The sequence below is a fragment of the Haemorhous mexicanus genome, chromosome 17 (assembly GCF_027477595.1).
Source record: "Haemorhous mexicanus isolate bHaeMex1 chromosome 17, bHaeMex1.pri, whole genome shotgun sequence".
Taxonomy (NCBI): Eukaryota; Metazoa; Chordata; class Aves; order Passeriformes; family Fringillidae; genus Haemorhous; species Haemorhous mexicanus.
Genome location: NC_082357.1, coordinates 8532121 through 8653311, shown reverse-complemented (window position 1 = coordinate 8653311; position 121191 = coordinate 8532121). Strand labels below are relative to the sequence as shown.

The 121191-nt window shown below is 43.5% G+C and overlaps 3 protein-coding genes across 4 annotated transcripts; all 3 read left to right on the top strand.

The window, feature by feature from the left end:
- The first annotated feature begins 31976 nt into the window (after nucleotides 1–31976).
- Nucleotides 31977–92531, top strand: SMG1 (SMG1 nonsense mediated mRNA decay associated PI3K related kinase). Of its 2 annotated transcripts, XM_059861999.1 has the most exons (63): nucleotides 31977–32258; nucleotides 41167–41330; nucleotides 44283–44438; nucleotides 47015–47151; nucleotides 49387–49445; nucleotides 50138–50351; nucleotides 51111–51236; nucleotides 51332–51404; nucleotides 52084–52181; nucleotides 53653–53826; nucleotides 54802–55026; nucleotides 55130–55231; nucleotides 55668–55937; nucleotides 56495–56625; nucleotides 57310–57471; nucleotides 57905–58023; nucleotides 58445–58532; nucleotides 58615–58716; nucleotides 59207–59347; nucleotides 59631–59830; nucleotides 60075–60271; nucleotides 60920–61087; nucleotides 61879–62033; nucleotides 62510–62655; nucleotides 63300–63501; nucleotides 64453–64562; nucleotides 64962–65109; nucleotides 65451–65610; nucleotides 66207–66327; nucleotides 66967–67215; nucleotides 67499–67783; nucleotides 68767–68911; nucleotides 69184–69322; nucleotides 69608–69838; nucleotides 69931–70108; nucleotides 70735–70896; nucleotides 71169–71386; nucleotides 71554–71708; nucleotides 72622–72844; nucleotides 73776–74022; nucleotides 74609–74838; nucleotides 75366–75614; nucleotides 75996–76134; nucleotides 76222–76331; nucleotides 76931–77149; nucleotides 77584–77774; nucleotides 78386–78558; nucleotides 78941–79220; nucleotides 80418–80690; nucleotides 80804–81038; nucleotides 82507–82733; nucleotides 83417–83567; nucleotides 83660–83849; nucleotides 84079–84548; nucleotides 85525–85662; nucleotides 86533–86685; nucleotides 87016–87195; nucleotides 87401–87628; nucleotides 88051–88262; nucleotides 88465–88571; nucleotides 88886–89065; nucleotides 89198–89304; nucleotides 89961–92531. In XM_059861999.1, exons 1-63 carry the CDS (start codon nucleotides 32170–32172, stop codon nucleotides 90036–90038), a joined length of 10989 nt encoding a protein of 3662 aa, XP_059717982.1. In that variant the 5' UTR covers nucleotides 31977–32169; the 3' UTR covers nucleotides 90039–92531. The 2 variants fall into 2 exon arrangements, with proteins under 2 accessions (XP_059717982.1, XP_059717983.1); XM_059862000.1 differs by lacking the exon at nucleotides 41167–41330.
- A 3772-nt stretch (nucleotides 92532–96303) lies between these two features.
- Nucleotides 96304–102800, top strand: ARL6IP1 (ADP ribosylation factor like GTPase 6 interacting protein 1). The gene is made up of 6 exons (XM_059861335.1): nucleotides 96304–96404; nucleotides 97929–98062; nucleotides 99712–99831; nucleotides 100654–100771; nucleotides 101417–101501; nucleotides 101734–102800. The coding sequence occupies exons 1-6, from the start codon at nucleotides 96369–96371 to the stop codon at nucleotides 101850–101852; spliced, it is 612 nt and encodes a 203-aa protein (XP_059717318.1). The 5' UTR covers nucleotides 96304–96368; the 3' UTR covers nucleotides 101853–102800.
- A 469-nt stretch (nucleotides 102801–103269) lies between these two features.
- Nucleotides 103270–107665, top strand: RPS15A (ribosomal protein S15a). Its single transcript, XM_059861336.1, has 5 exons — nucleotides 103270–103386; nucleotides 104484–104621; nucleotides 104781–104860; nucleotides 106295–106380; nucleotides 107530–107665. Exons 2-5 carry the CDS (start codon nucleotides 104489–104491, stop codon nucleotides 107621–107623), a joined length of 393 nt encoding a protein of 130 aa, XP_059717319.1. The 5' UTR covers nucleotides 103270–103386; nucleotides 104484–104488; the 3' UTR covers nucleotides 107624–107665.
- The last annotated feature ends 13526 nt before the right edge of the window (nucleotides 107666–121191 follow it).

The following is a 121191-nucleotide window of genomic DNA, read 5'->3' as shown; positions in this document are numbered from 1 at the left end:
AGGGTGTGAGGGGTCAGGCAGTGCTCCAGAGCCCAGCACATCCCTGAGCAGGCAGGTTTGCCCTGGCTGCTTGGAGAGCTCTGGGTCAGCTGGAGGGCAGGTGAGGGCTGACACACACCAGCTGGGGGCCAGCCCATCCTCACAAGCCAGTCCTGGCTGGGGAGAGCTTGCAGAGTTTGCTGCAGCCCTGTGTCCTGGTGGGGTGATGTTTCCTCCCTAAGTCCTCACTGGTGTCCTCTGCTGCACTGGCACCACAGAGGTACTCCTGTCTCACAGGTAAATGTTTTCGGGGAGGTGTGTATGGTTGTGGCAGCTCCTGTGCCTTGTTTGAACTGCTCTGTGTGGAGATGGGACACTCATGCTTGGACTGGGATGGATTTGCAGGGTTTGGGTGTAAGTGGGGCTGTGCTGGTGCCAGGGCCCAAGGGAAAGGCAGCACTGTTGAGGGAAAGCCAGGCTTCTCCTTAGGGGACACAGCTCCAAGGGCATTGCTGGAGCCAGTCAGACACAATAAATCCAGTGCTCCCCAGGGATCCCAGGCTGATCCCTCACAGCCCTGTGTCATCCAGGTGGCTTTGCAGGTAGCCCTGTGCACAGGGACTCTTTGCCCCCTCCTGGCAGCCACGAGTCCCTTTTGCCCCTGCTCTGGCAAAGCCACAGGGTCTGACCCATCTCAGCTGCTGCCTGCAAAGATGAGTAAAGCATTGCCATAAAATGGTCTGGAACCCCTTGATGTCACCATCTTAGAAATACAACATTCCAAAATGAAGCCTTTGCAGAGTGATCACACTGGGTGCAGTTGAGATCAGTAGCTGGGGCTCCACTGGGAGCTTGGAACTGCTTCCTCAGATGGCAGTGGAGCTTTCAGCTGAGATGTTTCCACTTGGAGAGAAACTGGAAAATTTGGTGGGGGTAATAATGGTGTTGTAAGTGGAATGTGTGTGCTGGAGCAAGGTTCTAAAATAAGAAAGTGCTGTCGTCCCTGATATTGTAATATATATATATATATATATATATATATATATATATATATAATGGATAATACATATAAATGAAACAATATTATTTTTATTGTATTTTTAAAATTAATATACACATTATTCATATATTTATATGGAAAGTTAGCCATTTGTGTAGTTTCAGTTCTGGATTTCAGCATTGGATGTGTTTTCTAGAGGCTTTTGTTTCACCTGAAAATAATAAATAATGTATGGATCATAACAGTATGTGAAGAAACCAGCTGTTTAAAAAGCTCTTGGATGCAGCAAGGTGGATAAAGCTGATGTGGTCTGTGGCAGAAAAGGGTTTGGAGAGCCAAGTGTGGAGCAGGACATGAGTGATGAGCTCCTGGCTCTGGGGTGTGCTCCTGGCTCTGTGCTGGAGCTGTCACAGCACAGGAGTGGGGACAGCACAGCCCAGTGTCCCCTGGGGCTGGCCGTGCCCGAGCCTGTCCCAAGGGCAGGGCTGGGGCTGGATGGACAGCCACCAACAGGGAGATGCTGCTGCACGGTGCTGGCTCCAGGCTGCCCCTCCCCAGTTTGCTTTCCCTGTTCCTGCTGTGTCTCCTGTCCAGAGGAGCTGGGAGTTCATCACGGCTGGGGATTGGTATGCCTCGAGCCAAACAACTGTCTTTTTTCCCTGCAAGTGGTATGAGATGTTTCTAAAGAAAGGTTAAAACCTTCCCTTGGGAAAGTGTTTGAAGATGTGGGCCCTACTGTGGTTAAAAATATTGCTAATGGGGAGCCCAATGAAAGCTGTCACCTCCAATTAACATCTTCATTTCCAGGTAAAAAGAACTGAACATGCATGACCTGAAAGTCAGGACCAAAGTTAATAGGGGCTTTGTTTCCCAACCCCCCTGTCTTTCTCCTTTGGCTCCAGGGTCTTTACTTTAAAATCAGCCCTCTGTCCTTGCCAGTGTCTTCTGTTTCACAGTAATCAAATAAAATTCAGAAAACAACAGGAGTTTTCACCTCCTTAATGAACTTCTAGTGAATCTGGCTTGATGAAAGATGGGCCACGCCCTTTCTCTCGGCATGGACGGTTCCAGACTCTACATGGCCTGGAGCAGCTCCAGATTCCAGGCTGAACTTCTTTATTTTTCTGTTCTCTGTGTCCCATAACCCCTCACTCCCTTGTAATCTTGAATTTCTCCCTTCTGACTTGCTTTGTGGTGCAGGCAATGGCAAACCTGGCAGCAGCAGGACTCTGACACCTTTCCTGCACATCATCTGCAAGTGACTGATTCCCGAGGGTCTTTTTAGGACACTGATTTTCTTAGGGGTTGAACACATTCTTTTGTAATGCATGAAGGCTGGAGTAGGTGTGGGCAGTGTGTGATGTAGCCTGGGAGTGAACCAAAATAGTCCTTACCCTCCTTGTACCCCATTTCTGAGCCTTAGAGGCAATATTGCCTCCAGCCCTGGCACGGCAGTGGGGAGGGATGGGCCTGCCTGCACCTCTGACCCTTTGATCCCTTTTATTCCTACTTTGGTTGTTTCCTGAGACGTGCTGCTGGATGCTGTGACACAGGACAGGGATGTCACAGCTCGTGGGCACGCTGGGGCTGCCCTGGCACAGCCTGGTGGGGATTTTCCTCCCCAGTGATTATCTTGACTGCTCTGATGCCTGGCTGGGCTGGGCTGTCCTTTCCAATATTAATTCACTTAAGATTTTTTCCTCCCATAAATGACTGGGAGAATAAGGGCTGCACGGCTGAATCATGAGCTTTTTCTTGTGCATTTCCCTTGGATTTAATTGCCTGAGCAGTGGCTCAGCTCCTGCCCTGAGGCCAGGATGCCACAGAGTGGTTCCCTTTGACAGAGAACAAAAATATCTCGGGACCAAAACCATGCTTTGAGCAGCTCAGAGAGTGCATTACAGACTGGCTGCAGCAGTGAGCCCCGTCACCAAAAACCCCAAGCCACAAAGCCCTGTGATAAATGTTACCCATCTGTGCAATGGGGTTAATGTTAAATCCCACAGCTTTGGCACATCCCAAATGTCTGCAGCAGGGAGAGATGGAGCACTGGGGCACGGGGAAGGTGAGCAGGGTTTGTGCTGTGTGGGTCCCAGTGGATGTTGGCTTAGCTGAGGTGCTCCTGCTGTTCTGCAGGAGGGTTTTCCCATCCCACCTGATGCCATCTGCTCCCTGCTGCTGCCAGGGAATGAGTGGGACAGTGGGAACCAGCGAGGACAAACCTGCTGGGAAATGGATCTCCTTCTGGGCAGCACAAGGGCTCGGCTGCAGCAGCCATGCCTCCTGAGAGAGGCATGAACCAGGCTGGATTTTTACAGCCTGGAAGCTGCTGGTGTGTAATGGCACCCGAACTAATTGCAAAAGCTCAGTGGAACTTCCAGCAGCACCAGTTCCCCTCGGAGAGGCTCATAGCTGCCAGGGGCTCCTCCAGGCTGGGGGCCCTGGGATGGGGCTGGCTCAGCACAGGAACCATGCCATGCCAGGGCCCCACTGTGCTTTGATTGTTCTCTTTTGGAACCCCAAAAGTCTCTTCCTCTTCTGTGGCCAAGGATTTCCAGGTCTCCAGAGAAAACTGCCTTGGTGTGGAGAGCTGGCTGAGTGCCAGAACCCCTGTCCCTGTTTGGCACGGGCTCTGCAGCACGGCCATCTAAAAAGTGTGCCTATGTTTTTCATTAACCATTTTTGCTTTGCTGGGGCTCAGTAACTTGTCTGGAAACTTTCACTCCTGGGTGCAAATTGCCAGAGCTGCCATTGATCAGAGGTAAAGCACAGATCTGACAGGAACACAATTCCCACTGCAGTCCCTGCTTGGAGAGCCGGTCAGCCTTGAAGGACACAGAGCCAGAGCACAGGTGATGTGAGAGAGAAAAGATCCACAGCTGGCACCGTGCATGAGAGTGCCTGGAGCTGGTCAGAGAGGACAGGGCTGTTCTGGGCTGATGCTGAAAGAGCTGATGCTGCTCAGCAGTCCTGGCTGCTGTCCCCAAGCGGGGTCCTGGGCACCGCGCTCCTGCTGTGCTGGCAAAATGTAGCTGTATTTGGGAATCTACCAAAAAAGTCTAGTCCAGCTCTCAGGGTTACCATGGCAACTAGATATTTGCTCATTTGTATTTCTTGAAAATTATACTGGCCTGCTGATTGCCTCGTTTGTGATGCTCTTTGTCAGGACGCCAACAAATCCCTGTTTGTCAAGGGCTGTGAGGGAGTGAGTGGTGCTGTTGTTGAGCAGATTTCTGAATGGGAACTCTGCTGGAGTGTGGGTGTGTTATGACAGCATCCCTCCCACAGACACCCAGGAACATACCCCTGGCCTAGGAAGAGGGTGCTTGCTCTGCTCGTCCCCTCTGACATCATTTGTACTCGTGCTATTGCTTGGGTTAACATAAAACCCAAGTGACTTGTGATGGGACACTCAGGGTGGGATGGGGGAAGGCTTGACAAGAAGGTCTCTTCTTGCAAGGAAAGGACTCAAAATATCTTCCTCTGGCTGTTCTTGAGACTCAGACACAGGGTAGGACGGCAAGAGATTTAACTGTGTCCCCAAGTGTCCAGGGGAGGAGGTGAGAGCCACACGAGTGGAGGGGCCCCAGGAGCAGCACCCACCAGCTGAGATGGGCTGGCTGTGGTGCTGCTCACAGGGGAATAACCACCCTCCTCTGCTTCCAGAGTGCACAGAGACTTGCAAAAATACCAGCTCAGATGAAATGCTTACTGCATTTCGGTGTTGCAAAGTTGGCACTAACTGTGGAGCAGTGGGAAAGGACGATGCTGCAAGGCTGGCTGGAACTTTCAGAGGTGGCTGAAACAGAGAGGAGGAGAGGTGGCTTCTCTTTTTATCCTGAAGAAAAATTAATTTGATTTGGATGCTGTTTAGGCTCTATTACCCTGGGTTCCTGAAAGTGACTTGGTCCACAACCCAGCAGCTGTTTAAGAGCTCAGCATTCCTTGTCAAGTATTTGCTTAGCTGCAAAAAGCCACTTGCCATGAGCTCCTCTTTGTCTTGAGATAATTAAATCAGGGGCTTGTCCACATGAGGATGTAAGACCTTCATGGGCTTCCACTCTGCTCAGTGCTGGCACAGGTGCCCTGTGGAGCACAGGGGCTGCTGCATCTCATCCCCATCGTGGCCACTTGCCTCTGTCCTCATACCACCAGCACAGGCTGCACCCAGCAGACGCTGAGTGTGAAGATCCAGGCAGAGGGAGAGGAAGGAAACAGCAGCAGTACAGGTTAAAGCAATTAAATGTGGTATTTCATCAGTGTGGAGGGCAACTGCTTACAGGGCAACTGCCATGGCCTTTATTAATCTCCAAAGCATTATATGAAACCATGGTCCCAAAAAAATGCTGAATGCAAATGATGAATGTAATAATCCAGTATGGATAGCTGCCCTGGATTTAGATGGGTTGTGAAAGTGATTATAATATAGTAATAGCAGTAAGATTAACAGCTCTAATGATATCTTAAATGCCAACTTTGCAACCTGCCCTTTTTTCTGCACTGACTCCATCAAGGGATCAGCAGGAGGGGGCTGGGGGCTGTGTCCCTTGGCACATGATCCCTCTGATCCCCCATGTGCGCCTGCCCGACTGGGATTTCAGTGTTAGGGCCCCATATCCACACAGGTGAGGCAGAGCAGCTCCTGCCCTGGCAGCAACACAGTTACTGAAAAGCCTTGCTCAGATTTGATGCTCTTGGCTGTATTCTGCTTCAGCAGCAAATTCACCCTTCATTGCACATTGTCCTGTCCCCTTGGTGCTCCCTGCTGCAGGCACATCCCTTGCAGGGTGACTGCCAAGGCAAAAGCCACCAGGCTCCCAGAGCATCCTGGTGCTGGTGGCTTTGGTCCCTTGAACCCTGGGTACCCCCAGGATGTGACTTTTGGAAAAGCACTGGTGAATTTTTGGGGAAGGACTAGAGAGTGTGTGTGGCTTTAGGTGGAGAAGGGTGAAGTGATGATGAAGGATGTGGTAGTCCTTGCACTCCTGGTTTTAGGAAGAAGCCATACAAGACACAGAATGCCTGCCAGGATGGGATTTTTAACCCCAAAATGCCAGTGCAGGCTCTCACTGCTCATGTTGTCTGGCAGCTGCAGCCATCACATTTTCCCTCTCATTACTTTCTCTATTTTTCTGTTTTAAACTGGGAAAACCCAAAAAAAGCTGCTGTTTTGTTTGAAGAGCTCAGCGTACTGAATGACCCATTTTTCTTCTTGGATGAGTCATGGATCCTCCTTTGAAAGATCTCATTATTAATATGCCATTTGGGGCATATGTCTGAATTTTCCAGCAGTTTCCTTGTCTGTGCTGGAATGAACCCACAACACCATCATTAATGACAGAGGAATTGCTTCTAGATTTATGTCTTTACTGTAGTTTGGGCTAAATCACTTTTGGTGTTTCAGGAGAAGTGAGACCATCCAGGAAAAGAGAAGGAGCTACACAAATACTTTTGGCGAGATGGAATCTGATCTCTCTTAATTTACCAAAGGATGTTTGGTTTTCTGGGGGTATTTCTGGCTTGCATTCCCTGTTAGAAAGTCAAGCAGGCTGGGTGTGAGCAGTGTAGCTCACACAGGTGAGTCAGTGTGAGGGGGGATGCTGGGATGCAGGACAGCCACCATCGCCTTCCTGGCCTTCAGGTGTCTCCTCCAGGCATAGAGGGATTTGGGAGCCCATCTGCAGCCACGTGCCCACTTTGTTATCAAGAGAGCCTCTTGCCACCCTCCCTGGTTTGGCACGTGCTGTGTGTCCCTCTTGGCATCCCCAGCTTCTGAAAATGCATTGCCATATGTTGTATGAGCTCTGGGCTGTGGGGGATGAATCACGGCTCCCACTGCTGCAATCCTCTCCCGCCAAGATCTCGTTGTTATTGATGATGCACAACTGTTTAGGGTGGGGTTGTGATCAGGCTGGGAAGGTAACCCCGAAGAGCTGGGTTGGACTCCGAGCATGTGACACAAAAAGATTGCAGAGCCAGGTACCTCCGCTGCTGGGGCTTTCCAGACCTGCCAGATGGGCCCCGGGGCGCTGGAAATGCTCAGCCCCGACCTGGACCTTAATGCACCGCAGATGAGATTATCCTAGGGCAGGGAGCTCCTGGAGAGCTACTGTGCCCTGTCGCTGATGGGCTTCTCTGTACCCAGGCTTCCCCTGGGGACAGGCACCCGTGTCACCCATGGCAGGGCGCCACTGCCACCCTGAGCCTGTCCTGCGAGCCGCTCTGCCGGCTGAATTTACCTGCGGCTCTTTGCCCTTAGTTCCTTCTGTTTTCACAGGGATTATAGAACACAGCCTTGCATCCAAAAGCAAATTTCAGGTTCTTCTGTTTACGAAGCTGGGACTGAAGGCAGTGGCAGTGGCCTGGTGGGGTCCCATGGGAGCCAGCCACTTGGAGCACAGCAGAAACAGGGATAGAATAGGGGAAAAAAGCAAATGGAAGCAATAATCTGATAGATTTGTTATTTTGGAAAAGGCAAACACTAAGACTGAGGTTTTTCTGCGAGTTTCTCTGCTCGATCTCTGAGGGTGCACTCAAATAAGTCGGTGTGCACTGGGGACACTGGCAGCCGCACTGTGCGAGGGACAGGGGAGGGGACACTCATTCCAGGTGCACAGTTTGACCAAGGATGCTGGTAAATTATTTTTTTCTCCCCCAAACAACACTCAGAAGATGAAGAACCGGTCAGTGACACCCGGCAAACGCCTGCATGCCCAGCCCATCTCTCGCTCGGGGCCGGAGGGGATGACAATGTCATCAATGGATGAGGTGTCCGCAAAACGATTCCTGCCGTGTCCTCCGTGGGGGCCACTGCTCGGCGGGGACCGGGGGCTGCACCGGGGGCTGCACCGGGGGCTGCACGAAGCAGCGGCCCCGTCCCCGATCCCCGCGGCCACCGCTGCAGCCCCGCCACAGCCACCCTGGGCGTGTGCGACAGCGGCCGGGGCACAAGGCTGTCCCTCCGCCGGGCCCGTGTCTCCGCCGGCGGGAGCGTTCCCCATCCGTGAGAGCGTGCTGCCATCTCTCGGCCGAGCAAATCGGGAGGCACGGCCGCCCCGCAGCGGTGCCCACGGCAGGGGAAATGTCCCTCAGGCACAGCTCGGCCGTTCTGTGCGGTTTCACCGCTGCTCCCTTTACCCTGCGAGTGACCCTGGTGCGAGGAGAGAGCCCCGAGCACTGCCTGAGGTGTCACCGTGGTGGCACCTGACAGCCCAAGCTGAGCATCCAAGAGATCACACCATGCAGTGGGACGCCAGCAGCTCTTTCTTCCAAACAACATACTCAAGTGGGTTTTTAGTGTTTCAACCCAATATAGATGAAGATTTTCTGTGAGTTTGAAAATTATTTACTGAAATGGAAAGTCTCAGGTCCACCTGTTTGCTTCAGGGGCACACTGCAATATCTGGAGCCACGTAATGAGCCCTTTCCTGGACTTAAAAATGGAGCTTAGAAGCTGCAAACAGGTGAGCATTCTATTTTATATACAGTATTTAGTCTGTGTGGGGCCCAGGATTGAACGGTAACTACTACCACCAGGCACAACAAGTTTCAGAAATGAACTTCATAAAGTAGAATGTCTGATCCTTCTCTGGTGAGCCCCATCCAGAGCTAAGTGTGACTCAATCCATCCCTCCATCCCCACAAAATCCACCAGTGTGATTTCTTTCAAAACAGATTATGCTCTGACAGCTCCAGGGTACCAGCAGCTGTAGAGGTTATTTGTTGGAATGACAGCCCTTCTTTTGCATTTGTGTGAGACCACATAGCTCATCTGTGGTCCTTTGAAAAGGAAAAGAGAAAATGGAAATTATTGGAAAACTATAAGTGAGTAGTCGTAGCTGCTGAGGCTGGATGTAGGAAATGCAACCTGACAGCTCACTTCCCACACCAGGCTGGAGCTGAGCTGCCACCCACACTGCAGTGGCATGTTCTGAACCCCCTGGGGCTGGTTTGTGCTCTGTGATCCCTTGTCCACTGGGGAAGCACCCACCACTGGCACTTGGTGCAGCTACACCAGTGGTGTGGCTGCAGCTGCAGCAGGGCTGAAATACCTCCTGGGGGTTCACCCTGAGTAAAACTCTGTTTTGGGAAGAATGCTTTTGGGAGAACAGCCCAGTGACGGTCATCCTGGCCGGTTATCATGAGCATGTGTTCTACAAGTTCTTCCTGTCCTTCCCATGGTCATAAAGCAACGTTTGAGCAGCCATTAAAAAAAAGAAAAATTGCCTGGGGAGATTATCGAGTCAAAGTGTGCCAGGTATTTTGTTGATGCAGATGTGATCCATTTGTATCTGATGTCTCTGGTAGTGATGTAAACTGGTTTCCCAAATATAAGGCTGTCAATAAATCACTTTTCTGACACTGAAAAATAAATTTCAGTGATGCTGTACTGAAAGGAGGTGGGGGGGAGCATGGGATGGGGATCTGCTCGGAGCTAATAGCCCATCGGTGAGCATAAGAATGTTAAATTGGTGCAATTCAGGCTGTTTTTCTTGCCTCTGCCCGAATGAACAGCAGTGAGTCATCACGGCAGACGGCGTCAGCTGCCGTGGTGCTCGCAGCGCCTCAGTGTGCCCAACCTGCTGCTGTCTGTGCTCCGCCTGGAGCAGCACTGACCCCAGCCACCCTCAGCACCAAGACCATCAGCACTCCATGCTAACACGGTTCAGAAGCCAGACACCCTACGTTTTATTTTCAACACCAAAAGAAGCAGTGCCCTGCTGCTGTGCTGGGATGGGAGGCTGTGGAAGAGTCCGAGTGGATGCTATGGAAGAGGAGCCATGAGATGGAGGCCCAGTGCTCCTGCCTTGCCAGTCCCACAGAGGCAGCCCCTGAGGGTCTGAGGGTCGTGGAACTCTTGTGATCGTGATACCAGAGCCCTGCAAGAGGAAGCAAAGCCAAGGTCTGCTTTGAGCCTGCCCTGCACCACCTGCACTCCCGCCACCCCTGCGCCACCAGAGTGCTGCCAGAGCATCGCTGGATGCAAAGCCAGCATTTCACCTCCCCACCCCAGCTCAGGGAGGATGCAAGTGCAGCAGGGTCAGGCCCGGCTGAGCTATGCCAGCACCCTCTGGGCCTGTGCAGCTGCCTGCCTGCCTCAGGGAGCCTGGGAAACCAGGTGAGGAGAGGGGAGTGTGGCACTGTGGTGCCCTGGCCCATCTGAATTCGGGACACCTCCTGGCATGTCTCCAGACCCATGACTGGAACACCCTGCATGCACCCACTTGCACAGAGCTGGTCAAGGTCATACTCCTTCCTCATCTGAAGGTGGAGTCCCCATCCATGGAGATGCTGGAAAGGCATGTAGATGTGGCACTTAGGAACAGGGTTCGGTGATGGACTTGGCAGTGCTGGGTTAACAGTGGGGTTAAATAGTCAGAAAGGTCTTTTCTAACCTAAATTATTCTACGATTCCATGGTGGGTGCTTAAGGCTCCCCATGGCCCTGTAGGTAGGAGGCACCACCACTGCCCACCCCAAAACTTCCTGGCAGGAGTACCAAGACAGTGCTTGGCAGGGTGTAGTGGGGCAATGCCAGGGCTGCAGGCACTGTGCATGCCCTGTCTTCCACATCTGAACACACACATGGCCAGTGACTGGGGAATACCTGGATTTATCCAGGAAAGCTGCAGGACATCGATGTCACAGAGCAGCTTTTGCTGAGCAGCTTGATATGATTTAGAAAGGCAGCAGGAAAGCCTCAGTACTTGTCATTCTCCAGTTTTGACCAGCACAGCTCAGGAAAAGGTCAGTCCATGGCTGGAGCTGACCCAAGATCCTTGCAGGTACAGGTATGGCCCATAACACCCACAAAAACAGAAAATTCTGAGACCTGCTGGCAGGACCTGGGGAGGGTGAGCTCAGTTTGCTACAGAGGTAAATGTTTCAGTAGCTTTTCAAGGTCAGTAGACATGCCCTTTTGCCTTGGAAGTCCTTATCACCACCGACCCTCTGTCTCTTGCTTTGGAATGGGAATGCTGCTGAAGAGAAAGGGGCAGAGCTGAGAGCCGCTGCTTCCTCCCAGCCGGGGCTGCTGCTAACACAGAGCCAGGGGGTGGGGAGAGCCTGAGCCTGCATATTCACTGCTATCAGCACATCAGCCTGACTGACCGCTCTCCGAGGCACTCTCCCTTGAACACCAGCCTCGCAGATATCAATCAGCCAGCAGGCAGATTAGATTAATTGGATTTCTGCATCTAAAGCTGATGCTCATGTCCACCGATTGGAAACCACTCCAGAGCACAGGCAGTTAAACAGGGAGGTGTTTCCCGTTTGTTTCTCAAAGGAGATAAGGGTACCCAATAAGAGGGGGCAGAGGAGACTAAGCAGCTGAATGAGCAAAGAGTTTGGTATGCTTCTGGTCTGAGGGTTACAACAGCCTCAGGAATTTGCTAATTAGCTGTGTCAGATCATTATCTTGCCAGCCAGTGAGTGAAAAAGTAATTCCGTTTAAACTCACTTTTTTTTTTTTTTTTTTTTTTTCCCCTCCTTGGAAGCATACTTGGCACTTCTGCATCTCCACGTGCTGTTGTGCTGCTGCCCAGGTTTCAGCGTGGATTCCCTGGGCACTGTGGGACACAGGGACACAACCACCCCCAGCCCCTGGGGTGCTGCAGGAAAGCAAAGGAGGAGAAAACATCAGGGTTTGGGTTTTTTTGGTTGGTTGGGTTTTTTGTGGTTTGGGAAGGGTTTCCTTTGGGGGAGGGGGTGTTGGATTTTTGATTTTTTTTTTGTTTGTTTGGGTTTTCTTCTTGTCTTTTTGTGGTTGCTGTTGTAGTTTGCATCCAACAGACCCCTGAATGACATCTCAAGGATGGGACCCTTTAGAAAGGAATTCAGTCCTTAACTTCTTTCACTCATAAAGGACCACACGTTTTGAGTAATACTGAATTATTTTAAGAATACATCTTTGGTTTTCTGAAGGAGACACTGTGATAGATTAGGACCACTACTCCCAGTCTCTCTCTTTCGGTCTGGCAGAGGGGTGCCCAAAGGAGGCTGTGATCTCATGGGAAGCCCAGGCTGGAGCAGGCTCCTGACAGGACCTGTGGAGAGAGGAGCCCAGGGTGGAGCATGTTTGACCTCACAGGGAACCCACACTGGAGCAGGCAGTTCCTGAAGGACTGCAGCTTGTGAGGTTCTCACACTGGAGAAGTTCATGGAGAGCGATCTCCTGTGGGAGGGACTTCATGCTGGAACAAGGAAAGGGTGTGAAGAGTGCTCCCCAGGAAGGAGGAGGAGGTGCTTTGGGTGCCACAGCAGAGGTTACTGCACATGCTGTGGTGCATGGTGAGACAGGTTGTGTCCCTGCACCCCGTGGGAACCAGGGTGGAAATTGTCCCAGACAGGACAGCAGGAATCCCTTGCTGCAGCTGGGGACAAGGACAGGAATTCAGTGCCATGTCAAACCCCATAACCCAGCCCAAGGGCACTGGGGTTGACCTCCTGCTCTGCCTTTCCCCTAACATACAGCATGGGGAGTTAGCTGGAGAAGCTGAAACAATTGCTTTTGAATACATTCCAAAACTAATTTAATATAAAATGTCTGCTGGGACTGGGTGAGTCAGAGCACTGTGATGGGACTCTGAATGTGCTGCAATTTATTTGTACTGAAGTTTAAATAAGATTGATGGAGCCATAAAGCCATTATTGAAGAGGCTTCATGGTGGAGCCCAGAGGGAAAATGAAGCATAGCAACAGGCTCTAGATTCTGTAACATCCTCCCACCTCACTGTGGGGTTGTGATGGTGGTAGGTCTTTTTTGTCAGCTGGTTTGGGTCCTCAGAGAGCTGTGGGTGGCTGTAGACTGGTGTGGATGGCTGGCACTTGTGAGAATCACCAGAGCTCTGCAAGAAGATTTCCCAGGAGATGAGGGGTAAATCATGGAATCATTAGGGTTGGAAGGGATCTCTGGAGATCATGCACGTCAATGCCCCTGTCAAGGCAGGGTCACCTGGAGCAGGTCACACAGGAATGCATGCAGAGGGGTGTTGAAGGTCTCTGTAGAGGGAGACTCCACAGCCTCTCTGGGCAGCCTGTTCTGGTGCTCTGCCATCCTCAATGCAAAAAAAGTTCTTGCTTATGTTGAAGGGAAATTTCTTGTGTTAGTTTATGGCCACTGCTCCTTGTCCTGTCGTTCGGCACCACTGAAGGATCTGGCACCATCCTCTTGGTACCTGCCTTTGAGATATTTATATACATCAAGGTCAGTCTGGATTTTCTGGCTTGATATGAGATTTTGTCAGAGGTTGGCCTTGAGGAAGAAGGCTTGCAGCCCTGGTGAGGTCAGAGGGCAGCACAGTGGGGATAATTGCTCAGTGGTTCCAGTGCCTTCGCCTTGCAATGAACCCCACCAGCAAACCCAGCCAGGCTGGAAGCTGTAGACTGCCCATCTTCCACCAGTGCTCTTGGAAGCAGAGCAAAGGAAATTGGATGGATGGTATAATAAAACTAGAAAGGATTATTGGCTTTGGTTTGCTTTTCAAAGATTAAGAAGCTCTTTCAAGTGTTTTCATTTATCACCTAGATATAGACCAGCACAGACAAATACATTTATGGTGCAAGATATCTCTAAAGGTCTTTCTTTATTCTTCACAGCTGTGAGGTATCAAACCCTCAGGTTTTTTGTGATGATTCATTCAAAGCAAGCTGTAAAGACCAGCAGCAAATATAAGTGAAGCTGTGGCAGTCTGCAACCACAGGCTGGGCATCCCAGGGTCCCAGGCAGATCCACTTTCCTGGGAAGTGCTCAGTGTGCTTGGGTGGCAGGGATGGTCAGGAAGGGTCACAACAAGCCTGCTCCAAAATGTTTACAGGCCTCCTAGTTTGGATGAACCCTCTCCATTCGGGTTTGTAGAAAGGTTTAGTGGCAGCTGCTGCCTTGAGGTTTCCAACACTGCATATGTGTGGCTGACACATATGGTATTTCCCACTCGGAAATCTCTTTCCAAACATGCTGAAACCTCATCTTCAGGGCAAGAACAAAAAAGACTGGGGATGCACCAGGATTTCCAGATGGGATATTTCTATCATTACTGGATAAAAAGTGCTGAAGAAGAAAGCTTCTGGGTAATTCAGAGTCTGCAACTGGGTGTGTGTGACTCACCAGTCTGTTGACACGTACTCATTTTAGTAAAATCTGCTGTTTGTTTCACTAGTAATGTTGATGTACAAAAGGCATTAACTGCTGCATGTTAAAGATCAATTAGGTTTTACTCCCACTGAAAATGACATTGGTATTTGGAAGACATGTGCATCCATGTCTGCTTTACACTCACAGGAAAATTTATGGCCCAGCTGCAGAGAGGCCATTTTCTCTACAATGAACATCAAAATTTGATTTCTAGCTCTGCCCTTTCTCCATGTGAGTAAGTTTTTGTATGCTGGGAGGAAGGTTCTGGAAAGAGCAAATAGTTCAGTACCAGCTGGGAGCCACCTGCTGCTCATCAGACCTCGCTGCCTTCTCCTGGGGCTTCTCCTGGGTGACCAAGGGAGCTGATGATCCACATCATGTGTGCTGGCTGCAGGTGCAAACATCACCTGCAATAAGAGCTGCACCCTGGAAGCATCACCTGCCATAACAGCACCTTAGTGGGAAGAAGAAGAAACACCATCCCAGGTACCTCCAAGGCAAGTGATGTGGGGTCAGTTTGCAAGGCTGCTGCCTAGGGCTTTGTACTGCTTTTTTAGAAAAAGACATGAAGCAGGAGAATGTGTGGTAAAGGTACTTGCCTGGGTTACCAAGAACACTGAGTTCAGCATGTCCCAGTTTCCAGGGGCATCCCTGTGTGGGTCTCACCTGGCTCGTTGCTGGTATGCTCCTTTGGTGGTTTGAAGCAGGGAGCTCTTACTGCTGATTTTGTACTCATGAAACTTTGGATACAGCTTACCCAGGATCTTGGGCCACTGCTGTAAAAGAAAGTGGTATTTCAAGGAGTTAAACACATCTCTGGGATGCATTATTCAAAGTAATCTTTAAATGTGGGGTAGCACCTGCCTGGACTTTCCTGTTCCTGCAGCTGGTGTTGCAAGGAGGTGAAAGAGGTCGTTGCTCAATGCCTGTGACTAACCAACCCTTCCTGCCATAGCTCTTGCCAGGGGCACACTCCCTCCATCCTACCTCAGCCCTGCTGGAACCCGGGGTGCCCAGCATGGTGCTCTGAGAGAGCAGACCTGGGCCAAAATACCCCCGGGGAAAGGGAGCTGGAGGGGTCTTTCCACCCTGATAATTTCCATGATGTGATAACGGGGCCTGTAGAGGGGCTGCAGTCATGGAGGAAGTCTGTGCTCAAGAAATACCCTGCTGCCAAGAGAGGAGAATTGGACAAAGTGGGGTGATTCTTGCACTGGATCAGTTCACTGGAGTGGTTTTGCACTGTGCCTCCCCAAAAAGGGTGTAGTGTCTCACTCTGGGCAGGACTGGTGCCAAAGCCGGGGGAGAGAAGGCTCTCCCCTTGTAATGGGGGCAGTGTGCTTTTACCAAACAGGTAAAACACAGGGCTCCTACCTGCCATTTCTCCCTCTTCCAGACCTAGACCTTCAAACACTGCTGCATAAAGTATATGGACACCTTTTCCTGTGGTTTGGTTTATGCTCTCTGCCATCTCCGCATGGGGAGAGAGGCAAGCTGGGTTTGGTACAGATGAGGTACAAAAGTGATTTCAGCTGCTGGGAACAACAGACTGAGGAGACAGAGGGAGGTGTGTGCTCTGCCTCGTGTTTGTAGATGTCACTTGTCATTTCCAATGGTCTGCATGATTTTGCCAGTTTAATCAAATTGCTCCTTCTAACACTAGATTTGCCCAGGGGCTTCTTTCCATTCCTTCCTGTGTTAGGTACGAATCCAGCGTGGGCAGGGACGGGGCACAGGCTGGGGCACGGGGCACCGTGTGCCAGGGACTGCCAGCAGCGCTGGTCCCTGCGCGGTGCCGGTCCCTGGGGAGCTCCGGGGCAGCTCTCGGCCATCAGAGGAGTTTGTGACAGTGGCACAGAGGGCAGCAAGAGCTTGACGTCAGCGGCCACGGCTGCCCGGCTGTCTCGCCTGCTGGGGACTATTTTTAGCGTTATCTCAGAAGTGCCTCCTCGCTGGCTGCAGTTGCTTAGCAGCCCCGCGCTGTCGTGCGGGAATGATGATGATGATGATGGGATGATGATGAGCGCACACGTGCACAGATTTCCGTGCGGGCTCCTCCGGCCACAGCGAGCCCAGAGCTCCCAGACCTGCGGGCCGGGGTTTTGTCCCCGGCGCTGGTGTCCCCTGCAGTGACAGCCCCCGGGGGTTCTTGCATCCCCTGCCCTGCGCTTACCTCTCCGGCAAGCAGACCCTTCCCTCTGGATTTGCTCTCTTTGGGAACAGACATCAGAGAAAACGGCTTGGGCTCAAACCACGCCCCTGTGGAAGTCCCGAATGCGCAGCCAGGGAAACGCGGTGCAATAAACCTTGGCAGGATGCTTTGTTTACTCTTTGGTGAGCTGCTTTACTTTCAGATGATCTGTTTTCTCTGACGTAATGTAGAATTGCATGTGTCTAAAGCTGCCTACCAGGATTGCTGGTGTCTGAGAGGAGAATTATGTTTGTTGTAAACTCAGTGATACCCTCAGAATTAGGGCTCTCAGAAGACAAAAGCAGATATTTTCTGAAATTCAAAACTCTGGTACTTAAACTATATCTGCTCAAATTGATCAAATCAGATTGCTGAGCTACAGATAAGTCTGTAAATACATTAAGCTGAAGAAAGATTTGTTTTCCGTCTCCATGCCCCGACAGGCTCCTTTTAAAGCAAGAAAATCCTGGAATTAGTCACTGCAGTTACAAATACCACACACACATAGCACTTTTAGGGACTGGTTTCCAAAATGGCAGGAGCCCAAGCTGATGCACACTTGTAAGCATCTCCCATAATTTGATAAACCTGAAAAATTAGGCTGAGACTGTGCATTTTGGGGCACATCCTATTCCTGTCTGCCCAAGACCCTCCAGGAGATGCTGCAGCTCCTGCTCCTGCACTTGCATCCCCTCATCATGTGTGACCAGACATGTGAGGAGTGTGTCCAAGCTGGATTGTGGTGATGCAGAGCCACAGGGCTTTGGGCACAGGCAAAGGAGGCTCAGGGAAGAGGAAAGCAGCAAGGGTGTGCAGGGAGGGCTGTTGGAGTAGGAAACTCTTTGATCTGGGCAGCTGAGGGAGAGACTGGAGGTCTAGAAGCTCCTTGATAAGCCATGCCTGGTTATCAGGGAGGGATGGTTATTGCAGGGGCAGATGCTATTTCAGGAGGATGCTGAAACAGAAGGTCTCTGTCAGGCACCAGGGCTGAAACTGAAGGCAGGACAGGGTTTCTGCTGTGTGTCAGAGGCTGCCAGGAGGAGTCCAACAGCATCAAACCAGAGGCTGGATTTCTGCTCAAGGAAAATGATCACTGAATATCACACCCTCTTTTGTCTGGAGTAGGGTGTGCTGCTGTGTTTAACACCCAGGATCCCATCTGGAGCATCTTCACACCCTTCCTAAGCTGTGGGGAGGGGTAAGAGGTGTGAGTGCTATCATTCCACATGAAAGCCCTCTGTGCATACCTTTAGCCCTATTGATTTAGCATAAAAAGGCAGAAATCAAATGTCAATTCAGCCTTATTTGCCAGCTTGGTCTCCAGATTATGCATTTTTAGAAAGCCATTCTACATTCTTTCTTCTTGAGAGTTATAGGCTGCCACTGTTGGTAAATGTCAGCCTAAAATTAAGTAGGGTGTGAGAATGGGGCAGTCATGCATTTTCTGCAGTTGATGGTGACACCAAGGGCCTTTCCAGTAGCTCATGCTACTACCCAGCTCGCTGACAATCTAGCACAGAGCTCAAAGCTCGGAGGAAACATAAAATCCAGTGCTACACAAGTAGTACACAAAGAAGTGGGTTGATTTGGTTATGGTTGGCACCCTGGAGTAATCTTTAATAACTTCAGGATTAAAAGGCAATTTCTGAGCTACTGGAAACTCAGCATTTCAGGAAAATCATTCCCTTAAACCATGCTCAAGTGATGGAAACTTTCCCTCTCACTTTGTCCTCTTTAACTGATGTACAGTAAAGGATGGGGAGCCAGTTACTTGGTAGGTTTTCCAAATAACCCTGGGAAAGATGGAATCTGGCAGACAGCAAAGAGTGGAGAGTCCTGTCCAAGGCAGCCAAGGCAGGTGTGTGTTTTTGCCATTGTCCCCAGGAGACGATGGAGAATCCAGTGCTGATGTGTCTGTGCTCCCAATCCTCTGCAAGTGCAGCCTTGTTTTCAGTGTCTGGCACGTGTCCCGGCTGAACCAACCCAGCGTGTGCCTGTCTGCACAGATGTGCCCGGGGTGGTGCTGGAGAGGTGATTCCTTCCCTTCTGGCTCCTGTTTGTCACATTAGTGCTTGTGCCCCTGTCGATTATTTTCAGACATTGTGCAATGCTAAAGAGTGCAGGTAAAGCCCCTCCCTCTGTCCCTGTGAGACACTGAGAGAACAGCTTTGTGTGCTTTCCTTCAAAACAGCTGAAACCATGAACAACCCAAGCCCTTGCTGGGCCTTTTCATGTGTTTAATGAAACACTTTCTGCATCCAAATTCCAGATGCCTCTGGCTCTGCCACCTGCTGCCAGCTGCTGCTGACCTGGGCTTTGCTACAGCTGGGTCCAGGCCTTGGGGGCTTTTTCTATCCTGTAAAATAAATTTGAAATAAGAAATAAGTTTCATGTGGTTTAGGACAAGGCTTTATCCTGCTGCTTGTTTGCTTGAGGCTCTTTGCTTTGGCAAGCATGTCAGGAGAGGGAAAGGAAATGAGTGTCACCATTTGTCACGCATTTAGTAATGTTGCATATAGAAAGGTAAATGCCAAGTGTACATATGCCATTTTATAAATAAATGCTGGCAAGGAAAGGCGATTTCTACCCAATTATGTGCCCTTTTGGATGTAAATGTTATGTATGTGTGGTAATATTTGGCCATCTGCTGCTGACAGCAAGAATTGCACGAGCATGGCAGGAGGGAGCCCCTTCTCACTGGCTCCTGCAGAAGCTGTAGCCAGGAGGGGGGACCCGAGGAACCCCAACACCATGAGAGATGGTGGGATCTGCTCCACATGTTGTGACGCGGCTGACAGCCTCATCTGGGCTTCCTGACATCTAAAGAAGCCTAAATCCAGGTTGGAGCTCACCATCGTGGTCTGTAATAGTATCTGTAGGTGGCAGCCAGCAGCTGACCCTGCTGGCCCGTGGCAAGCTCTCCCAGGCTGCTGGGAAAGTCTGTGGCTTTCAGGGGCTGGAGGTGTTTGTAGGAATGCATCTGCTTGATGTCTGTGACCTACAGGGTCACAGACCACACCTGGGAACAAAATCAGGGTACAATACCTGGGCGAGAGAGGAAAAGGAGAGGTGTGAGGAGAAAGAAGGGGAGGTGAAAAAACACACAGGGTGGGAAAGATCTAAATTAAAAGAAAGTGGGAAAGTTGGTATTGTGCTTTACAAAATCAGTTCTGTCAGGGCATGTGATTTTGCAGCATGTCCAAAGGAAGGCACTCAGGTGAGCTCTGACAATATCTGAGTGTCCGATCCTCCTCCCATCAGAAGGAGCTCTCAGAAGCTCATCCCTGGCACCCCACAGCAGGTCTGGACATCTGAAGACTGTCAGCTTTGCCCACATGGATAAAAGGCATTAAGGAAATATTCTGTTTTTTGAGATGTGTTGTGTTTTCTAGGCCTGACCCCTGTGTGGGGCTGTGCTCTCACACCAAGTGTTCCGAGCTCTCTTAAAGCACTGTGGATTTAATTGGCTTCCCAGGCAGGCACCTTGCACCATGGTCTGTCTTGCTGGCAGCCTTGGAGATATTTTGCCATTGTTCTCTTTCGCTTGGCACATGAGTGTCTGCACACAGTGTCCAGAGTAGCCAGGTCCAAGTCACTGATGACATCATGGTCTCTGGAAGAAAAACTTCCTCAGGGAGTAGGGCAGTGTGTGCAGCTTTGGGCTAAGTACAATAAAAATCCTCTGTTTTGTGTAGAAAATGAAAAACATGATCAGAAAGACCACAAGGAGTAATAAAGCTGACTGGTAGCAGAAAATGTGCTGGGTGAGCCCAAAGTCAATGTGGTTGTACTTTATTCTGTCCCAGCAACTACACATGTAGGATGACCCAGATCCCAACAAATTCATCCTTGTGCCTTGGTGGCCCTTTCCCTCTCACAGGGCAAACTGTGGTCCAGAAGGACCTGGCAGGACTGAGCAGCAGCTGACCTACAGGAGGGGAGGGCTCCTCAGCAAGCCAGTCTGGGGAACCTGGCACTTCAGGACTAGAGACTACTGAGCCCCAGGTACTCACTGTAGTTTCCCTTTTCCTTCTTTTTCTTTCTTTCCTTTTATTAAAGCTGACTGCGGGCAGCAAACTGTCAAGTCCTTTCTTTTGACGTTGCTGCAGGAGAATTCATGGGCTTTTCCTGGTTTGCAGAGAATATTGCAAACCCCAAGGAAAAGAAGAGTCAGCAAGGAGGGAGGGAGGAGGAACAGAGCTATTCAATGGTCCTGGGAGATTTGCATCTGTCAGCTAATAAATGCAGTAGGATAACAATGGAATTAATTTTAAATCACCTAAACAATCCAAGAGCAATTAGTTCATTTAATTATAAGCAAGATGAGGGAAACAATAGGATTTAATTTCAATAATACCTCTACCAACTCAGCTATTATTTTAATTTAATTTAAAGTGACAGAATTTCCTGTGTTGCAATACTGTGCCTGAAAATACCATGATTTGCCTTCACCATTCAGTCAATAAAGCATGGTTTGGACTTTGCTTAATATTCAGCACCTGATTGAAAAAGAAAGGGCCCTACACTTTGTTTTAAAATTACATTTCCAAGTCTGTGCAATATCTGTTATGAGAGCCAAAGCTCACTGGGAGAACCCAGCCCTAAACTGAATGATGACCTCCTTGTTTGGGTATTACTTATTAAGAATATTTTTTAGATCCCGCCAAGTATTGTAGTTCCTCTACAGAACACACAGCCATCTCAGGCTCTCCCTGAAGGGGCTCAGCACTCAGAAAGATGTGAGGGGAGTCTTCCAGTAGTCCCAGACTGGGGCAACGTATCCAAATCTGGGCAAGTAGAAAGAGACATGAGAGCAAAAGTAACAGCTGGACTTGTTGGCTGCAGGCGAGCTGGTGAGTGGCACAGCTGGAGAAGTTTGGGCTTGCTGTCTCCTGTTTTTTTTGCCTTTGTAGTTGCAGGTTTTTTGGGTTTTGGGTTTTTTGCTGATATTTTTAGCATTATTCCAGTTTGGTAGCATTCAACTTGGTTGCTATAATAACTGCTGCAGAAACTGTCATGAGGGAATTTATTCTGTCTTTGTGAGTATGTTTGCACTGCATGAAATAAAGAAGGCCTGAGGCAAGCTACTGAAGAACAAGGAAAAGACAAAATATTGACTCAACAATTCAGTGAGCATCATCTGCCCACTGTGCTGAACAAGGCATGGGTCCTACAAGAAAAATCTCCTTGATCATGTTGTTAAAGAATATCTTGAAAGGCAAAGAGACAGGAGAACTGGAGACAGCTGCATGGCCTTGAGTAAGACTGATAATTTTTGAATACTTGACTTCACAACATATGAATAGATAAAATTCATACATGATTCATATAGGTATGTAAAGGAACTGATATACCCAAACACATATTTCTAACTCATGTAAATCAGTGCTAGTGGTTTAATTTATTCTTGTCTTGATGCTTGTTGCTTTTATTAAGAGCAGCTCCTTCTGATGTCCTGAGTCACTTCAGAGAGAAGGACATGAGGATCCAGCTTTAGCTCCTCCAGGCAGCTCTCTCAGTCCCATGCCTGGGTTGTTGTCAAGGAGACATATCTCTAGCATGCATCTTCTCTGTGGTTTCTCCTCTTAGTATGCTTTTCCATTGCTATGGAGACTATCACAAACTCATTTAGCAACTCCCCAGTGCCCCACGAGGAATATGTATTTCATAACTCACTCCTCAGAACAAGGAGTGCTGTTTAAATTTTGGCTGCTCACCTGCATGTCCGGCCTGGCTATGCCAGGGACTGTTTGTGCTGAGCCTTCATGAGCTGACACAGCGTGGCTCCAAGGGCAGGGCTACACAAAGGTGCCTTCAGTGGGGACAGTTTGGAAGCTGAGACAAGCCTTGTGTGTGGGAGGTAGCCAAATTCTTGCCCTGGCATTCTGCTGGATTCTGAACAGAGGTGAAACCAAAAGTGCCTAACTCTAATAGTGCAAAGGAGGGAAACAGAACCATTCTGCTGGCCTCTGCTGCAGGGCAGGAGGGAGGGAGCATTTCAGCAGGGCTAGCAGGGGCAGGGAAGCAGGGAGAGGGAGGATCAGTGGCTGGTTTTGTCAGCCTCCTGCTGCTGCAGATGGGCTTCACCCTCTCAGGGCAGCCCCGGAGTTTGTGACAGTCACACAGCGGCACTCTGGCTCCCAGGGAGCTGGGGCACAGCTGCACTGGAGACAGCAGCAGCCCAGCAGTAGAAGTGGCACCAGCAGCCTGGAGGAGCCCAGGTGTGTGCACTCAAACCACTTTGGCCAGCACAAGAGTGTAGGCTGTAATGAAAAAAGCAAGACATAAGAGAAGTTATCCCTTGGGATTTACAACAGCTGCTGCACAGGAAAGCAGTCACTGCTGGCTGAGGGTCCTGCAGCAGAGGGTTTGAGCACACCAGAGTATCTTCCTTCTGAGACACAAGGGAGAAGGATCCTGGCAAAATGGTGCCACAGGGACTTAATGACATGGAAAGATGCCTTCCAAAGCTGATGCAAGTAAGCAGGCGAAAATAAATAGGGCAGCCCATAAAATAATCAAGTCCCATGTTCAAGGTGGGAATTACAGCTCTGTAGTGAGACACTGGGGTGGCAGCTGAGGCTGTGGTTCCCAGCTCCCTGCCCTGTTTCCCCACTCCAGTGCACAATCTGACATATTAGCATAATCCTCAATTCCAGTTTGCATTAATGTGTCAGTCCATGCCCTGCAGTACCTCAGGCACACAGACTGTCATTTGGCTGCTGGGGCAGGGAGGCCATGGCAGGGCTCTGAGATGGGGACAGTGACTCCGCTACCTTTCTGGGGTAAGTCAGAGTCCATCTGTACCCAGAAGTCTGTAAGTATCCAGACAGCCTCCAAATCTCCACCTTAGTCCTACCCAGGGCCATAAATATTCAACAGGTACTAGGAACAGCTGAACCCAGCTAATAGAATATAAATAAATAAATAAATAAAATGAAGTAACTAATTAATTCAGTCATTTAACAAAAATGTACAAATTTACATATTTTACTAAGGCACGTGATTTCTAATGAAAAAACCCTTGGGCTTTGGGAAACCCAAAGGATTCACATATACCCTGTCACTTATGCAAATCACTCTCTGTTCACTGATTTATAGCATCAGTTGGCTGCACATGAAATTGCTTTAAAATGCTGATGTGCATCTCCCTGATGTGTATTGGACTGTTTCCGTGTGCTGCACTGAGGCTGGCTCAGCACAACTCAGAGCTGGGCTGGTGTAGGATGTGCACCCCAAAATCCCCCTCTCATTACGGAACCAGCACACTCACAGGCAGTGGAGAAGGAAAAAAGGAGGGAAATGCATTAGAAATCTACCCTGAGCAGTTCATTTCAGTGTGTCTCAGCACTGATGGGCTGCTTTGTAATTTGTAACAGTGCTACTTTTAATCTTGTGAAGTTCAAAAGGTAAAGGATATATTTCACTCAAACTTAGATTTGTTGTTTTCATCTTGGATCCCAGATTTGAAGGAAGTCGATTATGTTGATCCAATTATTATCCACAGAAATTTACATATGTACACACTACACATGGGATTGCATTTCATGGGGGTAGCTATGCCCAGGCAGCAATTCCATGTGCAGCTCTGGTTCATATGACTAAATTTCTCAGAGGCACTTTTTTGTGTCATCATGGGCTTTCTTCTGGGTGTTTAAAGGCTTGTTTTGCTCTTCAGCTGTGTTTTGGTGAAAGCTTACAGCCAGGATTTATGGATTTGCAAACATGTCATTACAGGGTTGGTGGATTGGGTCTGCATGCTTGGAGCTAAATTCCATTTATCTGGAGAGTAGGTGTTTAACTAATGGCACATCAGACATGGAATAAATGCAGGGCAGCTTCTAGTGTCAGTGTTTTACAAAAACATCTGAATGAATGAGCTGAGAGAACAAAACATCGACTGCTTTTATATTCAGTGAACAGAAATAACAAGAAAAAGTACCATGATGAAGCACTATCTTTGTGCATTAGTGATTATTGCAAAGTTAATTTTATTCGTTCTGAAGGATCACCACATCTGTAAGACTGTGGAACAATAAGTTCAAGGAACTGAAAGAACCAAATAATTGCAAACCATATGTTGAAACAACCTAATTAATATCTCAAATAAGAATTTAAAGGAACTTATGTGAAAGAAAACAGTAAGTTTATGTTACATTTCTAGCTGGATGAAAGGCTGCTCATGTTTGTTAACAGGGCTGTAATGCTCTGTGTGCATTGGCTGCATAAGCTGTGGGTAAGGAGGATGGTGGTGCTACAGGGAACTGGGAAAAAGTGTAGCATAAATATGGTCTAGGAAAACAATGAGAAAGAGAAGGAGAGAGGTGTGCTCTCTTTAAGGTCTCATTCTGCTTCAGATCATGAAGACCTCTTCTATAGCAGAATTATTAGACAATATTATGTTATGTTATGCTTCAAGATGCCAACCTCATCAAGGTCTGGCTATTCTAAACACTAAAAAAAATGCAATTTCTGCCTAGAAAGCTTTAGGATATACAGCAGTTTATAGAATAACTTATTTTTATGTAAGAAATCACAAGTACTGGGGAATAAGGAGTATGACAAAATAAAAATTTGAAAGAACATGTCAATAGGGCTTGATGAGATTTGCTGTCTTTCTTTTGCTTATTTCTGAGTAAATCCTTACAGTTTTCTCTGTAAATATGCAAAAATTGAATTAAAAGAATTTTATGAAGGCTGTAAAAAGCAAAACTTGAAAATCTGAGAAAAAGTCAGAAATCAGGATGACTGGGAATAATGTGTACTTTTCATGCACTAAGCCATATGCTATTTTTTCACCCTGGTCTGGACATGAGTCAAAGCTGCTTTTGAAGGAAGCTGTGGTTTGTAAGGCTGTTGTTAGAGAAGATGCAAATTGTAGTGATTTCTACAAGGCACTACGGGAAGATGATTTGGTGGTTACAATGCGTGTATGTTATTTGGGAAATCAGATTCCCTTTTACATAATGCTAGACAGCTCTCCCACACCAAGCTTTTCATAGGCTCAAAGGAGTTCTGAGTCCTTGCACTGCGTGTATCTGGCAGTAAAAGGCAATTTATCCTTCTTTGATTCAGATTGAATTGTGCCATTATTCAGACACGGACACAGACTTTCTCACAAAAGTAACATGCAGTAATAACAACTATGCAGGTGAGATTTCAACCAAGCAGTGCCTGGGGCCTCAATTCCCCTTGTGGAGACTTTGAACCCTCCTGGGTTTGCTCTAGATAGTGCCAGTGACTGCTGTCACAGGGGTGCCCGTCCTCTGCAGCGCCCTGCTTGCAGAGGAACCAGGGGAATTGCTGTTGCTCCCTGTGTTTACCCCAATTTTATCCACATGCCACAAATCTATCCAAATCAATGTATTTTCTGCTGATGATTGTTTTCCCACCCTGTTAGCATGTTATCATGAAAACATCCAGAGACGTGAAAGAGTTTGTCTTTTTAGCTGGTTTCATATGAAAGCAGAGCTTACATGGTCTTTTGGCCAGCAGATGAGTCATGGGCCCTCTAGGAATTATTTTTGGTCCCATTGCCAGCTTTGTGGTTGGACACCTCAACTTGTGAGTTTTCACAAAAATGCCCTAGAAAGGTTGTGAGAAAACCTGAGTGGTGCTTGAGAAATGTGTGCAAAACTGACATTTGGTTGTACATCACACAAAATTAGTTCTACAGAACATTGTCTGGGTCAGAGCACTGAACTCTGGGAGATAAGGACCTGCTGCTTAAATATCTCTTTGTGGACTCATGGCTCCTCTCTTTCATGCTCTGATACTGTGTTTTTTCTCATAAAGGCTGGTTATCGAGCTGTCTCATGAAGTATGACTCAAGTGACATCTCTACTGATCTCATCAAAGTCTTTTCCAGAGGCTTCAAGGAAAGATGGAGAGATAAGGACTTGGTAATGTTGAGATCTGGAACACACTAAAAGAACAGGTAGGAAAATAAGCCTAGAAAAAGCAATTAAAGTTAGAGAAGATTAAAGGATAAATACCTTGGGGGAGTTTACTGTATGTTTCACTACTATTTCTACTGCACCTTTTAGACCAATTTTTCTTTTCAATTTCATAGCACTCCACTATCAACATAAGCACCAAACTGATCTAAATTAACAAGTTGGATTCATTACACCATTCAAACAAATTTCCCTCGGCTTATTACACCTAAAGGCTTGATACTTTCCTGCCAGCCTCTTTCAAATTACCCTTTCAACAAACATGACATAAACTTGGGTCTGCAGAGCATGAAAATTTATGTGTGAGAGCAGTTATTTTAACAGGTGGAAATTCTCATATTCACCAGAAAGGTGAAGCATCAAGTACACCATAAATTTTTCAAAAGGGCTTCACAGTATAATAGTCTTATACTATTGGCATCCACGGTGAGAGCTAACTGCTTCTTGCTGCAACTCTGCCTTTCTCTGCAGTGCAGTACAGCACACGCCAGCTCTGCTCCACCACTGTGCAGCATTTCATCATGTGCAATTGCTCGTGAGCCCCGATTCAGCTTTTCCCTCTTGCAGCATGCAGTGCTTCTCGGGATTCTGCCCAGGCTCTCAGGAATCATGCAAGCAGCACAAATCTCCCCACAGCCGCCTGAACAGCCAGCTCTTGCAGCACCATGAACTGATCTGCAGTCGGGCTTGGCTTGCAGGTAACAGAACATCTCGGGCAGGACAGCACTGTCTCACTGAGCAGAGGAGAGGGAGCTGCTGCTCAGGGAGCACCTTGCAGTTGCTGTGAGTAAAAGCACACTTGATTCTCAGCCAGTGCTGTCTACACATCAGACATTCAGCTGTTCCACGAAGTTTGATTTTCAGAGATGTTGAAAAATTTTTGTAACTGAGTTGTTACAATGCTGTCAATTTAAGTACGTAACACACTGCAGGCAGACTATGACTTTCCTCTGAGGAGCTCTGTGTGGATTCCAAAACTCAGAAAAGGATTGCTGCAGTTCCCACTCTCCTGAAACCAGCATGGATACTACTGCTTTGGGTTATCTCACCATTTTTGCCCTGGCTGAAATTTAATACATATAATATGACATAATATGACTGCTTGTATCAACAAAAAAAATTACTCTCCTACTATTTTTCCTTGGACTTTCAGGACTGAAAATTTTAAAGACCTGAAACTGATTTAAGTTATGTATTTGTTGGGTCAAAATTACTGCAACAACTACTTGTTTAGAAACCTGTCACTTAAATGGAAGTGCTGAGTTTGTATGTTATGAATGACTGTTGCTGGTAATACGTAACAATATCTAGGGCATTTAGGGAAGTATACACTTAAACAGAAAAACATACTGTTAATAAACAGAATATGAAGAAACAGCTTATGCACACAAACAAGGACTAATGTAGCCCATGATGTAATAAATCTATGACAGGATGATGTCTGTGACAGGAGCTCAGATATTTACTCACATACTGAACATAATGCTAGGAGATGTATATCTCACCTAGGAGATGTAAAATGCCTTAAAGATGTAATTAGCATAAGGAAATTCAGGAGAGCAAGTTCTAAGAAATTTAGTGTCTTATATTTGTTGTTCTGTTGTAGAGGAATACTGTCCAGGAAAAGATATCCTCTAAAAGACCTTGAGGAAATGGAGCAGATGGTTGCATGTGCTATCCCACTTAAATTCAAAGTGGTTTTATAAATACTCAGAAAAAATAAAGCAATGTTTCCCTAGTCTTTTATACAAGTAAAAGAAGCTTAAAGTTGATTTTTGTTGATATTCAAATAGGAATTCCAAAACAAAAGATTGACTTTTTTACATTAAAATGATTTTCAACTCCAAACTGGCGGTGAACCAATTGTTCAATTGTTCAATTGTTATTGGAATTATTTGCATGTTGGATTTCTGTATCAATACACCTCATAGGATAGGGAAAAATTCCAGTTTGGGATGAGACAAGGTAGGCCTCAAAAGGGGCTGCAGCATTTGTTGCTGCTGGACAGTGTCCCTGCTGGGCAGAGACCTCTGTGGATCCCTGTACCTGCACAGGTTTTTGATGAAGAGCACAGTGGGAGTCCTGGGGGAGCTCCTGTGCAAACGTGGGGGCTGTGCCTGGGCCACCAGTACAACATGTTCTGGGCACCCTGTGCTCTCAGTGCCTGCACAGACTGGCCACACATCACACGTGCTCTGAGACTGCTATGCTCAGAAACAGTCTGTGGGGCCAGTCCACTGAAAATTTGGTTGGTTTTTGATAGAAACTGGATTCTGCCATCAAAACAGTAGAATTGGCAGGTATAGGGAGTAACTCCTCTAAGAATGAGGCATCTATCTGAAATACACAGACTACAGGATCTTGGCAACTGGTACTTCTCTGCTCTAGTTAAATAGTGTTTTGCTCCTTGGCTTCTGTCCTATTTCCACAAGAGGAAATAGCATCTCTTTCCCCCTCATGGCTGGTGATTGTTTTTCTCTCAATCTGTAGCTTTATTATGAATCAGAGGGAGCCAAGGGCCAGGAGTGACTTGCAGTCCTCAGCACATGCTGGTTTCTCCAGACATACTGCTTAGTAAGGAAATAAATTAGCGAGGGGTAAAAGACACAATATGGTGCTTACCACCCAGTTTCAGCACATTAAATATATACAATCTGCACTTCATTCCCACTAAAAATAACATTCAGATTAATGCAGTGTTCTTTGATATATTAAATAGAGAAATCATTAGCATGAATTACAAAGCAGGAAAAGTGTGGTTCACAGTGTCTGTCACTCCAGAGCTGTGCATTAGGATGGATGTGGGCAGTTTGATGGAGAGGACTGAGCATACACCCAGGAGTGAGACAGGGCACGGATCTCCACAAGCGTCACCGACTCTTTCTGGAATTTAAGGCAGGTCTTTTAAGTACATATATTTCTATTTTGAGAGAGTCCATATTTAAACACTTTAATTTTTAGCAAGACTTCAGAATGTACAGCTCCAACTGATGTCTGTACTGGCTACTCAGTATCTGAGTTTCAAACTTGAGGATGGAAATTTAGAATGCAGTTTTGAAAATCTGGCCTCATCTTCCCTGGGTTTCTTAATTCCTAGTGTGATAGATGAATGGCCTCATCTATCTTTGGCTGATTGAAATCTGCTACTGAGAAAATGCTGTAGGAATAATTATTACTCTATCTCAAAAATCTTGATGAGCTTTTTAACTAATATCTTTAATACTGTTCAAATTTCACAATATAATCATCTTCGTAGAAACAAATCTAGAATATCTTTTCTTTCTATATAATATCTTACAGTGTTTAGGCTGTGCACAAAAGCAGTTTAGAAAGCTGAACATCACTGATCCATTTTACAAATGGAGACAACTGCACTCTGAAGAGGGATCTGCATTAGACCACACCGACTGCAGCAAACTCATCACTAGAATACAGGATTTCTGTTACAAAATTTACTCTACTAAACACTAAATCAGGGCTTCTTAAACTCCTGGCGGATAAAGGCAGTTGTTTGTCATAGTATCCAGGTTGCTTTCTTGCCTCCCCCGGGCAAATTAATTTGAAGTGTAGTTAAAAATACGTTGCTACTATTACCTTTTCCCTTAAGTGATTCATGTTTGTTACCACTGGGATGCTACTCAGCAATGAAACTGAAAGAATCACTTCCTGCATCACTGGGACAGAGAATCTGCTTGACTTAATTGGGAAGGGTCAGCAATTCGCAGCAGGTACTGTTGTTATACTTACAGAAAATAATTTTGTGGTGTATTATGTAATTTTGGATGTCCATGTCAATTATAAAGGACAGGAAAAAAAATCTGTCATGGCTCACGGAATTGATTGGTTTTGCAAAACTAATTCACTTAGGATACACAAATGTACATCTTGAAAGTCAGACTGATGGCCAGGGGTCATTGCATAGAAGCGGCATTTTATTGTGATGAAGCCTTGTGATACAATTTTTTTCTTTTTGTCCTGAAATTGATCTTGAAATCGCTATGTCTTGCAAGGCAATAGGAGTGTATCAGCAGGATGAGGGCTGCCCAGCAGAGTCCAAGGGAGGCGGCAGGATGCCATCTGTCTGAGGGATGACTCCAACAAAACCCTGGCATATTACAAGGATTTCTAATATGGAAATAGTCACAGGAGAATTTCAGAAGCCTCCTCAGCTCTTGCAGTGGTCTCAAGCCTCAGATATTGCAATTAAAAGATTTTGATCTACTCGTGTCTCTTTGCTGATTATCTGACCAAACTATTATGATTTTTCATAAATGAGGAATAGTCTGCTGTCAGGAATTGGACTTAATGAATTAATGAACTTAATGTAACTTTCCAGATCTTGCAGAAAAAAAAAAAAATGCCAGAGACAGTGTACACACCTTTTTTGGGGAAATGTCCTTAAAATATCTACCAAATGGAGGCGACCTTTTTTCTCTCCTTGGAATTGTCTGCCTTCCTGGTAACAGACGGGCTTTGCCAACAGTGGGCACCAAATGCCCTTCCCGCAACTGTGAAGATAGCTTTGGAGGATAGCACGGACAGCCATGGAGATACATGGAAATGTATCCGGGCTTAGAAGGGCACAATTTTGCTTTTGAAATGCATTTTTAGTGGGTCTCTGTGAGGAAAGATAGGGGGTCGGTTAGTGTTTAATGTGGGCCAGGTCAGCTTTCTGCTGATGGCTGCTGAACATCAGACTCCCTGCCACTCATGTATGGGCCCTAATGGGAGAAGCGTGGGGATGGGGATCTGCTCCATCCGGAGGGACACAGCTCCCTGCAGACTCCAGCGGGGCGTGGGGCAGCACAGACAGACCCGGGCAGAGGGAAGGGGGGATGGCTCCGGTCCCGTCAGCCCCGGCTGCTCCCGGGGCTCAAGGGCCCCAGGCCCCCCTCACGCCTTGGAAACCTCGGCTCCGCAGCGCCGGGGGCCGAGGGTCCCCTCAGGACTCGGGATCTGGGATCCCCTGGCTCCCCCCAGGACTCGGGTCTGGGATTCCCGGGTTCACCCCAGGATTTGGGGTCTGGGATCCTCTGGCTCCCCTCAGGACTCGGGGTCTGGGATCCCCTGGTTCCCCTGAAGCCGCCGCCTCACGCCGTGTCCCGGGCACACCGGGGCTCCGCAGGCGCCAGGGCGCCCTGGGGGCCCGGAGTACCCTGATCCTCAGGATGTCAGGATCGTCTAAAGCTGTGCCCAGGGCAGCTGTAGATTGGATATTAGGAAGAAATTCACAAGAAGGATTAGACACTGAAACGGGCGGCACAGGGTGGTGGTGGAGTCACCGTCCCCGGAGGTGTTTAAGGAAAGACTGGACGTGGCACTCGGTGTCATGGTACAGTTGACGTGGTGATGTTCGCAGAGAGGTTGAACTCGATGATCTCAGAGGGCTTTTCCAACCCCAGGGATTCCGCGATCCCTTCACGCTGCTGGCGTTGGCACGCCCTGGCTGCCCTCCCGCACGGGATCCGGAGGGGTTGTCACCAACTGCCCGCAGGGCCGGGGGCTGACAACCCTCTCACCGTCCGGTGAGAGGGGTGCCGGGCCACCGCCGGCCAGCCGCTCCGGGGGAGGCGCGGGCGGAGAGCAGCGGGGACCCCCGGGCGGGGATCCCGTCCCGCGGCTGCCGGAGGCGGAGCTGCCGCCCCCGCGCCCCGTGCCCGCCCTCCCGGCGTGCCCCGCGGAGGGGCGGGCGGCTCATGTCCGCCATCCCGGCGTGCTGCGCGCCCGGGCAGCAGCCGGAGCAGCCGCGGCGGCCGCGTCCCCTCCCTGCGCTGTGAGACAGCAGCACCGCCCGCGGAGCGCGAGTGAGGAGCCGCCGCCCACGCCTCTCCCCCCGCGTCCGCCTGCTCCTGCTGCTCCTCCGCCCTGTCCCGCGCCGCTGCCCGGCCGGCCATGCCGTCTCGGGCAAGGTAATGAGCCGCAGAGCCCCGGGGTCTCGGCTGAGCGGCACCGGCAGCAGGCAGCACTACCACCCGCGGGGCTGGAATGACTGGCAACCCAGGTGGGCAGGGCTGGGGCCGGGGGCGCGGGGTTGGGGCTGTAAGAGCGGGACGGGCGGCTCGGCCGGGCCCCACCGCCGGGCCTGGGGGAGCGGGGCGGCGGCGGAGCCACTTCCTGGCGGCCGGGCCTAGCGCGGGAGGGCGGGCGGGCCCAGGCGGCGGGACGGGGCCGCGTCTGCCGGAGGCGGGACGGGGCCGCGTCTGCCGGAGGCGGGACGGGGCCGGCTCTGTCAGCGCTCGGCGGGGTGGGAGCGCGCCGTGCTCCCCCCGGAGCTCCCGCGGCCTGTAACGTGTGCGGCCGGTGGCCGGTGTGTGGCTGCGGGCAGCGCGTCCCTCCCTGGCGGCCGCGGGGCGGGCGGGGGGCTGCGGTGGCGGGGGAGCGGGGGTGGGCTGGGGTCCCGTATTTTCAGCCTGTTTTATAGCTGGAACGCAGCCAGGGAAGAACTGAGGCTGCAGGAGTACTCGTAGTTTTTTGAGGGTTGACCTCGTACTACATAGGTTTATTTTGGATTTTTTTTTTTTTAACAATCAGGGGAGAATAGTTGATCTGTATAAGCTCTCGCCCCAGCCTACTTAAAATGTGTTGTAAAGCTTTAGGTGTATTTACACTTGGCACGTCTTAGTAAAATTCAAAATATGTTCACTTCTTTAGTTAGATGTAGAGAGTGTATTTCAGGTCTTAATTATTTCTAATCTATCTCATGCCAGTGTATTTGCTCTACTGTTCAGTCTTGCTGTTTTCAGCATCAAAATTGTCATCTAGAAATCCTAAATAAATTTGGTGTTTCTTAGGTTTTTTTAAAAATATGTAGATTTGAGGCTTTTTTTAGAGTTTTTGAAAGTTTAACACAACACGGAACCCTACTTACAAACTTTCCAGTAGAGACCAGGGTGGCACATGCTTGGGAATATATTGACAGGTGATGGTCCCAGTCTCATGTAGTTTGGACTAGAAAAATTAGGTGAATGTGAAGGTCATTTCAGCATTTATTGTGAAAGAAGCTTTCCTTTTGCTTGAACAGCTAAGAGCCCAGCCTCTAGGGCCAGGGCTAGAGGCTGTTCAATTTTTAATGGTGTATGGGGCATGGTTATTTAAATTCTCATTTCTTCTGTATTGAAATACTTGGTCACATAACTTACTATTTTTTCCTGACTTAAGAACTTTTGAACCTTATTGGTGACGTTTTCTTAGAGCATCTAGATTTCTTTTGGGAGAGAATTAGGAAGACTGATCTCTTACTCCTTACCTACTTCTTCACTTCAGTTTTCTGGGCTGCAGTCTGTAATTCTGGGCCCTAACTTGTGACCTTTCCACCTGGAAGAAACTGGATGTGTCTTTGCAGTGGATGACTTCTGTAAATGCATTTTGGTTGGATGTATGAATTTGTCATGACTTCTATCTTTTTATCTAAAAATTACATCTTCTGAGAGTTAGGAAGCTGATTTTATCCAGTATAGTGTTGTGTACAGTGGGTTCAGTAGAGTTAAGGGTGAAAGTAAGAGTGTAACTGCAGAAATGCTTTGCCTGGTGAAAAGTCTGGTTTAAGAAAGCACCTCCATGTGTGGCTCTGGTGTGTTCCCTGTAGTCGGGTGCCTCCTTAGCTCTCAAGTACAGCTGTGTGACCTGGACTGCTAAAATAATTGTCCACAAAGCCACAGCAGAACCAAAGCTCAGAGAGCACCAGGGAAAGTGTGGCATCCTAAGGGAGCCCCAGCATGGGTAGGACCTTGTTCTGTTTCCATCACCATGTGTGATCAAGAGCTTCTGCTAAGAAATAGCCAACACCTCTACACTGGTCCTGACACTTCTGAGAATTTAACTGTATCATTTCCTTTAGATATTACTTTATTGTTATTATTATGGTGGGGGATACCAGGAATCAGAAACATTCTCACAATCCCGAACACAGCACATTTTCATCTACGTGCAGTGCTCCATTTTTTTACATCTCAGAAAGATTGGTGGTGGGAAACCTGAATCTACGCTATGAATTTAAGGACAGTGCAGAGATTAAATCAGTCTGTCTGTTTGGTGTTAACTAATTTTTAAAAGCGATTCACATGCATGGTTGAAAGGAGATCTGTTATATAAAACTGACAGTCTGTGTTTCTTTCATAATTTGAAATGTGATCTTGGACAAACCCCACAACACAAATATACCCACATATTCTTTCCTTCCCCTGGCTGCTGGCTGTTTGTTTCATTTGCTTCAGGTGATACTGCTGGTAAATGCTTTCTTGCAGGGTGTGGAAGAGGAGAAGGAAGTGGCCCAAGTAGTAAAAGCTGTAATAATTGTAGTTGTTTCAAGTTCCTAAGGGCAAAAAAAGGAACTGCTGATGCATGGGTGTATCATCAGATGGCTTGTTTTCATATGCACTTTTTTGTGTGTGTAAAAGTGACAAGATTGATTTTCATTAGTAGGTCCAGATTTCCTCTCAGTTTTTAGTAATACTAATCAGCACTGGGTCTTGTAGTGAAAAGAGTGTGAAACTGAAAGTTGGAGTGCAGAGCTTTTTTTAAAGAAAAGTAGTTTCTAATGAAATGAGATTTTTTGTGTGTGTGTGTGTGTGTGTGGATTCAGTCATGCATCAGATGAACACGGACTGATTTTCTAACAGTGTGTGTGCAGATAGAGCTGCCTGTGTGTTACAGAGGAAGAAGCTGTCTTGATGTATAGGGACATATTACTTTGTGCACTGCTGTGTACCAGACTCAGTTAATACGGCACAAAAACTTTGTAGACAGATGTTGGATGGATGTGACGGAGAACAGTGAAAGATTTCTTGAGAAGGCTTGATAAGATCTTGTTCCCCTTTCTCCTAATCTTTGCAGATGTCTAGACCTTTGCTTCTTTCTTTCTTTTCTCTTTGATTAGAAAATCTCATTGCATTTTCCCTGTTACAACTCTTGGGGCAAAAAATAAAATAATTTCAGTGTGCAGGCCTTGTGTGTGAACAGAACAGAACATTCATTTGTTAGAATGCTGAGGCCTAATTGTGTACTGAAACAAGCAGTACTGCTCTTTGGGAGGAAATGCAGGAGTGTGAGTGCAGGCTAGCAGGTTAGCAAGTGCAGGGTGCACCACAGCATTCTTAGGTGAAAGTGTGAAAAGGAAGATAAGATTTTAATTAACAGGACCTCTCTCTCCCCCTCACCCATCATAAATGTAGGTTAGCAGGGGAGGATGTGAAGAAATGTAAAACAACATCTTTCACATCTGAGCAAATTTCCAGAAATGTCCTATTAGGTTTTAGTACTGAAATCATGAAAATGGCATGTGTCTTTCTCCTACAGCATAAGTCAGTGCTACAAATTACTAATTTTCTGTTAGCATGGTGCTTGCCAAACCAAGTTACTGCCTGGTTCTCCTGGGTTTAGACTTGATGAGACAAGACAGTAAAAGATGGTCTCCTTCCAGGTAGATTGTGGCCTAAGCAGGCCTTCCGGCATATTGGCTGGAAGTTCGTAACCGAGGACAAGTAAGTACCCTGTCTTTGATTCGGACAGGTTGGGAGGTATTGGCAGGGAGCAAAGAAACTCCAAATGGCCCAGGAAAGTCTGCTCTGAGCAGTGCTTTTCACGTGGCTGTGAAGGGCAGAGGCATGTCTTCTACAAAAAGCAAGCACTCACTGTGGAAATTGTCTGATCATAATGCTGCATCCAGGCAGAGAATGACAAGCAGGTGATAGTAGCAGGTGCTGTGTGGAAGGAAAGTTGAGACAGAGACTGTTTTTCTGTGCTTGCATGTGCAACAAAGTACCTGTAAAACCTTTGTTAGAAATAGGCTGAAACCATTGCTTGCATAGGTGAGAGACTTGAGAGTTGGCAACATAGAGGTGTTTGAGAATGTTGCTGTGATTACCTAAGAATGGGTGTAGAGTCATGTAGGGTGAAAGTGGATATGGCTTCTGTCCCTTCAGGGGTAGCTGAGAGACAGGAGAGCAAAGACTGAGATAGGGAAGGAGAGATAAAAGCAGTCAGTGATTTTAAGGCAGCTTAAGAAATGAGATGCAGGATCAGTTGTAAGGTGCCATTGTGAAAACATCAGTGGAAGCCTTGGGAAGAGATTCAGTGGACTGCATGTGGGAGATGCTGAACAGGAATGGGTTCAGTTCTGGAGTTGCAGCCATAATTCTTGATCTCCTTTCATATTTGTGTTAAGTATGATGATGACTCTTTGATCTCATACCTTCCCAAGGTTTTTTTTTGGATTTTGGTAAAATGGAGGAGCTGAAATTTGTAATGTAAGGATCTTTGTTTTTAATGTGAAGACAGAAGAGAATGAGATGTGAGAAAGATTAAAGAAGATGAAAGTGTGTCAGTGGGAAGCAGAAGAAACATGGAGTGCAGATCATTTTCCGTTCAGGAATAGCCATACTAAATCAGACCAAGGGTTTAGCTAGTTCAACATCCTGTACCCCAGAATGTCTGTTGGAATACTCCTGTGGAAAAAGAGGATGTGTATATGTGATACCTTTCCCTGACATTCCCTTCTCATAATGCCCAGTGTGGAACAGAATGAAATTTTTGTGAGCTTTTGTCTAAGAAGGGAGTGACACAGAATCAGAGGTGATTTGAAATGCTACTGTGATGGCAGGTAGATGTCCAGCAATGGAGATGGCAGAATTGCAGTAGGAAGATAGTTAATTAGTTATTTCATGAATAGAAAACACAGCCACTTGTATTTTCTCAGCACAGGAGAAGAAGCAGAAGTAGGCTTTGGGGTGAGCTCAGCCAGGCTCTGGCTTGGCAGGGTGGACCAAGTGATGAGAAGATCATGGCAAAAGGACGCTCTGCGTGCCAGTGGCAGAACAGTCAGAAACTTGGTGGGAAGCTGTTAATTTGGGTGAATACAGTGACTCTTTAAAGTTTTAAATATTTTACTGATAAAGAATTTCAGTAATGAAGAATTTATCTGCATTACTTCAAATAAACTTGGCAAATAGAGCAAGTAAGCAAGTAAAATCAACTGACTTGGGCAATAATGGAGCTCACTCAGTTGCCATGGAGTAAATCCTTCATGAAGGTTTTGTTCTTGGAAATAAAATCAAATATAATAATTGACTTTTGTCTCAAAATAATGTCCATATGGCAGGGTTGTTCTGATAAAGCTATACACAATGAACAGTATACACTAGATTGTAGCAAGTTTCTTGGACAAAAATTCTTAAGGCTTCCATGTAAGAAAAATAACAATACATTTTTGATCTGTTTTTCTTTTTTTCTGGGTAAGTTATACTAGTTGCTCTTAGCTGTGCTCTCTTCAGTCAGACAAATTGTTAAGTCAAATCATATTCATACTTTTGATGAAATGAGATAGTAGACTTATTTTTGAAAAGTCTGTTTCCTTTTGTATGGCACTGGAAAAAAATAAGCAGCCTTTTTGTAGAGGGAAGACACACTAGTGGCTATTTCTGCTTATTTATGTGGGTGAACTATTTTCTTTTCCTGTTGGCCAAAGGCAGGTCTAAAGTCACCCTGCAGAAAATGGAATGCAGTATTTTCTGTTTAAAGATATTGCTAAAACAGTGTCTGCAGCCACTTGGTGGTAGTGGGTAATCTTCCACCAGAACCAGACACAGATGAAAACTGATGTGAGCTCTTGAAGTACTTTACTTACTCTCCATTAGTGAGCTTTTCAGGTAGAAGTAATGCAGTGTAGTCTCTCATAAAGTGCCAAATAAACTTTGGAAGCTGCAGTATAAGGTAATCCTAGTCATGTTCATCCTTGCAGTTTCCCATTTTGACTTCATCTAATATAGCATTTGTATTTTTCCTTTTGCTTATCTTTTGCTAACATTGTGCATTGAGACTCTATCAATATATGATGTTTGTTAGGTGTGTGGCAATGTCAATGTATTTAACTTACAGGGTAATGCTGAGCATTAGGTCTGTCATGTAACCTGCCATCTGCTTGGTGCAATTTCAGTGTAAATATCACCATGTGAGCAGAACAGTGCCCTCCTGAAATGCAGGCATGAGCTGAGGTGACCAACAGTACAGTTCTGCCCATTGCCTGGTGGAATGGCTGGAGGGAGGCAGAAATGACTTTGGCAAGTACCTGAACACAGGCTGCCTACCTGAGTTCTGAGGGGCTGTCCTTCAAAATAGTAACCACATTCCTGACTTGATAAATGGTATCTTTCAGAAATGGATTTGGAAATTGAATGTGTCTGCCTGTGCAGACAGTGAGTGTGCACAGCAGTGCCCTGTGTCACCCAGGTGTCTGGAGCACAGGGGCAGGTGACAGGTGCTGGGGTCACAGCCCCAGCTCTTGATGAGCCCATGCCACAAGTTCCCAGAGTGGTGTGGCAGGAGCCCACATTACAGCTCTAGAGTTCCCCTCCCACTGAGAAGTGGTGAGTGCCACTGGGCAGCTGGAAATGCACAGGTCCTCTGCTTCTGCTGTGCATCTCCTTGCAAGCTCCTTCCCATAGGAAATCCCCTTTCCAGGCAATACAGGCCATAGCAGTCAGTTGGGTCACAGACTACCAGCTTCTTTCTAGGATGATTTTTGTCTCTGCCTCATAAAGATAGCCAGGAGTTTTTATCCTGTTGAAGCTACACATTTATTGTAGTGGGAACAGTGTTGTCAGTGGGCATTTTTGTCTCTTAAATTGATATATAGGAGAACAATTACATATTTTTTACTAAAATTGGACTCACCTTTTCGTTGGTTATAAAGTGTGAGCAGGTTGGCTTGCAGTTAGCTGTTCCAGAAGCAGAATGAAGTGAGTGTGTGGGTTTTCCTGGGGAAACAATAGGCTCATATATTTTACCACAATGGAAAATTTTACAAAGTGTTCAAGGGCTGTCCTGTGGGAAGTGGGGTTAGCTGAGACCATGTGTAGTCCTTCAGTTGATAGGGATGCACAGAACAGTGTTAAAAATTGTACATTTAATCAGCTTTTCTACAGAGGTAGGAATTTCAGTGTTAATGGTTGACAATTAGCGATGATTCAGTTTACAGCACATTGCCTTAAAAAAAGCGATGCCCTTTGGGAAGGTAAATGTAAGAAGCCATCAGTACTTAAATCTGCCAGCTGAAAATTTATCAGCCTGTTTCATTGAAAGGCTAATGTAATTGCTGAAAGTGAACTGGGAGGTTTTAGGGCAGGGAGAAGATCTGGGGTCTCTGTAAATGTCGGGGAATTTGCACATGATTTGGTCACATTTAAAGTTCATACCATGTGAAGTGCAGAACTTTCCTGTTCAGCCTAGCTTGGGTGAATGATGATGGAACAATTGAATAAAGATTTTTACAATCCTAGTTAACTGTCATGAATAAAGACTTTTCCTAAGGCTTTGCCTCTAGAGTAGCATAGCCTATTTTTTAAATAGCCCAAACAAGTGCCCAACAAAGCAGTAGATGTGATGGCACAGTGAATACTGAGTGAGAAAAAGTGTCTTGCTGTGTATGTCTAAAAATGAACTTGCTTACAGTGGAAAAGGGAATAATACCTGCCAAGCAAATATAATATCAACTTGCACTGTGAGAACATGGAAAAAGCACAGTTTTCTTATTGTTCAAAACTGGTAATATAATGTCTTTTAACATTCTCAGGAGAATAAAATGTGTGTCTTTAATTCCAGTTGGTTTTGCAAGTGTCAGTGCTCATGGTATTCCTCTTCCAGTTGTACTGAGGCCGAGCTGTGGACAGTAGCAAGCCTTTAGTACTGCTTAAGTAGCAACTGCTTATCAAAAAGTTTACCTGTGTTTTTCCCTTTTGGCCTTGAGATGTATTTCCCTTTTTCCTGAATTTGTCTACCAGTTCTAATCACAATGTTGTCTTGAAAAGGAAAAATGAAAGAAATTTTCTTTTAAGAACATGTGGTCTTTATCCTTACACAAATTGTAGTTAATTTACAGGAGTGATGTGTCCTGCTTTTTTGTTAAGTAATCGAATGAACTATCCAAAACTTTAGGTAAAAATAGTAGATCTTTAGAGGAGGGGAAGCTTGCTGTAAATAATCTGAATAGTCTGATTCCAAATACACAGGAGTTGAGTGAAATTCTGTTGATTCTCCCTTTGGATGGGTATTGCTTTATTTGTTTTAATGTCATCCTCCCATCATTGCTTCTAAGAGTGCATTTACAGTGATTGGTTGAGTTTATGTTCTGAAGTCTCATGCACACATGTTTATTATTAAAGTCCTGTATGTTTAAAAATTAAACCACTTAGCGTGTCCAGGGAGAAGAGTTGATTTCATAACTTTAATCTTTTTCTTTAAAAGTTTAGTTTGGTCTTTATCAGTTTTCTGATATGAGTGGTTCAAACCTAATGCAGATTTTTTTAAACTTGCCTTTTTTCTGCAGACATTTACACTTAAGGATCACAGCTCTTAATTTACCTTTCAGTTTTTTCACAGTAAAGCCTGCTTCCTGGCTTAGCAGTTTTTATTTTATAAAAACTTCATATGTGATTTTTGTGCTGATCATCAGTTACGTACCTTCTTCTATCTAATAAGAGGGTTTATGTTGCTGAATAAGGCCCATGGCATATTACATAAATGCTCATCTGTAGATTAGTGATGACTTTCACAAATGGTAGGCACTGTGTCATCCAGCTGTGATACATACCTGGGCCTAGTTGTGTTTTATTTGTCACCTCTGGGAAGTAATGTTTTCCTTGTATAGACATGCAACTGGAAAGAGACTTGAGAAGGTCATAAGAAAAGGCACTGGCACACTAGAATGCAAGTTCCTTTGCATGTTGCTGTGATAATTAGTCAATTCCCATCCCAGTGTGAATTTAAGGTCATTTTTTAAGCAACAGGTTAGACAAACAACTTTTTTGACATAGGGAAATACATTTGGGATTGTCATTTAAATATGTTGCATTTATAAGTGAATGTGAATCCCACTCCTGTTATATCCCTACATAAAAAAAATATTTTTCTCTTTGTAGAACTGACAGTGCATCAGCTGACCAGGACAATTTAAAATATTCTTCATCCAGAGATCGGGGCAGTTCTGCCTCCTATGGATTACAACCCTCAAATTCAGCTGTGGTGTCTCGGCAAAGACACGATGATATCAGAGTCCACACTGACATACAGAATGAAGAAAAAGGTACACAGATTGCTGTTTCATGTGTGATTGTGAGGGGACGAGCAGGGAAAGGCAGGAAACTGAAATGGTGGAGAAAGTCTTTTTTTTGTTGTTGTTTTTTTTCCTCTTCTCCCCAAGAAAGGCAGTGAACTGCTTTGTGTCGTTGCCACAGTATCAGTGTTTTGGGAAATTTGTCAGGGATCAAAGAAATGTGGTTGTTGTGAATACTGAGAAAAATGCCCAGTTGTGCTAGGAGAAGAATGCAAGAGAAGGCTTGATGTGTTAACAGAATTAGTACTTTTTTCTGCAGAATGATATTCTGGATGTGTCTGGTCTTCAGGCTGTAATTTCTTCCTGAATAGTCTCCAGTACTTCTGGTATTGGATTAAATGGGCTGCTAGGCTGATCTATTGCCTGTTGTAGCTTTACTGCACCAAACTGGAATCTTTGTTTTCAATTATATCTATATTCTTATCCTTAATGGCAGTTTCTACTTTCATGTACCTCAGTCTGACTTCATGTAAATCATGTGATGTGTGATTCATACATTTTTACTGGTTTTGGTTTTTGGTTTTTTTTTTACTTTTAGGATGTAAATACTATATCTAGGAAGTAACTAAACAGTCAAAATCATATCTTTTCTGTAATTATGAAAAATCTATAGTCTGATTTTTTTTTCTTTCTTTAATTGCCAAATGCAGATATCAAATTGGAGGATTTCTTACTTGCAGTCACTTTTTGACTATGTAAATTCTCAGGCAGGCCAGACTCAAGAAAAAATCTCACAGGAATAGTAGTGTGGGAGCTTTTGTTCAGGAACCTAAAAAGTATTTGAACTCCCCCCCCCTTCTCTGGCCTGTAACTGATTGTAAATAATTGCTGTATCTTAGGAGACATTACAGCTGGATGCAAATTAATTTTTTTATAAGTAGAAGGTAGTGTTAGTAGGTGGGAGAAGCATAAAGCATGTTTATCTGCATAGTTTGAGAACCTTAAGATTTGTTTTACTTCAGTAGAGAAACTGTTTAGGAGGTGAGTGTATTTGTCTGCTAATGTGGAATGTAGTACTGTGTTTAACACAGACTGGCAGAGGAGGTTGTTCTTGTAATTTGGAGGTTGCTGGTATTTAAAGAATGTACTGGCAGTGCAGTGAAATATTAAGTTTTGGACAAATTCAGAAAGGTAGTTTGTGAAGTTGCTGGGAAAGTGCCGTTTGAGAAGAGAAATGTACCTGGCTCTCCCTCCAGTGCTGTATCTTGCAGGGCATGTCTCTGCTAGCTCAGCACTTTGTGCAGTTTTGTTCAGGTGTGGCTCGAAAAGAAGTGATTAGGATATTCTAACTATAAAACCAAGTTCCAGGTGTATCTAGTTCATTTTTATTATTGGAAAAATTTGTCAGCATAAAGATGCAGAATAGTTTCTTTGTTTACTAAGATTTTTCAGTTCATCTGTTGGAGTCTGCCAGCATGGAATTTTCATTTGAGATTTTCTGTCCTGGCTTCCATACGCCCCCCCCCCCCCCCCCCCCCAGTTTCTGGTGTTAATAATAAAAATCACTTACAAATTGGTAATTTTTGGAAGTTTTTCAGGTTTGAAAACCTCCAAGGATGTGACTCTTATGTTTAGGCTCTAATGCATTAATTCCTGTTAGAAGTTACTTCCTTCATAGGACAGTGTGGTTTGTTCTGACAAAATAATGTGAAAGTGACACTGAGCTGTAAAAAATAATGTTGTAAATCTAGATAGATACAAACTATCTTTACTGTAATTGTAGTTAACCAATTACAAGTGAGACTGCACAGGGTTTTCTGTAATGGTAGGGTAGACCCATGGGTATAGGAATGCACAGCTGTATACTGGTAGTTAATATCTGCTTTTTATCAAATGTTTTGCCTTAAAGAAACATTTGTTATATCTACTAAGGTCCAGGTTCACCTCAGCGTTTGAACTCTGCTTTTTTATCAATCCTTTAGCCTGAGTAGGCAGCCTCTTATGGGGAGCCACCTCTCCTTTTGCCCAGGCCTTCTTTTATACATTGAAGCAGGTGGACTTGTGGAAATACCTTTTCTGAAAGAAATCTTGCATGTTTGTTATTGTTCAGGGTTTAATTTTATTAGTTGATTCTTCCTTGTCTTGGACAGGGAAGGCACTTCAGAAATGTTCCTTGAAGGTGAGCTCTGATACATTGAGTGAAGGATTGGGCAGGCTCAGGGGACAGTTTCACTTCTCTGCAGTATTGAGGGGAAGAACCTGTCCCTCAAAGTGCTGTGGCAGGCTGGAAAATTTCCAGTCTCAGCATTGAAGTATGTTTATTCTTGTGCTTCTAGGAGTAAGATCAATTGAATTACTCAAAATGATGATTTTTATTTTCATTTTATATTGTTACCAAAGATGTATCTTAAGTGGGAGAATGTAGAATGTAGACTCCTTAATTGAGGATGATACCAGTATTGGTGAAAATGTTAACCTTTATGTTTAAGGAGAGTTGTTCAATCTGTGCAAGCAGATCATATTTATCTTTTCAAAAACTTTCTTTTTTTTGGCCATTTTACTTAGCTTGTGTGGTGGATTCATAGTAAAAACAGAATGGAGATTTCATGTACATAAAGGAGCAAGTTAGTGAAAATATCTAGCCATGTGTACTAGCAGTTTGACCTTGTATTTTACAAAGCCTTTCAAGTCAAAGTAATAATAAGAAAACATTAAATGCAACAAAATTGACATCAAACTTTATGACAGTAGTGGTTTTTTTTCATGTACCAAAAAAAAAAAGGATGAGATTCTAAATCTGTGACCTGGAAACTTAACAGGATATTATAACATTGATGCATGTGGAAGTGAAGATGGAAGCTAAAGGAGGTGGGAGGAGATAGGGTTACTAATTTGCATATGAATTGAATAACTCACAACTCACCACCCTGGTAAATATGTGGTCTGAGAGCCTGTTTTAATGTCACATTGGTTTGTCCACAGGTGGCTACAGTGTCAATGGAGGATCTGGGGAAAATACTTATGGTCGGAAGTCGTTGGGGCAAGAGCTGAGAGTTAACAATGTGACCAATCCTGATTTTACCAGTGTTCCGCATGGGAATCGTGCTTTAGCCACAAAAGACATGAGGAAATCACAGGGTAAGGACATTGCTGATTTTCAGGAGGAGGATATCTCTTTTGGCAATATTTCTTGTGTTCAGAATACGAAAAGAAGTTCACTGTGGTTATGCAGTCTGTATGGATTTTATTTTTTGTGATACATGATTAGATGGTGTTGATGGAAACTTGTTTTGCTCATTTTTTGTCCCTTTTTTACTGTTCCTTGTGCTGAGGCTTCTTCCATAGGTTTGGCAGATCTCTCAACTACCTGGCTTAGGCTGTTAATCTTCCAATTTCCTTTAGATGGTTTTTGAGCCCTTACTTGGGTTAGCCAGATTTGGCAGAGACATCTCTAAGGAGGAGAACTTGCTTTGTTGCAAATGGATGCCTGAGTAAAAAGTTGGTAATTAATGAGCCCCAGTGTGGGAAGAGCAGCAATGGTTGGGAGCAGCTCAGCTGTTCCCTGTTCTCCCTGGGCTGCAGGACAAGCAGTGGTCACGTCCTGTCACTGTGTGTGTCCTGCTGAGCCTGCCACTGCTCCTGCTCCCTCTTGCTGAGGAATAGAGGCCAGGGAGGAGCTGGAAGTATCCTAAGAATGTGGGCAAGGTCTGGAGAGATGCAGCAAGAACAAATTTGGAGTTTCAAGAGGGTGCAGGAATGCTGGGCTTGTGTTTTTGAGGAAGAAGGCTTCACTCTTCCCACTATTTGAGGTTTGAGTCATAGTTAAAAAAAAAACAAAAAGCAAAAAGAAGTTATTCTAAGCATTTTTGAATGAAAATAGAAACGTTATGACTAAGCACTGTCACTTATTGCATCACTTAGTATAAGCAGTAGTTGAGCCGCTGGTAAAATCTGCCTGCTTTATGCCAGGCACGTTATAAACATGAGGACAGGCTGTTTCAAGAATTAATATTTCAGAGGAGAAATAAGAATGTTCAGTGTGCTTTGCAGGTGGAAGAGCTGAGGTGTAAGTGGTAACATAGCTGTTTCAAAAATGTGATTTTAGGAATGGGTTAAACTCAGGCTTTAGAATCTCATTCTGGTGTCTTGGTCTAAAATTATGTAGTCCTTTTAGTGTCTTTTTATGTTTATGTAGAGGAAATAGTTTTTTCATTTGAAGAGTGCTCTTTCTGCCAGTACTAAATAATAGTTAATTCAGACTGTTTTCCTGGGTATGTGGGCATCTCTTTAATAGTTAAATGTTAGGATATATAGTTTTGGATTACTGAAGTTGCTGCCTGTGACTTGCATGTTTTCTCTCCTTGAAATGTCAGATTTCAAGAGTTTGTCCTTTTGAATGTGGCTGTCTTTGATTGTTGTAGGTTTCAGCAAGTCATTTTAGTTTTTTGTATCTTCTTTAAAATACAATGGGATTCTGCTGCAGCAAGATTTTGGGTTTTAAGTTCTTTGATATTTTCTTGTTAGTATGTTCATTAAACAATTTTAAAAATTGTCTTCTGTGAGTTAGCATGTGGCTGAGACCTTGCTGAATTTTCACAAAGTGGGTGTCATAGGTATTTGTTAACTAGTGCTTTGATTAGTGTAGCTTCAGTCGTGTTCTTGGTTAGTGTTTTTTGCTTCTGTTTTTTTCTTAAAGTTGTAATTGTGATCTAACAATTAGCTGACACTCTTAGGGAGTAATGGCAATGTAGATTAGCTATTAAGTGAATAAAGACAAAGCTGCTTTAGTCACATCAGATGACTGATGTCTAGCTGAGTAGAGCAGAAAGCTCTGTAGCTGTCTTGGGTTTTCTCATTAGTCATGTTGACTAAGGATACCTCATCATATTCCATGAATCCTCTGATTTGAACCACCATGAAACATGTAATGTTAAACTTACTGAAAGAAATTTTGTTTCCTTTTTTTCAAATGAGGGCAATTAATTATTTGTATGAATTCATAGGTAATTGTCCCTGAGACAGGTGAGCTGCACTGTGACCTTCTCTGGTATGGCGTGCTGTTGGCCAGGTTTAATGAAGTGTTGCCTTAGGAGGGTGTTCATTCTCCCCCATCATGATCTGCTTAAGTGAACTGCCAGGTCCCTCTTCACACTGGGGGGCTTCTGTTCCTCTGTAAATGAAGAGCAGATCTGTTTTCCTGTTTGAAGCAGAGCCCTGCTACCTGTCAGGGAGAAAATATTGTTTGTAGTTGCTTGAAGTTAAATCTGGTTCTTTTCTCCAGGAAGCAACTTGTTTTTTTCCACAAGGTTTTCTCAAAATATTGTTTGTTGAATTATTTTTGTTTATTCTACGAGAAGTCCGGTTTAATCTTACCCCACACCATTTTTTTTAGTTCCATTTATGTAGAAGGAAACTAAGTCCAGGTTTTTATGTAGAAGGAAACTAAGTCCAGGTTTTTATGTAGAAGCAGTTCTGCTTAGTTCTGAATGAGTTCAACAGGTACTGGGCTGTCCACATGAAGAAGTGAAATATTTTGGTAGCTAAATTGGATTTTACATTCAACTTTCTTTTTATGAAAGTTTAAAACCAATCAGGATGTATTTTTGTTTTCTAAAATGACTATTATGACTTACTGATTCCACTCATACACATATTGGACAATACAGTACTGTTGATAAATGCTGTAGGAAAAAATGAAGAATTGCTTTTTTCAGAGCGACCGTTGTCTTATTCTGACGAGTCTCGACTGTCAAATCTTCTTCGGAGGATTACTCGGGAAGACGACAGAGACCGAAGACTGGCTACTGTAAAGCAACTGAAAGAATTCATTCAGCAACCAGAAAACAAACTGGTCAGCAATTCTTCCTTTTCCATTGCATTGAGTATTTCTTGTGTTATAAAACTGTCTTTTTCATATCTGAGTATTGGGATATGTCTGCGAGATTATCTTGCATACAAAGAATTTCATTCCACAAGAAAGGAGAGTGTATTCCTGGATTGTCTTGTTTCCGTAATTCAGGAAATGTTTTATTAGGATGTATTGCCTCAAACTAAACTGCTGAATGCCTGAACTAATGTGGATTAGCTGTTATAGGAATTAACATGGCATGTGTGTGGCTTTCTTTGACTGCTGTTAGGAATAGCCTCTGGATCCCTCAGAAAGGAAGCAGAGGGAAAGGGAAGTAAAGTGTTGTCTTGTTCAAGAACTGCTTCTGTATTTTAACTTAAAAATACACAGGTATTTATTCCTGTGAACAGCTCATCTTAGAGCTACTCAGCTTTCTAACTAAACATCTCTGTATGTGGGAGGAGAACTAAGGAAATCTTTGTTTTCATTACATTTTTAGGAGTTCTGGTGGTTTGAAGTCTCTAATGTCCTCAAGTGTTTTTTGAGGATATGGGGATGGGAAGGGAAGTATCCCACTGTGGGTATAAATTTTTAATATTATGTATTTTGAAATAAAATATTAAAGAGCATATTGTCTGACACATCTCCCCCACTGTTTTGGAAAGCTCAAGAGTTCTCCAAGTACTGAAAAAGCAGGAAGTGATGGTTTAATATCCTGCCACTCATTTGCAAGCAGTGCTCTAAAACTTTAGCTGTGGGATCTGTGTCTATCCTTATTTATGAGAAATTGGTTCATTTTCTCATTGTATGTTAATTAACCAGTGATAATTGTGCTCTTTTCCAAAGGGCATGAGACTTCAGTATGGGGAGTATTCTGGTCTGTGCACCTAGGTGTAAGCAGCCCTTGTGCAAGCCTAGTTAACACTTCAGCTTTCATCTTGTTACTACAAGGGTTTAGGAAGTAAATGCTTTCCACAGTTATTCTGTGGTTATTTTTAGTTACTTCCATTGTTCTCCATGAGGTTTTCCCCATTTTTAAAATTTTGTAACTGTGTTCCATTTAGGTTTATTGTTATCTCAGAATGTACTGAAATTGCCATTGTAATGTCTAAGTCAGCAATGACAAACTTTGTTAGTGGTCAGAGTATTGAAAGTTTATCACCTAGAAGCTTCTCTGAGCTCACTAATGAGAATAAGATCAGATGTCAAGTGATAGCAAGGCCAAAACTTCATAATGGACAGTGTTTAACCTAGCAGTAGTTCCTGCAGGTCTTAACACTACTTAGTGTAGTTTAACTGAGTTCTTTTCATCTTCAGGGCTGAAATATGAGTTCAAAGTAAAGTGGTAGAAGTCAGTAGTCTCTTGTCATCTAATGGAGTCCAGCTTTAGCTTCTAAATGATAGAGATGTCTTTTCCTTTTTAGCCTGTCTTGCAGGTACCAGACACATTTTCAAAATGCCCTTATGCATTCTGAGGGGTCAAGCATGTGGGTATCTGTCCCTCCACCCTCAAAAGCATGATGTTGCTCAAAACTTTCAACAAAAACTGGATACCATCCACTGTGTTAAAGAGGAATGTGTTTTTGAAGAAAGGAGAATAAACCTTATTAACTTGTCAAGAAAACTTCCTGTTAATATGTTACACAGTTGCAGCTAATGTGTAATTTTTTCCAATCAGATCACTAATGTGGCAGGGGTTTAGTGCATATTAAGAAAACAAGTCTTTCTGGTTATGTTTACTGGGAAGCACTGGGTCATCAATAATGCTTCATCTCCAAGATTGTATTACATTTCACTAAAATGCAGGGTTGCCTAAGTAGAAACTTTAATACTTCAGATTATACTGTGGGTTCCATTAAATTTTCCAGTGATATAATTGATTTATTAGTATTAAGAGATTTGGGCTTTAGTGGATGCTACTCATGGGCTGTGTGATGAGTCTTCCATGGTGATGTAATGTTATCAGCAAGAACTAAACTTGGAACAAAGCTTGATATCAGGCTGCCAGTATTTTCATGGCTACTGTAAATAAATATCAAATATAACATCTAGGATAATATTGCAGTGTTGCTTAATATAGTTGATGCTAGTCTGCAGTGGCCATGGAAAGCATAATGGCATTCTCTTGGCAAGGAGAACTGGGAGTGTTGTGTTTAATGTGGGTGTAAACAGGGCCTATTGTGGAGGCAGTATTGGGCAATTACTGTGCTTATGCCTTTTATGTATCTTATATTACAGGTCCTTGTTAAACAACTGGATAATATCCTGACTGCCATTCATGATGTGCTTAATGAAAGGTAAGTTGAAAAAGTGCTCTAAAGGGGAAAAATAATGTCAGCATTAGGTTTGAAATAGGGAAAAGTTTGAGAGAAAGTAATTTGCTTGTTTTGCATGGGTGTCCCATTGCAGGAACAGAATGAAATTGGGGGGAGTAAAGGCTCTTAGGCATATCAACAGTACTGTTGGGCTGTCTAGAGTACACCTCCCTTGGGGACAGAATGTGGAGGCACAAGTGTGGCTTTGATGCTGTGGGTAGTGTGGAGTCTGTCTCAGGTGTGTTCAGTCAGCTGGTGGAGCTGTGCAATGCTGTGGTGGTGTAGCTTCCAAAATGAAATGATTTTTTTTACAAGCTGAGTCATTTACATCCAATTAAAAATGAATTTAGAGGATGCTGAGGTTTGTGTGGGTTGTTAGTTGCTTAGGTCAGTGTTATTTCCCCAAGTCAGCTGCATATTAAGAACTATTTCTATTGGGTAGTGTGTTACTAGCACGTTTGCCTACTTTTATTCAAGTTGATTTACTCCATAGAAATAATATTTCTTAGAATTTTGTCTTAGCTTTGCCACTGCTGCCATTAAGTAGGAGAGAAGCAGCTTCATTTCTGCATATATTTTATTTTGCTTTAGAAAATGCATAATTTTGTTCATGCTTCTGTTTTGCTGTCATGCCTGGAGATCCCAAGTTTCTTTTTTTCTCTCCAAAAATACAGTAGCAAATTGCTTCAGGAATTGAGACAGGAAGGAGCTTGCTGTCTTGGCCTTCTTTGTGCTTCTCTGAGCTACGAGGCTGAGAAGATCTTTAAATGGATTTTTAGCAAATTCAGTTCATCCACAAAAGATGAAGTTAAACTTCTTTATTTGTGTGCAACCTACAAAGCACTAGAGACTGTAGGAGAAAAGAAAGCATTTTCATCTTTAATGCAGGTAAGACTACAAGTTAAAACATGATTATTAATGATTTTCTCAATGCAATGCTTGAATGAACTTTTTAAACTGGAATGAACAGTAAGTAATACTATATTGACATAATAAGTAACTACCATTACAACTGGGAGGCAACTTTCTGAATGGGATTATTTGATTCTGGTTAAATTAGAAAAGAATGACAAGTCTTTGTAGGATCATGCATATTTTGATGCAACTTTCTAGTATTTATGGCAAATCCAAGAAGAATCTTGTTGAGACAAAAAGATAAATTTATGTGGAATGGTACACAAAACCCAACCTTTTGATTGTTTTGTGCTACCTCCTATTTACAATTTCTAAATTGGAATTTGGAATTGTGGGTAGATCTGAGAAGGAGTGGGATGTGTGCAGATGAGATGATGTCCCCTTGTACAAGTTTTAGGGTTTCTTATTTTGGGTGTAGAACAGCTGTGGCCAGGTCTGTGCTCCAGTTTGTTACTTTACAGAGCCAGACAGCTTTGGCAGGAGAAATGGGGCTTAAAAAACCCCAGTTGTTCTGTGGCTAAAGAGCTAAAGAAAAGTGTTCCTTGGCTCTGCCATATATCAAGCAAATGCCCCCTTGAAGTGATTATTTTCATCCAGTGTATGTGATGCCTTTTACATTTTGTTCCTGCAGAAGGAGTAAAGTTTTGTTGATTGAATCAAAGTAGTTTGTTACAATGTGTTCTCTGTCATGTTTTGATGTGAAATATGTGGTGGCTTTGCTTTACTTTTCAGCTTGTAATGACTAGCCTGCAGTCCATCCTAGAAAATGTTGATACCCCAGAGTTACTGTGCAAGTGTGTCAAGTGCATCCTTTTGGTGTCTCGATGCTACCCACACATTTTCAGCACCAATTTTAGGGTAAGCTTTCTTTGTGCTTTGTGTTTTCTTTCTAACAATAGAAATGTTGGTGCATTTATTTGGGTAATGACTCTGTTTTCACAATTGTTTTCCAGGACACAGTGGACATACTGGTTGGGTGGCACATAGATCATACTCAGAAACCTTCTTTGACACAACAGGTCTCTGGTAAGTTTGGCCAGAGGAGCTCATGGAAGGTCTCACAGCCTGCTCTGGCTTGCAGATGTTGGGGGTTTACTTATACCAGTTTGGGTCTTCTGACATGGAAGTTGACATAAAAGCAAATTGAGTTTCTGGCTGCATAACGAGCTACTTTGTTGCTAACTTTTTAGTAAATTTGCATTTTCCATTTTATGCTAATTCTGGAAAAATGGTATGCTTTATTCAGGGTACATTTAAACACCAATTGTTTTGTGCAATTTTGTAACAATCTCTAATAAATTTATAGGTCTTAGTATATCCTCTGTGAAAGGATATGTTTTTTCCCACGTACTTTCAGAAAATCTTTGTCATAAAGATACTGTACTGGCATTTAAAAAATGGGGAGAGTTTTTCCAATAGCTTTATCAGTTTTCTTGGAGTTATGCACAGCAAGTTTATTATGCTTCTTGTGTCATAATCCTTCTGTCCTTGGTTTTTAACTGCTGTGGGGCTGAACTGAACCTTAAAATGATTTTTGCAAAAGGACAGAAGAGGGAGATACAATTTGTATTTCTTTTAAAAACATCTAGTGTTAGTATTTTCATGTAGATGACTTCTCAGCTCAGCAACTTTTCCCTCAGAAATATGCAACTAAAATAATGATTGTATGTCCTCCTGTATTAATTGGATTGATACTTTTGTACAGGATGGCTGCAGAGCTTGGAGCCCTTTTGGGTGGCTGATCTAACTTTTTCTACCACACTTTTGGGTCAGTTTTTGGAAGATATGGAAGCTTATGCTGAGGTAAACAAGACTTTATGGTATATACCAGAGTGAACTGTTATGGTTTTCTTAATAAACCCACAGCTGTGATTTTTATGGCTGTATTACTTTTGTGAGCTTTCCTGGGGAAAAGGGCACCATATTATGGAATATAATTCAGTTATGTACAATGACCAGCTGCACAAATACTCATGAACTGTTTAATTAGTATCAAAACCAGGCCTTCAGCCATTGTTAATTGAGAATATAGAGTTTTAGTAAAACTATAAACAATTGACCAAACAGGAATGCCTTTATTTTTCAAGAGCTGATGTGAAGACAGCTCATGATTTTTCCTTGGTGCTTTATTTAATTGTCCAACCTCAGAGTGTTTCAGAACTAGTAACTGTTGGGGAAGAGAGGAAATCTTAATGCTTCAAAAGACTAATGATAAATCTGTCTTTTTAAAATTAAGCAGCAGATTACATTGTGCAGGAAATAATGCAGCAGGAACTGATGGAAAATGAGATTGTATTCATTTAATGTACTTCATTTTGACTTTGCTTAGTTAACAGGGCATAGAGTTTATCTGATGCTGTCATTAAAGGAAGAGCTTTGGGGTTGGGGGGGAGTGCTGTCTTTTAAGGTGTATGTACTTACATGAGTATGTACTTCCAGGTCAATTGTACTACATTGTGTATGTTAATATGCAGGTCCTGTAGGTAAAACTGTACTTGCAGCATAATTTGTTTCACTCAAAGCAGAATCAATAATTTGGTCAGTGTCCTCCTCTGTACAGCAGGGCCTTTGCTGGGGCAGCTTTAGGATTCACAGGGCAGAGCAGTAAATCACTGCTTATCAAGCTGGCTGCTGCTCTGGTCAATGTGTGTATTCTTAGTCACGGAAGAGTTTTAAGATAACGTGTGCTAACATGGAGGAGGTGCTTGCAGCCAGTGTGTTTATCTCACAGTGGGGTAGAGCAAGGCTACAGCTCTACTAATGAGATCAGCACTTCTGGGAATGTTCCCAGGCACTGGTGCCAGCTGGCATGAGTAGTCTGTTAGTGAACTCTTGGTCTCCAGATCAACATAGTTTGCATGTGTGATGGGAATGGCCAGTCAAACATCTCCACACCAGTTTGGGGATGGGAATGTTTTAGAAGAGTGGTAAAAGTGTGCAGACAACTCTTGGTAACAGTGCAGCAATACAGATGATCATGTTCCAGAGACCAGGAACTTCATAAGCCTCAGTTTTAATTTACAAGATATAGTCTGAGTACTTTGTTTCAGTGGCTAAACTCATTGCTACTCTGTGACTTCTCGTTGTCATTGTGTGCCTGTATTCCCCCTTCATGTGTGTGTAGTTAGGAGGTACTGGATAAACGCATCTGTAATTGGATTGTACAGTTTAATGTCTGGAAAAAGAGATGAATGACTTTCAGTCTCACATTTTGATGTTTTACCCATGTGTAAGTTAATGATGCGTGCTGATACACAAACCTTGTGTGCTGCAGGACCTCAGCCACGTGGCTTCTGGGGAATCAGTAGATGAGGACATTCCTCCTCCCTCGGTGTCGCTGCCCAAGCTGGCCGCGCTGCTGCGGGTCTTCAGCACCGTGGTGAGGAGCATTGGGGAGCGCTTCAGCCCCATCAGAGGACCACCAATCACAGAAGCTTATGTAACTGATGTAAGAACTCCATTGCTTTGGCTTTCTTGGTTGCTCACATGTTTTGTCACCATACAGCAATGCCACTCACTGAGTTGATTTAGGTTTTACAAATGTTACGTGACTATGCATATTCTCAGCTTTGAGTAAATCTGTTTTTTCCAAGGAATATGCTACAATAATTTTATTAAAGTATAGCTTGTGATAGTGGCACATGGAAGTGATATCAGAAACTAGCTGTTTTAGACATTTTAACTTCATGTGGCTGGGTTTGCTTGTTATCTTTGAAACCATGTTACTGTTTATTCAGATAACTATGCCACTACAGAAACTTGAATTCTAGTTATTCGATTGAGTTTGATTTTTATAAAATGTGATGGTTTTTCTTTCTGTTGAAATTTTATCTATTAAATCTGATAGCAAACTTTTCTAGCTCTATAGTATAGGATGGTGTAAACTAACTATGCTAAGTAGCTGATATAGTTCTGTAATGGGTGAGGAGATAAGATAAAAATACCTGCACTCAAAGTCTTGTGGTTGCTGGATGACCTGCACAGCTGGAATTTATTGAGAATAAGAATTGCAGAACTTTGTGAGAGACACAACTTCTTGGGTAAATAAGTGTATGGATTTTCCAGTTGAAGACAAGACAGTTATGTAACCTCGGCATTAATCTACAGGGGAGTCTTGTGACAAACTCAAGAAAACTCATCTGTCTTTTGCAAGGGGAATTCTGGTGACGTTTAGTTGGAACTGAGCAGAACTGTGGATGATGAACTTAGGTTTTGTAGGTCTCTAACTGAATTGGAAACCAAGCAGTTGAAAGTTTGTTTTTTCTTACACTTCTGAAGTGTAATGCCAAGATGACATTTTTCAGAATAGAATTGAGCAAGCTGCAGAGCAGGTGATGGGACATGATATCAAATAGGTGTGAACACAATTAATAAGCATCTCTCTTTAACAGAGTTTGACTCAGTTGTGTTTCTAATTTTGCAGGTTCTGTACAGAGTAATGAGATGTGTGACTGCAGCAAACCAAGTGTTCTTTTCTGAAGCTGTGCTTACAGCTGCCAATGAGTGTGTTGGGGTTTTACTTGGCAGCCTTGATCCTAGTATGACCATACACTGTGACATGGTCATCACCTATGGATTAGATCAAATGGAAAATTGTCAGACTTGTGGCACTGACTACGTCATTTCGGTCCTGAATCTGTTAACACTGGTTTGTACATGTTTTTATTGTTGTAGAAAAACAGTATTTTGACTAATCTTTAATAATGAGTAAAAATTCAGGTAAAGTTACTTATTTTGGTTTTTATTCCCAGATTGTTGAACAAATAAATACGAAACTGCCATCATCATTTGTAGAGAAATTATTTATACCAGAGTCTAAACTACTTGTTCTTCGTTATCATAAGGAGAAAGAGGTAAGAGTAGCTTCTACAGATCCATTCCAACAGCCTTCATGCACTTCCTAGAATATATTAAACAGTAAAACTTAAGCTGTAAAGCTCATCTTAAATACATTTCTTAGTCTAACTGAATATATGAAACTTCTGAAAAGGCAGATATAGGTACTTCTTTGTTTTAGCATTTAGATTTGATAAGAAGTTGGTAAGTTTGCCATCATTCCAGGTAGAGAGGTCCTTAGTTCATCTGGCTTTGATACTCGGCATGTTAGGTGGATGATCTAGAAAATAATTAGTAGAGTCTGTAAGTAAGAGGTACAGAAAACTGAAGATAGGTATCTGTATCAGATTAAGCTATTCATAGGTAAAGAAATGTGATTTAAAATTCTTTGTTGCTGATTAGTATATTTTATGATTTGTTTTAATAATTTATTGCTGTAATTATATTCTCAAGGTCGTTGCAGCAGCCCTTGCTGTATACCAAGCTGTATTGAGCCTGAAGAACATTCCTGTTCTGGAGACTGCTTACAGGTTGATTCTAGGAGAAATGACCTGTGCTTTAAATAGTCTTCTCCATAGTTTACATCTTCCTGAGGCCTGTTCTGAAATCCAGCATGACTCTTTTAAGAAGCTTATATCCAATGTGGATAATGCCAAGTTTGTTGTTATATTTGACCTCAGTGCTCTAAGTACTATTGGAAATGCTAAAAACTCATTAATTGGGGTGAGTAAAAACTCAACAGATAGTTCATGCAATAAGTGTAAAAAATACTTGATTACTTAAAATTAATGCATTACACCAGTAGGGTGCATATGTATAACTAAAATGATATATTTGTCTCTGAAGTTGCTAAGTTTTAGAAAAACTTCCAGTGTTAAAACTTAGGGAAAATGGTGGGTGGATTGTACCTCTAGTTGTTGCATTATGAAAAGCAGTTTCTAGGGAAGAGCATCTTATCAGGGTTATTAAGGGTTTAATGCTAAGATCATCATAGTAATTGCTTTTGAAACTCAAGGCAGATAAAAGCAGCTGTAAAGTGTCCTTTGGTAGTATATTAGCCATATGAAAACACTTCCCAGATCTTTCCATATAAAAACATGAACTACTTTTAACAGACTTCTAAAAAATGGGTAAGAAAATAGTTACAGTCAGAAAACAATAGAGTTAAAATATTTCCTGTGGGGAAGAAGGGAAAGACATTATTTGATGGTATGAAAATTACAGTTAAAAGTAGATCCTACTTTTTATGTTTCTGTGTTTGTGTTTCAATTGTTTTATAGATGTGGGCCCTTTCACCAACTGTGTTTGCACTGCTGAGTAAAAACCTGATGATTGTTCATGGTGACATAGCAGTTCACTTCCCTGCTGTCCAATATGCAGTGCTCTACACATTGTACTCACACTGCTCCAGGTATGAGGTTTGATAAGTCAGCAGTATTTTAAGGGCACTAGGATGGACTGATGTGAATAGAAGATATTGTTGGAGGGGTGAAAGGAAATAGGCTGTTACAATCAGGCTTTTGCCCAAACTTCCTTAATTAATTTTTGCTTTCATTAATTGCAGGGAAGCTGTGTCTCAGCCAGGAAAGCATATCCTAGCTTAAAGTTGGCCTTTTATTCAAAGGCAGATTAGAAATCTTGTTTGAATAGAGATAACTGAGGGAGAACTCTACTGAAAGCAAATTAGGAAAGATTATTTACTATTTTGCTTACTGAGAGATCAGGGAGGGTAATGAGATGTAAACAACAGATGTAAATACATTTTAGACTGTATTAGTACAAACTGCTGTTAAAGGGAATAATTTTAACTGTTACTCTTTGCATTCTTAGCTGTGGTGATTTTTCACTAAGCATTGGATACCAGATGCAGTTGAGAGCAGGTTACTGGCCTGCATGGACTGATAGCAAATTGTAGCTTTGTTCTTTTAGGCTAGGCATCAAAATATTTGGGTTTTGACAGAATGTGGTTTGTGTGTGTATGTGTTCATTTAACTTTTGCTGCTGATTGTTGATGTTTACTCTCTTCCTGTAAACTTTAGGGAAGTATCTCTAATCTTGGGGTAGTTTCACAGTTTGTTTTTCCTTGCCTTTTCAGGCACGACCATTTCATATCCAGTAGCCTCAGTTCTTCCTCTCCCTCTCTGTTTGATGGAGCAGTTATAAGTACTGTAACTACAGCAACAAAAAAACATTTCTCAATCATACTGAACCTTTTGGGGCTACTGCTTAGGAAGGATAACCTTACTCAAGATACCAGGTAAGGAAAATATTCTTAGAAATTGAGAAATTTTTTTTGTCTAGTAGAATACATTCATTCAGAAACCAGGGTAATGAGAATTTGTAAAACTTGGGGCAAATTTAACCTGTCAAATCTTTGGGATTTTTTTATACACTATTAGTGAAATTGTGGAAAAAAGTACCTGCTTGTTTTTATATATGAAAACTAGAGAAGTTTAAACCATCCTAAGATCTATCCATGAGAAGCAGAGCTATCAAAATTCACTGAAAGAAAAGGTTTGCTCACTAAAAGTATCCTTACCAAAATGCTGTGAAAGCTGAGGACATCTTTAAAGTTAAGAAATAACTTGTTTAGAAAGCGTGAGCTGTGGTGTGATAGATGTGCAACGTGAAGTAGTTTGAAAATACCTTTCTGTAACTGTGTAGAGTGACTAAACTCTTGGTTTTTGAAGGAAACTACTTACAACATGGGCTTTGGAAGTGGCTCTTCTGATGAAGAAGTCAGAAACATATACACCGTTATTTTCTCTCCCATCTTTTCATAAGTTTTGCAAAGGACTTTTAGCAAACAGTAAGATATTGCATATTTTTACTTAACTGTCTTTTACATTTCAAAATTAAGTACTTAAATAGCCTTGTCCCACTGATAGTAGCAACTGTACTTGTTTCATTTACTTTAAGGATGCTTCAAGGTTGTATTGTGCAAGAACTTAGACTCTTTGTATGATTTTTTTAAAGTGGATCCCTGCCTGTTACTTAAACAATTAATTTTCTTAAAATAAATTGCAATCTTAAGAGATTTGATGCATCATTGACATTTTTGGTAGATCGATTTCCCAGTCACAAATCATTTATCAAAAGCACTGGAACAGTTCTGTGATGTATTCAATTCCAAAATCTGTAAATAATACGGGAGCAAATGCAGAGCAGTGCAGAAGTTACCTAATTCCAGCAAGAATAACTTTTTTTCTCCTTTCAACTCCTTACTTCAGCACTTCTGGAAGATGTGAACATTTGTCTTCAAGCATGCAGTAGCCTCCATGCCCTGTCTTCCTCCCTTCCAGATGACCTTTTACAGAGGTACTTGCACGGAGTTCTGTATGTTATTAGAATTATGCTGATGATGGGGATATTAACTTTTCTTTCCTTTTTGGTGTTGCAGGTGTGTTGATGTGTGTCGTGTTCAACTTGTGCATAGTGGTGCTCGTGTGAGACAAGCTTTTGGAAAACTGCTGAAGTCAATTCGCTTGGATGTTGTGTTGAGGTGAGTTGCTCAGACCAGCTTCAGTGTAAATAATGGTTTAGTTTCTTCAGAGACACTTAACCTGAAAAATAATGCCAGTGGACTGTCATCATGCTGTTTAGTTCAAAATCAGAAAGCATGAGCTTACAGTGGTAGTTCTGGGTTGATGGTTGGGCTTGATGATCTTAAAGGTCTCATCCAACCCTCTATGATTCTAAGTGTCTTCCTATCTTTCCTATGCTTTCACTGGTCTAAAAGTAATTAATGAATTTGATTAGTTGTGCATCACTTCTTGAAGCAAACACTGATTCTCTGTAAGGTGCCTGTTATCCAGAGCTTCAGCAATACTTTCCTTGAAGACCTGAACTCTGAAAGCACCTGGTATTAATACCAAAGCATGTAATTACTTCTAGTCATTACATATATAGTGTGTGTGTCACTCTCTTAAACAACTTGTTTTGGTTTATTCAAGTACATTAGAGCATGGGTTGTTTTCCCTCTCTTCCTGCAGTAACCGTACCCACACGGAAATACAAGAAATTTCTTTGGCTATAAGAAGTCACATGAGCAAAGCTCCAAGTAACACATTCCACCCACAGGATTTCTCTGATGTCATCAGTTTTATTTTGTATGGAAACCTCCACCGAACTGGGTAAGAACTCCTTGTGGAACTGAAATCTATGAATGTTGAATTTATAGGAAACAAGTCCAAGTTACAGTTAGTTTAAAATTTGTAATTATTATTACAAACTTTACTTTCAAACTTTTTTTATATTTTTAAGTATTTATAAACATCTTACATACACACCTTTTGGCATATTTCCCTATATACATTGCTGCTTGGAAGTTAATTTTGTGAGAGATCTGTTTGTGAACAATAGGGAGATGAAGTGTGTACGGTATAAACTTGTCAATGCACTGATGTTTTCTTTCAGGAAGGATAACTGGTTAGAAAGGTTATTCTATAGCTGTCAAAGACTGGATAAGAGAGATCAGCCAACCATCCCTCGGAACCTATTGAAGACTGATGCTGTGCTGTGGCAATGGGCTGTCTGGGAAGCAGCTCAGTTCACTGTTCTCTCAAAGCTACGAACTCCTCTGGGGAGAGCCCAAGATACATTTCAAACAATTGAAGGTAAAGTAAAAAATGCACTTTATTTTGATGAGATTTCTTTGGTAAGGTTGTGAGGCAAAAGTGTTCATGTGTAAGGCAAGAGGCACAATGGCTTTATTTTTCAGTGCTTATAGATTTTAAAGATGCTGCATAATTACTGTTAACTTGTGGTAGATTTTGAGAGATAGCATTGCTATCCCTTTGCACATTTAAACACAATACCATTTGGTAACTCTTTTTCCCCATGTTTTGGTAAAACGTGTAGGTATTATTAGGAGCCTTGCAGCCCACACATTAAACCCTGATCAAGATGTCAGCCAGTGGACTACTGCAGACAATGATGAAGGACACAGTAGCAACCAGCTCAGGCTTGTTCTCCTTCTGCAGTATTTGGAGAACTTGGAAAAGTTGATGTACAATGCATATGAAGGATGTGCCAATGCCCTTACCTCTCCACCCAAGGTTTGTCTGTCTTGCAGTGCTGATGTTGCTTGGAACAGTCTGAACAGTGTCTTCAGGATAGTTCATTTCTTAGCCATGAAATTCCAGAAAAACTTCTCAAAGTTTGAGGCTCTTAAAAAACTCCATCTTTAACTTTGGCATATTCCTGCAGAACCTGTTAAACCAGGCTTTGTTTCTGGAGTACCAGCTTGCATAGTGGTACAAGTCCAGTAAGACTGTAGTATCTCTGATTTGTAGCAGTCACTTATTTGTAGATTGTCAGCAGCCCTGTTATAAAGCAACACAGTTATTTAAAGCTTTAATTGCTTTTTGGGGAGTGTAGTAATTATTTATAAGCAACATACCCCTTGTGTATTTCTAAGTGCAAAACATTCTTCACTGTTGAAATAAGCTGTTCAATTACCAGACTTTGATGTGACAGTAATACATGATTTATAGTCAGTTCATACTAGGACTTCTGGCCTGCCAGTGTGCCTGGCCAGTTGCATGCTACATGTGATTTCAGACCACTTCCATTAATAAAAATAAAGATTAATTGAAAACTGGAGAAAATAACCCTTTCCTATTTTTGATATCAATCTTAAGTACTTAACCATTTTGGTTTGTGCAGAAGAATGTTGTTGTGAAACTTCTTTCCTGTCTCTGAAGGTTATCAGGACGTTCTTTTACACCAATCGCCAGACGTGCCAGGATTGGCTGACACGGATTAGACTTTCCATCATGAGAGTTGGATTGCTGGCTGGCCAGCCTGCTGTCACAGTCAGGCATGGATTTGATTTACTCACAGAAATGAAAACTAATAATAGTATCTCTCAGGTACTCTCTTTTCAAACTCTGGGGACTACTGCAGAAATGTTCACCATGATATTTTAAAAGAACTTAGCTAAGGCAACCAGTAGTTACTAAACCAAGTGGTATGTAAAAGAATGAGTTATTTCATGCCACATTTTTAATTTGTATGTTTTTATTTTGGTTGTGATGCTGTGGATTGGAGGTTAGGATGTACTGAACACATGTGGTCAATACAGGAATGAATGCTATAGCTAATTTATGGTTTTAATTGAACAATTTCTAATGTAGTGGAAACCTTGTGAAACTGGTACTGCATTAGTGTAAAGCCATCCCAAGCTTGTGGTAGTGTGATGTCTTTGCTTACCTGTGGGTATGAGAAGTAGGGTTGTGTCATGGGGGTATCCTTCCTCTAACTAGCAGCTATGTTCAGGGGTGGGATGGGTAGATAAAGTTGCTAAAGCCTTCTTGAAAGGGTTGAATAGTTTCTTCAGTACATTATTTGATTTGCTTAAATGTTTTATCAAAGGTGGTTTGATAGATATTTGTTACTTCGTGCTTGCTTACAAATTCTCATATAGGTACAAAACCACCACACAGTGATTGCTAGCCACTGGTGTTCAGGCTGGGGGTTCACAGCACAAACTCTTCCTTTGGCTCCCCTGCTCTTCCAAAAGCAGTGCAGTGGGTGGATATCAGGAGCACTTGTAGATGTCTGTAGTGAAATACTGCTTCACCATTTCTGCGTACTCACCCACAGACATGTGGCTCTTGCATTAGATGAGTTTTGTTAAATAATGCTTTTGGTTTGCATTTAGGGAAATGAATTGGAAGTGACAATTATGATGCTGGTAGAAGCATTATGTGAGCTTCACTGTCCTGAAGCCATTCAGGGTATTGCTGTCTGGTCTTCTGCTGTAGTGGGGAAGAGCCTCTCCTGGATCAATTCTGTAGCTCAGCAAGCAGAAGGACGGTAAGTGTTCACAAATTATTGGATGCTACATACCTGGATGTTGTTTCCTTCTAGGGAAAGTTCTGCTTCTCAGTCTTTTAAACTGCGGCATGAGTCAAGGCTGCTGCTGAATTTTCATGTCCATTATACTCAGTGAATCTTTTCAGAGATGTAATATGTATTTAATCAGTATCCAGCTGTACTTATTCAGATTAAAATTGTGACAGTCAAATATAAAACTCATTTGTTTCCTTCTGTCTCTACTTGATTTGAAGTTTACATTACATTAAAACTTTTATGGACAAGCTTTTATCAAATGCTATAACCTGGAAATTCATCCAGCATCCTCGTATCCTATCTTAATCCTTTGCTGAAGGTGATATGAGCTTTTTGAGCATTGGAGTAAAATAATCCTCAAAATCTAGTTTATTTACAAAAAAAACCAAAAACCCAACTTGGTTCTTTAAGATGCTGACTGAAATATTGAACTGTTTTAGGTTTGAAAAAGCAACTGCAGAATACCAGGAGCACCTCTGCTCCATGACTGGAGTGGATTGCTGTATAACAGGCTTTGACAAGACTGTTCTGAAGTTGGCCAATTCAAACAGTGTGAACAATGCCAGCCCAAAGCATTCCTTGAATGGTCAGTGTTTGTTTTCTTTTTAAGAGAAATACAACTGTGTAAATGTGTACATAAAATAAGAACATTCAGTGATACAGCCATGGTGAAGTCTGACTCTGAAATCTGAAAACCTGTTTCTGTCTGCAGTTAAACTGAACCACTTAATGCCCTTGAAACCAATATTATGTGTAGATAGGAGGGTTTGCAGTACTGAGGTCTAGCTGAATGAAACTGAAGGTAATAGGTAAAATTTTGTAACTTATTAATTTAAATCTAGTCTATTTTAGATCATCATAACTTAAACCTTAGTGTTTATCACATAATTGTAAGCGCACTAGTTATTCAGAGGTTTTTAACTACTAAGACTTAGTTGCATTATTCTGTTTCATCTTTGAAAATGAGCTTCCTTTGTTCCTAATTTAGTTGTTCAGTTTTTCTGTTTTGATGCTCCTTTACAGACGTAAACTAATTTTTTTCAATACCTTTTTTGAAAAGGTTCTTTTTTTCCTTAGAAAAAGTGTCAGTGGAAGAATACCGTTAAAGTTGTGTAACTGTTTGATTTTTTTTTTTTTAAATTAAGAGTTTTTCTTGATAAAAGACATAGAACTGCTGTTTGAAAATATATATTTAAGGGCGTGTTTATGTAAAAGTTTTTTATTTCGTAGGAGAAACTAGAAAAACTGTTCTGACTAAGCCAAGTGACTCTTCACCTGAAGTGATAAACTACCTGGGTAACAAAGCATGTGAATGTTACATTTCCATTGCTGACTGGTCTGCTGTTCAGGAGTGGCAAAACATGGTCCATGAACTGAAGAAAAGCAATAGTAATACCTCAATCAACCTGAAAGCAGATTTTAACTACATAAAGTAAGGGTATAATTCATTTTTTCAACCTTAGAGTAGAGTAGAGTACCTTGGAGTTCATTGTTTTACAACTGAAATATTAAAATGTTAATGGATTTTAAAAATTGGATGTCAGTTTGTAAGTAGAGGCATAGAAAGAAGAGAAGTGTGTTCTTGGGAGGCTGAAAACTTGGCCTTGGCATTTACAGATGGATGAAGAGATAAATAACATCAATCTAAATAGCTACTGTAGCTTTCTGGCTGCTGAGGCTGTTTAGTGTTCAAGAAAAAAAATGTTTCATTGAAGAAAAAAAGATACCAAATTTATTCTGCTTTACTCAGCAGAAGATGAATCCTTTTGCACAACTTAAATAAAATGTATCTCAGTAGTTCTTAAAAATATCTTTAATATACTAATTTAATGGAAAGAGTATAGGAAAGAAGTGGTCTTGGCCACTAAGTTTTTTAGTTTTTTCTTTTTTAAATGAAATTTAGAATTGTACCTTGTGCATTTAATTCCTGACCTTTGATATTTTTCTAGTTCATGAAAAAATACTTGTGACATTGGGTAGACCTTCAGAGTTTAAGGATAGTTTCTTTTTATTTGACAACTTAATTGTGTTCCATTCCTGCATGATTGTGGTAAACATAGTAAAATCCTTTTGGCTGAAATTTCTTGACTTGAAAATTAAAGCACAGAAAGAAGCAGTGAAATAAAATCCTGCAGGTCTAAAAAGGTGACTGCTTCTGTCAGAGAAAGGGGCTCTTCTTTCCCTTTGGTACTGAATTCATTCATTTGGTACAGAACTAGTGCCTTTTATTGAACTATGTGATAATTGAGATTTTTGCTTAGAATTAATCATTAGTGCTCTGTAGGATTTGGAGTTACTCTTGAGTCTTTTCTTTCTGTTGTGTACTTGGCAACTGAAATGAAGTAAGAAATATGAAAATTAAACTATAAATGTTGAATTGCAGATCTTTGAGCAGCTTTGAGTCTGGACAACTTACTGAATGCACTGAACAACTAGAATTATTACCAGGAGAAAATATCAACCTGCTTGCAGGGGGATCCAAAGAAAAAATAGGTATAAATGCATAAATTAACATTTATTTCAAATGCAAAAATAAATATTTCTTTGTGTGTCTGTCTGTATAAATGACAGACTGAAACTTCTGAAGGCAATTTGCTGTGTTCAGTGGACTGACCATAACCCTTATGAATCAAGCTTCAAAATGATTGACACTGGTCATCCTAAATGCTGATGCAAGTGTGTTTTCTGGATTTGATGTGACTGTTCATAAATAATCTGTGGTGAATATCCATAATATTCTATTATTAATACATAGACATATAAAATATATATATTTTTAAAAGAGGGTGTTTTTTTCCTAACTTTCTTACTGTGAAAAATGCATTATCAGATGGTGAAACATGATAAAATTTGGCAGTTTTAATTGGTTTCAATTGTTTAATCTCCATGTAGACATGAAGAAGCTCCTTCCTAATATGCTAAGTCCTGATCCACGAGAACTTCAAAAAGCAGTTGAAGTTCAGCTTTTGAGAAGTTCAGTATGTCTGGCAACAGCTGTAAACCACATAGAACAGGAGCAAAAGTGGCAGTCAATATCTGAGTAAGTTGAAATGTGCTATGAATTAATGTGAAACCTGTGAAAACCTGTTTTAGTTTAACATAACTTTGTGTAAAGCTTCAGCATCCATGTCAGTTCTAGCTGTTGTGAGTTAGAAGCTTAGGAAAAATAAGATTGTTTAACATGGAATTCATATAGTTTATAAAGTACTTCTGTGTCAGCTTAATAATAAAGTATTGTAATGCAACGTGTATGATATTGCAACACTTTCTCACCATCCTTTTAAAGATACTGATTTTGGGTTTTTTCCAGTAATTTTGATATCACGATTAACTCTTACAGTCTAGCTAAGAAAAATGACTGTCCTGATGCTTTAATTTCAGAAATCTTATAAAGTACCTGAAGCAAACCTCCCGCATTGCTATTGGGCCTCTGAGGCTTTCCACGCTCACCGTGTCTCAGTCTTTACCAGTGCTGAGCACTCTTCAGTTGTACTGTTCTTCTGCTTTGGAAAACACTGTATGCAACAGGCTGACATCAGAGGTAATTCTGTGTGTTTAAAACCTAAATTGGGTAATGTCTTTTGCCATGTTATATTGTGGAGTGTTGAATATAAAACATGCATTAATTGTTTTGACTGTTAATCGTACTGTGAAAAGACCTCATTTAGTTTTCTAATGTGCCTTGACCTAAGTTTTTATAAGTTTACATCCAATTCTCTCTATAGTTATAAATATACCTCTCTTTGAATTACAGTATTTTTGAACTGTTATTGATAGTTGCCTTTTAAAGTGTTGGTATTTCTTCTCTGAATGCATTGTAGCATGCACTTAATTTACTTTCAAAACAACTTAAAAATATTCTAATAAAAAATCACTTCAGCAATTAGAAACTGAATGTCAGACTTCAACCACTATGAATTTTCTAGATGTAATTTCTAATCACTGTTCAGAAGATAACAGTTCTTAGTGTTGTCCTCTCGAAATCAAACATAAAATGTATTTCTCTTAATTACAGTGTGGTTAATAGTATAAATAAAAATGTTTGCTCTAAAAATGGTTTTTGGTTTTAATTAATGAAGATGCATTGTAGCAAAGTTGTCTCTCAAGACAGCTGTGCAACTTCTGTGCCTCTTGCAGGACTGCCTTATACCTCTCTTCAATGAAGCGTTGAGGTCATGCAAGCAGCACGATGTAAGGCCATGGATGCATGCCCTGAGGTACACGGTGTACCAGAATCAACTGATGGAAAAGCTTAAAGGTGTGTAACTCTCATTATGGTGGTGGGAAAAGCAAATGCAGAATTTGAACTGAAGTTGTCTGTGAAAGCAGCAGCTGTGTCTTTTTCTAGTATTTTAGATTAAATACTTCTTAAAAGCTAAGTTTTTTTCCTTCAGGTGTCTTGTTGTACTAGTCATTGTCTTGATTAGTGCTGTAATGTAGACAGTGTCAAAAAGGAAAACAACATTCTGAAGTGGTTAATAGTTGTGTACTTCTCTCCTAATAACCCATTAATTGCTCATCACTTCATATTTAACTGCTTTCACTTTTGAACATTTCAACATTATGAGTAATGGGTCTTCACAAACAGTCATGAAAGCCATTTAAATGTGCAGTATGATAAGAGGAAATGGGAGAAAAAAAGTTCTGTCAGGGGACAAGTAGGCTTATTAGCTAAGAATGGTTATAGAAGAAAAAATCATGTGCCCAGCAGATAATCTATGGATAGAATTTTTGTTTCAGATGGGATATATAAATATTCTAGGCAGAAATGAAGTAGTCTAAATTTCTGAAGCAATTTTTACTGATGTCCATGTACACAGTACATTGGGCAGACATTCTCTGTGCGTCAGACAGTGATTTAATACTTTTGTTTACAATGTCTTGCTCCCTTCTTTAGAACCAACAGTCCCAATTAAAAGCCATCTAATGGAACTGGGCTTAACAGCAGCGAAGTTTGCACGGAAGCGCGGAAACATCGCCCTGGCCACGCGGCTGCTGGCCCAGTGCAGCGAGGTGCAGCTGGGGAAAACCACCACTGCACAGGACTTAGTCCAGCACTTCAAAAAATTGTCTGCACCGGGTCAGATAGATGAAAAATGGGGTCCTGAACTTGATATTGAGAAAACAAAGTTGTTATACACAGCAGGTGAGTGTTATGTTGTAGTGATTTGAGCTATTTTTCCTTATAACCAGGCTAATTCCCCTCACCTTGAAGTCACAGTAGGGCAGTTTCATTAGGAACTGATTTCATCCCATTAGCCATTATCTGTCTGAAAGTGTTTTCACAAGTTTTTTCATGCTTGCCATTCTTCAGAAGAAAATTTTCTGTGTAAAAATATATTGCTACAAGTTGTATCTGAGTGTGCTGACTTTCTGAACTGTTTTAAATAATAGCAGTGTACTGAAGATCTGCTTTCTGTGATATGCAGGTCAGTCAACGCATGCCATGGAAATGCTGAGTTCTTGTGCCATATCTTTCTGCAAATCTGCCAAAGCTGAGTATGCAGTTGCTAAATCTATTCTCACACTGGCTAAATGGATTCAAGCAGAATGGAAGGAGATCTCAGGACAATTGAAACAAGTGTATAGAGCTCAACAGCAACAGAATCACACTGGCCTGTCTACCTTGTCTAAAAACATATATAATTTGATTGAGCTGCCAGCTGTTAATACACTGGAAGATGAATATCCCAGGATTGAAAGTGAATCTACAGGTATGTTTGTTCTCATTGTTCTTTTTTAAAATTAGTTAGTGATAAATATAGTGAGGGATACCATCAGTTATATTGATAAAGACTGAGTGCTCCATCACTCATGTGTTTGTTTTCCTAATACATGTGCCAAGAGTGTGCATTTTGTGCAAGAGGTAACTATACACAGTTAAAAAACCCAAACACCTTAATATTGGTATTTCACATTTTTCTCCTTCAAGTAATGGTGGCCTGAGGAAGAAACTGGGATATGTTTATTTTGTATTGACGATATCAGTTATTGTCCTGTGTGTGTTTGCTTTCAGCTTGTGTATTTGCTAAAGTTTGAATTAGATCTTTCAGGTTTAAGCATGGACAGGATTTATGTTATGAAGGCCCCCATAAGTGTGAAAAGTACTTTAGGTTTTTTCCATTATCTTTAATCTGGAATTAATCTGAACACTTCTGCTGTTGTTGCAGAATGTGTTCTCATTCCTGATTTCCAGCAGACTTTTCTTTAAATGTTAAGATAAATTCTATTTTTCTTTAAACTTGGATTTCATAAATAACTTTATTCCTCTGAGCCAGCATTATTGTAGAGCTGTTGGTGGATGTTAAACAGTAGGTTCTTTCTGACTTGATGGCGAAGAAAAGAAATATATACACAAACACAACCACAGTGCCCTGGGTACTTCCTAGAAGTCTCTCTGAAGCACTGTGCTCCTTTGGAGGTCATGAGTTCCTTGCCTCAGTTCCACCTCTTTGTGAAAGAGGAAGGAATTGTAGACTGTCAGCAGTGGTTGTTGGCAAATGGAAACTAGACTTTATTTTAAAGCTGTGTCAGAACTGAAAAATAATTGCATATTAGAAAATTTTGAACTGTTGGGTATTAATTTTACTAAAAAAATACTGTATACCCATAATTTTTTGGTGTTATTTTCTGTGCTAAGGAAGGCAGAAGTAGGTTTTACACTGTAACACCTATTACTCTATTTCTCCCATCACAGTAAACATTGGAGTTGGAGAACCAGACTTCATCTTGGGCCAGCTGTATCATTTGTCTTCAGTACAGGCACCTGAAGTAGCCAAGTCTTGGGCAGCCCTGGCTAGCTGGGCTTACAGATGGGGCCGCAAAGTGGTTGATAATGCCAGGTAAATACAGCCTAATGCTTGAATTTGTACAGTACAGTTGGTTTTCTAAAGATAAACCTTATCTGTGTATTTATGATTACTGTTGTATGTGGTCTGAAGTTTCCTGTGAGCAGAGAAATGAATATTCTCTTGGTTAGTTGCCTCTGTAAAACAAAGCTAACTTAATTCTGAGATAAAGATGATTTCTGCCTTCAAAAAATTTTATACATAGACTTGCAGTAACTCTACAAATACTCATGTGATGGGGATCAATAATTCATTAACTGTTACAGTCAGGGAGAAGGTGTTCGGCTGCTGCCCCGGGAGAAATCTGAGGTTCAGAGCTTGCTCCCAGACAACATTGCAGAGGAGGACAAGGAGAAAATCTATGGCATTCTTGGGCAGGCAGTGTGTCGGCCAGCTGGGATTCAAGTAAGTGTAGATTTGTTTGAAAAAACATTCGTCTTCAGCATGAACCTTATTTTCCTCTTCTTGCAGCATGTTAACTCTTTTAAGTGTCTTAAAGTAAAAATTCAGACAATACAAGAAACCATCTGTTAGCTATGTGGTAACCCACCTGTTGGATGAACTATGGTAATGGGATCAAGTGATGCAGTTGCATGAGCTGCTAGGCACAAACTGACTTAGGAACTAAGACTGCTTGTAGAAATTGTTGGAGGACTTAATCAAACCTGCTTTCCCTTTATTTGCATTTAGGATGAAGATATGACTCTACAAATCACTGAGAATGAGGACAATGAAGAAGATGATATGGTGGATGTGATATGGCGTCAGTTATTAACAAGTTGTCCCTGGCTTTCAGATCTTGAAGAAAATGCAACAGAAGGATTAATTAAAGTCTGGAGGAAAGTTGTAGACAGAATCTTCAGTCTCTATAAACTGTCCTGCAGTGCATACTTTACTTTCCTCAAACTCAATGCTGGGCAGGTTAGTGTTGATGTGGAAACCAAGTTAAAAAGTTTTCTAGATGAGGCTATGAGCTATATACTTAACTTAGAGGAGTATTTCTATGTTTCAAGGTTCCACTTGATGAAGAAGATCCCAGACTGCACTTAAGAAACACCTCTGAGCAAAGCACTGATGATGTAATTGTGATGGCAACCCTGAGACTGTTACGATTGCTTGTGAAACATGCTGGAGAACTTAGACAGTATCTAGAGCATGGGCTAGAAACTACCCCTACTGCTCCTTGGAGAGGTAAGCATATGTTATCTAGCTGTTAAAATTGATTTTGAGGCATTTTCTCTAAATGCAGAAAGCTGTTCATTGCACTTTGATAAAATTTTAATTTAAGTGTGAGGAAAAGGGACCCTGTCTTTTATTAAGTCACCGAAGATGTTAAAGTCTGCCATATACTCTGATTGTAAAGTTTATAAGTAGCACAGATTTTGATGCCCTCCTTCCCCCACTTGAAGGCATAGAAAGGAGAAAGGGGATGTGGTTTGTGAAGTATTACATCACATGACCACTCTAAAAAACAAACGAGGTGAGGTTTTTTTAGTTATAGTTGAGAAAGGTGTGTGATTAAAGCCACATGTTTCAGAAGTAGTTGTTTGTCACTGCACTGCAGGTTCTGGTTGTTCAGGGACTTCCCCCTAAAGGTTATAGAGTTAGTGTGGGAGGCAGAGAAGAGGAGGCCACCTATTGTAAAATTGCACTTTTCTTTTGGACTTTTTTGTAAATTAGTAAATTAGTTCTTCTTTGATTTACATTCTCTCTATGTAAATCAAAAGAGAAAAGAAACATGCTTTTAAAAATAAAATTCTATCTCATTTGAAGAGGAATGAAGTGAATCAGCACATTTCCTTTTCCTCTTTCTGCAGGAATTATTCCCCAGCTTTTCTCTCGCCTGAATCACCCGGAGGTGTACGTTCGTCAGAGCATTTGCAACTTGCTCTGTCGAGTTGCTCAGGATTCTCCTCATCTCATCCTCTATCCTGCAATAGTGGGAACCATTTCACTTAGCAGTGAATCCCAGACTTCAGGTATGGAGAAAGGGAAAACGTGTTCAAATAAACTTAAGCTCCTATATTTTTATGTACTGGGTAGGATGATGCAGAGGTGGTTTTTTTGTTTTCTCAGTTTTGATTTTAAGAATATTTTTATTATGGGAATTTACTGATATCCTTAATCAAATTTACCAGATTTTGCAAATTTTTCTTATACTTCACCAGTACTTAATGGGGACCTGATGCTGAATAAATTGGAGTGATACATCTTACTGTAGCTAATATTTTATCATCTGTTTTTAATTTAGGAAACAAGCTGCCTTCTGCCATCCCTACTTTGCTTGGTAATATACAAGGAGAAGAACTGTTGGGTGGTGAATGTGATGGAGGGAGCACTCCAGCTTCCCAAGAAAGTAGTAAAGATGATACAAAAGCTGGATTAAATGAAGATCAAGCAATGATGCAAGATTGCTACAGCAAAATTGTGGAGAAACTCTCTGCTGCAAATCCAACAATGGTATTGCAGGTAAATAATCCAAATGTATGTTACTGGGGTGCTTGAGCCACAAATATGTAATTTGTGTCTTGGGTTTTGGCCTACTAAAAGTTTGTGTCTCTTTTTCCCAACTTGTTCATCTACTGAAACAAATCTGAATTTTAGTTCTTTTGAAAAGAGACTCTTGCCTTCTCCAGGTTCAGATGCTTGTGGCTGAGCTGCGCAGGGTTACAGTTCTCTGGGATGAGCTTTGGTTGGGAGTTCTCCTGCAGCAGCACATGTACGTCCTCAGACGGATTCAGCAGCTGGAAGATGAAGTCAAGCGGGTCCAAAACAACAACACTCTACGGAAGTATGTCAGTTTCCATAGTACAGGGATAATCATAACAAATGTTTATTCTTGGGGAAGTAAATAGTCAAATGAATCAGCAGTGATGTTTCTGAATCCATTCTATCCCAGCTGCTGCTTTGTAAGCCTGGGACCTTATTTCAGGAACATTTTATGCTACAGCTACTTCTCTAGTCAGATGGGAGAAACAGTCTACCTGTGAATCCATGTTGTGATTTCTTTAGTAATAACATGTTAGAACCCAATTTATATTGTATTGTGGATGATGAGATCCTATAGTTCTCCATTTCCAAGTCAGAGGAAATGAGTATACACCAGTTAACATGCTTAATCTATTTAGACATTACTGTAAATGCAGATATTTGGAGCAAACAAGAATGTCTTGATCTGATTTTAGTTTTCAGTGTTGAGCAAGTCTGTGTTTCTCCCTCACCTGGGTTCTCCTGTGAACAGAGTAGTGGAAGAACAGATCCATTCACTGGGCACCTGGCTAAACTTAAGAATGCCTCTTGTATTTCTGTAGTCGGGACTGACATAGGATGGGAGAACAGAATAATCTGAATGTCTCCTCTCCTTTATAGTTGGGTGCATCCTCAACAAGTAGTAGTAAAAAAGTCTTTTAATAAAGGAAATCGGTTGCTTAAAGTGATTTCTGCTCAGAGCTTCTAATCAGGGTTTCTGGTGGTGAACAATGCAAATTTCAAATGTTTTTTTAAAAAAAGGTGTGGTTCAGAGGAACACTTATTCAAGGTGGAATGAAATACTCTTCATTTTAATATAAGCATAACTGAAGACCTCATTTTAGAGAAGTAATAATTTTTGTGAGTTCTTCAGTGTCTCAGTTATTGTTTAATGCTGTCCTCATGAGAACTTGGTTTTATGGCATTAAGAGGTTTCTGTGTGTTTTTTATAACAGAGAGGAGAAAATAGCAATCATGCGTGAAAAGCACACAGCTCTGATGAAGCCCATTGTGTTTGCTCTGGAACACGTGAGGAGCATCACTGCAGCTCCTGCAGAAACTCCTCATGAGAAATGGTTTCAGGATAACTATGGAGATGCAATTGAAAATGCACTAGAGAAGCTTAAGAATCCTTTGAATCCGGCTAAACCTGGAAGCAGCTGGCTCCCATTTAAAGAGGTATCACATGCAAGAGGAAGAGTACAGTGTAGAGGCACTTGCTGCTCTTGCTGCACCATGTGCTTGACCCTCTCCTTCTCTTGCCGCTCTTTTACCATATGAAGATTGCAGCCTCAAACTTTGTCTTAGCAGTCAGCACAGGCAAACACTAAAGCACAATATTTTTTGCCTCTAGCCAGTCCTATTGATTGTCTGTTATTGCATTTCTACCCATTGAAATTACATTTTTCAAATCTTGCAGCTTCTTCTGTGTGGGATGCTGTCAGCTTTGGGAGCAGAGGGCTTTCTTTCTTTTAAATACTGTCTTTCTGAAACTCTGGTATTTGAGTTTAGTTGATTTAACAAGTTAATTCTGTATATCTAAGCATAGTCCTTGGGCTGTGCAGCAACCCTCAAATGATCAACTCTTCCCAGAGGTCCTTTGTCAATTATGTCATCTTCTCTTAGTTTATGGGTCTGAAGAGAAACTAAATATTCACTTGTCTCTCCAGAGCCAGCCTGGTGTTTTTAAAACCAGAACAGAGGTTTTACATGCAAATAGACCTTTTTTACTTGTACTTCCTCTTCTGCTTTGTAGAACAGACAAGCATTCAGATATAAACAGGAGGTTGCTGAATGCTGCTGCCTTTAACCACAGCTCAGATATTTATAAATACAGGAGCAAACCGTTTGAGGAGCATAATTTGTTATGATTTTGCTTCTTGTCACTGCACAGGGTATATTTGCTGCATAGAGGATGTTGTTTAGTTTTTGTAATCTTCATCCTAAACTGTGGATTAGCAGCATGGCAAGGATGCAAAGGAGTTTAGGAAAAACCTTTGTTTTCTGGAAGATGACCACCATTAAGTCTGGTTTGATGGTGTTTTTGTTCTTAATGCTAACTGTTAAGGTGAACACCAACCTAAAAGAAAAAAAAATTTCTTTGCAATAGGTAATGCTGAGCTTGCAGCAAAGAGCACAGAAACGGGCCAGTTACCTCTTACGACTTGAAGAAATCAGTCCTTGGCTGGCTGCCATGATGAACACTGAAATAGCACTTCCTGGAGAGGTGTCCACCAGGGACACAGTCACCATCCACAGTGTGGGCAGCACCATCACCATCCTGCCAACCAAAACCAAACCTAAGAAGCTGCTTTTCCTGGGTTCAGATGGCAAGAACTATCCCTACCTGTTCAAAGGTAAGTAATAGAATTTTTCTCATACCAGGTACTGTCTCTTGTTTTAAGTTAGACTCTATTAAAGTCAGGAAGACTGTGTGGTACAGCTCTAGTTTTATTTGCCTGAATGATAGAGAGAAAGAGGAGTTTGAAGATTTGCTCTCTCTCTTCCCTACCTCTCACTTCACCAGATATTTTAAAAGGAATTTTGCCGTGTGAAACTGTAAGTAAAAATCCCTTCTTTACAAGGCTTTCATCAGAAGTAATGCTCTGCTTGGATATTGATAGGATTAGCTGGATGCAGTTTTCCATAGGCTTAACGTAGCCCATGAAAGACAACTTTGGAGACTTCTTGTTTTGCCTGCAAGGGAAAGGCCTATTTGTTCTGTTGTAGCTATTGTGTGTACTGCTCACACAGCAAGCTGGCATAAAGTGGTAGGTAAATGCCATGTAAACACTTTGCTTTAGGCCAACCAACTCATCCTTAATCTACATATTATGAAGATAATCATAGTCTGAAATGTAGTAGATTTTAAAAAATACTAAATTTTGGGCTTTAGGAGAATTTTTTTATCTAGAAGCTAAATTTTAAACAAACTTCTTGCAGGTTTGGAAGACTTGCACCTAGATGAGAGGATCATGCAGTTCTTATCCATTGTGAACACCATGTTTGCCACGATCAACCGGCAAGAGACACCACGGTTCCACGCCAGGCACTACTCGGTGACACCCCTGGGGACAAGGTCAGGCCTCATCCAGTGGGTGGATGGAGCCACACCTCTGTTTGGGCTGTACAAGCGCTGGCAGCAGCGGGAAGCTGCTCTGCAGGCACAAAAGGTAACAGCTCTGTTCATGCTTGTTTTGGTTTGCTTTGCTAAGTCACGTGGTCTTACAAGGATTGTGTTTTGTTCATAATAATGCAGGAGGGTTCTGTGTGTTCATGTATCTTGGGACTTCACCAGAAATCAATAGAATTGCATGTCTGTTATTTATATATAATTACAGTATGTAACATAAAAATGCTCTTCTGGCATGATAATTCAAGAGAACTGTTTTTTACAAATAGAATTAACCTTGATTGAAATTATTTTAGTTCCATATCTTGTTTACTCATTCTCATTTCATTCAAAATACAGTTTATGCAGTTACATTTATGAGATCTGCTTTGAGAGTAGAATTAGGACAAAACAATGTGCTTTCAGTCTATTTAGACCTTAACTACTGAATTTTGAAAGCAGTCTCTGAGCTGAAGAAGTCATGCTCAGTCATGGCATTGATTTAATATTTAGTTCTCACCAAAATTTGGGATATGTTTCTGTGCTAATACAGAAACATTTTTCAACTACTATTTTTATCTCTTCTAGGCTCAGGATTCTTACCAGACCCCTCAGAACCCTGGAATAGTTCCTAGACCTAGTGAACTTTACTACAGTAAAATTGGACCTGCTTTAAAGGCAGTCGGGCTTAGTCTCGACGTGTCACGTCGTGACTGGCCCTTGAATGTCATGAGGGCTGTTCTGGAGGAGCTGATGGAAGCAACTCCCCCAAATCTCCTTGCTAAGGAGCTCTGGTCATCCTGTACCACACCAGATGAGTGGTGGAGAGTTACACAGGTGAGTTACAACAGCTGTATTTTACATAGGAGAGGCTGTGGTTTTAATGGGATGAGGGACACCAACTGCCTGAGGTGTGGTACTTGTGAGTTTGGAGAGCTGGTGCTGCTGTGAGTTTTGGTGAAGTGTTGGCAATTGTGCCATTGAATTTAAACGTGGGTATAGACCAGATAAGTCTACGTTATTATACTAGAATTATCAGCCTGAAAAATGAAAACTCTTGTAAGATACCATCAAACAACAAATAGAAAACTGCTTGGAATAAGTTGGGCTTGATTTGTTTTACACTTACACTTAAAGTAATGTTTTAAGATGGTAGTCAGTCCAATGTGTTGGCAGAGGATTCCCACAAATAATTTTTTCCTGAAACTCTCTTTTAAGTCGTATGCAAGATCCACTGCAGTTATGTCCATGGTTGGCTACATCATTGGTCTTGGAGACAGACATCTGGATAATGTTCTTATAGATATGACTACAGGAGAAGTTGTCCACATAGATTATAATGTTTGCTTTGAAAAAGGTAATTTAAAAAATGCTCTATGTTATTCAAATAAAAGGTTTTCTTTCTTAGCAATTAAAAGAAACAACTTAATTTTTTATCTTAAAGGGAAGAGCCTTAGGGTCCCAGAGAAGGTTCCGTTCCGGATGACGCACAACATTGAAACAGCCCTGGGAGTGACAGGAGTGGAGGGGGTGTTCAGGCTTTCTTGTGAGCAGGTATGGTTGGAGATTTGAAAACTGAGGGCCATCACTGCCCAAATACTGTCTTAGAACTTTTCTATTCTACATACTGCTGCTGGTTTGTAGAGCCTTCACCTTTCTGCTGTGATTGTAATTGGGCTTACTTTAGCTATATCCCATGGTAGGCATTTAAGAAACATGAGATTGTCTGATAAATGCACATGCAAGTAGTAGCACAACTAAAATTTAGGTTGAAAGGGGGACTCCTAGTTGTAGATTAAAATGTTATGTTTTTCCTGAATTATTTTTGAGATGTTTTTCTTGCCCTCTTCCTTTGGGACTCAACCTGTACAAACATGACAGATATGTTTTTAAAAAGAAAAAGGCTCTGAGGAAGGGAGATTTTTCCTCCTTAAGTATCTGTGGCTTGTGCATAGAGTTTGTGTGGAAGGCTTGATCTTCCCACAAGCTTAGCTGCATTTGTACCCCCTGTGGTGTTCTTCCTGTCTCTGTAGTAGTTAGGGATACATTATGGATTTCTGTACCTACTCAAGTACAGTATTTTGCCTCTAAGTTTCCACTGTTGTACAAGGAGAACACAGAATCAGAACGAGTCTGTTTAAAATATGATGCAGGTCCTTCATATAATGCGGCGTGGGAGAGAGACTTTGCTTACACTGCTGGAGGCTTTTGTTTATGATCCACTGGTGGACTGGACAGCTGGAGGAGAGGCAGGATTTGCTGGGGCAGTCTATGGTGGTGGTGGCCAGCAGGCTGAAAACAAGCAGAGCAAAAGGGAAATGGAAAGGGATATTACACGGAGTCTCTTTTCCTCGAGGGTGGCCGAGATAAAGGTGAGTTTACTGCAATAATTTTCTATTTTTAATCCAAAGTAGGCTCTGTGCTTTCATTATATTTATTTGCATTTTGGGAATGGGGGAAGAGATGGTCATATATCAGCAATAGTTCATGAATTTTATTCTGATAAATTGAGTTTATGTGAATAGAAGTGTTTCTATTGAACTTGCAAGTTCAATAAATTTTCAGTTTCTGCATGCTTAATTCTAAAACATGTTTTAGTGCTTTGCCTGAATCTGGGCTAGGAGAATAACAATAGAGGTTTAGAGAGCAGTTTAAATAAAGAATGTCTGTTAAGGTTTGGCAGTTGTAGCACTGGAAGCAGTGCTATATGAATGGCATTGTTGAAGGGTTAAGTTCTGCCATAGCCTTACCTTCTGCTGTCAGTTTGATTTAGTGCAGTTTGGTAACATCTGTGTCTTGATTGCAGGTTAACTGGTTTAAGAACAGAGATGAAATGCTTGCTGTGCTGCCAAAACTGGACAGTAGTTTAGAAGAGTACCTGAACCTGCAGGAGCAGTTAACAGATGTAGAAAAGTTGCAAGGAAAACTGCTGGAAGAGATAGAATTTCTGGAAGGTGCAGAAGGAGTGGATCATCCCTCCCACACACTTCAGCACAGGTACAGAGGAGCCAGGAATTCTGTCAGAAGTCTCACAGTTCAATACAGATGGTGTTTTAACAATGTACTTATGGATTAAATGTTAGGAATTTGTATATGAGTGAATAGCTGGGTAAAAGCTATTGCAGTAAGGAGGTCACTCCTTGTGCAGAAGAACTACTGAAACCTTTTCCTACTGAATATTCTTATTCATGTCCTGCACCTCATACTCCATCAATATAACTTGTGCTAGTCCAAGTTCCACACTTGATCCTGAAGGCAAGAGAGGGAATGTTCTGAAAGTGGTGTCCCATCATTATAATCCACATAAGGGAGCTATTGATATATAGCACAAAAATATTTTCTTGTAGGTTTCTAATTTTTTAAGTTATTTTTGAAGGTTATTTGAAATTAATCAAGTATTTCAGAATTGCATGAATAGGCACAGGCATTAATTAGTTTGTAGGAAAACAATTAATTAATAATACAACACTGTTAGTTTAATGTAATTGGTGAGAACATGTTCATTCCCTGGTTAACAGTTGTATTGTTCAATACTGTTCTGTATTCTATGGTGTTAAGTACTTTCTTTCTTGTAGTACTTACTTGATTCTGTGGCTTCAATAATTCAGGTATTCTGAGCACACACAGTTGCAGTCTCAACAAAGAGCTGTCCAGGAAGCCATCCAGGTGAAGCTGAATGAGTTTGAGCAGTGGATAACCCATTACCAAACTGCCTTCAGTAATTTAGAGGCAACACAACTTGCAAGTCTGCTCCAAGAAATCAGCACACAAATGGACCTAGGTACAAAATAGTATTTCTGGGGGTGGTTTTAATGGTTTGAAAATAACTTGAGTTTAATATCAGGAAGCATTATGAATCTCCTCTAACTTAAAGGCAATGATCTGTATGTAACAAGTTAAAAGAAAGGGGCTTCTTCAAGGGGTGATCTAGAGCACTTCAAGGTTTCAGTGCCAAGCTGTCTGAAGGAACTTGTCTGTCTTATCCTACCTGGGCATGAGATTCTCTTACCTTGTGCTCAAAATTCTCAATATGAATTCTCTGTGCTTCCTTCATAACAAGTAAAAAAAAAAAAAAAATTGAAAAAGTTGTTAATGCTCAGTATTTGTATTGTATAAAACGTGTCTTCAGACATATCTTTATTTTTAACCTTCTTTCTTAAAAGGTCCTCCAAGTTATGTGCCAGCAACAGCATTTCTGCAAAATGCAGGCCAGGCACATCTAATCAGCCAGTGTGAACAGCTGGAAGGAGAGGTTGGTGCTTTTCTGCAGCAGAGGAGATCTGTGTTACGTGGCTGCCTGGAACAATTGCACAACTATGCAACAGTAGCTCTGCAGTATCCAAAAGCTGTGTTCCAGAAGCACCGAATAGAGCAGTGGAAAACCTGGATGGAAGAGCTCATTTGTAACATGACCATAGAGCGTTGTCAGGATATCTTTAGGAAGTAAGTTGACAGAATAATGACTTGGTCAAAGAATGTCATATTCAAGCTACCACCCTAATTTTGTAATTTAAACAAATACTTTTGCAAGGACCTATCTAATTATAAAACAAACCAACATTAAGTTGTAATTCCAGAAATTTGGAGTGAATATGAAAAAGTGCTTTAAAAATACCATTCCAGAATTTAATATGTGTACTTCAACAAGAAAATCAAGTAACATTGTCCTGTAATGAACAAATGGAGAATTCACCTTTGTGGCTTCAGAGTAGGGATATTTTGAGTTTTAGAAACTTCTAGCATTTAAAAATCAATAAGGAAGGGTTTTTTTTTTTTAATCTAGTAGATTTTCAAGCAGTTTCTGGTTCTTTTTTTCTTCTTAAGTCAGGCTGTTTCAACATTATTATGGCTTGGCTTAAAAGATCTAGATGATATTTGAGCATTTCCTCTGAAATCTTTCTTTTTATCTTCTATTCATTCTTTGCTTCAAGGACAGTTTTCTTATATCCTTGCAAATAAGTGTGGGATATGGTGCATTTTAGGACCTTATGAAAGCATTGTTAGGGTAGTCATCAACCTCTTGCAGTATTTAGAGTTAAGAATCACAGAATAATGAGGTTGGAAAAGAGCTCTAAGATCATTGAGTCCAACCTGTGCCCTAACACCTCAACTAGACCATAGCACCAAGTGCCATGTCCAGTCTTTTTTTAAACACATCCAGACACGGTGATTCTACCACCTCCCTGGGAAGAGCATTCCAGTCCTTTTTTCTTCTTTTGGTGAAAAAATTTTCCTGATATCCAACCTGTACCTTCCCTGATGTAGCTTGAGACTGTGTCCTCTGGTTCTGTCAGTGCTGCCCGGTGGAAGAGACCAACCCCACCTGTCTACAGCCTCCCTTCAGGAAGTTGTAGAGAGCAATGAGGTCACCTCTGAGCCTCCTCTTCTCCAGGCTAAACAGCCCCAGCTCCTTCAAACGTTCCTCACAGGGCTTGTGTTCCAAGCCCCTCCCCAGCCTTGTTGCCCTCCTCTGGCTGCGCTCAAGCATCTCAGCATCCTTCCCAAACTGGCCCAGAACTGCACGCAGTAGGTGATTTAGGAACAGTTCGAACACAGACTGTTTTTCCTACCTGCAGAGCAGAAAGCAGTCTGTTCCCACCTGAGGAGGGGAAACGTGGTCCCTGTCCTTGTGTTCCACAGGTACGAGATGCAGTACGCCCCCCAGCCCGCGCCCAGCGTGTGCCAGTTCATCACGGCCACGGAGATGACGCTGCAGCGCTACGCGGCCGACATCAACAGCCGGCTGATCCGGCAGGTGGAGCGCCTCAAGCAGGAGGCCGTCACCGTGCCCGTGTGCGAGGAGCAGCTCAAGGAGATCGAGCGCTGCATCAAAGTGTTCCTGCACGAGAACGGCGAGGAGGGCTCGCTCAGCTTGGCCAGCGTCATCATCTCTGCTCTGTGCGCCCTGACCAGGTGAGTTCCCTCGGGGAAAGCTCCCGGTGGAGGCCACATCACAGGAACGGTCAGTGATGGATTCTGTGAGGAGTGGCAGCGAGCACCGTGTCTAAGTGTCTCCATTCATCCAGGCGAAACCTGATGATGGAAGGTGCAGCGTCCAGTGCTGGAGAGCAGCTGGTTGATTTGACTTCCAGAGATGGAGCCTGGTTCCTGGAGGAGCTTTGCAGCATGAGTGGCAATGTCACGTGCCTTGTGCAGCTGCTGAAGCAGTGCCATCTTGTACCCCAGGACTTAGACATTCCGAACCCCATGGAAGCATCAGAAGCTGTTCACTTAGCCAATGGAGTATATATCTCACTTCAGGTGATTCTTTTATGCTACTCTTTCCCCCATCCTTCAAGGCTTCAGCGAAGTCATTCTTAATACATTCTTCCTTAATGAGCTAAGTGTTTGTTTATGATGCTGCAGAGATTTTTTCACAAGTTTTGCTCCTGATTGCTGTATTTGATTGAGCTGAACAGGCAGTTGCTTCTGTCATTTTTATTGGTTAAAAGAAACCTTTTTGATCTATACATAAGAAATTGCAAAAAACTGCTGTCAAGTGAGTAACCTTGAGGAAGACGTTGGTATCAGCTTTATAAGCACACCAGCTTCATGTCTGCTTTTCATTTTTCTGTTCTGTTGCTGGCAGTCCAGATCAACTTCCAAACTCTTCAAACTGTGTTCTGTTTTCTGCTCCTGCTAAACTTTACTTATTTTCTCCTGAATCAAATTAGTTTCAAATAAACTCAGAAAAGCTGTTGTACAGGCCCCTGTCTCCAATATTGAGTAAGAGAAAAATGCATTTATAATTTTGTGGTTCAGAAATGTTTCCACATTAATAAAACCCAAAAACCCCATGAAGGGCAGTCTGAGTGAAACATCTACTGAAGACTAATGTGCTTTATCAACTGTGGCTGGTTAAATAGATTTTTGAGGCTTTTGGTTCCATTGTATTGTATTTGAGAAATATTTTCCTCTGAAGCTGCATAAGTGCATTTGGATTTTCATCACTTTATTTTTTTTTCCCTCTTTGAAGTTGTAACATTTCAGAACTGTTTCAGAAATGTGCATGGCAGCAGTTTCACTGCATTGCGGTGGGGATCTTTCACCCACACATTGTTGTCCTCCCTGTGAGCTCTTAGATAAGATATACTCACTAAACTCCCTGCTCACTTGGCAGTCAAGATAACCAGTCTTTTTGGTGTGTTTCCTCTCCTTTTGGAGACAGAGCACGTTGGCTCTTTCTGTAGCTGCCTTTAGCCCTCTGCTGCATTCTGCTTGGGGGAAATTGCTCTGTGCCACTTAAAATAATGTTTTTCTTCCCTGCATTGATTTCTGTGGCAAAATTATCACTACCTGGCAAGTTTCTGCTACTTTTTCTTTGTCTAGTCCAATCAGTTTAGCAAATCATAAATTCAGTAAATAATTTAATTTGCTCATAGTTATGTAATGGAAAAGAAAAGCTGACATTGATGAAACCAATTGAGAATTTATGAGCTCTGTGTCCCCCAGCCTCTGCTGTGGAGATGGCTGTCAGGTGCTGTGGAGATGGTTGTTGCTACCTTGCTACAGATGTCAGACCTTTGGCTTTGTACAGGGTTTAATGTATTCCTGATTTCTTCAAAGTTAATCCCAGAGCAGACTTTTGACTCTTGGCTGACCACCATCATGTTATATTTTAGATAATGTCTGCTGCATGGTAGTGTAGTACTAAAATGACAAAAAATGTTGCATGTGATACTTTTTGAGGGGGAAAAGTTCTTACTTTTTCATACCTGCTTCCCAACAGGAGTTGAACTCCAACTTCCGGCAGATCATTTTCCCTGAAGCACTTAGGTGCTTAATGAAAGGAGAGTATACTTTAGAAAGTATGCTCCATGAGTTGGATAATCTCATAGAGCAAACAACTGATGGAGTCCCTTTGCAAACGTTGGTTGAATCTCTTCAAGCCTACTTACGAAATGCTGCTATGGGAATAGAGGAGGAGACACACACTCATTACATTGATGTTGCAAGGTAAATCACCTTTTTTCAGTTCAGGTGTGAGAGATTAAAGACTGAAAAACATTAGTCTGTCTAAAGTTTTTTATTTGATATACAGGCTTTTCTTGCCCAAGAATACCTTCAGCAGAGTGCAGGGTATAAAGTGTGCACTTGTTTCCTCCTCTGTGTTTGTGTGTTTATCCACGTGCATACACAGAAATATGGAGCTGTGGTAATTTACATTTACATCTGCTTAAAACTGACTTTTGGTAGTCAACTTCTTCCAAAAGATGTAGTTGTGATTTTATATTTGAAGTGAAAGGATGCTAAAAATAGGAACTTGTTCATTAGTTTGTGGGAGGAACCTGTGAAAAGGAGCGCTTGTAACCATGGCACTCCTTATCATGAGATTTGATGAGCAGGTTTTGCTTAATGAGTCAGTGACTTGATTAAAAAAGCAAAATGAGACAAAACACTGAGCGAACAAAGACTTGTGCATCTTGTCATGTGGGACAGTGAATTTCTGGGTAGGTGCTTGGTACACAACAAACCAATTCAAAATCTTCAAGTGCTGTTTCCCTTGAGCCAGTTGTGGTGGGTCCATCTGTGGTACAGTGAATCTGTAGAATCAATCAGTTTAAGAAAATTCTTATTTAAAATATTTATTGTGGACTAAGTGAAACCATGTAAATTTTCTTTCTTTTTTTCCTGTTAAGAGTACTTCATGCTCAGTATGGTGAACTGATTCAGCCAAGAAATGGTTCAGTTGATGAAACTCCCAAAATGTCAGCTGGTCAGATGCTTTTGGTAGCTTTTGATGGAATGTTTGCTCAAGTGGAAACTGCATTTGGTTTATTGATTGAAAAGGTATGGATTTGTTCTTTCTGGAGTACTGTTGGAGTCAAAATTAGGAACCCTCCAAAAAACCCAAACTAATTCATTTCCTTTACATTGCTCAGCTAAACAAGATGGAGATACCTCTTGCTTGGCGTAAGATTGACATAATTAGGGAAGCCCGCAGCACCCAGGTTAACTTCTTTGATGATGACAATAATCGGCAAGTCCTGGAGGAAATTTTCTTTCTGAAGAGACTGCAGACAATTAAAGAATTTTTCAGGCTCTGTGGTACCTTTTCTAAGACGCTGTCAGGTAAATAAATGTTATCAGATATTCAGTTTGCCTTTATCCACTTCTCATCCTGTTTAGAAGAACATGAAGTGGTCACTTTTGCTGTAACTTACCCTGGACATGCGGTAAGGAAGCAGCAACTAAAAATGAATTCCCATGCTTTTGCTTTGTTTGCAATGTGGGTGTTACTCTTCTGGATGCATCAAATGTTTCATTTATAACAAAAGTACTGTTTCTTTCCCTTTAAAAGGAATCAGTTCAATTGAAGATCAGAATGCAGTAAATGGACCTGTTCAAATTGTCAATGTGAAAGCCCTTTACAGGAACTCTTGTTTTAGTGAAGATCAAATGGCCAAGCCAATTAAGGCTTTTACAGCAGACTTTGTGAGGCAGCTTTTAATTGGCCTTCCAAATCAAGCTTTGGGACTGACCTTGTGCAGTTTCATCAGCGCTCTGGGTGTCGATATCATTGCTCAGGTAGAGGCTAAAGACTTTGGAGCAGAAAGCAAAGTTTCTGTGGATGACCTGTGCAAGAAAGCAGTGGAGCACAACATCCAGATTGGCAAATTCTCACAGCTGGTGATGAACAGGGCCACAGTGCTGGCCAGCTCCTACGACACAGCCTGGAAGAAGCACGACCTGGTGCGCAGACTGGAAACCAGCATCTCCTCGTGCAAGACCAGCCTGCAGAGAGTGCAGCTGCACATTGCCATGTTCCAGGTGAGAGCCCAGCACAGGCTGGGGAAAATGAGCCTGAGTTACAGTGTCTGAGCACAACAAACATGATATTTTGTTGAGTAAGTTCTAACAGTATTTTAATGGACTTTATAAGGTATTTTGGTTATAATTATCGTGTAAATATATGAGGAACAGTGTTACTGTTAGCTCTTTTCTGGAAGATTGGCTGCTTTACAAGAAGCAAATTCTTCAACATATACTTTTTTTTTAATCAATACACGTAATTTTTTTCCATAGCCATTGTGTGTTTAGAAAATGGGTCATTCTCTGGCTTCCTTACCAGCATTGCTGTCTTGTTCTCCCCCTTTTTCTCAGATTATGACTTTAAGGGAGGAGATGGCTTAGAACTGAGGGTATGAGGTGCTGAATGTCATTTTGTACCTTTCCTTCTAAGTTTTAATGCATTGACTGTCTCCTTGCTCCACTCCTTGCTTCATTAAAAATACAAATAGCAGCAGTATCAGTCCTGAAAAATGCTCTTCTGAGGCTTTAGCTAAATCCCATTGTGTACCTTTATACAGGATTCGAGTTGTTTTGTACTGTCAGTGATGTTAATTTTATAAGGGACAAGGCTTTCTCCAGGTCAGTTAATAAACCATTTCATAGACCAATAAGCAAAATTGTCTTGGTTTTAAGGTATCACAAGTTAATTGTTTCTGAATATCGATGGCTTTTCCTTTAGATTAAAAAGATGTTTGTAAATCACATCTAGTAAGTTAGTGGACTTATTAATGGTGTAAACATCCAAGCCAGCAAAACATCATTTAGAACTACTTGTATAATTTAATGCTCCTGAATGATTTAGGACTTTGAGCTGTGCTGGTAGTGTCTGATGTGCAGCCCTTTTAAGTGCCCTTACTTATAAAGGGTACCAGAGCACTGGAATAGCTGTTTGTGATGCAAAGTATTTTGTGCTGAGCAATATTGATAATCAAGTGTTGCTGTTGCTTTCTTAAAGTGGCAGCATGAAGATCTCCTCATCAGTCGCCCCCAGGCTATTTCTGTCACTCCTCCACCTCGTTCTGCAATTTTAAACAACATGAAAAAGAAACTTCACACTCTCAGTCAGATTGAAGCTTCCATTGCAACGGTCCAGGTATGGTTGTTTGGGGAGGGTTGTTCAGCAGCACGTTGAAATGTGGCAAATACAAACTGCAAATCATCTGCCACCTTCAAATGATTTCTGGCTTGCTGTCTTACACAAATGTGGGGGTATTGTCATTGATCTCTTTCAGTCTGTCTGATGGATAATGTCATATTGTTTGATTTTGCTGTCTCATCCAAAATGTTCTTTTGAATAGCAGTAAATGTCTTTGAAGAAAAATACAAATCTGTGAAAGTACCTTTCTTTCTGAAGGCTACTAATGCTTCTTTTCTTTAAGTTTGTGTGCCTTAGATCATCCTTACTGTCATTTTTCATAGCTAAATGTCAGAAGTTCCCGTTGTAGAAATGGGCAAATTTATTCTTCTGTGTGTTAAGGTTTGTATGCTGTGGCTTTGCTCAGTATTTTAGATTTCTTTGGTGCCAGTAATATAGAATGTTTAATTGTTAAGTACTGCTTAGCTTCCTGAATTTTAATTTCCTTTTTTTGTTGTGAAGGTGCTGTTTATAATAATTTCTTGAATTATTTGCAAAATAATGGAGGAACTCCTATGATGTTATATAATTCTTAGTCTAGAAATCTGATTACTTTTGCTTTTTTTTTTTTTTTTTTTTTTGGTGAGTTAAAGTCTAGGCAGGTTGACCTTTTCTATAACAATCTAATCCAGTTGCAATGTGTACTGGAAATAAACTTTAAACAGCATAAACTAACATTTGTTCATCATGAATGCCACAGTATTTTACATATATGGCATAAGAAAATGTCTGCATGTGTTATATATGCATAATTTATTTAAAGCCAGGCTTAGAATGCTGTATATCACTATGAATTATCTCTATGGGCTTTTTTCTTCCCCAATGCAGGAGAAACTAGCAGCACTTGAAGCAAGTATTGAGCAGCGTTTAAAATGGGCAGGAGGTGCTAATCCTGCACTGGCCCCAGTCTTGCAAGACTTTGATGCCACTATTGCTGAAAGAAGAAACCTTGTACTGAAAGAAAGTCAAAGAGCAAGTCAGGTACTATGGATAAGTACAGTACTCTTGCTTCCATGAGTGTCTTCATTCTTCATTTCCTACTCGAGGTTTATGTAGAAGATATTCTTCTGCTCTGCATCTAAAGAGCAAGCATAGATAACCAAATACTTCTGGGAATCCACTTGAAAGCAATAGGAATAATCTTTGTGAGAACTGCTGCAGGGTTGGATGACCCTGGGATGATACTGCTACTGTAACAGAGCAGTATCTGTGTGTTTAAAATCCTCACTTCAAAGCACATGAAAAAAACAGTGTTTTTCTAATAGACAGTTGAAGTGAAATAATTTTTCTCACTGTGGCTTTGATTTTCAGGTCACTTTCCTTTGCAGTAATATCATTCATTTTGAGAGTTTACGTACCAGAACAGCAGAAGCCCTGAACCTTGATACTGCATTGTTTGATCTCCTCAAGCGCTGTCAGCAGATGTGCTCCTTCGCTTCGCAGTTCAACAGCTCCGTGTCCGACCTGGAGCTCCGCCTGCTGCAGAGGGTGGTAAGCACAGAGCCGAGCATGAAACCGCTCAGAATCACTGCAGGGAGCTCTCAGCTTTGTCTTCCATTGTCAGGGTTATGTGTACCTGCAGATGGAGTGTGGCTGCAGAGTTTATGCTGTCAGTTAAACACTTGGCAGTGCTGTCTACACAGCAAGTGCGTTTTATCTCTGGGTACAGATAAAGAAATGTTTCTGTTATTTTTAGGGCACTGGTCTCGAACATCCTATTGGCAGCTCTGAATGGCTTCACTCAGCTCACAAGCAGTTGACCCAGGAGATATCTACACAGAGAACAGTACAAACAGAAAGAGAACAGCAAATAGAAACAGTTTGTGAAACAATTCAGAACCTGGTGGATAGTATTAAAACTGTGCTCACGGGTCATAACAGACAGCTTGGAGATGTCAAACATCTACTGAAAGCTATGGCAAAGGTATGCCTGAAACATCCTTCAATTTATTCCTCAAACCCATGTCAGTACAGTTTAAGAAGAATAACAGTTGTAGCTATGTGCTTTGTAAAGTATCTAGAAACACTAAAATGTTTATGCATATGGAGTTCAAGACAAAGTTCATGTTTAAGAATTCATAAAAGTTTCTAGCATTAGCCTTAGCAGGCTTTGGTTGAACTGAACCTTTTCTCTCTCTTGGCAGTTGAAACATTGTGTTTATAAATCCTTTTGGTTATAAATCTGTAAAAAATTTTATCATTAAAAAATTTATTTCTTCATACATAACTACTGAAAATTATAGTTACTTGCAATCATATGACAAACTGAAGGACTGAAAGGGCTTAGAAATCTCCACTTTATTCTCTTAGCCAAAATGTTGACCTTTTTGCACATCTTGGTTACAGGATGAAGAAGCGGCTCTGGCAGATGGTGAAGATGTTCCCTATGAGAACAGTGTTAGGCAGTTCCTGGGTGAATATAAATCATGGCAAGATAATATTCAGACAGTTCTGTTTACATTAGTTCAGGTTATGGGTCAAGTCCGCAGTCAGGAACATGTTGAAATGCTGCAGGAAATAACTCCCACCTTGAAAGAACTTAAAACACAGAGCCAAAGGTAAGAGAGTCACCTTGTCTCAGGTGAGAAAAGGCATTTTGCATACCTGCTTTCATGTAGCAGGAACACATCATGGGGCACAAGCTTGATGTTTTTCTTAGAACTCAGAAATCTTCTTGCAAAATTTGAATTAATTTAATTTTTGGACTTTCAGTAAGTCAAGTAGTTGCATGAGTATTTACCAACTCCATTATGTTTCCAGTGTCTACAATAATCTGGTGGGGTTTGCATCACCCTTAGTCACGGATACAGCAAATGAATGCTCCAGCCCAACTTCAGCTGCTACATATCAGCCAACCTTTGCTGCAGGTAATACTTGCAAAAGTACAAACATGAAACCACCAGGAATTGATATTAGAGAGGGAATCATAGCTCTTACTGAATTTTGACATACAGATAATTTGCTTAATATAAACAAATTTTTAGCAGTGGAATAAAGCTTCTTGTTTATGAAGCAAAAGAAATTAGAAAATGGAAAGATTGAAAACTGGTGCAGAATTTAAAATGCATTTTTTCTGAAAAACGGATAGGTCTATTTGATATGCATTTAATTGTGCTTTTTCTTGCCTCTATAATGTGCTATTATTTTGAAGACTTTATGCACTTTTAAACTTTCTTTACAGCTGTACGTAGTAATACAGGGCAGAAAACTCAGCCAGAGGTGATGTCACAGAATGCAAGAAAGCTAATTCAGAAAAATCTTGCAACATCAGCAGATACTCCTCCAAACACAGTCCCAGGAACTGGCAAAAGTGTTGCTTGTAGTCCCAAAAAGACAGCCAGGGACCCTAAAACAGGAAAAGGTAAATACAAACCTTAAAAAAACCAACTAGAAATAAAACCAACAACCCTTCCAATGGCAGCAACAAAAAAATACCTCAGAGAGGTTCTGTGCAGGAGTGTCAAGTTGCATTAACTTTGTTTTGTACCTGTAGCTGTGCAGGAGAGGAATTCCTACGCAGTTAGCGTGTGGAAGCGGGTCAAAGCCAAGTTAGAGGGCCGAGATGTGGATCCCAACAGGAGAATGTCTGTGGCTGAACAGGTGAGTTGAAAATAAAGTTCCAGTACTGGTCCTTGCTTTAAATATACCCTAATTAGCAGGTGTGTATGCTGAAGTGTGCCTTCAGGGCTGAAATCCTGTTGTGAATGGGGGTTCCTTTGGGGTGGGAGCTATTGCAGTGTAAATCAAGTTTGCTGCTGCCTTGTGTTGCTGCATTTTTTTTTTTTTTAACTGTCATATGCTTTTGTTTTTCATATGGGAGGTTTATGTAGAGCCATAAATCAGATAAAATGGTCTTTTGTCTGTCAGTAAGCTAACATTTGTTCCACAGCTGCTGGTAGCCAGGGAGAACACGAGATCTGTACAGCTGCCCAAGGGACAGGACTTTTCTATGTTCACTAACATAACACAACCACTCCTGTCTCTGGGCAACGGAGTCAGGGGACACAGTTGTCCACGTCTATTTGAGAATGGTGTGGCTACTTCCAAGATAGGAGCTGTGAATGAGATGATAATGTGATTTTTTTTGCAGTACAGCTTCCTGTTTCTTATGTGGACTGCACGAAATTGTCTACAGTTACTTCAGATTTTTTTCAATTAAATATTTGCAGGTGGCATTCGACAGTAAATTCTAAGATCACTTAAACACTTTTAAAATTCTAGCTTATTTTTAATTCCTTGTTTGACCTTTTTAATAGGTTGACTTTGTGATTAAGGAAGCAACTAATCTAGATAACTTGGCTCAGCTGTATGAAGGTTGGACTGCCTGGGTATGAGTAGGGAGACAGCAGCTCGGTCTGGTTCAGCGAGGTCAGACATCCACCAGAATCAACTCGGCCTCAGGCATCCGTAGCCGCACCACAGTCGGTGGTGATGCATACTGGGGCTTAATCTGAGGAAACCTAGGAAATCTCGGTGCACTGGGAAGTGAATCCTGCAGGATAGCTGCACTCAGGGATACGCTCAACACAATGGTCTGCAACCCCCACGGTCAAGGGTGAACGCTCACCGCTTGAGCAACACGGTTTGTCTTTCTGCTACGGAAGAACTGCAAACGTGTCTGGGGGTCAGCTGCAGAAAGAAATCAGGATGCTACAAACGGCAGAGTGATTTGGAACTCAATTCCACCTGACCCTGTGAACAATTCAGGAAACACCGAACCCTGTTCTAAGAAAAACAGAAAATGGGGCCATGAAGAAATCACAGCAAGGGCAGATTTGATGCATTCAGATCCTCGTTCCTCTTGTTCTGTGGCAGCAGTGCTGGTTGAGTTGACCAGTTAGTACGGGAAAAGGCTACAAAATGTAAACTTCAGAAATGGACTGAAAGCAAAGAGCTGTACATCAGATACACGCTGCATTGGAAGAACTTCTGAGATAGAAGAAAAAGCCTTTGTTCTCTTCTCCCTTTCCTCTTTCCTTTCACTCCTCTCTCCCAGCCTCTCCTCGCATACACCCCTCTTGGCTTATTCTTGTAGGTTAGGCGTACTTCCAATATACTTTTTATTTCAATCCTTCTACTTCACAGTTTAGTCAAATTAACAACTTAAATTCTGTTTGGTAAACAATTTCTCCAAAAGCATTGAAATATAGAACATCAACGATTACTTATGAGTTGGATGGTCAAATGCAAAATGTAATTTTGGTTATTTTAAAGTCATTTTTGTGATTCTATTATGTACAGTTTCTCAAAATTGTCACTGTGCATTTAAAAGTAATGATTCCTACAGGCATTTGATTTAATGTGCACTTCCCTCTGCTTGCAGTGTACACTTTTTTGTAATTCAAATTGTCCCTCCAATCTCATTCTACTGTGATTGCTGTAGTTTCTTTCGTACGACGTAGCTAATCCAATGTAATCTTTACCTTTTTAAAAACCAGGATAGAGTATCTAGTAGAGTTTTACATTGTTGATGACAGATAAACAATAAAGTGATGTTCTGGTGGAGGTAGAGTGATATGCTTTTTACTTCATTTTCCTAATCCTTTTAGTTCACACTTGTAAATTCTAGTGCTTCACTTCACAGGGGTAAACATATAATCCAAGAAATGAAGGACTCTCAAATTTTTGTTCAACTAGATCTGTAAAGATTTCTGCAAAGTAGTTTTCCTTTGCCATATTTCTTCTATACATGGCTATTCAGTAATGCATCCATAGGGAATCTTCCACCAAGGATTTTTTAAATCAGTTCTCAAAGTGTGATTATGGTCAGAAAAGTCTCTCTAAAAATGGCATCATCTTCCTTGGATCAAGGTCCTGCTTGTCTGCTGGTTTTCTAAAAATCTTCTTCCTTTGTTTTTTAAGCAGGACACCTTTAGGAAAAGGCAACTTCCTTTTCTTAGAGAAACAAACCCCACAGAATTCAGCTACAATTGCAGAACTGTAAAGGTGCTGATAGCTAAAGCAGAAATGCACCCTGGTGTTCTGAACCCCAATAAATTCGTTGTAGCTCTGTATAAAAAGTTTCTCTTTTGTAAACTTGGTAAATTCATTATGGACAGTTGCTGAAAAATGTGGGAAGATCCTTAATGCCATTTTAGTCACTTTTCAGAGTAAAACCACACTTTCAATACAGCATTTTTTTCAGTCAAAATCCAAGTATTAAAAGATTTGAGCCAAGCCCACTACTGGCACAAAATTAATTTAATTGAAAGGGTTTGCAGCAGTTCTGAGTAGGAAGCTTGGCTGGTGATTTTTGGATAATGCCAGCAAACTTCTGTTCCTTTCAGTATTTGCACTATGCTGACTGCTCTGCCTCCGCAGTAGGCCTTAGAATTCACTTTCTCCTCTGTTGTCAACTTTTTGTGGACATGCACTTTGAAGTGTAACAGTTTTCAACAGTCATATGGCCTTCCTTGCACTCTGATTGCCTGATTACCTCTAGGGAAGTCACAGGCTTTGCATCTAACAGTACCCGTGCAAACGCATTCCACTGCCACTGCTTCCTGACCCTCTGCCGCTCGTCGCAGGAAAAGCTGTTGGAATGTTGCAGTGAAGAACATTCATATGCAGAACAGGACACTTGACACTGTTGGTCCTTTCCATTTTTCTCCAGTTCAAAATGACCTTATGAACAATCTGTTGGAGAAGTGTAGTGACAGGACTGTGTTGTACCTGCTGTTTTGTTTCTTGGAAGCTGGGGGGAAGGGAGGGGTAATGCACTCACCTGTGGCTCATGTATTATACCTCTGCCATCCAGAAATGAAACACTTGTGTGGAGATGGGTTCTTACTGCGTAATTTAATAAAGTTTTAAAAAATAAAAAAGAATGTATTTTTAATTTCCTTCTACGCAATACTGTGTGGTTGTGAAAATTACAGGGAAGAAGAAGAGTGCCTGATACAAACAAATACAAACCAAACCCCAAATTAGAGCAGGATTCTCCAGAGACTTAAATTTGCATAAGTAATGCAAGGGAGACAGCTCAGATGTGCAGGAGTTAGTGGGACTGTCACTGTTGGCTTGTGTGCTGACACATTTTTTTTGGAAATGTTGACAGTATGGGAGGTTGGTACAGTCTTGATGAGACCTAAAATTCAGGTTCTGCTCACACATCCTGCATAGTAAATAAGACTGCATTAGTTACTTTCTCTTAAAAGATGCTTCTTACAAAGATGTAAGGGTCCTTCCTTTATTTTCAGTAGAACTGCTGTTTATTTTCTCTGCAGTGAGGCAAACCTAGAATAATGCAAGTCTAGAATCACCTCCCTAAATACATACAAACCAGCTGAAGCTATAGAAGTCAAATAGTTCAGCTGAGGGCAAAACAGTTTTTTGCCTGCTGCCTACCTGCAGTAAATATTAACCAAGGGACCATGCTATAAAGTGATTTCTACAAGCCAAATTGCACATATGTTCAGCAGTTTTGTTATGCCCTCACAATTCTATAGGCTTATGGTTGAGATGCCCTTTGAAAATCGAGTTGGGTGTTTGCCTCTCTTCTTTCTCCCCTTGTGGAAAGCCAGGATGTGAGCATGGCTCTGCCAAATGGGTTGCTGGGGTGTGTTAAACTGGAGTCATTAGTGGTGTCCTAGGTTATTTTGGTAGGATAATGGCACAGTCAATACAACAAATGGAAAATGGAGCAGATCTATGCAGTTAACAGAAATTAGTTTTGTACTTTTTAGGGACTTTGTGGTCTGATTTTGCTTTGCAACAATTAGTTTTGCCCTCAAGGATTATCCTATTTAAATAGAATAATATTTTATCTAATTTTTCAAATGTCTGTAAAAGACTCAAGTCCCCCAAACTGAAGCTCTGTTTTTCTAAGTTCTGTAGTCTTTAAGGTTAATTTACTTCAATTATTCATCAATATGTTCTGTGCCTCGTACATTAGCCATTCTGTTTTAGTGCACTCAAGTACTTCAAAGGTTTCTTTGCTCTCTTTTTTCCTTTTTTTTTGGTCAAGCTTTTCCTAAAATTAGCAGACACACTTGATGCATTAAAGAATTTGACTAGGAAAAATATTTGAGAGGACACTTGCCATCTGTGTGTTTGTTAATGTGGTCCCAAATTATAAAATGTATTTTTTCTTTAGTGAAGTTGTGAGCATACTGTTAACATTTTAGCTAAAGGATTTCACAGAAATTACAGATATTAGCTACAAACTACTGTTGTGTACATAAATGCATAGCTGATTGGAGCAATTCTGCCATTCATCAGGCTAATTTTTTATTAATAGCATAATAAACATGTATTAGGTATGCTAAAAGGGTAGAGGCTTGACATTTAAACTTTGTGTGCCTGTTCTAAGTGCACAGAGCAATTGCACTGCCCCTTTTAAAGGTGCTCTGAAGCCAGCTTGGGGATTTAATTTCCTGTGCATCTGCTAAGAGAGAATCTTGGTGCAGGAAGAATGGATCCCATTGCAGCATGGTCTGTGCCATGTACTGAGGCAAGCAGAACAGCTGTAGCTCAGGTAGGGTGCAGGAGGTACTGAGCTGCTGCTGACGCTCTGCCTCCTGCACCATGGCTGAGATTTAACAGTGCAATCTGTGAACACCTGTACATTAGGCACACACTTTTTAATGTGATGTGGTGCCTCTCAAGGCCTGGCTGCTCAGCGAGGGAGGGGTGGGCAGGTGGCAGGCCCTGCCCTGTGCTGTGTTCCATGGCCTCTCTGGCATTTCTGGGCTTGAGGGCACCCAGCGACGCTTACCTGTCCCTCTGAGGTATGGAGCAACACCTAATAGGAGGGAAAGGCACCTCCATGGGCCCTCTGGGATGGAGAAAAGCAGCAAGGGCACCAGGCTGGGGAGCTGTGTTTGACAGACTGGCTGGAGATGATAGCAGTGCCTGCTTTTCTGTTGGTAAGTGCTTGGGTTTTCTGTGGTGAGAATCACAAAAATGGATGAAACCAGGAGCTGGCTGATGGTATCTCATAGCCAGAGCAGTGTTGCTGCAGGGCACTGCAAATATCTGTGGAAACTGTAATGCATCATGGACCCACACAATGGTGAGGGGTTGGAATGGACCTTAAACACCCTCTAGTCCCCACACCCCTGCCATGGGCAGGGACATCTCCCAGCGCTGAATCTCCCTGGGCAAACCTGTTCTCACCACCCGCAGTGAAGAATTCCCTCCTAATATCTAACCCAAATTTCCCCTCTTTCAGTTTGTACCCTTTACTCCTTGTCCTGTCGCTACAGCTCCTGATGAAGAATCCCTCTCCTTGTAGGCCCCTTCAGACACTGGAAGGTTGCTATAAGCTCATGCCTCTATATGACTCCATACTTTTAAAAGACAAATAAAATTGTTGCTGGCATCATCACTTACTTATGAAATCACCTTTTGTGTGAGTTTGCTGTGGTAAAATTACAGATTTTGAGAGTGAACTCCACCATTTATAAGTGTAAAATGTTACATGAAAATACTGTTAGCTTTTAGTGGCATGTGAACGAATTTGAAAGTTATTCAGTATGGTATCAGTTCTTTACATATGTTCTAGGGTGAGTGAGAAGCACCCTATGAAAGACCAAACCATTCAGGACAGACATATGTTTGCTTTTACACTGTCCTCCTTATTCCTTCTCTTTTTCTGTCTCCATCAAGCTGGTGCCAGAGCAGTTTTGGTGCCCGAGATGTTTTCTTTGCTCTCATTATAGCCTTGCATTGCATCCTGGGCAGGGTGATTACACTCATTAACTCACGTGCCTGAAGCATTTAGAAAGCTGAGTCAGAAACAATATTTATATCCCAGTGCCTTTCTCCTGTATTTATTTCCATGCTGCCACACGTTCTGAAGGAAATAAAACACCTTTGCTGGGCTTTGATGTTACCAAGAGAATTGGCCCAGTGCTGGGCACTGCTGAGGCCACACCTCGGGTGGTGTGACCAGGTCAGGGTCCCTCAGGTCAGAACGGACACTGAGGGGCTGGAGCGAGTCCTGAGCTGGGGAAGGGGCAGGGGAAGGGCCTGGAGCAGCTGAGGGAGCTGAGGGTGTTCACTGGGGACACAGCGAGTTCAGGGCATGGAGCTGGGGAAGGGGCTGGAGCAGCTGAGGGAGCCGGGGGCGTTCGCTGGGGACACCGGGAGGCTCGGGCTTGACCTCAGGGAGCTGGTCAAATGGGGCTGGAGCCGGCCCGGTGTCGGGCTCTGCTCCCAGGAAACAAGGGACAGGACAAGGCGACAGAGTCTTAATCTGCGCCTGGGGAGGTTTAGGTTTGACATTAGGAAGAATTTCTTCACAGAGTGATTAGATATTGGAACGGGAGGCACAGGGAGGTGGTAGAGGCACCGTCCCTGGAGGTGTTTTAAGGAAAGATCCGATGTGTGTCACTCAGTGCCGTGGCACAGTAGGCGAAGTGGTGCTCGCTCGCAGGCTGGACTCAGAACTCTTTTCCAGCGTGACTTTTCGGTGGGGTGCCGCCCCTCACCGGAGCCGAGCACCGCTCCCCCCACGGGCCCGGCGTTGCCTCAGCCGCACTGCGGCGCCGAGGGGGGCGCGCGCACGCCCCGCGAGGTTCGAATCCCAGCAGCCAATCGGCGGCCGGCGGAGCGCCAGAGCTGACCAATCACAGCGCTCAGACGGCCCGAGGAAGCTATAAAAGGAGGCGCGCGCGGCGTGAGGAGGGAGGGCGTGTCCGGCGGTGCGGGAGCGGCGCAAGATGGCGGAAGGGGACAACAACAGCGTCTACCAGCTGGTGAGGGCGGGCGGCTGCTCGGGCCTGCTGGGGGCGGTGGCGGCGGAGCCAGGCCCGCCCTGCCCTGCTCTGTCCTGTCCTACCCGCAGCGGTGGCTGGCGGGGGCCATTCGGCCCCGCGCTGTGTGACGCGGTTCGGCGCTGGGGGTTCGGTGTGGGGCGGCTGCTGCGGGTGCGGGCCCGAGGCGCGGGAGCGGCGGCTGCGCTGCTGCTCGCGGGCCGGAGCCCCCAGCAGCGCTTGGCGTTGCGTGATCTGTGGCGGTTACCCCGACTGTGTCTGTCTGTGTCAGTCTGTCGGTGTCTGTGTGTGTGTGTTTGTGTGTGTGCAGCCTCCCGCTGCGGGACCGAGCGCCGCAGCGATCCCGGAGAGCGGCAGGCGTTGGGTGATTCAGCTTAACTAAACGTGCCAAGATATGCTTGAATAGTTAAATAAACGCAAGGCTGTATATATAGTGATGCCTCAGTTGGTAAGCGGCTGCCGAAGGAAGTGGGGAAATCGCAGTAAAAACCTGTGAAGGGGCAGAGGCTGGAGGCGTTCGAGCGCTGCGGTGCTGCACACCCAGACTGGGCACAGGGAGCAGCTCCGGGAGCTCAGAGCTTGGAGGGAGGCTCCGGAGTCTGTAGAAAGTCCACGAGCTGTCTTGTGCTTGTTGTTCTAGTGGCGTCGGAATTCTCATTGGAATTAAGCGTAGCACATCGCTGGGAGCGAAACCTGTTCTGTTAGCTGTGCACGGCAGACGTGCGTGTCTTCATGGCTTTTCACCTCTTACTGCTCGGGCAGCAGTCGGTTCTATTCACGATTTACCTGAGTTCTGTCATCTCTGAGATGGCATCTCCCACTGAGGGGAGACTGTTAAGCTCTGTTAAATGTGGAACACCTCAGGTGAACTGCTTAACAAGCTGATGGCAGCACAGGTGGGGCCTCCTTGCAGGAGGGGTGTAGCGAGGAATGTAGGAATCACATAGGAAGTGGAGTTGAAAGGCTCTCTTGGGCAGCTTGTGGGAGAACTTGCTGTCCAGATGTGATCAGTTGGATAGCTTTACTGTGGATTCTGCGTCTTTATCCATATTCCTCATAATAAATTGGAGTTGGACAGCAGCCAGAAAGCTTCAATTTAATGTAGTAGAGTTGTCTTGGAAAATACATTTATTTTTAAACAGTTCTCATATTACAGTTTTCCAGTCATTGACACTGAAAACTTGAGAGGCTTTAAAACCTGACTTTCTACTAATCTGGGGGGATGGGGTATGGTAAATGGGAGATTAGGGGAAAACACCTTGGCAAAATCTGGGAGGAGGTATTGTTTGGCCTATACATTGTTTGGCTGCTGGGATCTTAACTCTTTAAAGGCATCACTGCTACAATGTCACAACTTAGTACAAAACTCACAATATTATTACTAACTCAGAAAGATTTGTGTCTGGGATCTTTAATTATGACACTGGGGTTTTTTTAGCTACTTCAGTGTGGGAATTAATTTGATAATCTGGTTAGTTAGAGGAGTTTTCTTCTCTTTTTGTGTAGGCAGCTGAAACTGCAAGCTTGGAAGAGCAGTTGCAAGGATGGGGAGAAGTGATTCTGATGACTGATAAAGTTCTGCGCTGGGAGCGAGCCTGGTTTCCTCTGGCACTGATGAGTGTTGTTTCCTTCTCCTTCCTGTGAGTACCTTCTGGAGGGAGCCTGCAACATCATTGCATCTTCATGGCTGGGACCAAGCCTATTAAGAAAATTAGTAGGACATCTGGAGAAGTCTAATAGAAAGGCTTTTACTCTAGGTTCTTTTTCTTAAAACGTGTGAACTTTGTTGGAAATTAAAAACAGAAGTAGTGAAAGCAGGAAGTAACATGATTCACATCCTGCTCAGAATGATTTCTGCAAAAGCTGTTTGCCAGCAGTAGTTGCTGAGGTTTTTCCTGTGCTCAGCTGAATGTTCTTCAGTGGTGCATTCATGTTCTGCCCTCGTTCTTTGTCCTCTGATTCTTGGTCAGATCTCATGATCTCCTTTGGTTCCCCCCCACACCACCAGCAGTGTCCTTACAGAAAGCTTGTTTCCATTGGGCACAATATCCTACTCTGCCTCTTTGCTGTGGGTTCAGGATCAGTTCAGGGTTTTTTTGCACAGCTAGGGTTTTTTAATATTCTCTCTCATGTCTTTTGAGAAAGGAGAAAAGGGAAGACCGCAGGTAACTTCAGTCAGCAGGGTGGAAGGATATTGCCTGTCTGATTGGAGGTGCTGGAGGCACTTGAATGTGTCTTTATGTAACATGGTAGTAAAGATGACCTGACTGCCTTACACAGACAGCTGTTTGTGCCAGCTCTGCAGTTTGCCAGCTCTATCTATTCCTGCAATAAGGAGAGAAGTTACAAAAGTAAATGTTCAATCAGGTGAGGCAGGGATAATTGGTCTTTTGGCGAATGTAAGTTTTTTGCTTTTAGGGGAGATGAGGAAGGAGGAAATCAAATGGAAACTGAAACATAACTTTTAAAATAAGTAATTGTGTGAAGTTGAGGGTATTCTGTTATAAATTCTGTGTTTATAGCAGGGAAGATCTTTTGCTGAGTAATACTTTGTGGAAATGCAGAACTACTTAAGTTTCTGAACTCAATAAAATGACCTTGAACACTCAGCACAGTGTCACTGTGCAGATGTACAGAACGCATGGCCCTGCAGTAGCATTCTGCAGATGTACAGAACAGCCCCACCGTGGATTGGGTCATTTCTTTGCTTTTACTGTTTCAGTTTTCAGGAAGTTCTGTGAAGTGCAGTTGGGTAGCAGAGGGCCTAGCTGGATGTTATCAGACACTTAGGAGATCAGCTGGTTCTTATCCAGTTGCCCTTCTGCTGTGTTTGAGTGATGGCAGACTGAATATGGAGAATGCAGCACTGCTTTAAGTGGAGATTGATGGCCAGAACAGGTTTGGCTGGCTCTCCCAGCAGAGACAGAGCAAATGACAGCCTCTAGTGGATCTGAATTCTGTGACTTGAGCAACAAAATTAGAGCTTTTACTCTACCTGGTTATTTCATATGTTCACTCATCATCATCCCTCAGTCAGTGTTAAGTTCACTGTTGGTCAATTTCTGAGAGAATAATAATGATGAAATTTTATTTCTACTGAACTTTGTACCTTATTTGCTTGTAGCGTATTCTTATCTGGTATATTAAGAGAAAAAGGCATGTTTTGTAATTTTGTTTGAGGTTAGGGAGGTCTGCTGTTGGAAGCTCTGAGCCAGTCTGAAGGGGTGACCAAACATGTCTAGTATTTAGCAGTTTGAGTACTCAGGAATAATTTCTCTTCTTTCTGCAGGATGATCTACTATTTGGACCCATCAGTTCTCTCAGGTGTCTCCTGTTTGGTTATGTTCCTCTGTTTGGCTGATTACCTGGTTCCTGCTCTTGCTCCTCGAATCTTTGGCTCTAATAAGTGGTGAGGAAAGCTTCAATTGAAAGTTCATTGAGTGTAATTATGATCTCTGTCAAAATGGATATCTGATTTGTGGGCATCAAATAGTTACTTTGTAGAGTCATTGTAGTAAGAAATCAGCAATCTCTATAATAGATGAAGTGAGGACAGTAGCAACATGTTCTTCATTCTTTTTCTGGAAGATAACTACTACTACAACATACCTTTATTGTTCCTTTTCTTCTAGAAAAATCAGATTGTTTTTTAAGAAGTAGGCACATTCTTTACTCTCCATTAAGGAGAGTAGTTAGCAGGCTAGTTAGTTCTGCTAGATTAGTTTTTAGTAATAAATGGATAATGTATACTGAAAAGTGAAATTGTGTGTATGGAAAAAACAGTAGTAAATGTGATAAAAAAAGTTTAATGCAGAGGGTATGAATGTGATTGTGATTGAAACAGATTTGAAAAAGGCAAGGCTTGTATAAAAGCAGTAACTTGAAGAAGAACCTAATTTGAACAACATTTTGAGTTAAAGGTGAATTCTAGTGTACCTGCTTTAGGATGTCTAATTCATAAATGTTTTCATGTAGATAAGCATTATTTGTGTGTCTCACACTGGTAGCAGATTAAGGTCAGGGAGTCAATTTAATTAACAGTCAGCATACAGGAAAATTAGATGGGCACTTCCTTGCAGTGTTCAATAGGTTCAAGCTAAGCAAAGCAAATGCTAGCATAAGCACTGGGTACATTTTTACTGCTGGAAAAATGCCATGGGGGATTTTGTAAAAGATTTTAAATGAAATCTTGAATTCATATTCTGGCTTTTTTCCCTCCCTTTCATGAAAGGACCACGGAACAGCAGCAAAGGTTTCATGAGATTTGTGGCAATTTGGTGAAATGTCGCCGCCGGATTGTTGGCTGGTGGAAGCGCCTCTTCACTCTGAAGGAAGAAAAGCCTAAGATGGTACTGAGTTCTAGGAATTAATCTCTGTTGTCTTAAGATTTTGTGTGGTTTGTCTTTGTCTGAAGTATTGTAGCAAGGCATGTGCCTGAATGAACTGGTATTCCAAACCAACAGCTGGTACTTCTGGCTGTGGCTTGGTACTGATCACACATTTATTCAGACCTGGAGTGGTAAGATACAAAACTTAAAAACTTGCAGTTCTATGTAGTTTAGGAGCATACCCTTGATAATAAGATAAAGGAAGACTGGATTTCTCTGGGTAGGTAAATTTCTGGAAACAAGCTGTTTCCAGTGTTTGCACAAACTGTTCGAAAACCAGGATCTTTAGTAGTGTGTCAGCTGGTACATGAGGTACTGAATCACTGTCCCAAACCCAGCTGTGGGTGCAGCATTGGGGATGGCACAGTCTGGCACTAAGGGATACCTGGGCAAAGAATGCTGATGGCCAGCTGATGGTCTGAAAATAAGTGAGAACAGACAATTACAGATTCTGTAATCTCAGTTTTACGTGCATGTGCATAGGTATCATGTGTGGAAGAGCCAGAAGGCTTCATGTTAGTTTGCAATGTTGAAGTACTGCCAAACACTGACAGGAAGGGAGAATCCCTAACGGGTCTGTGGTAACTCTTCCCTTTTCACTTTTAGTATTTCATGACCATGGTCTTCACTCTTGCTGTGGTTGCCTGGATTGGACAGCAAGTTCACAATCTCTTTCTGACCTACCTTATTGGTAAGTGTGGGCATGCAAAACACAAAGAGCTCTTTTGTTACCTGTCTGAAATGGATTGAGACTGGTAGAAATAATTTTTGGTTAAGTGTGGTGGGGTGTTTTTGTTGCAGGGTTATGTTTTTCTTTTATCTTTTCAAGCAATTAATGGGGCTTCAGGGAAGCAAATAATTGCAGAGTGACAGAAGTGACTAAGGGTGTATTAATGATTTTTTTTTCTCCTTCTCCTCTTTAGTAAGCTTCTTGTTACTCTTTCCTGGACTAAACCAACATGGGATCATCACAAAGTACATTGGAATGGCGAAAAGGGAGATCAACAAACTTCTCAAGCACAAGGAGAAGAAAAATGAATGAAGACTTAAGTGCTGTTCACTCTAGTAGAAGGTTTTCTTGGGAACAGTTTTGAGAATTAATGTATAATTAAGACAATAGAACTTGTATTGCTCACTGACTTTTTTTTTTTTAATTGGCTCCCTGATGAAGTGAAAAAGTCATTCCAGCAGCTGCTGTGGGTTTGTCTCTTGCTGTGCTGAGTAGGGTTCTGCAGCCTGGAGCTGATCCTGTCTGAGACATCCTCTTCTTTGATGTACGGAGCTTATTAAGTGTCTTCATCAAACAGACCCTGGGCATAACTGCCCCAACAGCAGAGCTGTAATGCCTGATAGTATTTCTGTGACTGTGTTAGATTTGCTGATCATTAATTGTGGCTACAGCAAGTGTGAGAGGCAGTCCTGAAGGCTGATGCTTCTTGGAGGCTTGTTACTACTGATCCTTGTGGCAGGAGGACAATTAGCAGAGTGAGAATGGCCATGGCTGAGGGTGCACATCCAAAATGGGGGCAGAAGGTTCCATTGTCTCACTGAACCTGTTTGCTTCTTGTGGCTGTGTGTACCTGAGAATGTGTGGAGTAGGGGTCTGGAATATATAAATTTGTAGTTCAGTTATTTAGCTGTAGTGTAAACTCATTGCACTGAGACTGTAGAAAATGAGTGAGGGTGTGTGTAACTTTAAGAGCTGATTGTTCTGGAAACTGCTGTTGTCATGGAGCCTTGTAGCACGTTTGGTTTTATGAATGTTTGTCTGTATACAAAATCACTCTGAATATGCTGAGTTTGACTCTGTAAATAAGCCTGAAATGTTTGTGCTTTTCTATGATCTCTCCCTCCTTTTTTAAAACTGAACTGTTTTTCTTTAAAAAGCTAAAACCTGTGTTAATGTTTTAAAAGTTTACTGTTTTAAATGAACTCTCTTCAGTGTCTATTGTAACTGTTGAATAGGTAAATACAGACTAAAGAGAAACTACTTGAAGACTGGCTCCTCATCAATGTCCAGATCAGAGTGTCAGTGCATTTTTTCAGTGTAGCAGGAGATCTGGGAAGGGTTGAGGCAGTGCCATGCTGAAGGGAATAGCCTGTCGGTGGGGGAGATACTGGGTGTGAGCAGCCGAGGGGTGACGGCGACACGGCATGGTGTCCCCCCCAGCTTTGTTCCCGGGAGTGGAGAGCCTGACACCGGCTTGGGTGCTACTGTCACAGTGTGCCCCTTCGGAGTGCGAGCTCGGTACGGATACAGCCCATCCCTCAGCGGGGGCTGTGCTCACCGCAGCCCTGTGTCGCAGTGTCCCCTCTCCCGGGCCGGGGGCTCAGCTGCGCACTCTACTCGGCGGAGCGCAGCTTTTTTGTCCCTCGCGCCCCGCCGTACGCGAGCGAAGCGTCCCCGTTCCCATGGCAGCCGGGCGGCGGCGTCGCTCCGGATGTGCGTCATGTGGCCTCCGCCAATGGGGAGGGCCAAGCTTGTGAGGGGAAGTCTCGCGATATCTCCGCCCGCCGATGGCCCTCCCATCAGCCCGCGCGGCCTAGGCTCTTCCTTTTCCGCCATCGCGCTCTCGGTGAGTGGGGTTGGAGCCGCGGGCGCGCCGCATCCGCCTCGTCCCGGCGCCATCCGCGCCCCGCGCCCGCCCCGCCCGCGCCGTCTCGGGCAGCGGGCACCGCGCCACCCGCCTGGCCCGGTTTGAGCCGCCGGCACCGGCCCTGGCGCCGTCCGGAGCCCCCGGAACGCGGGCTGGGGGGCGGCTCCTCCCGCCCGTGGTCCCGCGCTCTTCAGCGATGCGCGGCGGGAAGTGGGAGCGGCGGCCGGGCCTGGGCCGGAGCTCTGGGCGGCTGGGCCGGGCAGGACGCGGGGCAGCCGCGGAGCCAGTGCACTGTGGGGCGTGCGGATCGTGCGGCGGGGCCGGGGAAGAGGTAGCGGAGCGCGGGGAGCGGGCGCGGTCGGGGCCCCGGGAGGAAGCGGCCCGGCGTGGGGGCTGGCGGCCCTCACGGGAGGCGGGAGTTGGCTGGCGCGGTGCTGGTGGCTCGATGGTGAAAGTCCTCGTGTGCCACAGGACCTGCCCCGGTGCCCGGCGACGGCTCAGGGCACGGTGCTGGCAGCGCCCGGGCTCTGTCGGAGCGGTGGCAGTGCCAAGTCATCCTTGCCGGGCTGGGGCCGCTCCAAGGCTCCGAGAGCTGCTGGCAGGTTTCCTTTGAGAAGCGTTGTGTTTGTGCATCCTGCAGGTTTTTTGCAGATCAGTAAGCCGAGCAGCATCTCGGCAGCATCTGTTGATTTAATACCACGTAGGATCTAGTTATTGCACAGGATTGGTACTGTGCAGTTGGGTGTTAATTGGGTTTTAAGGGCAAACTGATTTACCTGAGGAGCTGTCACACTGCTGACATGGTGTCTGGATGGTGGTTTTGGAGTCGCGTGTGTGCTTTGCTAAAGCCGAATTTAACTGTGTCAGATTTCCTGACGTGTTATGGTAGAGCCGACTCTTGGTCACAGCTGAGCGTGTGACTCGGTTCACTTCTTTAGCTTGAGAGTGCTTTTTAAGGTTTAATGCAACTTTCGGTCAGTGTTGGATCTTTTCGATGTAAAACTAGCCCTGACAGAAGCGCTGCTCGGCGTTTCTGTGCCGAGGGGCCGGTGCAGTAACTGCTGCCCTCCCTGCAGGCACCATGGTGCGGATGAACGTTCTGGCCGATGCTCTCAAAAGCATCAACAATGCAGAGAAGCGCGGCAAGCGCCAGGTGCTCATCCGGCCGTGCTCCAAGGTGATCGTCCGCTTCCTCACCGTCATGATGAAGCACGGTAAGTCCCGGCCCTGCGTCCCCGGGTGTCCGTGGGTGCTGCTGGGGTAAAAGAAGTAAATCGAGGTGCTTGAAGTAGTTTGGTGCAACATAGTTAATTAGTTGTGTTACTGTAGCTAAGTGTTGTGTGTGTGTGTCTCTGTCTGCTGGTCTGCTGCAGGTTACATTGGTGAATTCGAGATAATTGATGATCACAGAGCTGGGAAGATTGTTGTCAACCTCACAGGCAGACTCAACAAGGTAGGATTTGTCTTCCTGCATTCAGTTCTCTAAAGAAGTGTTTAAATTAGACTTTTTTTTTAACTTTATGTTTGTCTGCTCCATTTCTAAAAGAACTTCTTTTAAAGGAGGTGGTATTTGTTGAATCCATGTAAATAAGAGTAGCACTGATGTTATCAGTTAAAAGGATGGTTAATTGGTCTGGATTCAAAGTGGTATATGGGTCACTAGTTACATTTCTTTTAAATTCTGGCTATGTAAGATATGCTTCCAGGGAAGTCTGCTTGTAAGTGCTGTGTGTTTCTCTCAGTTCAAAGGCTTTCTGGCTTCCTAGTGCTTTCTCAGTTTATTTGATATTTAAGCTATCTGGAAGACTTGTCTTAAGAGATAGGGGCTGAGTTGGTTTCCAGTTGATGTTTGATAGCTGCAGATATGGAGAAGACAGATCTTTCTCCTGCTGCCAGGTGGGCTTTGTTTGCAGTGAGGAAAAGTTGAATGTTACATTAAGTGGTGCCTGTGAGGTTCCTGGGGCATATGAGGCATTCGTGAATGTTTTGGAAATTCTTAAATGCTTATGTCTCAAACTACTGTGTAGTTCTGTGTGACTTGCTGTGCATCATTTTTTACAGTTAAGCTCTTCCAGTGAGAGTTGGCTCTTCAGTAAAGAAATAAAAAATATTTCTTGGTCAGAATATGTTTGGGGCTGTCCTCATGATAAAGATGCCATCTGAAAATTGCAGAGTGTATAAGGCAGATAATGCTGACACCCCCAAATTACCGTAGTAGTTACAGTAATTACAGTAGACACAGTGTTATGTGTCTGTAATAAAGGTGATGTAGGTCAGGTTTGAGAGTAGTGTTCCTTGAACTCTTCCAGGATGATATGGATCTTCCAGGCTAATGGATATAATGTTTCTCCCAATCACTGCAGTAAGGGAGCAGTTGTTTAGTTCAGAAGAATGTGCATAGTGCAGGAAGGTGTGCTTCTGGGTTGGTGTTACATAGTTGTTAAAATAATTGGAACCAGTGAGGTAACTGGTGGTGCTGGTGGTCTTGGTCAGTAATACAGTTACCTTGAAAATTCCAGTAACATGTTAATTTCTTCCTGGTTAAAATCTATGTGGGTTTCTTTTTTGCTTACCATGTATGATGGTTAGAGGTGGAATATCCCTGAGCAATCCTAGGAATGTTGTTGCTGATGTTACAGCATGCTTTTGTGCTTGCCCAGGTGTGGGCATTATGTGGGTGGTGTGGCTTCAGCAGCAGTTTAGGGCTGTTCAGGTGAGGAGGAGGAGTGAGGCTGAGGCAGGAACGGGAGTGGAGTTGCTGGATGTGAGGTCCTGGTGTAACAGTGTGTGTGACAGCACTTGGTAAGGTCCTGCAGGCAGGGAGCTGGGATCACACATCTGCAAATCCATAAAGTTCTTCAGTTTGTAATGGAATCCTCTCTTACAGTGTGGTGTAATCAGTCCCAGATTTGATGTGCAGCTGAAGGATTTGGAAAAGTGGCAGAACAACCTGCTGCCTTCCCGTCAGTTTGGGTGAGTATGAGGAAGGGTCAGATTGTGTTGTGTGTAAAAGTGTTACACTCACAAGCTGCCTGAGTTAGAGTCACATGGCACCTTTTCCTCTGATAGCCTGGAGTTAAATTCCAGTGTAAAAATCCATCCTCCATATAAATGCCCTTTTAAACCAGCTTTACAGGGGCACTGCTAAGCAAGGATCTGTTTCTGTTTGTCTTTGGTAAAATCCTTGTTTCACCATTTCACAGTTTAATGGAAAGTAGGACTTTTCTCATACTTGTTTTGGTTTTATGAATGGCTGTTCTTAAATGGGGAAGGAGTTATGTAAGTTACCAGGCCAGTGAAAATAAATTGTGCTACTTGAATTCACATGTCCAGACTGTGTGCAAGTTAATCAGATATGAAGTGATGTGGAACTTGGAGCCTCTGTTGAACGAACCTCCACAACATAGGAAATCTTATGTGCAATGTACCTTTTCTTCACAAAGTGTATGGAACTGAGAGCTGTAATTTCCAGTGCACCAGGATGGCAGAGCTGGAAGAGTGTCCAGGGCCTCAGCCAGTGTGTCCCATCAGAGGAAGGATTGACTAACAGTTCTGTGCTGTTTCTGTTCTTAAAGCTCCAGTAGAAGCTCCTGCTTCAGCTGACCCTGTGTAGCTACTCTGTCGTCATTGGGAGTTTTAAGAGTATTTAGAGTGGTGGGACAGGAGGTTCTCAGACATGGAGGTGTGTTGGTAATGCAGGTGCTGGCATTAGCAGTGGCAGCTGCTGCAGGTGCAGATGCTGCCCTGCACCAGTCAGTGTTCAGCACTGAGGCAGAGATCCCAGCTGAGGAGCTGTCTGGCACTGTGGCACCTCTGCCTGCACTGGGGAGCAGCATCTGTGGAGGATAGAAGTGGACTTGATCTAGAAACCTGTCCATTGCCCAGTGGGAATATGCAGGGAAAGAGGCAAATAGTTGAAAACAGAAGTCTGTCAGTGCCCTGTGTGTGCTGCAAAGCTGTGCTTGTGAGGAGCTGCTTTGCACTGCTGATAATCAGTCTCACTGTGTTGGACCTGTTACAGGAACAGGCCTTGCTGTTTGTGACACAGATGAAGGTGGTGCTGTCAGCTCTGCAGCAGCCTGGAGCAGGGAGATAAACTGAACATTTGCTCTCTCTTGGCAGGTATATTGTCCTGACAACCTCAGCTGGCATCATGGACCATGAGGAGGCGAGACGAAAACACACAGGAGGCAAAATCCTGGGATTCTTTTTCTAAAACTTGTAAAAAAAGAGGATACTAATAAATTGTTCAAATGGACTCTGGTGTTTCCAGTGGGTATTTTAATGACCTCAAACACTGCCTGTGACAGTGCTTGTAACAGTTCTTCAGTAGTGCTGGAGGTCCAGCTTCACTTCAGATGATGTTTGGGTTCCACACCATCCCTGGTCACAGTTCTATTTCTGTTAATGATATAATGATATAATGGTACTTCTGAAAGTTACCACAGGAGTGCCATTTTGGGGTCACTGTACAGGAGAGCCTCAGCAGGGGAGCTCTAATGCTAAACTAATGCTAATCCCAGCTGTCCTGCTTGGGCTCACCTTGCAGGTGGTCAGTACATGTCTCTGCAGTTACCTGTGTGTGATTCTAGAGTTTCACCTTTTGCCTCAATAATAGAAGATGCCTTGCCAGAAGGTGTTTCCTGTTTATGGTTAGAAAAGTTGTGGGATGTGGGATTCTGGAATAATTAAAATGGCTGAAGTTTTGATTTCAGATTGCAGACTTGTTCCGCATATGGTGAAAGGAGTAACTGAGGTTGGGAGGTGAATAATTCTTTTACTTCAAATTTCTACTTTGAAAGTGTTTTGAAACCCCAGAATTTTGGGTAGAGTTGTTGCTGTGCAGCTGCTTTGTGTGTTGCCACAAAGAAACAACTGTTAGGGATTTTGTTACATTTTCAGAGTGAGGAAATAAGGTTGTCTGAACCTATAGGTAGGGAATTTTAGTATTGAATGAGTTTGTTTTCTTCAGGCACATGACAGCACAGTGTCCTTGATGCAGAGAAATCAGATGTGTTTCAAGGCAGTACCTGGACCAGTACAACTTGGTAGAGGATGAGCAGCAAGCTGGGCTGATTGCATTGTCCTCCATCAACAGCTGGAACTGCCCTGCCTTGTTTCATTTTGTTTGGAGTGTTACCAGTTAGGAGCCTTTGGATACGTAGCAAGTGTTTCAACACTCCGAACCAGCTGGTGAAATTTGTGATTCTGATACAAACAGTTGGAAACCAAGTTTTCCTGCTTGGTGATACATCCCCATGCCCACCATGTGCAGTTGCTTGGGTTGGAAGTGTCCTGCCTTGAAGGTGATACTTCATCACTGACCTCGGCATGGAAGGGGCTCTTCAGGCACTGAGTGAGCTCAATAACTCTGTAACCTCTCTTGGTTCAGTCTGTTACTCTTCATGGAGGAAAGGAGAAGGTGATACTATTAAGCAGAAGGTCTTTACTCTGGGCAGACACTGCAGTGTCACTGATGTGGTTGGTGCTTCCCAAGGAAGGTGAGAGCCAGCAGAACTCTGAGAGTGCTCACAGGAGATGTGATGGCAGCAGCATCCTGACCTGAGCCTGGCTGAGAAGAGCAGGGGCACAGGATAAAGCTGGTTTACCTGCTGGGTCACAGCTGTGGTGGATTGGAGACAGCATCAAAACATTCAAATGGCATCACTGGTTCTCAGTTTGACTGGAAACAAATCTGCTTAGCTGCAGGTTGTACACTGAATTAGAGTAGTTACAAACTCAAGAGTCTCTTTCAGCCCTCACTTAGTTGTCAAATAGAGCTATTTGGTGACAGCTGGGGTTTTGTACTTCTTGCTCAGAGTAACCCTGAAGATTGTATCAAGATTCACTATTCTTTTTTATAAAATCTTGATTTTTCTCAAGTCTAGAATAGAACATGTTTGTCATACCTAGTGGAAGAAGGCCAATTACAGTTCAGAGCTTCCTTTAGATGAATTAACTATGGCAGGTTTCCTGCTAGTTTGACATTTGTTTTAAATCAGTTTTGCACAAGACATACATGGCAGTTTTTCTGGCCTGGCTTAGCTGTGTGTCCTTTACTCCCAAAGCGACTCCTGAGGTAACAATTTCTTATGTTCTCAGTTGACAAATCAGTTGGGAATGAACTGTAAATTTATTCCACAAGCCAGCCCAGCAAATTTATAGACTTATTACATGGAAATTAGTGCTCTGATGTAACAATGATGACTTGGAGGAAAGGAAGCAGCAGCAGATGCGCCTTTTCCACAGGATATTTGCAAAAGTGACTGTATCCAGGCTTACCACATGTGGAAGCTGGTTTGGGTTCATGAGATGATCTCCGAGCTTGCACCTCACTGGTGAAAGCTTTACTCCTGGGCTGCTGGCTGAGAGCCATGAACTTTGGAAGGTGGCCTTGGGAGCTGACAGGAGAGATCATGACAACACAACAGCTTTAAAAGGGTTTGCAGGAATTCTTACTCCCAGATATGTTTAAAATCTGAAAGTGATGTAATTTTTAAAAAATTATCACTAAACAGTGATGTTTAGTGGGCTGAGTGCATGCATATGCCTTGGGCAAGCAGTTTGTAGGTAAAAGCATTTTGGGTAAGAAAAGGATTGATAGAGGGGGAGGGGAAATGGCACAAAGCTGAAGGTGCAGTGTGGATTGCAACAGGTGATCAGGGGCAGGTGAGTTCAGAGAAGGGGTTTGGTGGGGCAGAGGGAACATCAGTGATGGAGGGGCTGAGGGACAGAGCAGCTGACCTTCATGGGGGGAAAGCTGGCAGGGTGGGTGTCCCCTGAGAAGTTACCAGCTTTGCCCCGGGGCTGTCCTGGGTCCTCTGTGGTCCAACACTGAAGGTGATGGTGTCACCTCTGTGCCCTGCACACCCATCCTGAGCCCTCTGTCCATGCCTGGAGCAGCCCAGAGCTCCCCTGAGCCTGTGCTGGAGCTGCCCTGCCTGCAGCCCCTTTCAGCTGCTCCCCTGCTCACAGCCACGTGTCAGCATCATAGTCCAGTCCCAGGGGCACAATGGAGTCAGAACTGATTTTGGTTGTGAAAATGAGTGAATTGGATACAGCTGGGAGAGGGCTGGCGATGCCCCTGCAAGGTACAGCCCAGTCTCACCTTGCAGTCAGATCAGTATTTTGGGGTACCCTGCTCCTTATGCCGTGGCTAAAGAAGAGGATGAAGGGTGTTCAAACGAGCTGCCCGCTGTGGATCCAAACACCGATTTGCTGGTGCCTGAGAAGGTGTCAGCAGAGGGCAGCAGCCGACCTGCAGTCACTGGAGGTGGAGAGGAGTATCCTGGTTTCTGTTCCCTGGTCCACAATGAGAGTTTTCTCTGCCTTTGATGCTTTGAGCCTACTTTAAGGTAATATTGGAGGTGAGAATAAGTGTGGATCTTCAAAATACTGCAGCAGGCTAAGGAGCCTCGTGTGTGACAGTGGCTTGACTGGAAATGCACTTTTTTCCCCCTCATCCTTTTCTCTAATGCTATTTAGCTAATTTAGATTTAAGACGAGGCTATATCCTACTGCCTATTAATGTAAGTATCCATCTGTCAGTAAATACCTGGGTGGATTTAACCACAGTTTAGTCAGGAGAACTGTTCTAGTGAAGTCAGGGGGTTGCAGAGGCTGGTGGCCTCCCTTTTTGTTCATGCCTCTGATGTTTTCTCTGCTCAGGTGCTGCTCTTGTATTATTAATGCAGTAATGGGCTGTAATTATCATGAGTTGGGAACAGTGATGCTGTTGGTACATTTGTGCTGGAGCAGGAATTAAGTTCCTAGTGTAGTTTAGTTACATATAGTGAGGCTTTTAACTGCTGGTGCTGCACTTAATCATTGTGTATGCATTCCTGTGGCACTGTCTGCTTTTGGACAAGGTGCTCTAGCAGGGTATGTGATCCCCTCCCCAGCTTTCAGACTGCTTTTTTAAGACTGGGGATAATTCTGTGTGAGGGCCATGGAAATGGAGAGCATTCCTGCCACTCTGTAATCCATTGCTATTTCCTCTTGGAGTTTTATAATTTATGACTAGGGGTTGATTTGTTTCATATTTAATTCACTTGATTTATTGTTCCCACTCTGTGAACAAACCATGCTACACATTCTCCAGAAAACTTTTTCTCCAGGAGCTTGCAATCCCCTGCCTGTCATCCCTAGATGTCTCTCTTGCCTTAATGTAAGAAAATATGGAAAAGACAAAAGTACTGAAATACTTGGTATGTGATCCTGGATAGAAATGTGTATGTGCAGCACTCCTCCATCTTCACCTCCCTATTAGCTTAGAGTGGGATTGGCCCCTTCATTTGTGGGGAAGACACGTGGCACAGCCATTCTTGTTGTGTTCCCCTGATGCAAGTTAACTCTGCTTTCAGCTGGACCAGGCTGTAAGCAGGAAGGGGCAAGGTGGTATCTGGGAGTAGGGGAAAAGTAGGTGATGGATGGGTTAAAGAAAAGCTGCAGCTGAAGCCCACCTCTGGGCACTGTCTTAGTCTCATTAGCTCCATGGATGGAGCTCAGTTTGTGTTTGGTCCACTGCTGTTTGTGCCAGTTTGAAAAGCAAAGTCCAGGAACATCAATGACAACTTTAGGTTTTCAGTATCTTTACAAATCAGGCCTTTAACCATAAGAGTAAAAAAGAAGGGGAGAAATTAAAGGTTATTTTTTCTTTTTCTCCCTACCCCTCTGCAATTCACATGGGTGCTTGTCTCCTCACTTGCAGTAACATGCCCAGCTGTATTCTTGCATAACAGGATCCTCAGCACGTGATCCCCGTGTCTGTGTGGGCAGGTAATCAGCTCTGGCCCTCCTTCAGTCCTTGGGATTTCTTCCTTAGGGCAGCAACATTAGCCCCTCAGTTAAGCATCTGCCCTGCTCAAGTTTGAAACCATTTTTACCTCACTGGGGAGGCTGTGGGTGTCAGAGCTGACTGCACACCTTGTGGTGTTTGTGCTGGGACTTGTGTTCTGTTCAGGATGGGCTCATGGGTCTGTCCCCCTTGGGCAGAAGCCAAAACTTTGCTTGTTTTTCATGACTGGTGGTGATTTCTGGCTCAGTTCTATTTCTAGTTGACAGTCCAGCCCAGGTAGCAGGAGTTGGGGTTTTATGTGAAGCCTTGTGCAGTGTGTGTTACATCAGGGGAAAGAGGAGATGTGTGCATAGGGCCACTGAATTCATCTGCAGGCAGGTGTTTGCTCTGGGAGGGAAGCAAAAATCAGGAGACTATTTTTAGCTCTGAAATACTTTTATTGAATGACATTCAGTCCTTGCCAGCCTTTGATGAGCAAAGAAATAATCCCTGAAGGGAAGAGCCAGAGGTGCCTGGATCTGTGCTGGGCTGCTGGCAGCTCCCAGTGTGGCTGTGGGAGGGCTGGGACAGCTCCTGGGACAGCTCTTGGGCCAGCAGCCACCTGCAGCCACCACCTAACCAGGCACGGGCTGAGAGAGAAGTGCTGGAGTGCAGGAAGGTATCTGAGCATGAACAAAAATGATTCTGAGCCCATTTTCCTGAGAGAGACCCTGTCCTGTGGAGCAGGATGTGGGGCTGAGAGCCACAAGCCCGTGGCACATCAGGAGTCAGGCCCAGGCCAGAGAGCCCATCTTGCAAATTGCTGAATTATAAAGCCAGGGCTGGTAGGTGGTGGCTCCAGAAATAGATACAGAGGTAGCACATAATGCTCCCTGATAGCTGAAATAAAAAGAATTAAACTGTACAAAAGTGTGCTTTAATTGCTAACTCTCTCCTGTCTGCTTAAATCACTAGAAATAAAGGTCTCCTCCTTAGTGATGAGCAGTTCCAGGCAGAACAGACGTGATGGGGAAAACATGTTTGGAATAAATACTGATGTGAATGACACTTATTAGCTACAGTGTGGCATATTTATTTCTCTGTAGTTAGCATAATAGCACAGCTTGAAATGAGAAGGGTTCTTTACTTGTGTCTGTGTGTGCGTGCATAAAAATAACAATGGCTTGTTTTGGGCAGAATGCAGATGATTCTGCTGTCTCTGCAATTAGCACTGGTGTTTGGGTGGTGCCAGCTGCTGTGGCACTGAGAGAGGGGCCCAGGCATGGCTGTGCTTTGGGCAACCCTTCCCTCTCTGTGCTTTGGGCAAACCTTCCCTTCCCTGTGGCAAGCAGGACTATCATGGATATTTCACCCCTGAGGAAGGGGAGAGAATGATGCATCTGACTCCATCTTATCAAAAGGCTAATTAATTACTTTATTACGCTGTATTATTCTATACTATATTACATTACATCTAAACTGAATATGCCAAACACTCAACTCTGCACACACTGTGCAGAATCTCGTGACTGTCAGCGACAGTCCCAACACACACACACACACACACACACACACACACACACACACACACTGATAGGCCCTGACAGGCCAAGGAAACAAAACACAGTCACTCTGGGTAAACAATCTCCATACTGCATTCTACTTTTGCACAAATATGGGCACAGCAAATGATAAGAATTGTATTTCCTTTCTCTGAGGTTCAGAGAACGTGAAACCCAGAAATATTCTTGGGAAGAATTGTGCCTTGCTTTTCTCTGTGAAGAGAAATGTGATGACACAGGACAGTAAGCAGAGCAGCACAGCTGGCTTCTCTCCCTGCTCAGTGCCTGCCCCTGTTGGCTCTGCTCTCCTTTGAGTGCTGCAGGGCTCCTACAAGGGCAAAGCAGCACCTGCCAACCTTCCCAGGGCTCCTGGCAGGGTGACCACAGCCAGCAGGCTCAGCTGGAACTGTGCCTGGACTGGGAAACATTCTGATTCTCTCCCAGGAATTCAGCCCCAGGTGTGAGGGTGACTGGGGGAAGGCTTCCTTGTCTCCTGAGGAGCCAGGTGGGGATAAGGCTGGCTGCTGGCATGTGCAGGTTACCTTCCCTCCTGCCCGTGGGCACCTGCCCACCTCAGCCTTGTCCTTCTGCTCTGTTCCAGGTGCCTGGTGCTGGGTGGTGCTGGCTGTGCCAGGGTCTGGCAGCCCTGCCCCTTCTCCTTCCATGGCTTTGGCATTTCTCACCCCCAGGGATTTCTCACCCCTGAAGTGATTTGAAAAGCACTGAGCAGTTCAGTGAGGGCATCAGACACTACTGCTGCCATATCCTCCCTCCCCAAGGTCCTGGAGCAAGAAGGGAGGGAAAGCTCTGCTGGGAGTCTGTGCTGGGCAGACACTGCTAGCCAGCACAGGGAAGAGCTTGCAAGAGCTCTTGGAGCTCCTTGCAGGAAGCTCCTTGCAAGAGCTTCCAGACAAATCTGGCATGTGCGTGGTTCAGTGGGCATCATCTTCCTGTTGCTTTGACACAGCAATTTCTCTTCTCTTCTGCATTTTAATGTTAGAATGTGTGGATATGGACAGTCTTGGACCTCTACTGTCCTGCTCCAGCTTTGAGTGAAGGTGTCTGGTGGATTGCACAGCTGCTTGGGGAAGGGGAGACAGCAGGATGGACAGACAAAGGGACTGCTAGAGCCCTCTTTCCTTAAGAAAAGCCATGAGGTATTTCAAAGAAGCAGCCAAGGTGGGCTGTGAGCACTGAGCACTGTCTCAGGAGCCATCTCACCCCTTTTTGTTGAGGGGAATAATTATACTGTGGTAAAAGTATTTACTTGCTACTTTTTGTACTGTATTCTTCCATTGCTGAAATGTGAGATGAAAAACCTGGGAGTAACAAACTTTCTGTTTTAAGCCCACTTGATTGAGTGCTTGGTTGAGAAATACCATAAAAGTGCCAGACCAGAGCTTGAAATATCACATTACCAGGTGTCAGGCTGCTTATAACTTCCACTCTGGGATTGTGGAGGATTTTTTTTCCTGTTGGTCTTTTAATGAAAATGCCAAAGGGGGAAAAACTATTACAAAAAAATAAAAAATGCTGCTTTGATTGAAAATAAAAATGCTGAGGCAGCAGCAACTTTCAGTAGCACTTGCTCTGTTGCATTGCCCTGACAGATTATTTCCCAAGCCTGGGGGATGCTGCAAGGGTCTGCTCTGAGCACAGTCCTGCTGGCTTTGGTTTTGGCAGGGAGGGAAAGCTCTGTGCTGAGGTTACAGTGCTGTGCCAGTGCAGGGATGTGAGAGAGCTCCTGGCACTGCCAGCCTCTGTGCAAGGGCTGGGACAGAGCAGGGAGGGACTTCCACTGCTGGGGGCTCTGAAGGATGGCTAAAGGAGCAGCTGTCACCTGTGAAAGGTGGCTAAAGGAGCAGCTGTCACCTGTGAAAGGTGGCTGGGGAGGCAGCTGTCACCTGTGAAAGGTGGCTGGGGGGGAAGCTGAGTGCTGTGTAGCATGAGTACCCAACAGTGGTGCTGGGAAAGAAGGCGGGCAAGGCTAACACAGAGTGCTGCTGGAGAGGTGGGGAGGGCATCCCTGACTGAAAGGAGGAGGAAGATACTTAGTCAGAGTTGGAGATCCATGTGGCAGCTCAATAAACCCCCTGGGGTGGAGAAAATGATGCTGTAGGAGGATAATCTTGGCCAGGTCCAGCTCATAGTGACTTTGGGTGGCATCAGTGCCTTTAGTCCTGGCCTTCAGCAGTGTGACCTGTTCTTAGGGTTTAAAATGTAACACAGTATGGTAATGTAATGATTCTTCTAAGCTGTATGTAAATGCTATAGGATTTGTATCTTGTATTAGATTGGTTATTTTGTGCTGTCAAGGATGGAGGTGTCCCAGCCTGTACCCCACCACTGGAACATGCCCCTGCTGGGAGTGTGATCCCCTGGCTGGCCTGTGCCTGGCACAGGAAGGACCCTCCTGCCTGGGACACACAAAGAGGTGCTTGAGGACACCAGGAAACCACCTGGGGAGGCCACAGTGCCCCAGAGCAGCCTGCATCTGTGGGGGTTCTGTGCTCCTCTCCAACTGAGCAGATTGCTCCTCTGGGGCTCCAGAGGCTGGAATCCCTCCCTGTAGGAATGCTGGCACCTTGCACAGCAGGGAAAGGGAAACTCCCAGACGTGGCAAACAATCTGCAGCAGTTAAAGCTACACCAAAAGCATCTTGCATGGAAAATCAGACAGAGCAGGAAAAACAGCATTTACCATCAATATAACACAGCTGAAATCTCTTTCTTGGAGATAATAATCTCTGACTCCAGCAGTAAAAATACAGAACAGAAACTGGAAGAAGCCAGAAAACATGGTCGTGGGAGTGAATCTCGGTGAAATGAAAATTAAAAACACAGTGAGAAGCATGGAACTGCCTTGAGTAAAACCAGCTGGCTGCCCAGAACTGCACCCAGGATCCTGTGGGAGGCACAGGGGGTGTGGGGAGCAGCGGGGCTGGGGCTGTGCCAGCGCTCAGCTGGGAGGGCACAGGAGGGGGGGAGAGGAAGATCAGGATCTCAGGGTTCCCTTGCAGCCTGGGGGACATTCAGGTGCTTGCCTTTGGCTCCCAGTGTGAAGGAAAAAGTGATTTCTTCTGTCTGAGGGACAAGGGCTGATCCTGGCTCCTGCCTGGGGCTCTGCCCTGAGCTGTTGCCCTTCCTCAGCAAATCCCCCACATTTAGGGCTGTGCAAGCCAGACCCATGCAGGGCTCCAGCAGTGGAAGGGAAGGTTTCAGCTGGCCCAGAGAGGCAGCACTGCCAGCTGGGCTGACCTCAGAGCAGCCATGGCATCCTTATTGTCCCTGCTATGTGGGACCCATGCAAATCAGAGCCACAAAGGTGGGCTCCTCCTGCTGTCTCCTCCTTCATTTTTAAGTGCTATAGGAGATGCACAGCCTTTTATCAAAGAATGTCAGTGTCTGGTGTGAATATGTATGTCTTTTGACTATTTCAGGCTGACCTTGATGTGTTTGTTATGCTAAGTGTCATAAAAATCAAACTGCTAAATTAACTAGCTGCTATTTCCACAACACCAAGGAAGCACCTGGGGCCCTTCTGCTCCCTGCAGACAATGGCTGAGGGAGGCTTATGCAACTCCTGCTCTGCTGGTGGCTGCTCTCTTCCAGAGCTGCCATGGTATTTTTAGATGCAAAGGAGAAGTGTCTCCTAACTATATGCTAATCACATTTTCAAAGCTTCAGCTGATATTAGAATGATTCAGCCGTGTCCTGAATTCACATATTTTGTTTGTTGCCTTTTGTATGCTCTGTGTAGCTTTTCATACAACTCTGCCTATTCTCTACCAAAATCATGGCTTGGGAGCTGCTGTATGACAAAGGATGTTTTTATCCCTTTTTGAAGATCTTTTGAGTTATCCTTAGCCCTAGCTATCTGAAATACAGACTCATGCATATATATTCTCTCTGCAGGCAAAGAACAGAGGCAGGAGCAGACTTTACAGCTGTGATTCTCAAATTTTATTAAAGGGCTGCCTGACCTTCAGGGGAAAGGAAAGTATTTGAGAGCCATCATATCTGATGCTGCCACCCCGATGTTCATTTATGGTCAAATAACTTTTTGATGGGATTTTTTTATTAGTTTTTCTTGCCCTTTTGTGTTCTCTCTTGCCTGGTGGGAATGTGCTCGATAAATGTCTTTGTGTGTGTCTTCCACAGCACCCTCAGGCCTGTGCTGAACTCGGGTGTGCAGCCCTCGTGGCCTCTGCCCCCACAGCCTGATGTGCTGCGTGCCAAGCTGAGGAAAAAAGTCACTTTACTGCAGATAGTCTGCTGAAATTAGTCCTTTTCTTAGCAAAAAGGTGCCACATCTCAGCCCAGGACATTGTCTGGTGCTCAAGAGGTGTCCCCAAATCCAGTGCAGCACACCATGAAGTCACCAAGTGCTGATACAAACAGGGAACACAACAAGGGAGGGTTCCAGCTCCTCCTGGTGAGGGCTGCTCTCAGAGCAGGGCTGCTGGGGTCCTTGGGAGGGAAGGGGAGTGATGGGAGACCCAGCTGGGCTTTACTGGTGTTCACTGCTGCTCCTGAGCCCAGCTGGGCCTTGCTGGTGTTCCTGAGCCCAGCTGGGCTTTACTGGTGTTCACTGCTGTTCCTGAGCCCAGCTGGGCCTTGCTGCTGTTCCTGAGCCCAGCCTGGCCTTGCTGGTGTTCCTGAGCCCAGCTGGGCTTTACTGGTGTTCACTGCTGTTCCTGAGCCCAGCTGGGCCTTGCTGGTGTTCACTGCTGTTCCTGAGCCCAGCCTGGCCTTGCTGGTGTTCCTGAGCCCAGCTGGGCCTTGCTGCTGTTCCTGAGCCCAGCTGGGCCTTGCTGGTGTTCCTGAGCCCAGCTGGGCCTTGTTGGTGTTCCTGAGCCCAGCCTGGCCTTGCTGGTGTTCCTGAGCCCAGCCTGGCCTTGCTGGTGTTCCAGGCTCAGCTGGTGGGGCAGAGGAGAGCCATGAGCAGCTCTCCACAGAGGTAGGTGATGCTCTGGGGATCCCCACATGGGATGGTGCTTCCAAAACCTTGGAAATGGCCTTTCTGTGGCCAAGAAGCTCCTGGGTTTGCTGTTCCCTCCCAGGCCACCTCTGCCCGTGGCTGAGGGGACACTGGGCCCCTCTCCCAGGGATTTGGGGATCTTTGCCCTTTCCAGGCTGCTCTCCTGGTGCTGAGTCCAGCCTGTGGGCTCAGATGGGCCAGGCACCTCTGGAGGCCCTCACTGCCCCTGAGGAGGATGGGCTGATGGCCCAGCACAGCTCCTGGCCCACACAAGGCTTAAGCAGCTGCAGGCAGGACCCCCCAGCCCTGCTCAGATGGAGCTCCCTCTTTCCTGCTCTCCCATCTCCCCCATTCCCCCTCTCCCATCTCTCCCTTCCTCTGTCCTATCTCCCCATTCCCTGTCCCACTCCTGCTGTCCCTGTGACTGAGTGCTGCTGGAGGATCTGTGCTGTCCCCCCTCTCTTCCCTGCTCTTCTCTTTTCCCCCTCCTCCTCTTTTAATCCCTGTCTTGCTTGGTTTCAACATTTTTATCCTGATCTTCAAGGACCAAAGCAAACCGCTTCCAACAGCTCAGGAAGCTGGTCAGATTTGCATTTAGCATATTTAAATATTTAAATATGTAACATATTTAGGGTTGAATTAAAGCAAATGGAGACAAAATTGGGAGCAGACTGAAGAATGAGTGTGTGTGTGCATGTAGGGAAGAATAAAGGCAATGTGTGCAGATACACAGGGAAAATAAAATGTGGAAAAGGAGACAGAGAGAGCCTGGTCCCTCTTTGTTGTTGCATCAAGCACACTGTGACTAATGGTGATAATTTCCCATACCCCCCAGTACCATAACAGAAGAAAAAACCTAATTGTCATCTGCCACCCACTGCTTGTAAAGCAGCTTCTCTTAAATAGTTCTTATGTATTGAGTTCAGCTGTCAAAAGGAGCAGCTTTTTTCATGGTCTGCAGAATGCATTTCAGTTTGAACACAGCTCCATGCAAAGGTCACCCCATCAAAAATGTTTCCCTCAGCAGTGAGCATAATGGCAAAGCCCAGCATTTTGCAGTCTACTCTCACAATTTTACTTGATGTTTTTTAAAATGTTAGACAGCTGGAGATTAAATTCCCTTTGATGGGCAGGATTTGAGGGAGAGTGTTTTATAGAATATTTTGGGTTTCCCCCTCCTCTCTGCCATGCTGTGGTATGGGCTCCTTAGTAGCTACTTATGACAGGTAGTAGAGCCATAAAAAGAGCAGGAGACAGAGGAAAATTGCCTATTGTTCTTCAGATTGGCTGTAGTTCCTTAGGATATCAGTATGTGCTCCTGTGTGTGCCAGTGTTTTAATGGTAGTTTGGATTCTGGATGCTTAAATTACTCTCCCTGTCAAGTGTTTCCACTTGACCACGTTCCAAAATGAAAAGACTTTGGGAGTCAGCCTACAGTGAGAGGGAGACCACAGGAGTGAATGCCACTGCAGGCAGAAGGCAGGGGTCACGCAGCAGCAAGAGGAGGTTTTCTTCTTCCGTTTCCCCAGGAGCTGGGGCTGGGCAGATGAAAGTGATAATTCCAGAGGTGCCTGCTCTATGTGTGTACCCTCCCACATAACCTGGCAGGGAAAAACAAGACATGGTCAGACTGGCTTCTGCTGGGCATCTGAGGGTGGCTGCTACATCTTCAAGGATATAGCTTGCATGTTTCATCCACATTTCTACAAAAACTTTGCTATGTCATTGAGTTGTGGAAGGGAAGGTTGGAAAAGGTTTTATTTGCCCCTAGAAGAAATGTTTTGTGCTGTTGTGCTGCCTGGGTAACCCGTGGTGACTTTTGCCCAAAGGACTGTGTGTAGACCATGAAAACAGTGCTCTGCATCAGCTCCTACCAAACATGTGCTGAGTGAGCTTCTGAGACAGCAGGGACAGCTGGGACAATGCCAACAGCACCTTATCTACAGGAGATGCTGCCCGATACACCCCGAACAGGTTCTCTAGTGGTACAGGTGTTGCATTTTCTCAGCATGCATCAGGACTGAAAACTTTGTGTCTCTCCAGGCCTTATTCTTCTTGTAAATGTTAAATTTGCCTTTTTTAAAGGGCAACAGTACCACATGTAAAAAATCTTAGTTACAAGTGTGCTTTGAAGGCAGCAGAACCTGCTTTGTTCTGTTGTACTGGTAAAAATGTCTTGACAGGGACAGGCAGCGAGGTCCTGGCCTGAATAAACTGGCCTGGAATTAGGCAGGGGATGTTTTGCAAGGGTGTTCCAGCTGGGGGAAACTACACACTCTGGTCTCTTCTTGCTTCTCTGCCACTGTGCAGTTCAGAGAGATTCCTTGTTTTAAGCTGTGTTGTTCATGGCTGAGTGACTGGGTGAAGGAGCCCGTACTTGGGCCCCTCTGCAGGTGACAGTGCCACGAGGTGGCAGTGGCCACCAAATAATGGCTGTCCAGAAGCAGGATGTCCAGGAGTGCATTT

Coding starts and splice junctions, on each gene's coding strand:
- SMG1 (XM_059861999.1), top strand. CDS start 32,170: ATGAGCCGCAGAGCCCCGGGGTCTCGGCTGAGCGGCACCGGCAGCAGG. Junction 65,110..65,450: donor AAGTGGCAGTCAATATCTGA/GTAAGTTGAAAT, acceptor CTTTAATTTCAG/AAATCTTATAAAGTACCTGA. Junction 79,221..80,417: donor TGTCAGGATATCTTTAGGAA/GTAAGTTGACAG, acceptor TGTGTTCCACAG/GTACGAGATGCAGTACGCCC.
- ARL6IP1 (XM_059861335.1), top strand. CDS start 96,369: ATGGCGGAAGGGGACAACAACAGCGTCTACCAGCTG. Junction 96,405..97,928: donor ACAACAGCGTCTACCAGCTG/GTGAGGGCGGGC, acceptor CTTTTTGTGTAG/GCAGCTGAAACTGCAAGCTT. Junction 101,502..101,733: donor CTTTCTGACCTACCTTATTG/GTAAGTGTGGGC, acceptor TCTCCTCTTTAG/TAAGCTTCTTGTTACTCTTT.
- RPS15A (XM_059861336.1), top strand. CDS start 104,489: ATGGTGCGGATGAACGTTCTGGCCGATGCTCTCAAAAGCATCAACAAT. Junction 104,622..104,780: donor CACCGTCATGATGAAGCACG/GTAAGTCCCGGC, acceptor GGTCTGCTGCAG/GTTACATTGGTGAATTCGAG. Junction 106,381..107,529: donor CTGCCTTCCCGTCAGTTTGG/GTGAGTATGAGG, acceptor CTCTCTTGGCAG/GTATATTGTCCTGACAACCT.